Here is a 143,602-nt window from a genome sequence, read left to right as displayed (position 1 = left end):
GCGGGAGGCTACCCCGCTGTTCGCTGTAGTTGGGGAAGGATGGTCCCCTTCCCAAAGTTACACACTTCAGTCACTGTCTGAGACTCCACCAAAAGCCCCTCCAGAGAAAGAGCACCCCAAAGGCCCCTGCGGGGCGCAGCAGAGTGGCGGCCCCAGGAGCTGAGGGCGCGGCAGCGCACTCCCCCGGCTGGCGCTGTGACAGGAGGGGGGCCCCACCCTGGGAAGGTGGCCTCTGGGTCTCTAGCGGACCCTTCTCTCCCAGCTGGACTGAAGCCCCACTGATTCTCACCACCAAAGCCGTGCAGGCTCCTCCTCCCGTCTCTGGTGCTCTGGGCTGGGGATCCCTGCGTGGCATTGAGACCCCCCTCTCCTGAGGGGAGTGAGTTTTGCAGCCGCGATATTCCCTCCAGCTTCTCAACTACTGCACATGGGTGTGGGAGCCAGCCCTTTCAGTGTCCCGGACAATGTCACGCTCAAGCACCCCGTGTGACATTTTAGGTGGAATATTCAAACTGCTGCCCATCTCATGGGAAACGTTCATATACCAGACCAGGCTCACTCAAGCCGGCCGACCTTCTGCCGGACGCTATATGGAATCACAGTCTTAACAGTAAGTCCAGGTAGTCTCAAAACACTGCAAGACACATCTAACCCCAACCTCACCTCGGCAGTCACAGTGGAGGGGATTTAGAAATGGTTTCCATGTCATACCTAAGCATGGGACAATGGGCAGGAGTTTGCCAGTTTTTAAAAATAAGTGACCTAGTAAAGGATTTACTTCAAAAGGCATTTGTCACTATCCATGGCACTAACATGACCTAAAATGTATTCTCTAATTATCTGTTATTGTTTAAAATTGTTTTCAAATTTTAAAAAGTTTAAACAATTATGAAACTATGCTTCCATGATAGCCAAGTCGTATTCTAGGCCGGCGATTTTCAGCTGGCATGTTCCGGCGCCTGGTGCGCCACAAGTATTTGTAAAACGTGCAATATCTGAGTATTTAGGGGCACTGACCTCTCTTCCCTTAGATTGTCAAATTTTAGAAAACGACAGTAGACAACACAACAAAAGCCATTTGGTGTGAATGAATCAAAATTATATCTATTTTTTTGTCAGATCAGCATACAATATATGTTTTTGGTGTGCCACAGAATTTTGTAATTAGTTTATGTGTGCCATGAGAAGAAAAAAGTTGAAAATCACTGTTCTAGACCAGTCCTTCCCTCCCTCAGATAACGACCATGAACTCTGGGCAGAATACAAAAACAAACCACTGAAGACATGGTGATTGAAACAGAGCAGGCAAACTTGGGAGGAGTAGACACTTGGAAGAAGGGATCTGCTCAAAACAAGCAACCCTTTTTTTTTTTTTTATGGCTTATGGGCCAGGCCATATTTGGAGGAGCCCAGATAGGAGGCTGATACTCTGATAGGAAAACCCACAGCGTTTCTGAACTGAAGAAGCAGAGGAAAGAGTATAGAACAATTAAAGGCATTGAAAGTGAGGAGAGTCAGAGAAGGGGAGTCCCAGAGTCTGTGTATAAACTACCCCCAAGTGTCTATTTGACCTATTTGACCACTGAGTCACTTGTGTGTGGGCAAACTTGAAGCAGCCCAGCTAGAACTAAAAGAAGGGAACAGAGATTTAACCTTATACCTTAAGAATAGTTAAATTTGAAGTAAACTTCCTACTAAAACTCTTTGATGGTATATAATAAGATCCATACTTTCAAAAATGAAACATTCATAACATTCAGCACACAGTCTGTAAAATATATATAGCCACATTAAAATGGAGTTGTGAATGCCACAGCAAAGGAGCTACCATTTTATGTCTTATGCCTTAAACCTTTAGAAGGTTAAAACAGGACAAAATATCCTTTGGACTGGACATAAAGCAACACTGCCCCAGCATACTGTTTGCACAGGTAACAAGAAAGCAAATATTATGACTACTTGACTGTTGACTAATGGACAGAATATTAAAAACATTGTTAAAATGAGCATCGCTGTGTTGGCCTACGTGCACCACAAAAATGCTTTGCATCTATTGACGTAATTGTCCCCCTTCCCTTTCTCATAAATACCCTTTGTCTTTATCTCCTAATGAGAACACTACTTGGGTTTCTAAGCAGAAGTGCTTCCTGAATAACTATTCTTTATTCTTTTTTTTAAATCTCAAATAAGTGCTTGTTGCCTCTTACTTTGAAAAGCCTTTTATTTTTAGGTTATGAAATCCAAAATAACTTGACATGTGAAGAAAAAAAACAGAAAAATATAATCCATTCTGAAAAGAAAAACAGAGGTGAACAACCCTAAGATGTATCAGATGTTGAAATTAGTGTATAAGGACTTCAAAGTGGCTATGATTGCTGGGCTCTGTGCAGTAAAGGAAAATATCCTTGAAACAAATGAGAAGATAGGAAGATAGAGAAGACAGTGAAACAGAAGCTTATAAAGGAAACAAATGGGAGTATACAGTATCTACAATAAAAAGTCACCAAGTGAGCATAAGAGAAGAATAGAAATGACACAGGAAAGAGTCAGTAAATTTGTTGCTCAGTTGAAATTATCCAATCAGCAGAATAGGGAAAATATATTGAAAAAATGACGTGAGCCTCAGAGACCTGTGGGACAACATCAAAAGATCTAACATATGTTCAATCCAAGCCCCAGAAAAAGAAGTGAGAGAATATGACAGAGTAATATATTTGAAGAAATAATGGCAGATATTTTCTTAAATTTGATGAAAGATATAAATGTACAGATTCAGAAATGCCATTGAATCCCAAGCAGTATAAATGTGAAGAAAGAATGCCTGGACACGGCCTAGTTTAAGTACTGACAACAAATAATAAAGAACATGTACAGATAGAGATGTGAATCAAACCAACTCCATCGCTGCGTTCTGGATTTCTTTTCACTTTCAAGTTTCCTGCTGTGACCTTTGGCCAATTTCATTATCTTTAGCAAGCATACCAAAACATTCTAGTTGATGATTATCTATGTTCCTTAAAATGTAACCATACATATTTTTGTTAGAAACAGCCTGAATGGCATGATAGCCGAGATAAATGCCAAATAGTTATAGTATTGATTATAAGAAATTATCTATCATAAGACCACCAGGAAGTATGCTCTACTTCCTGGTGCTACTCCATCATTTACCCCTTTGTCTTAAAATCATTAGTACCCATGCTATACTATGAAAACGTGCTATAATGGAGGTCTGGTAGCAGGGAATAATTTGTGCAAAATTGCTGTTCAGTCCACTATTCTCATAAGTAAATTACAGTATAATAAATTCTGCTATATTCTGTGGAGTTCCCTGTTTTGTCTTTTGGCCTGAAGATACCGTCTCGTTACTATGACCATTACACCTTTGTCTCACTGTCAGATAGAACAAAACTTAATAGCAACTAGAGAAAAACAAGGCATTATACAGGGTGGGGCAAAAGTAGGTGCACAGTTCATATGGAAAATAATACAATATTAATAAATAATACAAATAATACAATAATACAATTAACTCTGTATTTCATGTACTCATACTGTAAACCTACTTTGCCCTGTATACAAGGATATATATATAAAACTATGGAAGTCAAAAAACAATGGGACAGTATCTTGAAAGTGCTGAATGATGAAATTGTCAATCCTAACTTCTATATGCCATAAAATATCCTTAAGTGATAACAGCTAAATAAATGTTATACAAAAGAAATCAAAGAGAATTTTTCTCCAGCAAATCTGTACTTACAAAAATGGTGTTAGCAGCAGGATGGCAGTGTGGGAGGGTGCTGAGCTTTCCTCCTCTCAAGTACACATTGAATGGACACCGGTCTAGAGCAATTCCTCCTGCGACACAAATGAAAGGCAGTTGAACAACGTCAGCACAACAAACAAGATAGAGGCTGCGTAGGTAAGGCTAGGGAGCTGCGGGGCTCTCTGGGAGCCGAGGGAATACCCAGGACTGGAGGAGCTGGTGAGCACCGCTGTTTACGTCTCTCGTGTTCACAGGGATTGTGGGTGGAGCTCTGTCCAGGTTTCTGGCCAAACTGCAGGACCACTGTAGCACGTTCCAGCCACCCCTTTCTGAACTATAGATCCTGCAAGAGTGGAAGGGAACTCTAGTGCTTGTACAGGGGCCCCTACACCCCGAGCTTGATCCAGCAGTTACGGTGGGGTGCTGTGGATGCATGAGTGGAGACTCACCCCTCTGGAGAGATCATAGAGCCAGCAAAGCATGGAGTTACCTACATGAAAAGTTGCCCCTCTGGAGCGAATGGGATGCTGTTTTGCCTGCATTTGGGGCAGCCCCACCTGGAGAGGGTGTGGAACTAGCAAAGTCAAGGCACACAGGGCTGCCTCAACCAAAGAACGTGTGGAAACTAGTAGGGCCTTGCCATGCATGCACACACAGCATTTCTGTCAATATGAGCTTGGGCAACAGACAAAGCATCAGGGCAAGCAGAACTTGAATGCAACAGGCAGCCTCGCCTACTCTGGGTGACCACACCTAGATCAGAAGGGCAAGGAAAGGCGCACACACCAGGCTGCCCCACCCAGAACCCACTTCTGGCCATGTAGCACACTGAGCACCACATGTGCCTGCCCTAATTGCAACCTGCCTGCCCAAATGATCTGGCGCACTGTCATTTTCCCCAGATTAGAAGAGATAACTATTTCATCAAACTGTTAGGAGCAAACACAGAAAGGCAAACAAAATGGGTAGACAGAAGATTATGCCCCAAATGAAGGAACAATAAAAAACCACAAACAAAAACTCTAATGAAATGAAGGTAAACTATTTGCCTGACAATTGAAAGTAATGTTCATAATAGTGCTCAACCAACTTGAGGATAGAAGAGAGGAATTCAGAGAGCACTTCAACAAAGAGAAAATAAAGAACTAGTCAGAGAAGAAGAATACAGTAAGTGAAACAAAGAACATATTAAAAGGAATCTACAGCAAATTAGTTAACACAGAACAGATTAGTAACCTGAGAAACAGAGGGGCTGAAATTACCAAACAAAGCAGCTAATTGAAAAAAAGAATTTTAAGAAATGAGGATAGAATAACAAACATTTTGGATAACATCAAGTGCTTTAACATTTGCTTTATAGGAATTCCAGAATGAGAAGAGACAGAAAAAGGGGCAGAAGGTATATGTGAAGAAATAATGGCTGAAAATTTTCTAATCTGAGGAAGAAAACAGACATTTAGATCCAGGAAGCACGTATACTTTGTAACAAGAAGAACCCAAAAGACCCACACCAAGATATATTGTAGTTAAGATGGCAAAAGTAAGAATAAAGATAATATTGAAGGCAGCAAGAGTGAAACAAGTCACATAATACAAGGGAAACACCACAAGGCTATCAGTTGATTTCTCAGAAGCAAATTTAGAGGCCAGAGGGAGTGACAGAAAATACTTAAAGTACTGAAAGAAAGGAACATAAAACCTAAAATGCTATATCTAGCAAGGTTATCATTCAGAATGGAAGGAGCAATAAAGACTTTCCCAGACAAGCAAAAACTTGAAGCTCACCATCATTAAATCAGCTTTACAAAAACTGTTAAAGGTTCTTCTTTACGAAAAAAGAAAAGACCAAATCAGAAATATTATAATATAGGAAAGAAAAGAAGGTCTCACCAGTAAAGAAAAAAATACAATAAATACAGTGAATCAAGTACTTAAAAAACTAATATGAAGGTTAAAAGACAAAAGTAACAAAATTAACTATAATTACAATAAACAGTAGGAGGCACCCCAAACTGAAAGATGGAAAACAAGACAACAAAAGCTAAAGAGTAGAGTGAGAGTAAAAATGTAATGCTTTAAAGTGTGTTGTAACTTAAATGCCTATCATCTTACAATAAACTGCTATATTAGAGATGGATATGCTCGTATATGAACCTCATGGTAACTACAAACCAAAAACCTACAAAAATATCCAAAAAATAAAGAGAAAGGAACGCAATCAAATCACAAAAGAAAACCAACAAATCAAAAGTAAGGAGATCAAGAGAAGAAACAAAGAAGAACAATAACAAAGAAAAAACAGAATGGCAACAGGCACATACCTATCAATAATTACTTCAAATGTAACTAAATGCTTCAGTCAAAAGACATAGAGTGACAGAATGGACAAAAAAAAAAAACCTATATGCTACTTTCAAAAGACTCATTTTAGATACACATAGACTGAGAGAATGGATGGCAAAATGATATTCCACACAAATAGAAAGGAAAAGAAAGCTGGGGTAGGAATACTCATATCAGACAAAATAAACTTTAAAACAAAGAATGTAAGAAGAGACAAAGAAGGACATTACATAATGACAAAGGGATTAATCCAAGAATAAGATACAATTGTCTAAGTAGCTACATGCCCCACATAGGAGCCCCCAAGTATATAAAGCAAATATTAATGGACATAAAGGCAGAAAGTAATAATATAATAGTTGGGGACTTTAATAGTCCTCTTACCTCAATAGATAGATAATCCAAACAGAAAATTAATAAGGAAATAAATGCCTTAAATGTCAATTAGACCAGATCAACTTAATTTTTTAATTTTTAGAACATATCACCCAAAAACTGAAAATTACACATTTTTCTCAAGTGCACATGGCACATTTTTCAGGATACACTACATATTAGGTCACAATACCAGCCTTAATAAATTCAAGATGATTAAAATTAAATTAATCTCATTTTCTGAATGTAATGGCACAAAACCATCAACTACAGGAAGAAAACTGAAAAAGAAAACCCCACAAATATGTGGAGATTACACAACATGCTACTAAACAACCAATGGGTTGAAGAGGAAATCAAAAAATACTTTGACAAAATAAAATGAAAACAAAACTTTTTGGAGATGCAGCAAAAACAGCTATAAGAGGAAAGTTCATAGCTATACAGGTGTACCTCAAGAAGCAAGAAAAATCCCAAATAAACAATCTAACTTAACAGCAAAAAGAATTAGCAAAAGAGCCCTGGCTGGTGTGGCTCAATGGGTTGAGTGCTGACCTGTGAAATGAAGGGTCCACTGGTTCAGTTCCCAGTCAGGGCACATGCTTGTGTTGTGGGCCTCAAGCCCACATGTTATGTTGAGGTCCCCAGTAGGGGGCACACAAGAAGCAACCACACATTGATGTTTCTCTCCCTCTCTCCCTCCATTCCCCATTCCCTGCAAATAAATTAATAAAAACCTTTTTAAAAAAAGAATTAGCAAAAGAAATACAAACAAAACCCAATGTAAGTAGAAGAAAGTAGATAATGAAGATCTGAGCAGAAATAGAGACTAGGGGGGGAAACAGAAAAGATAAAATGAAATTAAGAGCTTTGGAAAAAAGTAAAATTGACAAACTAGCCAGAATTGCCAAGAAAAGAATAGAGCCCAAATAAGTAAAATCAGATGAAAGAGATTACAACTGACACCACAGACATACAAAGGATCACTAAAGAATACTATGAGTAATGACATGTCAACAAATTTGACAATCTAGAAAGAACTGATAAATTTCTAGAAATGTACATTTCTAGACTAAACCAGAAAGACTAAACCAGAAAGAAATGGGGAATCTGGGCAGACCAACACTTACTAATGCAACAAAGCAGAAAAAAAAAGAAACCTCCCAATAAGCAAAAGCCCAGGACCACACAGCTTTAAAGGTGAATACTACCAAACATTTAAAGAAAAATTAATACATATATTTTTCAAATTATGTCAGAAAGTTGAAGAGGAAGGAATGCTTCCAAACTCACTTTATGAGCTAGTATTACCCTGATACCAAAACCAGACAAAGACAATACACCAATAAAGAATTACAGGCCAACATCCCTGAGGAACGTAATGCAAAAATTTTCAATAAAATACTACTAAATCAAATTCAACAATACATTAAAAAGTTATACATTGAAATGAAGTGTGATTTATACCAGGGATGCAAGTGTGGTTCCACGTCTACATAACAATGTGATTCCTGACATCAACAAAACCAAGTATCAAAATCATATGATCATCTCAATAGATGCATGAAAAGCATCTGATGAAATTCAACATCCATTTATGATTTTTAAAAACAAGGTATATAAGAAACATAAATCAACATAATAAAGGCTATAAACAACAAGCCCACAGCTAACATCATACTCAATGATAAAAAGCTGAAAGTTTTTCCTCTAAGATAAGGAACACCATAAGGTTGACAGTTCTCACTACTATTATTCCATATAGTATTGGAAGTCGTAGCCACAACAACCGGACAAGAAAAAGAAATAAAATTCATCTGATTGGAAAGTAAGAAGTAAAACTGTCATTATTATAGATAACATGATACTATATATATAACTCTAGAGAATCCACCAGAAAATTAATAGACAATAAATGAATTCAGTAAAGTAACAGCACACAAAATTAATATACAGAAATCCATCGAGTTTCCACACACTAATGACACATGAACAGAAAGAGAAATTAAGGAAATTCTATTTATAGTGGCTTCAAAAAAACCCAAAATACCTAGGATAAATTTAACCAAAGAGGTGAAAGACTTATACTCTGAAAACTCTAAGACATGGAAGAAATTGAAGAGGACAAATAAATGGAAGGATATATTGTGGTCATGGATTGGAAGAAATAATGTTGTTAAAATGACCATATTACCCAAATAAATAAACAAATTTAATGTATCTATCTCAAAATACCAATGGTATTCTCAGAGCTAGAACAAATCTCAAAATTTACATGAAATCACAAAACGAATAGCAAAAACAGTCTTGAGAAAGAAGAACCAAGTTGGAGGTATCACATGCCCTGATTTTGAACTATACTACAAAGCCATAATAATCAAAACAGTATGGTACTGGCACAAAAACAGACACACAGATCAATGGAATAGACTAGAGAGCCCAGAAAGACACCCTTAGTTATATGGTCAATTAATCTATGACAAAGGAAGCAGGAGTATACAATGGAGCCCTGGCTGGTGTGGCTCAGTGGGTTGAGTGCTGGCCTGCAAACCAAAGGGTTGCTGGTTTGATTCCCAGTCAGGTCACATGCCTGGGTTGTGGGCCAGGTCCCCAGTAGGAAGTGCGAGAGAGGCAACAACACTTTGAAGTTTCTCTCCCTCTCTTTCTTCCTCTTTTCCCCTCTCCAAAAATAAAGTCTTTTTTAAAACAATAAATAAAAGGGGTGCCTCTCCTTAAAAAAAATTTTTTTTTTCAAAAAAGAGTATACACTGGAGAAGTGACAGTTTTTTCTACAAGTGGTGGTGTGAAAGCTAGACTGGTATATATTTTTTAAAAAATGAAAGTGGACTGATCTCTTATATGATATGCCAAAATAAATTCAAAATGGATTAAAGACCTAACATAAGACCAGAAACTGTAAAACTCGTTGAAGAAAAAATAGGTAGTAAACTATTTGACATCAGTCTTAGTAATTTAAGCATATGTCCCCTCAAGCGAGGTAAGCAAAAGCAAAAGTTAACAGATGGGACTTCATAAAATTAAAAAGCTTCTGCACAGTGAAGAAAACAAAACAAAAAGGCAACCTACTGAATGGGAAATTATATTTGCAAATGATATATCCAGTGAAGGATTTATAGCCAAAATATAGAATTCATACAATTCAATAACAAAAAATAATCCAGTTAATAAGTAGGCAGAGGACACGAGCAGACAGTTTTCAAAAAAAGACAGATGACCAACAGAAACACAAAAAATGCTCAACATCACTAATCACCAGGGAAGTGCAAATCAAAACCACAATGAGATAGCACCTCACACCTGTCAGAATGACTATTATCCAAAGGTCAACAAACAAGTGTTGGTGAGGATGTAGAGAAAAGGGAACCCTTATGCACTGTTGGTGGAATGGAGGTTGATGCAGCCACTGCTGGAAAACAGGATGGAGATACCTCAAAAAACTAAAAATAGAACTGCCATATAATACAGCAATTCCATTCTGTTTATCCAAAGAAAGTGAAAACACTAATTTGAAAAGATATATGCACCCCTGTGTTCACTGCAATATTAATTACAAAACTAAGATACGGAAGCAATCTAGGTGTCCATCGATAGATAAATGGATAAAGAAAATGAAATGCATTCTAAAGTGTTGAGTTCAGTTCAAGGCAGCTTCCCTGTTCTGTTAATTAAACTTTGAGGCATTGAAACACAGGCTAGGGGAGATGAACGATAGAAAGCACTACTCTATTCCAATATCCGGCCAAGATGAAGGTGTAGGAAAACATGCTTCGCCTCTGCGCACAACTACAGCAAAAATTACAACTAAACTACAAAACACATGTCACCCAAATTCCTCAGAAAACCAAGCTGTATGATAGTCCAACAACCAAAGATTTAAAGAAGCCACATTCATCCAGATGGATAGAAGGGGCAGACATGTGGAGGTACGGAGATGCATGGAGAGATGGTGGAACAGGTGGTCCTACATCCATGTGTGGTGGATAAATATCAGGAGGGACACCTTGGGAGTGAGCCCTCCCAGCCCCAGATCAGACCACCTAGCCCAGGGTTCCAGTGCCAAGAAGATAAGTCTCCATAAATTCTGCCTACAAAAACCAGTGGCAGTTGGAACAGTGGAAGAAACTGCAAGATTCTCAAGAGACTCCTCTTTAACGGCATGCAATGGACTTAGGACTCACACAGACTCACACCCTCTGGGATTCATCACCAGGGCAGCAGCTGCAAGGGCATACGAAGAGAAGGGGAGAAAGCGAAGTGACTGGCAACGGGGTAAGTGGTGGGGAGACATCTTCCTCTCGGGTAGTCGCCAGAGGCCAGGAAGCTAGCACTGTCCCCTCTCTGAGCCCTCCTCCACACCGGTCCACAAAGCGGTGAAATAGGTCCCCTTGCCCTGGTGAGTACCTAAGACTGTGCCCCAGTGACTACCTAAGGCTCCACCCCCACACAATTTACAGGTGCTTATTCTACAGTCGGCCACACTACTAAGACAGGGAGTCAAAGCAGTTCTGCCTAATACACAGAAGCAAACAGAGGGAGGCCATCAACCTGAGAGGACAAAAAAATATGGCTCAAATGAAAGAACAGAACAAAACCCCAGAAAAAGAACTAAATGAAATGGAGATAACCAACCTATCAGATGCAGTTCAAAACACTGATCAGGATGCTCGAAAAACTCATTGGGTACTGCAACAGCATAAAAAAGACTCAGGCAGAAATGAAGGCTGCATTAAATGAATAAAGAAAAATCCACAGGGAACCAACAGTGGAGGGGAAATCAATGATTTGGAACATAAGAAAGAAACGAAGCATTCTATCAGAAGAGCAAAAAGAAAAAGGAATTAAAAAAAAAAACAGAATAAGGAGCCCCTGGGACATCTTCAAACATACCGACATCCAAATCATAGGGATGCCAGAAGAAGAGGAAGAGCAAGAAATAGGAATCTTATTTGAAAAACTAATGAAAGAAAACTTCCCTAATTTGGTGAAGGAAATAGACATGCAGGTCCAGGAAGCACAGCGAATCCCAAACAAGTTGAACCCAAAGAGGACTACTCCATGACACATCATAATTAAGATGCCAAAGGTTAAAGATAAAGAGGGAATCTTAAGAGCAGCCAGAGAAAAGTAGACAGTTGCCTACAAAGGAGTCCCCATAAGATTGTCAGCTGATTTCTCAAACTTTGCAGGCTAGAAGGGACTGGCAAGAAGTGTTCAAAGTGATGAAAAGCAAGGACCTACAGCCTAGATTACTCTATCCAGCTATCACTTAGAATGGAAGGGCAGATAAAGTGCTTCCCAGACAAGTTAAAACTAAAGGAGTTCATCATCATTAAGCCCTTATTATATGAAATGTTAAAGGGAATTATATAAGAAAGAAGATCAAAACTATGAATATTAAAATGACAGCAAATGCACAGCTATCAACAGGTGAATCTAAGAAACAAACTAAGCAAACAACCAGAACAGAAACATAAACAGATATAGAAATCATTTGGAGGCTTATCAGCTGGGAGAGGGGAGTGGGAGAATGGGGGAAAAGGTGAAGGGATTAAGAAGTACAAATGGTAGGTACAAAATAAGCAGGGGGATGTTAAGAATAGTATAGGAAATGAGGAAGCCAAAGAACCTATATGCACAACCCATGGGCATGAACTAAGGGAGGAGATTGCTTGAGGGGATGTGGATACCAGGTGGAGGGGGGCAAATGGGGAAAATTGGGACAACTGTAATAGCATATTCAATAAAACATTTTAAAATTAAAGCATCGCTCTATTCATTTACCTCTCAGCCGGTGGGGGCGGGGGAAAGAAAAGGGTATATAAATATTCAATGGAATATTACTCGGCAATAAAAAAAATAAAATCTTGCCTTTTGGGACAACATGGATGGACCTAGAGGCTATTGTGTTTACTTATGTTTATATACCTAGAGGGTATTAAGTAAACCGAGACAAAGATAAATACTGTATGATTTCATTTATATGTGGAATCTAAAAGAAAAAACAAAAACAAATGATCAAACAAAACAAAAACAGCCTCATAGAAAGAGAGATCCACTTATGGTTGCCCAGGAGGGGAAGGGGAAGGGGAATGTAGTCAATAAGGCTGTGATAAGTGCGTATGGTGACAGAGGATTACTAGACTTAATGTGGTGATAATGTTGTAAGGAATAAAAATGTTGAGTCACTTTCTTGTACACCTGAAACTAGTATACTATTGTATATCGTCTATATTTAAAAAAAGAAAATAAATGACAAGGAACTAGAGGGAAATTTGGATATTCAAGAAGAAATGAAGAGCATCAGAAGTGACAATTTTCTGGGTAAGCATAAAAGTTTATTTTTCTCTTAATGTACTTAAAATACATATGACTATTTAAGCCAAAAGTTACAGCATAGTCTTCAGAGGTACTACAAGGCACATGTTTGTGCCCCTAAATTCATATGTTGAAACGTAACCCCCGCTGTGATGAAGTTTGGCAGTGAGACCTTTAGGAGGCGAGTGGGACGTGGGCTCACCACAGAGCAGGGCGCCCTCTGCCACTTCCGCTGTGTGAGGACAGCGAAGAGGCTTTCCATGGACCAGGAAGTGGGCCCTCACCAGACACTGATCCGTCGCTGCCTTCCTCTTGGACTTTCCAGCCTCCAGAACTGTGAGAGATAAATTTCTCAGAGTTGTTCATAAGCTACCCAGTTTATAGTATTGTTAGAGCAGCCCAAACAGACAAAGAAAAGGGGTTTATAAAATATATAAAGATATAATACGTGTGATAGCTATTACGCAAAGGACAGGGAGGAGCAGTCAATGGACTTACAAGCTTACAAGAGTTCCATAGTTTATGTAGTGTGATACAATATTAACTTTCAGTAGATTATAAAAGATAAGGATTGTTATTGTAATCCCTAGCACAGATGCTAAAGAGAATGCAAACCAGCACAGCTAAAAAGTCAATGGGTAATAAGTTAAAAAAGAATTATAAAAATAATCCAAAATAAGGCAGAAAAGAGAAAAAAGAAACAAAAATCAGAGGAAACAAACAAAACAAACAAAAATCAAATAACAAAGTACTGAACGACAGACCTAAATACAAAATCTCAGTAATTCCATTAAATGCTCCTGGACTGGAGGATTCCATTCCCCGGTGATGGTGACCCAGGGACAGATGCCTCCCGCTGTAAACTGCCACCACCGCCAGACACAGTATAAGAATCAAGGGTTTCCAAGGGTTGGAACCAGGAAGTGCAGAGCAGTGCGCCCTTATAGAAATGAAATGAGGTCGACGTACCCTGACAGTCACAGCTTCCCACCTAGAGAGCACCTGAGCCTCCAGCACCAGGAGAGCAAACCAGAGGGGGCCCCTGGGACCTTCCCCATGTTAGTGCTGCCGTCTAGGTCTGGGAATCCATCTGTCCTGGCTGAGCATGGAAGGTGGGCTACTCTGCCCGCCAGAGAACAATATCCTCCCTGAGCTGGGGATGCAGGGATATAAAGGTGCCTAGAATTCACAGGACAGACCACCAGCAAAGAAAGAGAGCTAGGGAGTGTTCCAGAAATCTGCAGGTGGCCCCCTCAAGTCTTCAGCTTACTGGCCAGTATGCATGTCAGTAAACCTAAGGCAAGAAAAGTAACTGCCGGAAAGGAGCAGGTGAAACACCTCCTGGCCTTTGCCCAGAGCTGAAGACAGCTCCTATTCTATCTGCCAGGGCCAAGAAAGCTTGTGATGTGTGGGCACCAGGGCGAGTGCTCAGAGGGATGTGGAGCCGATCAGGCAGGCAGAGCAGCCCTGGAGTAAGGCTGTTCTGGCCATTGTCCAGCATAGAAGCCTGAAAGGATCAAACTGCTCCCAGTAACTTAGCCACGATACAAAACAAAGGCAAAAGAGATGTGAGGAGTACAAATACAAGAAATTAAAGAAAGAGGGAAAAGAGCAACCAAATAAAGTAAAAGTCACAATGTTTGGCGTTCAATCAAAACTTGCCAAGTATGAGAAGAAGCCGGAAAATATAACCCATAATGAAGAAAAAGATCAATAGTAAAAACCGACCCCAAAATCAAACACACAACAGATTTAAAGGACAAGAACATTAAAAGAGAATATAAATATATTCTATATGTTCAAGAAGATGGAGGAAAGATTGAGAATGGTAGGTAGAAGTACGGAACATGTCAAAAGACAAAGGAACTAGACCGGCGGTGAGCCAAGGTGCAGCTTCCAGGAGGTGAGAACGTGTGGAGCAGGAGGAGGAAGGGAAGCCAAGTCTCACACCCACGTCATTCCAAACAGTCTTCCAGTAATGGAGTCAACCTCAGCTTTTCAATGTCTACTAATTCAGTTCTTCAGTCATACTAAGTGACATTTCAAGTGCTCAACAGCCGCACATGGCTAGGGGCCACCCTGTTGGGCATCCCAGATATAGAGTGAGGAGAGTAGTGACATTTACCTATGTTAAGGGCTTGTCAGCTATGATGAGAACTGCAAACAGAAGGAGCAGATCATATGCACCGCTCAGTGCAGAAAATTGGGCCATATGGAAGTTACAGGATCTCCAACGTAACCATTCTAGTAATCAGCTCTGTCCACCAGGTCACTAACAGGAGCCCAGGCATGTTTCTGTCCATAGGTGAAGTCACTGCAGCAACAGACACTGCATATGGCTTACAGCCCTCCCAGTATGTTGACGCATGTGCCAGGTGTCCCTGTGGGTACACTGGCTGGTGGCCTGAAATCTTAGAAAGACTTTCCTGGAGGGGAACATGGCTGCCACACAGAACCCATGTAAATTTAAGGTGGTCCCCAAACCAAACTTCTCCTTAATCAGACATGATATAACACTTGTTGCCTGACTATCTCTTGTCATACAAATTATCTTGAATTTTGTAAAGACATGGCAGAAGAAAGCTATATAAGCAGACTTCTTTCTTTGCAGTTGCAAATAGTGAAACATGAAGCAGCTAGTTGAAGCATAAAAGGAGACCACCAAAACTCTAGGAGGCCAGAGTCATGACTCCTTCACAGTTACCTCCATCAGAAAATGGCTCCCAGAATATACTTGCCACATCCCCTACTGTTACCATCAGGGCTGGGGCGTCTCCCCTGCTGGCCCTGATGGCAGCAGGGGGAGGTTCTTACACCGAGTGCACCTGAAGCTAGAAAGATGAATGAACAGGGCCTACGTGCACCAAAGGCTAGAACGACAATTGGATAGGGAAAAAGCCCTCCCCTCCATATCCTTATAAGAAGCTTGGGCTTGAGCAGGAAGGAGAGATGGGCTGTGAGACGGGAGTCCACCACTCTCCCAGGTCACATGGCACCTGAACACTCACCTCATGGGTTTGGCTTTGGTCGTGGCAGGCAGCTGACCCTCCATTTCGTTTGGTTACACCGGCACTTTCCTCTGAAGCTACGTCACACAGGCATACCCTGCCGGTGGAACCTGTTCACGTGTCCACACTCTGGTGGAAGGGGAGCCTGGGAAGGTGAGTTCTTGGTTTTTCTACCCTGAAGAGCTGAGACCATTAATATGGAACATCCCTCAAATACCAGATGGCTGCTCATGGGCCCCCGGGAGGCCGCTGAGGGAGACAGAGGTCCACCTCAGCACCCAGCTGGAGTCACAGATGGAAAAAGAAAGCTAATGTGTTTCCTTTAATGTTGGCACAGGAATATAATTTTCAAAATGTTCAAAAACATAATTCTGCCCTGGCTGGTGTGGCTCAGTGGACTGAGTGCTGGCCTGTGAACCAAAGGGTCGCTGGTTCGATCCCCAGTCAGGGCACATGCCTACGTTGCACACCAGGTCCCCAGTAGGGGGCGTCAAGAGGCAACCACACATTGATGTTTCTCCCTCTCTTTCTCTTTCCCTTCCCCTCTCTCTAAAAATAAGTAAAGAAAAACATAATTCTGGGGGAAATAGGTAGTAAGCACACATCAAAGTTTTGTTCAACTCATCCAAAGGAACCAGCAGGAAGATAAAGATGGGTCAAAAGGTCACATGGGAAAATGGAATGTTTAGAGTCAGTGGGAAAGAAGGGATGATGACACAAGGCCTGCTAACCAGGCTGGGGCGCTCAGCGCAAGCCTCCTGCAGGAAGCCCTGGGTGGGGTGCTGCCCCAGAGTGCGCGCTTTCATGGCGCAGGGTGTGCTTTTTAAACACCCCTCGGTGATGCTGACGCCAGTGGCATGGAAGCCACACTTCGAGGACCACTGCTGTCAGAGGAAATGCCACTGCATGCTTTGGGCTGGTCTTCTCTGCTGGTCATAAAAGCAAAGCATTGCTCCTTATTTGCCACCTCTCATTAATCTTTAAGTTTGGGAGAGTCATAGAACGTCCAGACCCTAACTAGAGGCGACTGAGGTCAGTGAGTAGGGCTTCCTTCCCTTAGAGAGCAGATGAGCCATACTGTCTGGCATAGCATCCAAAGTCAAGCTTTGGGTGATTTTTCTTAACGGTGGTGCCGATCACACAAATATATTATTACATATTTCTGGCACTGAGTCATCCAAATTGCCAACCAAGATAAAGGCTTCCCTGTATCACTTTGGATATTATTTTCCACTAACAAGAGAAAAACAAGTAGAGAAGAAAAATAATATTACCACCCTTGTGTGTTAAGCTTTATAGTTTTCAGAGAGTTTTTATACAGACCTCATTTGATCCTTGTCATGATTTTCAAGGAGACGTAAACTGAGCCTTGGGGACTTGATCCTCAAAATGACAGCGGATGTGGACTGTCCGAGAGTGTCATTCCCACGAAATGCCACGTGGGGGGCATCCTGATGCCCGTGAGAAGGTGGCTGTGGCCACGGCAGATTAGGCCTTGTTCACCCTACTCGTTTTGTTATTTTGTTGCTAGTTTTCCACAATGAAAGCCTTGCTGGTTTGTCCTAGTTTACTAGGGCCTCCTGAAATAGCTTGGCTATTAAAATTCCCCTGTGTATAAGAGAAAATGCAAAAGGAAGCTTTTTTCCCCCTGAAATAGCTAGGAGTACCTATCTCAAAATGGGGCAAATACAGCATTTTGTGTCCGAATTAAAGTCAGGCATTCTAGCAGCCCACTCAGAAGGTGACGAATGCCGCACCTCCTCAGGAGACGTCCTCTTTGACAGCTGTGTTCTGCCACTCACCAGCCTGCGGGGGACTCCAGAAGGCAAACCACAGCCCCCAGCTGGTGTCCAGGCCTTGGTGACAGGGCGCCCCCCGCTGGCAGTGCTGCCTTTGCCCAGGAGGGTGCCCGCACCCCAGGCAGGCTGAGCAGGAAAGGAGCCAGGCTGCAGACGCCCCACAACCTGGCAACGGTGTCCACCAAGTGAGGGAGGGGGGCAATGGCCCTTCCTTTACGAAACCACCCCTCTCTCCCTGTCTCGCTCTCATCTTGTACCCCATCTCCATCTCTATGTCCTCTCTGGGGTCCCTGAGAGTCACTTCTGCTGCAGGCCGGGGGAGCCTGGCGTTTTGCGGACTGAGGAGGAGAGCATCCGGCGGGGGACCAGAGGCTCGGCGCGCGACGGTCGCGCTTGCCTCCCGGGTGAGGGAGCTGCCGCTCTCACCGCTTTCCCTCTGAGAAAGGCGCATGTGTGCGCGTGCGCAGCGAGGCGCACGCCCAGGCCGCCGGAGGCGGGAGCGCTCGGCCTCGTCTCCTCCCCGCGCGGCCCCGACCAGTGGCTGCCCGCCCTCCCGGCTTCTATCCCGACCCTCTGTTTCCACGTGGGTCGCTTGCTGAGCGGCAGAGCAGAGCACATGGGGGCCGCGGCCTGGGGCCAGACTGCGGGGCCCACCCTGCCTCCGGCACCGACAGTTGTGCGACTTCCGGCACGTTAGTTCCTTGTGCCTCGGTTTCCTCGTTTGTAATACGGGGTGATGGGCCTGTGTGAAGGATTAAATAATTGGGTTACTGTGAGCGGAGACCTGCTGGGAAAAGCCCCGCCTGGTTTCAGGAGCTGTAACCCCGCCGACAGGCTGGAGGGCCCCGAGGCTGGAAATAATCAGGAGGCCGCGGGAAAGCAGGCTCCTGAGGAGGCTTGGCCTGCCCCCCGCCCCCACCCCCCGGGGCAGGGCCGTCACCCCTGCCTCTGCTTTGCCATCGAGGGCCCATGGCCCAGGACGGGTACGTTAGGTCGCGCTGAGGTAAACAACCTAAGGCAGGTGTTGGCCGATATGGGCAGCAGACAAGACATTGGGGGCCATGGAGAAGGGGCAGAAAGGCCCCCACACCCCGGGGCTTGGCTCGGACCCGGCCGGAGTCCTCTCTGCAGCCCAGAAGCAGTCTCCTCAGCCCTCGGTGGCTCCCGCCCCCCGCCTGGCTAACCGTGCGGGAAAAGCAGCCCCGGATCGGGTCTGGCGGGTCCCGGGGCGATCAGGCCTGAAAGGAAATTCTTGAGAGTGCGCTCTGTTCCTCGCTCTCATCTCTGGCCGGCTCAGGCTGCCAGACCTTTATTTACACCCTTTACCTTGTTAAGACATTTGCTTTATTTACACCTTTCACCCTGTATCTTTAAGGCGCCTTTAAGGCTACTTCCCCTCATCTATAGTCTCTACTGTCGATTGCAGTCTCCTCTCGGACCCATGTGAATCGGCGTACCCGTCACTGGTCCTGTTAAAAGCCTCATGCATTCGCTGTGAAACTTCCCATACTGAGGTAGTGAGGTAACCTGTGCATTCCTGTTACCGAGCCCCACGGATACGATTTCCAATAAAAGCCTTGGAGCAAAGGGACCCGGAGCCTTCCCCACTGGAGGGATGCGCCAGGCCTTCCCCAGGAGGAGGGACGGGCCCCCGTCTGCTCTCCCCGCACACAGAGAACTGTTTGCGCCGTTTTGTGTTTGTCCTCCTCACCCCGGACGGGCTCTGCGGGTTTCAGAGCCCTGCGCCCGCCTCAGCCGGCCCCCGCCGCTTTCCTCGGGTTCCGGGGGCGCCGCGCGCCCTGCGGTGCTCCCCGGCGGCGGCGCGCCCCCTAGAGCCGCCGCGCAGTGCGACAGAGAACGAAGGACCTCGCATGGCACGAGGTAGCCTGGGTCAGGCATCTGTACTGCGTGACTCAGGATCCTGTACAGGGCGCAGACCGGGTGGCGTCTTAAAGAAATGAACGCCGTCGTCTGCACAAGAGTACTGACTGAGCACCCACTGTGTGCTGGGCATTGTCCTGGTCCTGTGAGACCCAGCGCCCTGCAGCGGGTACAAGGAAGCCCCCTTCCAGATGAGGGGAAGGGTCGAGGCAGGTTAGACAGCCTGCCCAAAGACCCTCAACATGTTGTCCCCAAACCCAGGCGTCCCACTGAGCCCGGCTGCCCCGCTCCGATGGGCCAGAGGGGACATCGCTGTCGATTTTCGTACCTCTTGCCGGCATCATTATTGCCCCATAAAGAGACACACATAGATCGCCCGGCCGACTCCGGCGGGGAGGAAGCAGGAGTGGCTCCCTCTGCACCGCAGGGGCGCGGGCAGCAGAGTGCGGGGAGGAGGGGGGCGGAGGAGGAGGAGGAGGAGGAGGAAGGCCTCTATCCAGCGCTAGCCTGGCAAACCACGCCTTCCTGGGCTCGGCGCTGAGGTGTCACACTAAGGGCCTCCCCATGGGCAGCAAGTCAGTTCCCCGGGCCCTGTAGCGCCCCCTCCGGCAGCGTCCTCCGCAGGTCCGTGACACGTGGCAGCTGGGCGCTGAGGAGCCTCCCTCGGCGGCCGGCCGGCCTGCTCTGGCCGGCGCCCAGAGCTGCTCCCGGGACCAGCGCCTAGGGTGTGCCAGCAGCAGCAGGGGAAGATGGCTCTTCTCCTCTCCTCGCGACACCCCCTAGTCGTCGTCTTCCTTGGTTTTCTCGTGGACACTGTCGCGGAGGACCCCAGGCCCCGCGCCTCCACTCGGCCCCGCCCCCCGCCCCCACCGCGTGGCTGGCGGCGGTCTGCGCCCCTGGGCTGCGCGTTTGTGCCCCTGTGAGTCCGCTAATCTGGGAAGGCAGCTCTCCACCTGCTGCTGCCAGGGGCCGTGAAGGCGACGCCCTGCGCGCGCTGCCGCCCGGCTGGGCCCGGGGCGCCTGAGGCCCAAGGCGGGAGGAGCCGAGCGGACTGCAGTGTGTCCCTGAGTCCGCCCCCAGGAACCTTCAGGAGCCGCTCCGCCCAGATGGCAGCCGGGACGGCTCTTCGCAGTGGTCGGCAGGAGGGGGCGTCCACTGGCCGCCCCGCGCTCCGCGTCCGGAGGCTGCCGCCCGTGGCTCCAGTTCCCATCCTCGGGGCGCTCCTCGCAGCTCCCGGCCTCCCCGTCGGGCGATAGAGGGCTGTTTCCCCGCGGGCGCCCCGGCCACCGGCGGGAGGCCTCCGCGGGCCGGCAGGAGGCTGCCCGCAGGGCGCCGGGCCTCCCTCCGTTCCCGCCCCTTCCCAGGCCTCCTGGCTCCCAGGCCGCGCCGCCGTCGGGATGGGGAAGCGGGCGGGGACGGGATGCGGGGGGCCCGCGCCTCCCCTGCGAGCACTCGCTTCAGCGGCCACCGTCCCTTGCCTGGTGGCTGCTCGCGACCGCAGCGAGCCTCTCTCCCTGTCTGCTCGCCCACGGCAGCCCCAGGGGCCTTCCCGAACCTGTGCCAGGTCCTGCCCGCTGCTCAGCGCCCTGCAACACGCCCTGCTTCACGCGGGGTCAAGGCAGAGTCTTCGGAACAACCCAGATGCCCACCGACGGGGCGCGTCCCGGTCGACGAACTGCGGTGCATCCGCACCGGGCAGGCTGTTCAACTGCAGACAGGTGCGAAGCGCCGACACACGCCACAGCTTGAACATGTGCGCTCAGGGAAAAAAGCCAGGCACAAAATAGCACGTACTGTACGACTCTGTTCCTATGAACGGCCCAGCAGAGACAAATCCGCGGAGACAGGACGTGGCCAGAGGCTGCCGGGAGCTGGGGCCGAGGGACCGGCCTGGCGGCCCCTGGGAGCCGGTTACGTGTGAAGTGACGGGCGCTCTGGAGCTAGAGGCGGCGGTTGTGCAGCGCTATGAATGGCCTTCGTGTTGCTAAAGGTTAACTTTATGTTGCGTGAATTTCACTTCGATAAAAATGTTTTTAAACTGTTGCATTAAAATAATAAAAGTGGTTGAAGCAGTTAATATCATGTGCCACGCACACGGGTTGCCCGCTGGCGGTCCTCCCTCTGGCCCCCTGCTCTTACCCCACAGCCGGCGCGCCGCGAGCCGGGAGCACTACTGCCTGGGACCGGGGGTCTGTGCCGGCGGCTAAGGCCTGGGAGGCCCTCCCCAGGCACGGCTTGCCCCTCACCAGGCTTTTGCTCAGACGCCACTTTCTCAGCAAGCCCTTCCTTACTGTCCTATTTGAAACTGCAAACATCTTTTCACTTAGTATTTCCCTTCGCCACCTTTATATTTTTTCCACACTACATTACTTTTGTATCATGTTTATTTCTTCTCTCCCTGCACCAAAACGTAATGTCCTTGCAGGTAAAAAAATTTTGTTATGTACTAAGGACCTAACCCATGCCTGACATTCAGTGATTTATACTTTTTGAAAGTTTGCTTTATGTCACTTTGTTTTTCTAAAAGGTCTACATTAGTGCCTGCTTTCGCTAACTGAAAGAACTCTGAAGATGATTTTTGCTTTTATGAAAAAAGGCAAAAAGAGAAAATTGCATTCAGAATTTGTCTTGCAGAAAGCAACTGTAGAGGTCGAACGCACACCCCCGGCAGCAAGAGGGACCCCACAGCTCCTCCCCGAGGGGCTCCACTCAGCACTCAGCCCCACAGCTCTCAGCTGCGTCTGTGAGCACCGGGGCTGCGCCTCCATTTCTTCTGGGCATCCGTTAGCAAGATGTGCCCTAAGGCATCAGAAAAGCCTAAGAGAGCTCCCAAAGGTGTTATGCTTGGCATAAACTTGATCATAATTAAGTGTTTAGACTGCGACGAAAGAAAGAAAGATACTATGTGGGCACTGAATTTTGGGCCCAGGCATGCTCAGAAACTTTTCCATCCACGTAAATGGTAAAACTGCACTTCGCTCGTCATCATTCACCTTATACAGAGATACTCTGCTTTGGGGTAGCAAAGGGAAGCCAGTGCTGTGGCCGCATGTAGACCGATCAGCTAGACTCGCCTGCCCTCCTGCCCAGAGGCTCCAGCACTGCTCTCCTTGCCCACACATCCTCCTCACTCCACCCCTAGTCTGCAGCTTCCTTCTCCCTAGCCCTGCCCTCTCTCTGCCCGAGGAGCTTTGCCTCGCCTTCAGGGGCTTCTTCCTATTTGTCCATCACCAAATCCTGCTCATTCTTCTCCCAGAGAAAAGCCTTTCCTTCCCTTTACAGCCATCACCCAGTCCTGAATCCTCCCTGGCCAGAGACCTGCCTCATTTCGTGGTCCCTTATCCAGAGCGATCTTTTATAAGCACACATTGGATGACATCTCTCCATCAGCTTCCCATTGTCCTCAGAATAAAATCCAAACATCCTCTGAGCACTGAGTGAGCCTGGCCAACCTCACTCCCGCCTCAGGGGAGTGGCGCTAGCTCCTCCTCCCCCGGATTTTTACTGTTGCTCCTGTCTGCACTCAGAGGTCAGACCTCTAGCAGCTCTCCCTGAGCTTGCCGGGAAGCCTCCTTGCACCTAGCAGGTGCCCAGGCAGTGTCTGCTTCCTTTCCTTCATGGTACCAAACCTCCTGGACCTCTCTTCCTTCCCGTGAGGACGCCGCCCTGAGGGCAGAGGCCCTAGAGTGTGTATCCTGGTGCAGATCAGCACTCCTCAGCCCTGCTGCTTCTTAGCGTCCCAAGGGGACTTTTTATAAAGGGCTAAGGTCCACATCCACACACTTCAAACCCATTTTTGTCATTCTGGGGTCAAACAGAGGCATCCCTTTTTAAAAATCTCCTCAGATTATTCTAATGCAGCCCCAGGGATGAAGAGCGACCATTCCAGGACCCTAAGGTGGTGGCCGAGCAGGCGGACGCTGAGTCCACATGCTCTCGCCCCAGCTCGGATTTTCAGCCGACCTTCTGACAATTAACTTGCACAATCAAAGGAATCTTAGCTGATGTGAAGTTTTGAAGCCAAGGAGTGCAGAAGATGCTTCCTAACGTATTGAAGAAGATGTTATAAGCTGAAGGGCAAATACCCTGTGCACAGCACCTGCAGCAGCGGAAAGGCCAGACAGGAATTGCAGCGTTGGCGCTCCCTCCCATCTCAGAGCAGGGCCAGGCCCGCACAGGGGTCCCCAACCCTAACTGGGAGAGACCTGGGGGATGTACGGCGTCTGGGGCTCCCAGGCTACACTCACACAGCGAGCAGCACGCCTACAGTGGTAGCACCGACCCGGAGAGTTCCAGATGGGACTCAATCTCCTAAAATGATCAGGTCACTGCACCTGGGTCTGTCAGAGGCAGCGGCAGGCTGCTGCCAGCTGCGGCCATGACAGACATTTTGCTTTTTGGGGAGGAGATATGTGCAGAGAACTCAGTACTGTGGTATGGATACCACATAGAGACTTTTTAAAAGGAGCTGAAAGGTGGCTGAGCAAAGACCCTGCAAAGAGACCAGACTGAAAGTACAGCTTGTCCCCACTGAATCCATCTGGACAGGGAGATCAGGGAGTTGTGCAACAAGGCATTTGCTGGGCCCCACCCAGCTTGGCCAGCAGGCCAAGGGTTGAGCTGAACACAGAGTTCTGGGCTGCGTCCCCTGCAAAGCCAGTGGGCTGGGACAGACGGGCAAGGGTTGAGCACCAGAGATTCTTTGCAGCCAGGCAGGCCCTTTTGCTCTGGCCAGAGTGAAAACATCTGGGAAGGGAAACACATGCCCATCCCCCTCCTGGGGAACAGACTGGCCAGGCTCAGGAGCCCCCTGCTGGGCACATGTCTTAGGGGAAAGTAAAGGAGAGACCAAGGGGAGCCTTTTTGAGCTTTTCTCAGCCACCACGAGACACACTGATTACTCGGGCCTACGCCACTGAAACCAGCAGCGGCGTGTGCAGAAACTGGAGCAGCAGCTGGTATACAGGGCCCCACCCAGCTTCGACACAGAGCTGCCATCAGTGCCAGGCAGGAGGAGCTGACCCTGTTACACAGATTGGTCCTGCACATGAAACAGTCAGCTAGCTCATCAGAAACTATACATTATTGGAAATAATCTAGGACAGACTAAGACATGTGGTACAGGGGCAGGGGAACACACCTGCCATCTTCCCTGAAGACTGAACAGTGCCTCTCAGGGAGACCCAGGGCCCCGATCACCCCAGAAGCCCTCTCAGTAACAGATGGATGAGTGGCGAGGCTAAGCCTAACAGCAGAACAGCAGATAGAGGCAAGTGGAGGAGGTAACTGTGATGCTGTTGGACATAGGATGACCCGCCCCTGGACCTTGTGCTGATAAAAACCCAGCAGGGCAGAGCAGCGAGAACCATCCAAGACACTGCCAAGCCCGAAGGAAGCAGCCACATACTGTGGATCACTTGCAGCCTCGAGCAGGCTGCTGAGAGCCATACAGGGACAGTGTCTGATGGTGCCAGAGTCAGATACAGAAGGAGAGGCCGGCAAGCCAGCATGGGACTCTGCTGAAATGAATTCCACGTTGTTTCTTTTCACTGTTTGCATGGTTTTTTCTTTTGCATGACTTTTTAATACTTTTTTTCTTTTTCTTCAATTTTGTTCACTATCTTTTTTTTTTACTTCAAATCTCATATTTTACTGTTCCCTTGTCTTACTCTGTTTTGTCTTCTTCCTTTCCTTTCTTACTTTTGGTTTAAATTTTATTTTTTCCCTTTCCGTGCCTTGTTTCTATTCCCTACTCTTATTATTTCTTCTCCCCTACCCTCTTAGAATCATTTTTCTTTCCTTTAGTCATCTCATATTCTTTTTTACCTTTCTTATAATATTCTTATTCATTTTCCACCTTTATTAATCTCTGCTCCTTTGTCACTGATATTGCTGTTGTTGTGTGGTGGGGAGGTGTTTTTGCTGGTGTGGGTTTTGTTTTCTGTGTTGTTTTGTTTTGTTCTACCAGCACCTGTACAATTGCATAGGAGAGCAAGGAAACTGCACCACTGAGTCCCACAGGAGTCCTACCACACAAGACCACCTCACAAATACTGGGAGTCAAGGAAGGCCAATCTAATATGTAGAAACAAACAAAAAGAGTCAACGAAAATGTGGAGACAAAGAAACAACCCCCAATCAAAAGGAAAGAAGGAATCCACAGTAAAAAGAGCTGAATGAAATTGAGGCAAGCAAGTTATCAGACATAGAGTTCATAGTAATGGCTATAAGGATGCTCAAGGAACTTAGTAAGAACTACAAGGAACTTAGTGAAAACTACATCAGCATGAAAAAGGACATAGAAACTATGAATAAGAACCAGATGGAAATGAAGAATACAATATTTTAAATTAAGAATACACTAGAAGGAATTAAAGCAGGCTAGGTGAAGCAGAGGATTGAATCAGCAAATTGGAAGACAATGTAGAAAAAATACCCAGTCAGAGTAACAAAATGAAAAAAAAAGAAATAAAAATAATGAAGATAGTTTAAGGGAGCTTTGGGACAACATGAAACACAGAAATATTTCAAGTCATTGGGATAACAGAAGACAAGAAAATGAGCAAGGGATAGAAAATCTATGTGAAAAAATAATGACAGAAAACTTCCCTAACTTGGTGAGGGAAAAAGTCATACAAGTTCAGGAAGTACAGAGGGTCCCAATCAAGATGAACCTAAAGAGGCCCACTCCAAAACACATCACGATTAAAATGTCAAAATTTAAAGACAAAGAGAGAATCTTAAAGGCAGCAAGGGAGACACAGCTAGTAACATACAAGGGGGCTCCAATAAGGCTATCAGCTGATTTCTCAACTGAAATATTACAAGTCAGAAGGCACTGGCATGAAATATTCCAAGAAATGAAAAGCAAGGACCAGCAACCAAGACCACTCTACCCAGCAAGGCTCTCATTCAAAATGAAAGAAGAAATAAAGGATGCTCAAGGAACTTAGTAAGAACTAAGAAAATATTTCCAGACTGCCCGCCCCCCCCGCAAAAAAAAAGAGAGAGAAAAGCTAAAAGAGTACAGCTCCACCAAACCACCATTGCAAGAGATGCTGAAGGGACTGCTTTAAGAAATTACTATGAACAAGTATATACTAAGTAAGGGGAACCCTGTCCCACAGAGTTCTCCTGGTCACAGAAGAAAGAAATGAGTCATCCCAGACACAATCCACCTGGTGGGAAAGGGAGTGGCGATTCCCTCTAGTGGAGAATGCACCAAACACTTCCCTGAGGTGGCTTGTATTGGAATCCATGTGCAGAAGTATACAGCATGTATGCAAAGCTTATCAATCAATGCCTAAAGGTTATATTTACAGAAAGCAGATATGGTTCATAGATAACAATTGAAGGAATACAGAGATTTGCCTCAGGTCAGGGTCCGTTAGACATGCTAGTGCCAGATGGTGTTAAGGCATGGCTCCTGAATTCAGGAATTCACTCCTTCTGTCTGGAGCTTAAACATCTGGTTTGTATTAACAGAACTATACAAAGCAAAGCAAGCTTCAAAGAGTACAATGCATTCTTCAGGCCTGGTTCCTATGGGAACCCTCGGTGCTAGGCATGACCAAAGCATCGGCTCATGCCTGCCTCCTGCATTCCTGGCATTCTGGTCAAGACTTACAGGCCTCTTTCAAGGCCTTGCTTGCAGGGGGCTACAGTGTCCAATGCCTCACAAAGTGGTCCTCAACAGCTAAGGAATTGGACAACCTGGGCAAAATGGATAAAGTTCTAGAAATATACAATTTTCCAAAACTGAATCAGGAAGAAGCATAAAACCTGAATAGACCAATAACAACCAACAAAATTGAAGTGGTAATCAAAAAACTCCTGACACACAAAGCCCTGGACCAGGGCTTCACAGGCAAATTTTACAAAACATTAAGAAGAGAACTAATGCCTCTCCTTCTCAAACTATTTGGAAAAATTCAAGAAAAGGGAAGACTCCCAAACTCTTTTTTATGAAGCAAGTATTATTCTAATTCCAAAACCAGGTAAAGATACAACAAATAAAGGAAATTACAGGCCAGTATTTCAGATGCTAAAATCCTCAATAAAATATTGGCAAGCTTGATCCAGCAAGACATTAAAAGAGATCATACGCCATAATCAAGTGCAATTTATTCCAGGGATGCAAGGACAGTATAATATTTGCATTCGATAAACATAATACATTACATAAACCAAATGAAAAACAAAATCACATGATCATATCAATAGATGCTGAAAAAACATTTGATAAAATCTTGCACCCATTTATGGGAAAAAAAAAAAAACCACTCAGCAAAGTGGGAATAGAGGGTGCATACCTCAACATAATAAAGGCCATTTACAAAAAAACCCTAATGCCAACATCATACTCAATGCACAAATTTTAAAAGCATTTCCTCTAAGATCAGGAACAAGACAGGGATGTCCACTTTTACCACTCTTACTCAACATAGTATTGTGCAAATAGAGGACTGGCTTGTCCTCTACCTTTTTATTCCTCTTTGGTGTTCTTGACCTACTGCATTATGGCATAACATTTAGAATCACCTTGTCAAATGCCACACAAAATGATTGTTGGGATTTTGTTTGTGATTACGTTGAATCTTTAAAATAATTCCAATATAACTGACATTTTTACAACATTGTTTCCCAGTTGGTGAACATAGTATATTTCTCTATTTCTGAACTTATTATTAGCATCTGTATTAGTTTCCTAAGGCTGCCGTAGCAAAGTGCCACAAACTGGGTTGTTTAAATAACAGGAATTTATCGTTTCATGGTTCTGGAGGCTAGAAGTTGAAGATCAAGATATCAGCAAAGTTGATTCTTTTTGAGGGCGGTGAGAGAGAATCTGTTCCTATCTTCTAGATGTTCCTTGGCTTGTGACAGCATAACTCTGATCTCATGGTATTTCCCCATGTGCATGCCTGTCTATGTATAAATTTCCTCTTTATATAAGGCACTGGTCATATCAGTTAGTGCCTCTATTCTACCCTACTCTAGTATTATCCAATTTCAAAGCCACTTCCACATTTCTAGGTATTTGTTACAGCAACACCCTTCTTCTCAGTATCAAAATCTATATTACCATATTTTGCCATGTATAATGCACACTTTTTTCACCCAAATTTTTGAGGGAAAATAAGGATGCACATTATACATGGATATTACTAATTCTGTATCTATATAAATGTTTTTAATTCTTTTATTTATGGTTATGCACTAAAAGTATGACTCTAGAAAACAATAATAATATTTGTATGCAAAATAATACCCTGGAATATGATAATTGGTTTTTTTCTAAATATAAATAAATACAAGAATGGAATTAAAAAAACAAAACAAAAACATAGTATGGGAAGTTCTAGCCACAGCGAGCAGACAAGAAAAAGAAATAAAAGGCTTCCAAGTTAGATAGGAGGAAGTAAAACTGCCATTATTTGGAGATGACATGATATTGTACATAGAAAACCCTATAGACTCCACCAAAAAACTACCTGACCTTTTAAGTGAATTCAGCAAAGTAGTGGGATACAAAGTCAATATTCCGAAATCGATTCTTGTACACCAACAATGAACTATCATAAACGGACACTACGGAAAAAAAGTCCCATTTACCATAGCAACAACAACAAAAAATAAAGTACTTAGGAATAAATTTAACTAAGGAGGTAAAAGAACTGTACTTGGAAAACTATAGAACATTGGGGAAAGAAATTGAGGAAGATACAAATAAGTGGAAGCATATACTGTATTCATGGATTGGAAGTATTAACATGATTAAAATGTCTATACTACACAAAACAATCTGTAGACTCAGTGGAACTCCTATTAAAATAACAATGGCATATTTCACAGATCTAGAACAAATACTCCATAAATTTATACGGAACTAAAAAAGATCCTGAATAACTGCAGTATCTTTGAGAGACAAGGACAAAGTTGGAGGGATTGCAATACCTGACATCAAACAAGGCCACTGTAATAAAACAGTGTGGTACCGGCATAAGAACAGACGTATAAGTCAATGGAACAGAATACAGAGCGCAGAAATAAACCCATGTCTCTATGGTCAATTAATATTTGAAAAAGAGGGCATGAGCATACGATGGAGTAAAAATAGCTTCTTCAATAAATGGTGTTGGGAAAACTGGACTAGTACATGCAAAAAAATGGAACTAGACCACCAAGTCACACCATACACCAGAATAAACTCAAAATGTATAAAAGACAAAATAAATATGAGCCACAATACTATAAAAATCCTAGAAGAAAACATAGTCAGTAAAATTTCAGATACCTCATGTAGCAATATTTTTGCCAATATATCTCCTATGGCAAGGGAATTAAAGGGAAAAAACTAAACAAATGAGGCTACATCGATTTAAAAAGCTTCTGCATGGCTAAAGAAACCATCATCAACATGAAAAGGGAACATACTATATGGGAAAGCATATTTGCCAATAATACATCTGACAAGGGTTTTATCTCCAAAATATATAAAGAACTTATAGGACTCAACACCAGGAAGACAAACAATCCAATTGAAAAAGTGGGCCAAGGACCTCAATAGACAGTTCTACAAGGAAGACATACAGATGTCCCAGAGGCATATGAAAAAAATGCCTCAGAGAGATGCAAATTAAAACCACAGTGAGATATCACTTCACACCTGCCAAAATGGCTGCTATCAATAAATCAACAAACACCAAGTGCTGGCAAAGATGTGGAGAAAAGAGAACCCTGGTGCAACCACTATGGAAAACAGTATTGAATTTCCTCAAAAAAATTAAAATGGAATTACCTTTTGACCCAACAATTCCACTGCTGGGATTATATCCTAAGAATCCTGAAACACCAATTCAAGAGAACTCATGCACCCCAATGTTCATAGCAGCGCTATTTACAGTAGCCAAACACTGGAAAGAGCCTAAGTGCTCATCAGTAAGTGAGTGGATCAAAAAACTATGGCACATTTACACAATGGAAGACTATGCAGCAGAAAGAAATATGGAATTCCTGCCTTTTGAGACAGCATGGATGGAACTGGAGAGCATTATGCTAAGAAGAGCATTATGAAAGACAAATTTGTCTTTCACCGCCTTGTTTATATATGATCTCACCTATAAGAGCGCAGAAATAAACCCTAGAATCTAATGAGCAAAATAGAACCAGAGGCATAAGTTCACGGAATAGGCTGACAGTGGTAAGACTGGAGGAGGGAGACTTTTTGAAAGAAGTGAAGGGATTAGTCAAGGGACATATATGAAGGACCCAGGGACAAGGACAACGGGATGGGGATTGACTACAGAAGTCGGGGGTGGGCTAGGCAGAGAGGAGCAAAGAGGGAAATAATTGGAACAACTGTAAAATATAAAAATATAAAAAAAAGGAAAAAAAGAAAAGTGACCATTCCTCCCATTTCGTAGACATCAAATAATGTTTGTTAAACCAATGAACGCACTGGCTGAGCAGGCGGTTGCAGTAGCTTCGCAGGCGCCCCGCCCCGCCGGCGTGTCAGGACCCGCAGGGTTAGATCAGCCCCGAGGGCGGCTGGCGGCAGCATCGGGCCGCCTTCCGCGGTAAGATATGGGCCCTGGGCCTCCAAGTGGCCGACCTGGAGGCCACTGAGAGGATGTGGAGACGTGCAGGCCTGACACTGGCTGAGGCCGGATGCGTGCCAGGCGGAGCTGAGTGTTTTACCCACACTGTCTCACTTAATTTCATTTAATAAAATCATACATATTAATATTTGTTTCCCTTTCAGGAAGGAGCTCAGAAAGCAGGAGTAGTAGGAGCAGAGCAAGGATTCTAACCCAGTTCCTGGAACTCCAAAGCCCTCCATCGTGAGCTGAGTAAGGACCCCCCCAAGATATCCACATCCTAATACCCTGGGCCTTAAGGTGGGAGAGACTCTTGGCTTATGCCGGTGGGCCCAGTGTCAGCACGAGGGTCCTTACACGGGGGAAACAGAAGGGTCAGCAGGAGAAGGAGATGGGACAACAGAAGAGACTGTAGTGATGAGAAGGGGCCAGGAGTGAGGGAGGCAGGCAGCCCCTGGAAGCTGAGAGGAAAGGGCGCACGTTCCCCCCCCACCCCCCGGAACCTCCAGAAGGAGCCCGGTTTGCCAGCATCCTGACCTCAGCTCGCTGAGACCAATTCCAGGCTTCCGACCTCCGTGAGTGTTCCCCAGAAAACAGATTCTTGTTTTCAGCCTTTAAATGTGCGGTACTCCACCACAGCACCCACAGGGAACCGACGCGCTCTCCTGCGGGCCCGCCGACCTGGGGGGATTCGAGTCAGGTTCCCCAGAGTGAGCTGCCAGGGAACCTGGGGAATAGTCACCAAATGAGAGGAAGAGAAGCCTGCACAAGCTTCGAATAGACTTCACCTTTCTATTCCCTCACAGATGGCTGACTACAAGTGACAAGTGCAACAAACAAAATGAACCAGGAGCCAGTGAGTGGTCAGGTTGTGGACAAGGTGCTGGAAGAAGTCCCGAGGGCACAAACAGCCATGACCAGGCTGAGAGGGCAGCAGGGGGACGGCAGGGAGGCCGCCGTGCATGTGCCGGCAACAGCAAAGACCCGAGCACGCAGAGGTCATGCGTGTGACAGACGCTGACAGTGGCTGAGCAAGTCAGGGGACACTGCTGTGCAGGGCTGAGGTGGGGGTGGGGGCCCTGGAGAGGAGGTTCCAAGGGGGACGTCAGGGCACACATCTATTCTCTGTTATGCTCAGCCTCAGCTCATGGGCTGGGGAAACCTCTTCTCCTGTCTGGGCTTCCTATAAAATGGGCTCACTGAGGACGCAGGTGGGACGCCCACTGATTCAAGCCTTAGAGCAAAAGGCATTGAGTCTATAGGGTTAACAGCAATACAAGCGTCCTAACCTCAAACCCAGGTTGATGATTTTAATTACATGTGCCTTGCATATTCAATCTGTAGAGGGGGAAATGCAGCCTCTTACCTGTTTAAGGTCCAATTGATAAGAACACTAAAAATACTTCTTCCCTACCAGTTTTGGGTCCAATTGATAATAATAATGAATATGCCATAATAATAAAGAGGAAAAAGAGGAAGATAAGCCTACCATCTGCCAAGCACTGTACAGTGATGAGCGCTATGGGGCAGGCTCTCTGATTATCCCGTAGCAGAGATAAACCGAGGCCTTGGTCTGGCCCAGGGGCTTGGTGGATGGAGCGTCCTCCCTAACCCTGAACGGTGACGGGTTCCATCTGGGTCAGTTGGGCGTGTATAGGAGGCAACCAGTCTTTGTTTCTCACATAGTTGTTTCTCCCTCTCTCTCCCCTGCCCCACTGCCTGCCTTACTCTCTCCCTCTCTCTCAAATCAATAAACATATCCCAGGGGGAGGATTAAAAAAAAAGAAACTGAAGCCCAAAGGGTTCCAGTTTCCCAGAAGCAGTAGGCACAGAGGTGACATCTAAATGCAGGTGCCCAGAATCCCAGGTTAACTGGAGCAGAAGCCTGGGGCAGAAAACTTGACAGATTGCTGGAGGCTCCCTGTGGACAGTCTGAGAGTCAAAAACCTCCGAGAAATCCAGTCAAAAGGAGGCCCCCATGCCGTGGGGAGTTTTGCCTCCAGGAGCGCTACCGAGCCCCCACAGTGAAGGCTGGAGAAAAAGCCCCTTGTCCTCGGGGGAGGGGGAGGGGAGAAAGAACCAATTTTGAAATATGTCGGAGCGTCCTGTTCTGAACAAGGCCTCCCCTCGGGAGAACCTCTCTTATGAGAGTCTAGCCTACCTAGGAGCAGGGAACACCTGACCCCACCTCTTCCTAGCCAACCTGTCCCACCTAAGGTGAGGGGTAAAATAAAACTGAGAGGCACTCATGCAAGTTCACAGTCCCCTGGCATAGCCTCACCACAAAGCTAAGACCTAACCATAGCACAACACAGGGCCCGGCAGAAAGAACGCCTGCTTGAGTGTGGTTGGAGGGTGGTAGTACTGGTATAATAATTTACAGTTTTAATTTGAATATTTCACCTAAAATGTCATATGGTGTGTTTGAGTGTGATATTATTATGTTACAGAATCACATGCTTATGATTTTGTACTAAAAGATTGTGTAGGTAAAAAAAGGGCGTTATTTGTGCAGAACCCTGTGTAATGCTTCCCCAGCCCCTGCATAACTAAAGTCCTATTTACTGAAGTTCTTTTTAACCAGCGTCTTGTGTCTGCCTTTCATCAAAACATTACAAGGTTCACTGAAAGGCAAAACACACAGTTGGATGAGGCTGAACAAGCATCAAAACCAGGGTCAGACATGACAGCAAAGGTGGAATTATCAGACCAAGAACTTTTAAAAACTATGATTAATATGCTAAGACCTTTAAGGAAGAAGTCAGTAACACACAGGAACAGATGGATCATATAAGCAGAGATGGAAAAATCTAGGAAAGAATAAAAATGAAATGATAGAGATAAAAAACACTCTATGAGAAAAGAAAAAATGCCTTTGGCGGGCTCATTGATAGACTAGGCGCAGCTGAGGGAAGAACCTCTGAGCCCGAGCATGTGCCAGTAGACACTTCCAAAACCAAAAGCAAAAAGACAGAACACAACAAGCAAGAACTGTGGAACAACTACAGTGTATGTAATGTATATGTAATGGAAATAACAGAAGAAAAAAAAACAAAAGCAACTAATTATTGCTTTATTCTCAAAATAATTATTGAGAATGTTCCCAGATTAATCTGCAACACTAAATCCTAGACCCAGGAATCTCAGAGAACATTAAATAACATAATGCAAAAATCCCCCCATCCCGCCACACAAAAAATACACCTAGGAATACCATAGTCATACTTCAGAAAATCAGAGATAAAGAAAAGAATCATAAGGCCAAAAGAACAGAATACCTTACCATAGTTAAGAACTACATCTGACTTCTTAGAAATCATGCAAAGCAAAAACAGAGTGGAGTGAAATATTTGCAGTACTGAGAAAAATAAAAAGTCTATCAACCTAAAATTCTGTACCCTGAAAAATTATCCTTCAAAAGTGCGAAAGCAATAGAGACTTCTCAGGAAAAAGTGAAGGAATTTGTTGCCAGTAGATTTGCCTTCAAGGAAGTGTTAAAAGAAGTTCTTCATAGAGAAAATAACACAGGTTAGAAACTCAGACCTACATAAAGAAAGGAAACACATTGGTGAAATAATAACTGAAAGTAAAAGAAAAACTTTTATTTTTCTTATTAATTGACCTAACAAATGTCAGTTTGGTCAAAATAAGAATGGGAAAATGTGAACTTCGGGTCAAGATGGAGGTGCAGGTAGACTTTCTTCACATCCTCATACAACAACAAAAAGACTTACACTGAACCTCAAAAAAATAACACCCATACCTGTCAGAAAATCGAATGGTATGGAAGCACAACAACCAAGGATTTAAAGAAGCCACATTCATCCAGATGGGCAGGAGGGATGAAGATATGGAGACAGGTGGAGAGGCGAGGAGTTGCAGAGTGGCGCGGAGAGGTGGCAGCGGCAAACAGCAGTGGTGGAACAGGTACAGGTGGTCCCACATTCATGTGTGGTGGATAAAAATAGGAAGGGATACTTTGGGAGTGAGCAACCCCAGCCCCAGGCAGACCACACAGTCCAGTGTTCCAGCACCAGGGAGATAAATCCCCATAACTTCTGGCTATAAAAACCAGTAGGGGTTGGGGTGGTGGAAGAAACTGCCAGATTTGCAGGAAACTCTGCTTAATGGGCCTGTAGAGTATTAAAAATGTACGTTCTGGGATTCAACATCAGGGCAACAGCTGGAAGTGTGCCAGTCACATAGAGAGCCACAAAGTGGTGAAGCAGGCTGCCCTGCTCAGGTGATTACCTAAGGCTCCACCCCACACAATTTACAGGTGCCTTTTCTATCATTGGCCATGCTATTAAGACAAAAAGTCAAAGCAGCTCTACCTAATACACAGAAACAAACAGAGGGTGGCCGCCAAATTGAGGAGACAAAGAAATTTGTCCCAAATGAAAGAACAAAACAAACCCCAGAAAAAGAACTAACAAAATGGAGATGATCAACCTATCATGTGCAGAGTTCAAAACACCAGTGATCAGGATGCTCAAAGAACTTACTGAGTACAGCAAGAGCATAAAGGAAGAAATGAAGGTTACACTAAGTGAAATAAAGAAAAATCCACAGGGAACCAACAGTGAAGGGAAGGAAGCCTGATTCAAATCAACAATTTGGAATATAAGGTAGAAATAGGCATTCAATCAGATCAGAAAGAAGTATAGTATAAGATAGTATAGTGAGAAAGATAAGAAGCTTCTGGGACATCTCCAAATGTGCCAACATCTGAATCATAGGGATGCCAGAAGGAGAAGAGGAAGAGCAAGAAATTGAAAACTTATTTGAAAAAATAATGAAAGAAAACTTCCTTAATTTGGCAAAAGAAATAGACATGCAGGCCCAGGAAGCACAGAGAATCCCAAACAAGTTGGACCCAAAGAGGAACACTCCAAAACACATCATAAATAAAATGCCAAGAATTAAAGATAAAGAAAGAATCTCAAAAGCAGCAAGAGAAAAGCAGAGAGTTACCTACAAGGGAGTTCTCATAAGACTGTGAGCTGATTCCTCAAAAGAAACTGCTGGCTTAAGGGGACTGGCAAGAATTATTTAAAGGGATGAAAAGCAAAACCTACAACCAAGATTACTCTATCCAGCAAAGCTATCATTTAGACTGCAAGGGCAGATAAAGTTCTTCCTAGACAAGGTAAAGCTAAAGAAGTTCCTCATCACCAAGTCCTTATTATATGAAATGTTAAAGGGATTTATTTAAGAAAAAGAAGATCAAAACTATGTACATTAAAAAGTCAACAAATTCACAACTATCAACAACTGAATCTGAAAAAACAAACTAAGCAAACAACCAGAACAGGAACAGAAACATAGGTATGGCGATCATTTGGAGGGTTATCAGCTAGGAGGGGAAGGGGGTGAATGGGAGAAAAGGTGCAGGGATTAAGAAGTACAAATTGGTAGGTACAAAATAGGGGGATGTTAAGGACAGTATAGGAAATGGAGAAGACAAAGAACTATTATATGCACGACCCATGGACTAAGGGGGGCATTCCTGGAGGGAGTCGTGGTGCCGAGTAGAGTGGGGCAAAGGGGGAAAATGGGGACAACTGTAATACTATAATCAATAAAATATACTTAATAATAATAGGAAAGTGTGTTAAATTAAGTCTGTTATGTATATATGTGTGTATGCATATATATGATTATGTATAAATGAAATGAATGACAGCAATGACACAGGGATGGATGAGAGGAATTAGGAATATGTTGTTACTTGTATTACCTGTGAAGAGGTACAGTGTTGCGTGAAAGTGGGCTTGGGTTAGTTGTAAATGTATACTGCATTTTCTGTGGTAACCACCTTAGAAAAAGGTAATCAATAAGACAAGGATGGAAAGAAAATGAAATCATGTAAGTGCTCATTCAAAACCACAAAACATGGGAAAACTACAGAAGACAAAAATGAAAAATGGAACCATGAACAAAACAGAAACAAATATGGTAGATATAAATTCAATTGTATCAATTATCACTTAAACATCAATGGTCTAAACACATCAATTAAAAGACAGAGATCGTTAGAGTGGATCAAAAAACAAGACCCAAGTATATGTTGTCTGCAACAAATCCCCTTTATATGTAAAGACACATACTATAAGTTAAGGGAATGGAGAAAGATTCACTAATCAAAGGGAAGCACGAGTAGCTATATTAATTAAAGACAGAACAGACTTCAGACTAAGGAAAGTGATCAGGAATAAAGAGGGACATTATATATTGATAAAGGGGGTCAATACTCCATGAAGACATTTCTTACTGTGTATGCAACTAACAACAGTGTCAAGATTCACGAGGCAAAAACTGATAGAACTACAAAGAGAGAGGTGACTCTACTGTTACAATTGGAAACTTCAACGCCTCTGTATCAGAAGTGGTGAGACGTGGCAGGCAGAAAATCAGCGAGGACGAAGAGGAAAGCGGGCTATGACAGGGAGGGGCACAGCTGGGCGGTCTAAGCGGTGGCTGCGAGGAAGGCGGGGAAGGTAGAGGTGAGGAGCAGAGGTGGCCCCACTGTGCCTTCAAGCCTGTCCTATTTTCACCGAAGACCCTGGTGTTGTGATTAACCAGTGGGGTCTATTTGTATAATATCCTGACTGGGAAGTTAGAGTTCTTACACTTGCATTTGGCAGAAGAGCCAACTCAAATTGGCTACAAACACATTGGAATTTATCCTCTTGTTTCTAGAATGCCTCCAAGAAGGGCTGAAATGTGGGTTGGCTAATGGTGAGCCTGGAAAATTGACCCTAGTAAACTGGCTCAGTTTCTCAGCAAGGAGTCAGGTTCACACTGAGTGTTTTACTTTGAGGACTGGCAAGCTCAGTGAACTGCTGCGTAGAGTTTTCAGAACAATGGGGAGAGGCCGGGAGGGTATACAGACTCCTCTGAAAAATTCACTGAAAAACATGTCAAACATATTATTTTAAAAGGAAGCTAACATCTAATTAAAAATAAAATTCAGTGTTTTTAAATACTGTGGATCTCTGTGAGGATTTGCATGATGTATTAATGGACTAGGGTGAATAAAAGCCGGGCGCAGAGCAGGGCCGCAGTACGCTGCTCTGCAGCAGTGGGCGGTGGGGACCATGCGGCGTGGCCGCGTGGCTCCTCCTGAGGCAGCTCTGTGGGGCCGCACAGGGCTAACAGCAGTGTTACTGAGCGGGAGGCAACGGGTGCCTGGGAAACAGGAAGGGAGAATTCCCAACTTACACACTTTTAACCATGAGAATTCCCCCAGTTTTTCTCTCAACATCCTTTCCCCATGATCCCACTTCTACCACTGCACTTTTTTTTAAAAAGAATTGTTTCCAATAATTACTGATAATACTCTAAATAAAATTCATTTTCATGTGTCATATACATTTTTTCTTCACTCCGTTTTTGTCTTTTACTCTTCTAATGGTGTCTTTTTAGGTCTTAAATTTAACAACGTCCAATTTGTCAATCTATCAGCCTTTCCCTTTGGTACTTTTTGTATCCTCAAAAGATTATTTTCCTGCCCCACAGTCACAATACCCTGCTGTTATTTTCTAGAGTTGTTACTTTCACATTTAGGTCAACAATACACCTTAAATTAATTTTTTTTGTCTGAGGTAGTGGTCAAGGCTCACCCCCTGCCCACAATCAACATTCTGTTGCTCTGGTGCTACTTATTAAAAGGACCTTTCCTATTACATTACAGCGGCTCCTTTGTGGTGAGGGTGGCAGTGATGTGACTACATATCTGTGGGTCTGTTTCTAGCCTCTCTTTTCCATTGTTTTTTTTTTTTTTAAAGCCCAAAATGGAGTCACTTTGACTAAGTCAGCCAAGATTTAACACCTAACCTAATGCAGCTACAATCTTCCCAAGGAATGTCTCTTATCTAGTAAGTGTGGCACTTCCTGGTTAGCACCAATGAAGTAATCCTTTCCAACCCACCAAAAAGAGGAGGTGATCTGCCTTATAGACCCCTTTCCCACACCATAGCTAGACAGAAAAAACCTTTTGTTTTTATTGTTGTTTATGACTTCCTTGTCTTGCCTTTAAAAACCTTTCCCTTTTGAACTTATGGTCAAGATGGTGACGTTCGTTAAACATGGTACTCGCCTCCTTCCACAACCACATCAAAATTACAACTAAACTGAAGAATAACCATTATTCAGAACCACCTGAGATATGGCTGAATGGAAGTCCTACAACCTGGGAATTAAAGAAGAAACCACATTAAGACTGGTAGGTGGGGTGGAGACATTAAATGGGTTGGTCCCACATCCATGTGCGGTGGATAAAAATTGGGAGAGCTATCTCAGCTGCTGAGGATCCCCCCTGAGGAATGAAGGGCCCCAGTCCAGGGTTCCAATGCCAGGAAGAGATGTCCCCATAACTCTGGCTGTAAAAACCAGTGGGGATAGTGGCTGAGGGAGATGGAAGGCTTCTTTAGTCCCAGGCAGTTCCTCTTGAAGGGCTTGTATGTGGACTTACTCAGACCCACTCCCTCTGAGCTCCAGCACTGGAGCAGCAACTTGAAAGGCACAAGAGACATGTGGGGAGGAACTGAATTGTCAGCATCAGGGTGAGAGCTGGGGGGCAGCTTTCTCCTATACAGAAGTGCTGACTGAGGCCACTGCTCCTTTGATGAGCAGGTGGTGCCATATTTGAGACTGCATCATCTTGGCTCACATTATTTGCCCTGCCCTGGTGATTCCCTGAAACTCCACCCCACTCAGCTTGGGGGCCCACCTGAGCTGTTTCAATTAGCTTTTCCATATGAATGGCCTGTCTTGGTTCTAACTTCACACTTTCTTAAAATTCCTCAAACAAGCAGTATCTGGCATCTGTGTGCCCCGTATCTTTGGCTAAGTGGCCCCAGGCTCAACACTAGCAGTAGGTCACATTGGTTTGCCGCTTGGCCTCCCCTGAGCACCTCCAAGCCCAGCACCAGTAGCAGCCGCCTGCAGACCACTTTGTAGCCCATGCTGGTTGGTCCTGGGCAGAACACAGGTGGTGGCTGACCTTGGTCTGCACCTCCTGGGTGCCCAAGAGCCAATGCACCCAGCAGGCAGCATCAAACCACATTGAAGAACCAACACCCAACCACTTCCATAGGAACACACTCAAGGGGTGCACTAAGCAGGCACCAGGGCCCTGCTGAAGTAAGTCCCACTCTATGGAGTGGGCTCATGCACAGCTATTTCTCCACAGTGGTCAGTGGTCACAGCAAGTCCTTGCAGCTGATAGCCCTGTGGGTAAATCCCTCCCATTGACATTCCAACAGCAATCAAGGCTCAAATACAAGAGGTGGGTGTACACAGCCCACAGTGGGGGTGCACCTCGAGTGTCCAGTTTGGGTGATGAGGGAGGTTGTGCCACTAGACCCCTTCTACATTAGTAATAGGACACCTACTACATTGGGCCACTCTACCAAGACAGGGAGTCATAGCAGCTCTACCTAATACATAGGAACAGAGGGAGGCTGCCAAAATGAGGAGACAAAGAAAGACATCCCAAATGAAAGAACAAAACAAAACTCCAGAAAGCGAACAAAACAAAATGGAGAGAAGAAATCTACTAAATGTAGAATTCAAAGCACAGGTTATAAGGATGCTCGATGACGTTAGAAAGAACTTGAACAGCATAAAAAAGGACCAGTCATAAATGAAGGAGCACTAACTGAAATGAATAATTTACAGGGAATCAACAGAAGAGTAGATGAAACTGAGAATCAAGTCAGTGATTTGGAATATAAGGAAGCAAAAAACACCCACGCAGAACAGCAGAAAAAAAATTTTTTAAATAAACAAAAGAGCAGATAGAGTAAGAAGTCTATGGGACAACTTCAAGTGTACCAACATTTACATCATGGAGGTGCTGGAAGGAGCAGAGAGAGAGAACAAGAAGCTGAAAATCTATGTGAAAAAAATGACAGAAAACATCCCTAACCTGATGAAACAAATAAATATACAAGTCCAGGAAGTGCCGATTCCCAAATAAGATGAATCCGAAGAGGCCCACACCAAGATACATCATAATTAAAATGCAAAAGTTCAAAGACAAAGAGAGAATCTTAAAAGCAGCAAGGGAACAGCAGCTAATTACCTACAAGGGAGTTCCCATAAGACTGTCAGCTTATTTCTCAACAGAAACTTTGCAGGCCAGAAGGTATTAGCAAGACATTCAAGGTAATGAAAAGCTTGGATTTACAACCAAGATTACTTTACCCAGCAACGCTATCATTTAGAATTGAAGGGCAGATAAAGAGCTTCCCAGACATAAAAACAAACAAACAAACAAACAAACACAAAAAACCCTAAAGGAGTTCACTGTCACCAAACCAGCATTATATGAAATGTTAAGGGTTTTAAGAAACTAAAATATAAAAAGTATGAACAATAAAATGGCAATAAATACATATCAACAATTAAATCTATAAAACAATATAAACAAACAAGCAGAACAGAAACAGACTCATAGATACATATAGATGGTTGCCAGATGGGAAGGTGGTTGTGGGTTGGGTGAAAAAGGTGAAGGGAATAAGAAGTACAGATTGATAGCTACAGAAGAGTCACGGGGATGTAACACACAGCATAGGGAATATAGTCAATAATATTCCAATACCTGTATACGGTGTCAGATGGGTGGGAGATTTATCGGGATGATCATTTAGTACGTTATGTAACGTCTGACTGTCATAGGTGGACACACATAACCAGGTTCTTGGTGATCAGTGACAAAAAATTGAACCAAACACACAGAGTTTATAGAAGAAAGCGAGAGAAAACAGATTTATTGGGCCTCACAGAACATGGGAGCAGGCCAACTCTGAACAGAGTGGAGCAGGACAGAGCTGAGCAGAGAAAGTCTAACAGGGCTGACCTCAGGCCCAGAGGGCTTTTATTCTTACAGGGCGGGTCTCTCCTGGCTGGTTTTGGCAGGGCTTTTATTGTGCATGTACACGTAGTTATATTACTTTAAAGTTACTGTGCATGTGGTCTCCCATGACTTCCTTGATTGGCCACTGGGAAAGGGGGGTGGCAACAATGCTAATTTATTATAATGATATTATAATATAGCAGGGGGTCATGTAGCATCTTCTGTGCAGGGGCATTCCTGATTCACTAGGATTCAGTGCTTTTCAAGAAAGCAGAAACTACCAGTCTTAGAGCAGAGTCTCCGCCCTGTGTTGATGATGTCTTTTATCTTGGCCCTGGGGCACTTTTGGAGTTTCCTCTTTCCTATCTCCTGCCTCATAATCACTGGAGTGTACACCTGAAATAATATAATAAAGTATGTGAACTGTAATTGAAAAATGATTTATAAGCAAAACAAAAGAAAAACAGAAGAAATATTTCCCTGTCAGTAGCTCGCTCTTTCAAGCTCCTATTTGCTGGATGCAATGCTGCCCCATTCAAGAACCACTTAAAACCAATCAGATCTTCATTTGTACTCCTTGATCTTTTGGTTTATCTTTGCGTCAATATTATACTGTCCAATCATGTGGCTTTCTAATAAGTCTTGATAAGCGTAGCACACATTGTCCAACTTTGTTCTCCCCTCCTCCCAAGTTCACGGAACCCACAGCAAGACCGTCCCAGTTTTCTTCCGGAAGATGGAGCTTGACGCTTAGATAAGAGCACGCCCTTCAGACCCTAGTGCCTTGCGCAACCCACCTGCACCCTGTGAGCCGCACGGCACGTCCAACGCGCTTGCGCAGCCTGAAGGCTGTAATTGGACAGAGCTTGGCGAAGGGCGTTTACATCAATTCCGGGGCGGAGATTGCAGCTGTTTGACTGGGGCTTTCTGCGACAAGCAGGTAGGGGCTGCGTAGGAAGGGCGGGGTGTCCAGGGGCGTGGGGTCCGCGCGGAGCACAAGGAGCGTGGGCGTTTCCCGACTCATTGCATTCCTGGCCAGGTGAGGGGGGGTCTGTGGGTGCAGAGGCCGAGCGGAAGCTGCAGGCTCCGAGGGGCGCGGGCCGGGCTTCCGATCCGCCTTCTTGCTGCCCGCGGCCCCGCAGCCCTGGAGCGGGGCTCGGCGCAGGCTCTCGCGCTGGAGCCTGGCGCTGGCGGTTTCTCTTTGCGGAGCCCTCAGCTTCGTTGAGCACTTAGTCTCGGTCTGCGCCGTTGGAAATGGGTGTATTGAGGGGTGGACCACCCACGTCTCGAAGAGTGTGTGTTCCCGGCTCGCTCCTGTTCTTTCTGCACCGACGGGACGTGAGCCTGGGAGTCCCCCAAAGTGTGCAAGAACCAGGCACTGGAGGCAGGCTGCACTGCAGCCTGGTGTTAGAGAATTAGGATAGGCAAGGGAGAGATCCCGTTTTCTTGAGGCAGGTGAGATGCCTCACTAAGATCATTCCTGCTCTGCGCTTTCTGGGTTGTGCGATTTGGGCAAATGTCTTAAACTCTCATCGCCTGTGTTTTCAGCTGCAAGTTTGGAAATAAGACATCCACTCATAAGGCTGCCAGCCATAAATGAGATTGTACATGGAAGGTACTCAGCTGGTGCCTGGCAACGTGGAGAGGCTTCCAGATTAACAGTTGACCGAAATTTATGTAGTCCTAACAGAGGTTGCTTACTAGAAAGGAGGCAGTGTAAAAATGGATATACGTAAATTGTGTTTTGCTGAATTGATGTGGGTTGTGTTTTTTGGGTTTTTTTTTTTAGGAATCAGAGGGACAACTAATTAAATTATTTTCCTTTGCAATATTTGGAATTTCTTTGGGATCATATATTTTAATCCAGTACCTTGGCCAATGGGGTAGGTTGGGGGTTCTTTTATTGCAAAAAACACAGACTCTCAAAAAGCCATTTTTGCTCTTGGGGCTTTGTTGTAATCTTATTTTGGGTTTAGATTGATTAGGGACCTGGTAGAAACACTATATACATATGCTGTGTCTTTTAGCCACGAGGGAAGTACTGTTTTAGGTCCACTTTAACAGGTGAAGAATCAAGGCTTGGAGAAGTTAAACGATGTGTCCAAAGTTGGAAAATCTAAAAGAGGACAAAAACAAAGTTAAAGGAGGTGTATTGGCATATGTAGAAGGCACCAGGAAGAGGGCGGGAGATGGCTCTGGGATGCCAGAGAGCACCAGAGTGAAGGGACATTGTCTCTTTACGACCTGGAGTTTCCTACTCGCAGAAAAGGGCAGTTGTCTTAAAGGCAAAAGTCTGCATGTCCTGGGCTAAGGCCAGCACAGGCTCTGTAGCCAGGTGTGGAACCTGCTGCCCTGAAGTAATGGATTCCTGATGAGCGTTGCTTTAAAAGAACCAGACACTACACAAGATTGTGCAAGCTGTATAAATGCATGATCACTTCACATCTAAAAAGATTCTTAGCTTTGTAAACAGACCCGTTTCAGGGTTCTTACAGTTAATGCATTCCTATAGTATACTTAAAATATTTGCTTTATTCAGATTTGTAGCTCTTTGCATGAAAGAGCTCTGTGCACTAGTCAAGAGCATGGAATGTGCCTTTCCTACCATACACTCCTTTTTGTCTCCATTATTTAAAAATAATAATAGTATTTATTCAGTGTAATGTGCAAGACACTATACTAGCATTTAGTTGGATTATTCAGTTCTCACAATAACCCTGTACAACAGAAACGATTACCTTCATTTATGGAGGGAAAGATGGACTCAGAGACAGTAAGAAATTTATCCAAAAGCACAGAGTAGTAAGAGCAGAGCCGATTCCATGTCACTGCCAAAGCTAGTGCTTACCTATGTGTTTCTTTCATTCCTTCACTTAACAGATACTTATTATTTTGTTTTATTGGCTTTCCTTTTAATGTCATCACCACTCATTTCTTTATTTTATGATTATCAAGGACCTGCTGTGGGCCAGACCCTGTGCAATGTGGGGGATACAAAGATGGCTGATGAGTAGAGAGTTGTTGAACACCTACTTTGTACTAGCAGTGTCCTAGGTGTGGGGTCTAACAGTGACGGCCAAGGCAGACACAGACCCTGACCTCAAGTCGCTTATAATTATAGCAAAGGAATAAATAGTAAACAATCAAAAACTAGATACTCACTACTACTGCGGTCATGCTATGGAGGATGGCAGAGGGTGCCATGAGGATATGTAATAGGGTTGTTTGGCAGGGGGAGGGAGTGGGGAGAGGCAGCGAAGACTTTCCCGAGGAGGGAAATATTGGGTTGGGCAAAAAGTCCCTTTAGTTTTTTTTGTAAAATGAAAGACATTTTTATTTTCACCAATAACTTTACTGATTTGGATAGTTTGAATATGTCAGCTGTCTCCTGCTTTTGGCTTCTAGTGGGTAGAGGCCAGGGGTGCTGTTAAACAGCTTCCAATGTAGAAGACAGCCTCCCAGCAAAGAATTACTTGACCAGAATGTCAATAGTACCAAGAAACTTCGCCAGCCACTTTTGACACGTTCAACCTCTCACAGCACCTTCTCCATACACTGCACACATTTTTTTTCCTTTTTGCATTTCAGTTGCGTTTTTACCTTTCTTGAAATAATAAAGCATAATATGCTGAAAATGTTTCTCCCATCTTCAATCTTAAAATGGCTGCACAAAAATTCACTAATTTTGATAATTTTTTTAAACATTATATTTCATCATATTTGTCTGTGGTTTGCAAATGATTTAACAAACATTTTTTAGCCCCACTATGTCCAAGCCCTAGGATGCAAACATGTATAAAGACGCTCTTTCCTTCCACCGTGCATAATGTAGACAATGTTTTATTTGCCATCCACAGAAGATGCTGCAATTATTTTGTCAACGTTATTCTTCAACACACTTATTTAGTATCTACTATGTGCGAGCACTGTTCCAGGACTGTAGCTCCCGCAAATAGTCATGGTCTCTGTGCTCAGGGAACTTAAGCTCCCAGTTGGGGCTGGAGGACAGAGGGAGGGAGAAAGTCAAGGAGATGAAGTTGGAGAGGTAAGCAAGAGTCAGACCACGCAGGTCTCACGCATGGCAAGGATTTGGGGCTTATCCTAAGAACAGTGGGAAGCCACTGAAGGATTCAGTCACAGGAGTAGCACCAGCAGCTCTTGTGTTCGATAAAGATCCCTCTGGCTCCTCAGCACAGGCAGGAGTTGATCAGGGTGAGGGCTATTCAGGATGTGAGCAGCGGGGCTTGGTGACCGTGCTGCTGTGGGGTGAGAAGGGAGAGGAAAGTGTCCGAGCTAATTCTTCCTTTTCTTGCTTGTGCATCTGAGGTAGGAAATCCTGGAGGAAGAGCGTGAGTTCAGTTTTAACTAAAATGCCTGTGAGATAACCCAAGCAGGGCTGCCACGAAGGCAACGGTACCGCAGGCTCTGAGATTCAGACCACAGAAAGGGGCTAAATCCCTAAAAAGCTCTTGTCAGGGAGGAATGCTTTTCCTGGTATGGAGGACAAAAAAAGGCGACCCAGTGGGCAGTGTGGAATTCTCTTCACGTTACTGTGGCGGGGGGGGGGGGCGGGGGTGTTAAGAATAAAATCTCCCGCCAACCTAGAAAATGGTCTCTACAAATGTAGAAAGAATGTTTGAATAAACATTCACCCAGAATGGGATGGATCACAGCCTCATCTGCTAATGAGATTTAAAAAACAAAGAAATCTGGGTCGTTTACAATACATTACATAACAGTAGGGTCTCGAGATTAATGGTAATTTCTCCTCCTGTAAGAAGTCCTCGCAGCACCAGCTGCTGCCTCTACTTTCACGGCTCGCCCTGAACCCACCTGGTAAGAGGAGTGGCCCTCTGTGCTAGTTAGTTGTCCTTGTCTGAAGGAAAAATAGAAAATCTCTAATCTCTGTGAACAGTAGCCATGGAACCCCCCCCCCCCACCCCTCCCGGGAGAAGGGGAATGGGATGCTTTCTTCCTTGACGCTTATTTCCATTTCAAAGAGACGCTTTCTAGGCCTTTTGGAAAAAGGATCTAGGTTTCATCAGTGGCTCAGTTTCTTAGCCTTTTAAAAGATGTTCATACACACCAAAGGGACAAAGGAAGGAATTAAAAATACTGGGTTTTGAAATGTTCTAAGAGAAAGGAGGGAGAAAAAAAGATCTCTTTTCCTTTGGCAACAGGGAAAATTCCATTTTAAAAACTGACTTACACTGTAGTGAAATGCAGAGCTGGAAAATGCGCAGTATGGGGATTTCTCTGAGGTGATTTCTGAGTGAGTTCCCCGTCCTTGTCCATGGGTTAGGATGCCCTCAAGTGGTTGGATCCAGCCCATAATTTCTTGTGCATTGATTTAAAGAAAAACGTTATCAGTGCTTCCGGATCCGGCTGGACTCCAGCCGCAGTGCTGGTCGTCGCTGGTGGTCAGCCTTTGAGTTTTGTTCTCTTTCATGTCAGTGATGCCATTTCTCACCTCCACTCAGTTGTACACGTGTGCGACCTTCCTGTGGCTGGTAATGGTATGATTTTAATGGGGAAATGCCCTCTCCATTAACCTATTCTGGAAGGCCCTGCGCATGGGGATGAAAATGGAGATTAAATGGCATGTAAATTGGCCTTGGAAGCTGCTTGCCACCACCAGCATAAGAAGTTCAGCGAATACCTTTGTATTCTACCGGGGCCCGCCTTCCCATCTTCCTAAATTCACCACAGCCTGAGACGTGGCCGCTGGAATGCTCCTTGAAGGGAGAGGCTTGCTGCGGCAGCTGAATTGCTGAACATTCGTACCGAGGGTTTGCGCTTGCTTGCTGTAGTTAGCTCTTACTTTGTTCCGGAAACACATGCTTGTACTAGTAACTAAATTTTGAAGTGGAAATGTAAATTTTTTTAGGTTTATGTGAGTAGGACATAGCAGTTGGAAATTGGAAATTGTATTAGTAAACTACTGTTACTTCAGAATTCTCTGTGAATATGGTAGTATAATCCAGACGAGTTTAAAATATTAGCTGAACTAAGTGAAGAAAGTTGCACCAAGTTCCTGTTAAGCAATTAGCTTATTTACATTCAGTTACTTCAGAAAAGCCTTTGTATTCTATCCAGGTGACGAGAACTGAGTTTAGGAATCGTATTCACCTCCAGACTGTATTAGAATCTTTCCTGTTTAAGGCTGCAACTAAGCATTAGTAGTTGTCATTTTTTCACATGACCTGAAGCGTAAAGAGTGTGGGCTTTAGAGTCTGAATACTTGGTTCCGATCTCCATTTTGCCGCTTCTCTGCCACGTGACTTCAGGCGCTTTTAGCCCTTAGCTGATGGAAACCCCTCAGACCTGCCGCGCTGGATTGCTGTGAGGATGCGAAGAGAGCCTGGGTGTGAAGTATGTAGCCCAGGATCTTGGCACATTGCAAATACTAAAAAAGCTAGTAGCTATTAATATTTTTTTCCACAGTAGTCATAAATGGTAACAGGCTAAAAATAACCTTTCCTGTAGTTTGTTTAGTAATGTGTATAATATTGTTTCAATTAATTGTTGTGTAGGTTAGAAAGAGTTAGAAAACAGGCAAAAGATTAATTATATTGGAAGTAAAAATATACTTCTAGTTTGAAGAGTTGGTATCTATAGTCCTTTCTGCTGCATTCAGAGGGATGCAGGATTGTGGCGTACAATCTCGTAGCGTCTGTAACGTAGGAAAAGCCTCAGAAAGCAGCACGTTCCCTCTTTTCCTGTCATTTGCCAGGTCTTCACAGAGGGTGGGCCGCTCTCTCATCTTAATCTGGAGATTTACAAATTAGAACGGTGAGCAGTGGTTCTTACATACCTGTGTGTGCACCTTCCAAGAGCCCAGTCTGGCGCCTTGCACACAAGAGTTGTCGTTTTTGCTGACTGCTGCCTCTTTGAAGTAGCAGTGAGGCCCCGAAGTCCCAGTTCCTGAAAACTAGGACACAGATGTGCTGGGAGGGTGCCGGAGATGTTAAAGGTTTTTAGTTGGCTGATCTCTTACATGCTGTTCATTTGTTCATCATTCATTCACCAGTGTTTACTGAACATCTGTCCGCTTTGTGCCCAGCACAGGAAGCACAGAGATGGATCGAGCACCTTTTCTTAGGCCGCTAGAGAGACGCGTGTTGACCGATCAAGTGCAGCAGTTTTCTGCAGGTTCTAGGCAATTCTGCGCTTCCTCCTCAGTCTTGTGGAAGGATATCGCACTGTATAGAGGCATCTCAATGAATGAAGACGGGAATAAAAAAGGGAAGGTCACTTCATTGCTCATTGGTAGATAGGGAGAGATAAGGAAATTTAAACTAATTAATTTGGCCATCCATTAGTGCTAGGCACAGCAAGGAAGGTTAATTTATTCCTTTTATTCCTTCTCTTTCTAACATTACCTACCATCTTTCTAGATAGATAATCCAGCACTGTAGTGATAATTTCTGTCATTTTTCTAGGTCGTATAAAAAAGTTTCTTAACAGCCTGGACTGGTGTGGCTCAGTTGGTTGGGCAACATCCTACAAAGCGAAAGGTCGCCAGTTTCATCCCCAGTCAGGGTGCAGGCCTGGTCCCCAGTTGGGGCGCATGTGAGGGGCCAACCGGTTGATGTTTCTCTCTGTCTCTTTCTCCCTCCCTTCCCCTCTCTAAAAATAAATAAATAAAATCTTTTTTTTTTTTTTTAAAGAAAGCTGCTTAATGTATATATACTTACAAAATTCTTCCTGCAACTGTGTAAGGCAGATAGTAGACATATTCTGCAGGTGAGGAAGCTGGTTGAAATAGTTAAGTCCAAAGACACTCATCCTGATTACAGGTGCGCAAATGAAGGTCTGCCTAGTTCCAAAGTCAGTGTACTGTATCAACAAACAGTTGAAATTACTATTCACACCTCTCATTTATATTTCAATAGAAAAATGGTAGCTGGCCACTTGATCTTACTGAAAAAGCAAGACAGACGCAAATTTAAAGAGATACCACTTAGTGGGGAAAAACACTGAATTGGAAGAAACAAAGTTTGGTTCTGTACTGGGTCAGAGGGAAGGTGTGATTGGGCAACTCTGTCAACTGACACCAGGCCAAGGGAACTGGATAAAGTGAGGAAATGCAAACTTATACAAGAAGAAAGTTTTGCAGTGATTGGCATCTCCCTCTCCAGCTTTAAATTAAGGATAATTGCTTTTTTCTCTCAATATTTTTAATTTAACTTTGCACAGATCTTACAAGGCATCTCTAGAAAGACCCTAACTGATATGCAGTATTCGAGAAGTCAGACATGCAGATAGGAATATTTGAGACACATTTCTCTCTGATTAGATTTGTGTTATTGTCAGAGTATTAATTTCTAGCAGTAGAAACAAGTTTATTAGAAGGTTCTTGGGACAAGGGAGAAGACTTTGGTATGCCAGAGTGAGGAGGTTGGGAAACCTCAAAAAAACAAAACTATAAAACAGGACAAAATTATCAAAAGTAACCATACTAGGGATCTGGATAGTGACCAAAGATATACAACAAATGGGGAAGGATTTATTCATGAAAAAGAGCCACAGATCATTAATTAGGTGAGGCCAATATGAACCTTAGTATTCTTGTCTGGAGCTGCTCCATCCCGTTGCCTCGGCTCATCATTCAGGGCAGTACTTCAACCAAGGCAGGGCTGGCTTCGAGGGCAGGCAGTCTCCCTGTTAGAGGGGCTGACTCTTAGGAACGGAGAGAAAACAAAACATGCGGCCCGGCAGCTTTGTCAGTAAGGGCAGCAGTTTTGGTGGCGGGTGGGTGGTGAAGACCTGCAGCTTCGCTCGTCAGAGGGTGTGTCTCTAACTGGGCAAGCATCGCACCAATGGACCAGCTAGAAATCTGACAGACCCGGAAGCGAGGCAGCCTGGACAGGCTGGATATACTCCCATGCTTCCTGGGTGACTGGAGGGAAGAAAATAGTAAAGATAAGGGTGGAAATAAGTGAAAAAGAGTCTAACATAACAAAAGATCAATGATGCTTAAAAGCAATGAGAATAACTTCTCATTACATACAGGGAAGCAACCTTACAATTAATAACTAACATCACAAAGAATGATGTTGGGACCTCTAGGTTCCCATGCAGCAAGTAGGGAGTGTAGAAGTTGTCCTTTCTTCCCAACAAGTAAAAAGGTGAACAGACTGAAAAATCAACCATCTTGTTTTAGATCCATCAGTTGAGGTCACAAGGAAAACTGCTGCCCGCCCGCCCCGCCCCATTAAAAGACAACCAGGTGCCCACGATCCCAGGTTAACTGGAGCAGAAGCCTGGGGCAGAAAACTTGACAGATTGCTGGAGGCTCCCTGTGGACAGTCTGAGAGTCGAAAACCTCCGAGAAATCCAGTCAAAAGGAGGCCCCCACGCCGTGGGGAGTTTTGCCTCCAGGAGTGCTACCGAGCCCCCACAGTGAAGGCTGGAGAAAAAGCCCCTTGTCCTGGGGGGGGGGGGGAGAAAGAACCAATTTTGAAATATGTCGGAGCGTCCTGTTCTGAACAAGGCCTCCCCTCAGGAGAACCTCTCTTATGAGAGTCTAGCCTACCTAGGAGCAGGGAACACCTGACCCCACCTCCTTCGAGGGAAAGCAGAAGTAGCTATATTAATACAGACAGAACAGACTTCAGAGGAAGAAAAGTGATCAGGAATAAAGAGATGTTATATAATGATATATAATGTCATGTCTGTTAAAAACATGCAAAGGATTAATTGGAAATAAAAATGTACTTCTGGTTTGAAGAGTTAGTGTTTATATACTTTCTACTGCATCAGAGGAATGAAGAATTGTGACATTAGATCTCATAACATTCTGTAACATATATACACACACATACACTCCATAGAGACAACATTTCTTACTGTGTATGCACCTGACAACAGTGTCAAGATTCACGAGGCAAAAACTGATAGAACTACAAAGAGGTGACTGTGCTGTTAGAATTGGAAACTTCAGCGCCTCTGTATCGGAAGTGGAGAGACGTGGCAGGCAGAAAATCAGCGAGGACCAAGAGGAAAGCGGGCTATGACAGGGAGGGGCCCAGCTGGGCGGTCTAAGCGCTGGCTGCGCGGACGGCGCGGAGGGTAGTGGCGAGGCGCAGAGGCGGCCCCGCTGTGCCTGGGAGCCCGTCCGCGAGGGTTGCGGGAGGGGAAGCCGCGCCGCCGCAGGGCCCTGCGGCGGAGCGCACGTCCGGAGGAGCCGGGCGTTCTCGGAACAGGGAGGTGAAGCAGCCGTCAGAGTAGGGGTTGGAGGTGCAGGGGGCGGTGCTGACGACAGACCGGGACGACCACGGGATTCCGACTATGGGGAGGGGTGGGAGAGGGGCCAGAAGAGCGAGTGCACAGAGCGGTTTGGGTTTGGGGGGCCAGGGGCTGCCCAGAAGACCGGACTTCCCACGGTGACTGACGGGGCTGCGGGGCGGGGTGAGATGGTCAGTCGTGGCCAGGCCGAGGGGTGGCAGGTTGGGCAGTGGGAAGGGGTGGGGAGGGGGGCCTTGCTGGGCACCTGCGCTGGTCTCCGGCTGACTCGGGGCGCTGTGGGCGGAGGCCTACCGCCGGCCGGTAGATGGCGAGGGCCATCTTCGAGGGCTTCGGTCTTCAGTCGCCACTAAAATCGTCAGGGAGTCAGCGTTCCCGGGTCTCACCCTTTGTGGCGTTACCAGTTTCCAAGATCCACATTGGATGAGGCCATTGATTTATGTGTTTTCTCTTAAGATTTTATTTATTATTTATGTAAGAGGGGAAGAGAGGGACAAAGAGGGAGAGAAACATCAGTGCGCGAGAGAAACATCGACGACTGCCAACACCACGACCAAGGACCTGGCCCACAGCCCTGGGCAGGTGCCCCGACCAGGAACCGAACAGGCGAGCCCTCACTCTGCTGAAAGACGCTCAGCCGGCTGGCCGCGCCGGCCGGGGCTTGAGTTATGTTTCAGCAGGTGCTTCTCAAGCAGGTAGTGATGGGACTGCAGAGGATAACGTGGCTCTGACCCAGCATGTTCATGAAATATGGCAGGAAGGAGGCCTGAGAGAGTCTGGTGGCTTAGTCTGCAGCCGGTCGCCGGGCCTCGGGTCCCATGAAGGGGCCGGACCAAGTTCCCCCTCCCCACTCCATGCTGCTCCATGTGGATGCCGCTGTAACTTGACATTGGACAGTTGGTTCTCTTGTGTTCTACTTGGGGTATTTATTAGCTAATGTTATCTTACAAGGTTGGTACTTCTAGTGCAGCTAATTATTCACTTTCCAACTTCATTTTAGCAAAGTTGGGCATGAAGAAGAAATTACAGAAATGTTCAAAGATGCACAGAAGTAAAATGCTACAGCAAACCTTCATTTACCCATTACCCAGCGTCAACAACCATTAGCATTTTGCCGTACTAGAAGGATCTTAAGTCTTTCATTTCCTGTCTTATAAATTTGGTTTTAATGTTTGCTTTCATCTCATTCTGTGGCCAAGCTTATTAATGTTTATGTGATCGGAAGAAAAACATATAAACATACACACATGCTTTCTAGTATAAATGCAGTTTAAAAGATAACCCTTATGCTGTTATACTGACAATAAATATTGTGAATGTGTAAAAGATATTTTCAGTTTAAGGAATTTTTTTCTTTCAATGTAGACTCTTAAATTTGGCACATCTTTTTAAACTGAAAGGCTCTGAAAGGGAAATAGGGGAATATTGTGTATGGCGAAGAGTTGGAAATCTGCTAACATGGGATAGAATAAGTAGATTGATCAAGTACTTCCTGTGGGCCTGTCCTGAGAAGGTACATCTGTGTCCCCAGGGAGCTATTTGCTAGGACACGGGGAAAATAAAGTGATAGGGCACTAACAAGGCTATTTTTAAATGAAAGCTTAGAGGCTGGCAATGGAAAAGCCCTCTCAGGCCATTATGCTTTCTTTTTCCTTTAGTCCTTCCAGGATATGAAATTCCTTCCCCTGTGTTTTCTTACATTAATGTCAGCGCACTGCAGGTTCTAAGCGGGAGCACTACGCAAACTGCTTCAGAGTAAAGATCATTTTCCAAATGAATTTAAAAATAATGTTTTTTAGGTCTAAAAATAACTTTGAATTCAGGATTGCCCATCCTCCCAAATAAATTGCATGAGGGCAGACTGTCCAACAGAGAGACAGGGACACAGGTTAACAATGGGATAATTCAGATTCATGAGGAAACCGAACAATTGGCTAGAATTAAAAATTACCAACCATGAGCCTGCTTGAAATGAGCATTTAATATTTAATATTCTGTGAATGAAATACTTAATTTTTTTTGTTTTTTTCATTGTGATAAAATACACATAAAATTGACCATCTTAACCATTTTTAAGCATGTAGTTTAGTGGTGCTAAATGCATTCGTAATGTGCCATTATCATCGCTGCCTGTGTACAGAACTCTTCATCTTTTAAAACTTGAACTCTGTACCCATTGAAAAATCACTCTTCATTCCCCTCCACCGCCAGCCCAGCCCCTGGCCACCCCACCCTACTTTCTGTCTCTGTGGATTGGACTGCGTGCCTCCCAGCGGCGATTTCCTGCAGCACTGGTTCCCCTGGGGCTGGCTCCCTTCCCTCGGCCCGTCTTCAGTGTTCATCCGCCTTGTGGCGTCCTGCATGATTGCCTTCTTTTTTAAGGCCAAATAATATTTCATTGTATGTGTATACTATATTTTGCTTATCCATTCATTGGTCAATGGACATTTGGTTTGCTTCTAAATTTTAACAGTTGTGAATAATGCTGCTATAAACGTGAGTGTACAGATTGCTCTTTGAGACCCTGCTTTCGGTGACTGAGTATACGCACGCAGGAGTGGAATTGCTGGGTCACACGGTAATTCTGTTTTCGATTTCTGGATGAGCCTCTGCACTGTTTTCTGCAGCGGCTGCACCCTATTGCCCTCCCACCAGCAGTGCCCAAGAGCCCCAGCACTCTACATCCTAATGGGTATGAGTCAGTATCTCGTAGTTTTCATTTGCATTTTACCGGTGACTAAGTGATGTTGATCATCTTTTCATACACTTCATGGCCATTTGTATGTCTTCTTTTGAAAAATGTCTGTTCAAGTTTTTGTTCATTTTGGAACCATATTGCTTTTTCTGTTTTTGAGTTTTAGGAGTTCTCTATATATTCTGGATATTAATCCCTTATCAGATAAATGATTTGCAAGTATTTCTCCCATTATGTGGGTTGCCTTTTTATTCTGTGGATAGTGTCTTTTAATATGCTTAATTTTAAATTTTTCATGAAGTCCAATTTGTCTATTTCTTTTGTTCCCTGCGCCTTTGGAATCATAGCCAAGAAATCATCGCCAAATCTGATGGGGCTTTTGACCTATGTTTTTCTAAACTTAAATGAAGAGTATTTATTGGTTCACAAAACTGAAACTTCCAGAGGACATACGAGCTTCAGGCACGGGTGGATCCAGGAGCACAAGCGATGTCGTCAGCACTCAGGCCTCCGTCACTTGGTCCCGCTTTCCGTGGCACTGGCTTCGTTTTCTGACCGGCCCATTTGCTATGCTGGACCCTGGCCCTGTGTTTTATTCTGAGAAGTTTTTGTAGTTTTAGGTCTTACATTTAAGTACTTGATCAATTTTGAGTTAATTTTTGCATCTGTTGTTACGTAAAGAGCCACCTTCATTCTTTTGCATGTGGATATCAAGCTTTCCCAGCACCACTTGTTGACGACTGTCTGCTCCCCTAGGGGCCTTAACGCCATCATCAAACATCGCTGGGCCGGGTGTGTGAGAGCTTATTTCCGGCCTCTCTACACCACTGGTCTGATGTCTGTCTTTAATCCAGTATCACACTGCCTTGATTACTATGTTAAGTTTTCAAATAAAAAAGTGTGAGTATTCCAGCGTTTTGGTTTTTTCTTCTCTTTTTCAAGATTGTTTTGGCTATTCTGGGCTGATTGAGATTTCATTTGAACTTTAGGATGGGTTTATCTATGTTTTTGCAAAAATTGTTACTGAGATTTTAATAGGGATCGCATTGAATCTGTAGATCACATTGGTTGGTATTGACATCTTCAACAAGATTAAATGTTATGACTCGACATCTGCCAAGGGAACCTACTTAGGAATCTATTTAGATGAAAGGGCTCCCCTCCACCGCGAAATCATTGAGTGTTAATGGCCGGCCTGCAGCCCCTTTGATAGGCCTGTGGCAACTGGCACAGATTCCTGTTGGTGTAGGTGCTTCAAAGGGAGACATTTCCTTAAGAATGTCCCTTTCTGTCCTGCTTTCCTCGTTTTTTTCTCCCCCTTTAGCGCTTGGCAGTGCGTTCTTTGATGTTCTTCTGGGTATGTCTGAGAGTTCAGCAGCTGGCAGAATGGGAGCTGCATGCTTGAAATTTCCAGTCACCCTATTGACAGCTAAGGTTTCGTTGCTCGAAGCCATTGTAGTTCCACTTTGGGAGTACTCTCTGAAAGTACCACCCACCTTTACGAAGACGTTCTGAAGAATTCACCCTTTCCCTTGGAGTGCTTCTCGGCCCTCTGGTGGATTCCCCAGGCCCTGCCTGCGGAGGTCCACCCTGTGAGGGCCCGCGGGTCCGTGGGTCTGTTATTTCAGCTTGAGAAATGCTCTGACTGTGGCCCACTCTCCTTCGCTTGAGTCTCTTCTCAAGCTTGGGATCTATTGTAGAGTCTTCTTCATTGTCACTCTATCTGTCCAAGTCATCATTTCCATTCTGTCTTGTATTTTCTACTGAAGAAGAAATTGTTGGCAAAGCAGAAGATCTTGATTCTGTTCCTTGTTCCCTCAGTTTCAACAGCTTTTTCTCTACAGCTTCCTTGTTCCCACAGCTGGGCCAGAATTCACCCCACATTTCACAGGCTGATCCTGAAGATCGTCATTAACGAGCTCTGTTGCATCTATGTCATCTTTAAGGGCTGCTCCATTCCCAAGGGGATAAAGATTTTGCTATTTGTTGTTGTAGCCATTTTTTTTGTTTTGTTTTTGGTCTACCAAGGTGTGGAGACCAACCAGTAAATCCGTTCTCACCTTCACCTCTTGATGACTGTGGAAATTCCAACTGAATGCTATCTCTTTGATGCACTCAACTTGGTCTCCTATTTTTATTTTTTTAAAAGATTTTATTTATTTATTTTTAGAGAGGGAAAGAGAGGGAGAAGGAAAGGGAGAGAAACATCAGTGTGAGTGAGAAACATCACTCAGTTGCCTCTCCAATGAGGGACCTGGTCCACAACCCAGGCATGTGCCCCAGGAATTGAACCAGCAACCTTTGGGTTCATAGGCTGGCACCCAGCCCACTGAGCCACACCAACCAATGCGGTCTCCCATTTTTAATAACTGTTAAAAAAACATTTGTGTACACTTGTTGACTCGAGCTAAAATAATGCGATTTCACCTCATTAAGTGTAGTGTTCCTTTGAAAAGCAAACAGGATACTATATAAATGGACCTCACTTAAATGTTTTGGACTTTGGACTAGTAAGTGATCACTTCATGCTCTATGAATAATCTTTTTTAGCTCTGGAACTTTTTGTGGGCTTTATTTTTTTAATTTAGACATCATATTTCATTTTTGAGAAAAACATGTCATTTCTGTGTACTTGGGAAACAGGAAGGGCAAAATGAATAATGTGAAGCTACACATTTAAACACTTTGAACCCTTACAGAAAAGATTTAAGAATTATTCTCTGCTGGATAAAAACCACTAGAGATATGAGGAACATGAAATTGTAAGCGAAAAAGTAATTTGGGTTTGTACTTTTTGTGAGTGCAAAAAGTTTCATGATGTTTATGGGAAAAGTACAGCAATAATCTCTTCTGTAACTTTTATTAATGTAATGCCATTATTGTAGCCCTGCTGTACTCACTTTTTTGTTTTAAGATTTTATTTATTTATTTTTAGAGAGGGGAAAGGAAGGAGAAAGAAAGAGAAACATTAGTGTGTGGTTGCCTCTCCCGCGCCCCCTGCTGGGGACCAGGCCCGTACCCCAGGCCTGTGCCCTGACTGGGAATTAAACCCACTACCCTTTGGTTCGCAGGCCGGCGCTCAATCCACTGAGTCACCCCAGCCAGAGCTGCTGTACTCACTTTTTAAATGATTTCTAGTATCTTGAATGCCCTATTTCCGTAAGGCCCATTTGAATGCAGTTGAATTTTAAAAGGGATCTTTTAGTGTAACATTTATGTACATGTTTTAAAGGACTGTTAGCTGGCTGTACATGTTTTTACAAGCTGTTTAGCTAGGTTTAAGGCTATAATTGAAAAACTGTTCTTTTTATTTACAGCAAAAAATATTTTCAATCCAATTAGCTACCCAAACATTTTTTTAGATAAATAAGTATGTGTTTGCTTAGAAGTTAGAAGCTTTACACACTGGTCTTAGCTTCTATTTAGAGTCCTTAGTGCATTGTCTTCTGTTACTAAAACAAATTTTGCCAAGTTTTTTTGTCCCCTATTTTCCAACATAATTGGATTTCAAAAGTGCAGAAGGTATTTGCTTTTCAATTACATAGTAAACTTTTCTTGGATCTACAGTAGTTAATACATGAATTTGTAAAATGAATATGAAGTGGGCATTATGATTTTTGTGTGTTCTTGAAGTTGGTTATCTTTATTCTTTGTGGTGGTTTTGGTTTTTTTTTTAGGTTGGTTAAGTAATTGAAATTTCAACAGACTCAAGTAAAACAAAAATTTTAAACTTACTCATTTGAGTTATTAATTTTACAGTCTTTGGCCATAAAGCACAGTAAAAATGTAAGTTATTTTAAAATATCATCTGAAATAAAAAGGTACTTTGAAAAGGGGAAAAAGCTGAAGGTGAATATTTAGATCAGCACACAATTTTGGTTTGTATTAACCCTATTCTGATAGTTAGCTTTTAGATATTTTGTAGACATTTTTCACTTGGCAATTTACAAGAAGCGCCTGTAGGCTGGGTCCTGGCTTGGAACCGCTTGCCTCTCTGAGGAAGAGAGATGAGCCACAGAGGGGCACATTTTACCCAACTTTTCTGCCATAAGGTAGTAGCAGTCTACTTTCACTTGCTTTGTTTTTCGACTGTTTCCCATTTTGTCTTCAATCTTTTGTTTAAAATAGAAATTGTGAGAAGCTGCATTTAATGTTTAAAAATGTGGGATGATAAATCAGACTTAATATGTATGTAAGATTGATTTTCTAATAGGAAAGCTAGGGTCCAAAATAGCAAAAGTAGGACCAGGTTAAAAAATGTAGTCTCTTTTTTTTAAATGTGTATCTGGTCTTTTGTCTGCACCTGTTTTATTCCATTAGAATAAATGTATCCTTGATGTCAATGCAAAACATTTTTTCCTGATTAAACTGTAGATATAGGCTTCATAATACAATTCAACAATAAAAAGTAACCTCTAAAAAGAAGATTAAATATTCTAATCCATGAACATAGTATGTATTTCCATTTATTTATGTCTCCTTGAACTTCTTCCAGCAATGTTTTGTAGTTTCCCCCTCCCCGGTTAAAAATATTTCTGCATCTTTAGTTCTTTTATCTGTTATTGTAAATGGAATTGTTTTTGTAGTTTCCTATTCAGATTCTCATTGTTCATGTATAGAAATGCAACTGATTTTTCCATGTCTACTGTGTGTTCTGCTACTTTACTGAATTCATTGATTAGCTCTCATATCTTTTTATGGAGTTGTTAGGGTTTTCTACACAAAAGATCATGTCATCTGCAAACAGATACCTTTGCATCTTTCTTTTCTATGTGGATGCTTTTTATTTCTTTTGCCAGCCTAATTGTTCTGGTTAGAGCTTCCAGTGCTTTGCTGAATAGAAGTGGTGAAAGTGGGCATCCTTACTTTGTTCCTGATCTTAGAGGAAGTTTTTAGTCCTTCACCATCAGGTGTGGTTTGCTGTGGATTTTTCTTCTGTGGCTTTTATTGTGTTGATTCTTATCACATTGACACATTGACATCTTATTCCATTTATTTCTACTTAGTTGAGTTTTTTAAATCTTGAAAGGGTATTAAGTTTTGTCAAATGCCTTTTTTTTTTGCATACATTGAGATGATCATTTGTTTTATTTCCTTTTGATATGGCATATTACATTGGTTGAACCATCCTCGCATTGAAAGAACAATCTTGCTTGGTCATGCTTTATAATCCTTTTTAATATGCTACTGAATTATACTTGCTAGTGTTTTGTGGAGGATTTTTGCATCAGTGTTTGTAGGGGATATTGGTTTGTCATTTTTTTTATAGTTCCTTTGTCTGGATTTTGCAGCAAGGTTATTCTTGTCTTATAAAAAACTAGTTAGTCAAAACTAGTTAGTCTTCTAGTCAGTTTTTTTAAGTTTAAGGACAGTTATTAGTTCTTTAAATGTTTGGTAGAATTCACCACTGAAGCTTTTGTTAGGAAGATTTTTTTTTATTGCTGATTCAATCTCTGTAGTAGTTACCAGTCTATTCAGATTTTCTGTTTTCACGATTTAGTCTTGGTAGGGTATTTTGTTTGTTTGTTTTTAGGAATATAGCTATCTATGTTATTCAATTTGCTGCATACAGTGTTCATAGTACTCTCTTATAATCCTTTTTATTTTTATAGAATGGGTAACAATGTCCTCCTTTTCTGATCTTAGTAATTTGATTCTTCTTTTTATTCTTCTTAGTCCACCTACCTAAAGGTTTGTCAATTTTGTTGATCTTTTTGAAGAACCAAATTTTGTTTTCATTGACTTTTTTCCTGTTGTTTTTCTATTATCTAGTTCATTTATCTGTGTGCTTATATTTATTATTTTACCATCTTCTAGCTTTGCCTTTAATTTGTTCTTTTTCTAGGTCCTTGAGTTGTAAACTTAGGTTGATGATTTGAGATCTTTCTTGTATCATAACATAAGTGTTTGTAGCTATAGAGTTCCCCCTCAGGCCTACTTTTGCAGCATCTCGTAAGCTTTGATATGTTGTGTTTTAGTTTTCAGTCATTTCTAAGAATTTGTTATTATTTCTTGTGCTTTCTTCCTTGATTCATTGGTTATTTAAGACTTTAATTTATACAAATTGGGATTTTTCCAGTTTTATCTTGTTATTAATTTCTAATTTTATCTGTGGTTGGAGAAGATGCTTTGTATCATAACTTTTTTATGTATCAATATTTAAAATATTCAGATGTAACCTATGGTCTGTCCTGGAAAATGTCTCATGTGCACTTGAGGAGAATGTATGTGCTGTTCTTGAGTAGAGTGTTCTAATATATGTCAGATCTAACTGTTTTATTGTGCTGTTTAAATCCCCTGTTCTTTGCTTCTGCATGGTGGTTCTTTCAATTAGTGTGAGTAGAGTATTGAAGTCCCCAACTATTATTATAGAACTATTTGTCCTACAATTCTGTCCGTTTTTGCCTCAAATATTTTGCTGGTCTTTTATTAAGAATGTAAATGTTTATTATATCTTTTTGTTCTATTGAATCTGTAAATGTCTTTCTTTGTTTATTGTGATATTTTTTCAGTTTAAAGATTATTTTGTTATATTTTAGTTACAGCTACTTTTTGCCCCTGCTCGCTAACACTGTGTGTGGAGAGCGTCTCTCCTGCCCTTCATGTTCAGCCCATTGACATCTTTAAAATCTATTGGGTTTTTAAAATCTATTCTGCTAAATTATGTTATTTAATTCAAGACTTTAACCCATTTAGATTTAGAGTAATTACTGCTAAGGAAGGTCTTACTTTTGCAACTGTGCTGATTGTTGTCTTTCTTTTTTTAAAGTATATTTTATTGATTATGCTATGTGTTACTTGTTTTCTGTATGTACTGTGGATTTTTGTCCATCAATTCCTGAATTACTCTCTTCTTTTTGTTTAGCTGATTTTTTTGTATTGAAATATTTTGATTCCCTTTTCATTTTCTTTTGTGTCTATTCTATAGCCATCTTCCTTGTGGTTACCATGGGGATTACATTTAACATCATCAAGTTATAACACTTGACTTTGAATTTATAGGAGCTTAACTTCAATAGTAAACAAAAACCCTGCTTCTCTATAGGTCTGCCCCCGCCCCTTTGGGCTGCTGATGTCACAAAATTACATCTTCATACACTGTGTGCCCCAAAACATAACCTAGTAATTCTTTTAAATGCATCAGTCTTCTAACTGTATAGGAAAGAAGATTTGGAATTACAAACTAAAGTTACAAGCTTTGAGGCTAAAAGTTGTTTGGGTTTGTTTGTTTGTTTTTTTTTGACAATGTATTAGTTTCTTGAACATTATAGAAAGCAGAAAGTGGAGTTAAAAACCATTGTTGTAGTAATTCTACATTTTGTAATTGGGCATGAATTACCTTTTTTAAGATCTTTATTTCTTTTTTTATTAAATATATTGGGGTGCCATTGGTTAATAAAAGATCTTTTTATCTTTATACGGCTTAACATTATTTTTTCTTTTATCCTCACTCGGGACATTTATTGATTTTAGAGAGAAAGGAAGGGAGAGAGAGCAAGACAGAGACAGAGAAACATCGATGTGAAGGGAAACATCGATCAGTTGACTTCCACGTGTGCCCCAACTGGGAATCGAACCCACAACCTTTTGGTGTGGGGGATGACACGCCAACCAACTGAGCCACCCGACCAGGGTTTCACACTACTTTTTAATCTCATTTCATTATACCCTGCAGGACTCCAGTGAGTATTTATTGCAGGGCAGGTCTAGTGATAAACTCTCTCAGCTTTTATTTACCTGGGAATGTCTTAATTTCTCGCTCATTTTTTATTCAGGTATAACTGAAATATATTAGTTTTAGGTATACAACATAATGATTCCATACTTGTACACACTGAAAATGCTTATCACAATAAGGCTAGTTAACATCCTTCACCATACATAATTATAAAATTTTTTCCTTGTAACGATAACTTTTATAATTTACTGTCCTAGCAACTTCCAAATATGCAGTACGGTATAATGACCTATAGTCACTGTGCTGAATATTACATGCCCACGACTTATTTTATGACTGGGAATTTGTACCTTTAACCCACTTCACCCATTTTGTCCTCTGCTCTTCATCTGCCTCTGGCAACCGCCCATCTGTTCCCTCGGGGTATGAGCGACTGTTGTTTGTTTTGGTTTTTATGTTTCACATAGAGGTTAGGTCATACAGTACTTTTCTTTCTTTGACTGACATATTTCATTTGGCATAATACCCTCTAGGTCCATCCATGCTGTCGCAAATAGTAAGATTTCATTCTTTTTTATGGCTGAGTAATATTCTATAGTGTATATGTACCAAAACTTTTTTATCCACTTGCTATTGATGGGCACTTGGGTTGCCTTCAGATCTTAGCTGTTGGAAACAATACTGCATTGAACATATAAGTGAACATATTATTTTCTTTCCTTTTAAAAATTCTTTTATTTTTACAGTTTACATTTAATATTGCTTTTGCTAGTTACAAGTGTGTAGCATAGTGGTTAGACAATCATTACAGATTGTTCCCCCTGATATTTCCTGTCCCCCCCGGCACCATACAGTTATTAGAATGTTACTGATGATGTTCCCCATGCTGTATTTTACGTCACCGTGACGATGTTGTAACTACCAGTCATAGTTCTGAATTCCTTACCCTTGTCACCCAGCCCCCCACCCAGCCGCAGCCTCTGGTATTCTTTTCAATTAGTGTTGTGGGTTTCCTCAGTTATGTCTCCAGAAGTGGAATCACTAGATCATAAGGCAGTGCCATTTTTAATTTTTTTGAGGAAACTACCTACTATTTTTCATAGTCCTGCACCAGTCTGCATTCCCACCAACAGTTAATAAGGGTTTCTTTTTCTCCACATCCTCCCAGCACTTGTTGTTTATTGATTTGTTGATGATGGCCATTCTGACAGGTGTGAAGTGGTATCTCATTGTTGTTTTGATTTCCATTTCTCTAACGATTACTGATGTCGAACATCTTTTCATATACCTATTGTCCAGTTGTATGTTCTCTTTGGAGAAGTGTCTGTTCAGGTCCTCTGCCTATTTTATAATTGCATTTTTATTTTTGTTGTTTTTGGGGGGGGCATTTGGTATTGAGTTGTCAGAATTTTTTATAAATTTTGGATATTAACCCCTTATCAGATGTACCATTGGTGAATGTTTTCCCCCTCAGCAGTCTTTTTATTTTGTTGATGGTTTCCTTTGCTGCACAAAAACTTTTTAGTTTGATGTAGTACCATTTGTTTATTTTTTCTTTTGTTTCCCTTGCCTGAGTTGATACATCTGAAAAAATATTACTAAGAGAAATGTCCAAGATTTTACTGCTTATGTTTTCTTCTAGGAGTTTTACGGTTTCAAGTCTTAACATTTAAGTCTTTAATCCATTTAGAATTTACTTTTGTATATGGTATAAGAAGGCTGTCTAGTTTTATTTATATTTCTTGCACATACCCAAATTTCTGAACACCATATATTGAATAGACCATCCTTACCTCACTGTACATTTTTGTCTCTTTTGTCAAATATTATTTGACCATAAAGGCATGGGTTTATTTCTGGGCTCTCTATTCTGTTCCATTGATCTATATTCTGTTTTTATGCCAGTATCATGCTGGTTTTTTAAAAAAGATTTTATGTATTTATTTTTAGAGAAAGGAGAAGGGAGGGAGAAAGTAAGGGAGAGAAACTTTGATGTGAAAGAAACATCAATTGGTTGCCTCTTGTGTCGTCTGCAGATAATAACTGTTTACTTCTTTCTTTACAATTTGAATGCCTTTTATTTTTGTTTCTTGTCTGATTACCATGGCTAACTTTCATTCTACAATATGTGGAATAATAGTGGTGAAAGTAGACATCCCTGTCTTATTCCCAAATGTAAGGGAAATGCTCATAGTTTTTGCCCATTGAGTATGATGTCGGCTGTACATTTGTCATATATGGCCTTCATTGTGTTGAGGTATGTTCCCTCTATTTCCATTTTGTTGAGGATTTTTATCATAAATGGGTGCTGTCTTTTTATGAAATGCTTTTTCTACATCTATTGATATGACCATGTGGTTTTTAAACTTTATTTTGTTTATGTGGTGTATCACATTTATTGATTTGTGGATATTGTACCAACCCTTGCATTCTAGGAATAAATCCCACTTCATGGTGTATGACTTTTTTAATGTATTGCTGGATCGGTTGGCTAATATTTTGTTGAGGATTTTAGCCTCTATGCTCATCAGGGATATTGGCCTGTAATTTTTTTCCTTTGTAGTGTCTTTATCTGATTTTGGAATTAGGATAGTGCCAGCCTCGTAAAATGAACTTGGGAGTCTTCCCACCTCTTGAATTTTTGGGAATAGTTTGAGAAAGAGAGGTGTTGGTTCTTCTTTGAATGCTTGGTAAAATTCACCTGTGTAACCATCCAGTCCAGGACTTATGTTTGTTGGGAGGTGGGGGTTTTTTTGGTGTGTTCTTTTTTTTGTTTTTTTGTTTGTTTGTTTGTTTTAGAGAGAAGGGAAGGGAGGGAGAAAGAGAGGGAGAGAAGCATCTATGTGTGGTTGTCTCGTGGTCACACTGCCGGGGGACCTGGCCTGCAACTCAGGCATGTACCCTGACTGGGAATCAGATTGGTGGCCCTTTTGTTTGCAGGCTGGCACTCAATCCACTGAGCCACACCAGCCAAGGCAAGGGATTTTTTTGATTACTGTTTCAGTTTCACTAATTGTAATATCTCTGTTCAGATTCTCTGATTCTTTCTGATTCAATTTTAAAAGATTGTATGTCTCCAGAAGTTTACCCATTTCTTCCACATTGTCCAATTTGTTGGCATATAGTTCTTATTTTCCTACAATCCTTTGTATTTTTGGTGTCAGTTTTTACTTCTTCTTTTTCCTTTCTGATTTTATTTATTTGATTCTTTTTTTTTTTTAATTGATGAGCCTGGTTCAAGGTTTGTCTATCTTCTTTATCTTTTTAATAAACCAGCTCTTGGTTTCACTGATGTTTTATATTGTTCTTTTAGACTTATTTTGTTTATTTCTGCTCTGATCTTTATTATTTTCTTCCTTGTACTCATGTTGGGCTTTTATGGTTGTTCTTTTTAAAGTTTCTTCAGTGTAAATTCAGACTGTTTATTTGTGGTTTTCCTTGTTCCCCGTCAGGAGCGCCTTTTGTTGTGCCCCGCGGCTTTTCAGGTCGCTGTGTTCTCATTTGTATTTGCTTCAAGGTGTCTTTTGATTTCTTCCTTGATCTCATTTGTTGTTTAGTGACGTATTATTTAGCACCCGTGTCTTTGTTTTTCAGGGTACTTTTTTTTTGTGATTGACTTTTAGTGTTATACCATTATGGCCAGAAAGAAATGCTTGATGTGATTTCAGTCTCCTTAAGTTTATTGAGACTTGTTTTGTGTCCTAGCATTTGGTACAGTCTAGAAAATATTCCATGAGCTCTTGAAAAGAATATAATGTTCTGCTTTGGGATGAGATGCTCTGTAGATATCAATTAAATCCATCTGGTCTAGTCTGTCATTTAAACCCACCATTTCCTTGTTGATTTGCTAACTGAAAGATATCTCCATTGATGTGAATGGGTTGTTAAAACCTTCTGCTGTCCTTCAAGATTTGCTTTGCATATTTAGATGCTCCTATGTTGGGTGCATAAATGTTTACAAGGGTTGTTGTTGTTTTATTGCTCCCTTTATCATTATGTAGTGTCCTTCTTTGTCTCCTACTATACCCTTCGGTTTAGACTCTGTATGGTCAGATGTATGTACTGCTATTCCAGCGTTTAAAAATTTTTTATTTGTGTGAAATATTTTTTCCATCCTTTTACTTTTAGTTTGTGTGTATGTTTCCTTCCAATGTGGGTCTCTTGTAGACAGCATATACAGGATCAGTCCAGAAAGTATCCAGCCATATACTATGAAAAATAGAGACATTTATTGAAGAACATACAAGGTACAAGACACTTTACACAGGACAGTGATGCTTTGGACCCCTTCAAAGTAGGCACTGTGTTGACCTCACACAGTTCTCCCACTTGCCATCAGCTGTGCCATCATATTTTCCTGAATCCCATCGACAGTCTGAAATTGCTTCCCTTTTAGAGGTGATTTTAGTTTTGGAAAAAACCAGAAGTTGCAGAATGCCAAAGCCAGGCCATAGCAGGACTAAGTCACCTGGGTGATTTGATGTTTCACAAAAATCTGCACGAGACATGATGAGTGAGCAGGTGCATTGTCGTGATGAAACTGCCAATCACCAGTCGCTCATAGCTGCGGCCTTCTGAATCATCTGAATAGTTTCCTCAGAGGAATGTTCAAGATTTGATGCGTTGTTGCTCTACTTGCTCAGTCGTTTTGAATGCAGTGGCCACACAGGGCACAAGCTCACTCAATGGGGCCTACCACCCCCGCTGACTAGTACAGCGAAGTCATTATTGTTCATGCACGTGCATTCCAGCCCACTCTCCTTCGCTGCTAGGGTATGTCAGTCGTGCCAGCCATTCTTGTTATATTAGAAATGGTTGGGCTTTTTGTGGACAGACCTCATATATGGATCTCGCCTTCTTACCCACTCAGCTACACTATGTCTTTTGATTGGATCACTCATGCCACTTACATTTAAAGTAGTTATTGATAGCTATGTATTTATTGCCATTTTATTCTTTTAACTGTGTTACTCTGTTTTTTTTACTTCTACTGCTTAACGCAGGCCCTTTAACATTTCTTGTAATACTAGTTTTGTGGTAACAAATTCCTTTTTTTTCCTTGTATGTGAAGCTCTTTATTTTTCTCTTTTAATTTTAAATGATATGCTTGCTGGGTAAACTAGTATTGGGTATAGGTCCTTGCTTTTCATCACTTTGAATATTTTATGTTAATCCCTTCTGGCCTGAAATGTTTCTGTTGAGAAATCAGCTGACAGTCTTCTCCCTTGTAGGTAATTAACTGTCTTTTTCTTGTGGCTTTCAGATTCTCTTTTTGTCTTTAACCTTTGCAATTTTAATTATGACGTGTCTTGGTATGGGTCTCTTTGGATTCATCTTGTTTTGGACTCCGCTCTTTATGGACTTGTGTGTCTGTTTCCTTCACTAGTTTAGGGAAGGTTTTGGTCATTATTTCTTTAAATAAGTTCTTGATCCCTTGTGCACTCCCTTCTTCTGGTACCTCTGTGATATGGATGTTGTGATGCTTCATGCTGTCCCAAAGGTCCCTTAAACGATTCTTGTTCTTTTTAACTTTTTTTCTTTTTGTTGTCATGATTGAATGTTTTCTTCTACCTTGCCTTCCTAATCACTCATTCAGTCCTCTGCTTCATCCATCCTATTGTTTATTACTTCCAGTGTATTCTTGATGGAGATAATTGTGTTCTTTATTTCTGTTTCTTTTTATGGTTCCTGTGTCCTTTTCCATGCTGTTGTAGTTCTCACTAAGTTCCTTGAGCATCCTTATAACCATTGCTTTGATCTCAGTAACTATTAAATTGCTTACCTCCATATCATTTAGTGTTTTTTTGGAGACAACTTTTGTTCTTTCATTTGGGCCCTGTTTTTTTTTACCTTCTTGCTGTGTTTGTTACCCGAGAGATCTACTATTACTCCCAGCCTTCATGGAGTGGCCTTTATGTAATAGGAGCCCCACCTGACCCAGCGTTGCGGTCTCCTTGACCACCGGAGCTGGGTGCTCCAGCAAGGTCCCCTGTGTGAGTCATGTGGGCCCCCTCTTGTAATTGAGGCGTGATCACTACTGGCTCATTTGTGTGTGGTATTGACCATCAGGCTGGCTGGCTGTGAGGCTTAGCTCTGACCATGGCATGCAAGCCACTGCACAGGTTGCTGATCACACAACATAAACTTTACTTCAGCAGGGTCTGGTGCCTGTTGATCTCTCCCTTTGGACATCCTGTTTGTGAAGCTTATTAGATTCTGCTCTGATGTGGTCTGAATCTGGCCACTGAGTGTGTTGGTTCTGGGCCTCTTGGGAGGGACTCTGGTGCAGCCCAGCGTCAGACACTGTGTGTGCCTGGGCCTTGGCAACCTGTTTGAAGCGACAAGTGACCCTCAGTTTGTGGCTGCCCCTGCTGGGCTTGTTGGGGGGGGGGGGGCGGGGTGGTAACCAAGCCGCTCACCAAGGCCAGGTCTCATCTGCTCCTGGCCTGGAGGCAGGTCAGCAAAAGTCCCAGTGCACCCCAAAATCCAGCTCCAGCTGCCTGTGCCTCCTGGCTCCCTGTTAGGCTGTCACTGAAAGCCTCTGGCAGAGTCTGGAGGATCGGGCTGGTGGGCCTCCTGTGAGGGGAAGGTGCTGTTCAGGCTTCAGGGGAGATATTGGGTGTAGCCCCTTCCCCAGGGCCACGTTACTCAGTCTGTCCCAGAATTTTCCTCAACCTCAGCAGGGCAGAGCTGCTAAGAGTTGGGTGGGTGGGGCCTCCAGAACCCAGGGAGTGGGTTTGCCAGAAGCTGGTGTTTTTTTATTGGATCTTTTGTGAGGGGAAGCACCAATCAGGTTCACAGGGAGTGGGGTGAGGAATGGCCCCTGCCCCAAAGCCAGCCAATTTAGTCACTGACAACCCCTGAGTCTGACCAGACCTCTATACCTGGACGAGGCAGCCGACTCCTCAGCAGGGCCTAAGCTCTGCAGGGTGAGGCGAGATAGAGTTTAGAGTACGGGGCAAGTGCTTTCCCCCAAGCTGATGCCACAGGGAGTGGCCTGCTCCACTCAAGAAAGGTAGCAGCCGCAATATTAGAGAATGACACAGCACAGGGATCCTGATGGCTGCCCTACCCACTCCAGGTCTTTCTCCAGAGCCACAAACCCCAGACTTGCCTCATGCAACTCTAGACCGCTCCGCCCTCCCTCTGCCAGAGCCTAGGTTGAGTGCCTGCAATGGAAATGTTGTGCATCGTCCTTTTAAGAGGGTGCATGGGTCTCTAACGGACTCTCTCTTTTTTTTTCTCCCTGGCAGACAGAAACCTCGTTGCTCTTCACAGCTGGAAGCGGGGCGGGGGGGGGGGGGGGGGCACCTCTTCCCAGCTCCCCAGATGCCTTTTAAGTAGGACTGCACTGGGCACTCAAGCTGCCTGCAGCTTGCTGATGTCTTTGTAGGGCCTGAGCTCGGTGGGGTGAAGCCACAGGAAGTTGGGATAGTGGGACCGGTGTATTCCCCAGGCTTATGCTGTGGAGAGGTGGTGCAGTTCAGGTGTATGTGCAGGGGAAGTGGCCCTCGCTGCAAGGCCACACAACTCAATCTCTCCCCGTTCATCTCTGACACCCCCTGTGTCTGTCCTTGAGAGCCTTCCAAAAAAACAAAAAAAAAAACCAAACCCAAAACACAACCACATGGGCCCGGGCTGACTGCGGCTAGCTGATTCCTCCGCAGGGCGCAAGCTTTGCTAGGCAGGGCCACAGGGAGTCAGGAGGGTGGACTAGTGCATCTCCACAGCCTGGCGCTGTGTGGAGGGGGGCGCTCGACGCAGGCAAGATGGCTTTCGCGGGCAATGCAGGGGAGGGACGGAGCACAGGGACAGTGGAAGTCGCCACTTCCCAAAGCCACACAAAACCCACTTTTTTCCTTCCTAACTTCAGTCTGCTTTGAGCCGTTGCCCCTTTGCCGGAGCCCAGGTCAGTGGGTGTGAACTAGATTTCGCACGCTGGCCCTGCAGGAGGGCACCTGGGCCTCCAGCAGTCTTCCATCTCGCTCTGGTGGGCGGAATCCCCGCTGCTTTTCACAGCCAGATGTCATGCGGCGTCTCTTCTCGGCACTGGTGCTTCTGGCTGGGGAGCATGGCGTGGGGTTGCCCCTCGCTCTGCAGGGCCGGTATCTGGAGGAGGGTTATCCAGAGAGACAGCTACCTTCGCGGCGGAGATATTCCTCTGAATTCTCAACCATTGCATACGGATGGGGGGCCAGCTTCTTTCCCATCTCCGCTGTTCCTACCCGTCTCAGTGGCTTCCGCTGTGTTGTCTTGGTTATGAGATTTATGTTCAGCCAGCCTTCAGTTGGTTGTTCAGGTCTGTAATTTAGTTGTAATGCCTCTTTGATTCTGGGAGTGTTACAGACACAGCCTGTCTGGGGCCCAGGTACTGTTATCGAAACAAGCCCCCTCCCCTGGGGGTCCTTCTGAGCTATGGTTTGTCTTGCCTGCCGCCATGTTAGAAATTAGGGCCCTCAATGCCAGAGTTTGGTGAAAAGGAAAGGAACTATTTATTCAAAAGTTACACAGGTTTAGGGTAATGGCGGAATGTCACTGTTAAATCTCAAAGTCCCTTTAAAACACCCACTGACACATGCAGTCCCGCCTTCCCCCGTTCAGGCCACTGTCCGGCCCTGCCAACCGGAAGTGCCGCCCCGCAGAAGATAAGCAGCAGAAGCCCGCAGCTCCCTTCTCCTGGCCCCCGCCCCCGGCGACCCGCGCAGCCCGCCGGCCTCCCGCAGTTCCCCGCGCGCCGTCGGCGGTGTTGCCGTGACCTCCAGCTCTTAATCCAGAACCACGTGGCACCTCCTCAGGGCCGTCAGCAAGAGTCCTTCCACCCCCTTTCTTCCTGCGCGGTCTCCCGTCGTTTCCCCCTTTCTCGTGGGGGCCTGCCTTTTGTTTAAGTCCCTGCACAGACCCTTTGCGGTCCCCGTTTCCAGCCCCGCCCACAGCCCCCTGCTCCTGCTCCCACTCCGCACTCTCCGCCTGTCTGGGCCGCCCCAGCGAGTCCGGGCGGGCGAGGCACGTGGCCGGGAGCGAGCCATCGCGCAGGCGCTGTAACTGGGGGAGCTGCCTCCCACTGACTTTCTGGGTTAAAGACATGCATGCCTTTCCGGCTCCGCTCAGGCGGGGAGACTAGTCTGGTCTGCTGTTACCGATATGCTAATAACTCTGCTGCTTTTCCTAGCCCCCAGGCTAGGCTTGTGGGGGGCCCGGAGCCTCTCAGCGTACACCCCGTTACAGGAGGAGGTGAGTATAACTTCCACCTGCCGACCATCATCTTGGACCTCTTTTTGAGTTCGTGTTTTTGTTGTTGTTTGGATAACTACTAGAATGTGAAATTGATGGATCATACGGTTGCTCTACTTTTAATTTTTTGAGGAAATTTCATACTCTTCTTTTATACTTGCGCCACCAATTTATGTTCCTACCAACATCCACAAAAGTTTCCTTTCCCCCACATTCTTGCCTTTTTGATAACCATTCTAACAGGCAACAGCCATTCTAACAGCCCTTTAAAAGGTGTGGTATCTCTCATTGTTATTCAGTTTGCATTTCCTCATGGACAGACAGCAGTGTGCTAATTTTGGGGGGGGGTATGGAGGTGGAAGAGGGTATAAGGGGGATAAATGGTAATGGAAAAAATACAATAAAAATAAACTATTAAAAACTTTGCATTTTCTTGATGATTAATGATGTTGAGCATCTTTTTATGTACCTGTTGGCCATATGTGTGCCTTCTTTGAGAAAAAAATCTTTTATTCCTTTGCCCATTTTTAAATCTGATTGTATAATTTAGATTAAACTCTTTATCAGATACATGACTTGCAAGTACTTTCTCCCATTCAGTAGTTGCCTTTTACTCTCTTGCTATTGCCCTCACTGTGCAGAAGCTTTTAGTTTATTTTTGTTTAATTTTGCTTTTGTTGCTTTTGCTTTTGGTGTCAGATTCAAAAAAATATCTTTACCTTGACCTGTGTCAAAAGAGTTCACTACTTATGTTTCCTTCTATAACTTGCATGGTTTTAGGTCTTACATCCATGTCTTTAATTCATTTTGGGTTAATTGTCATGTGAGGTATAAGACAGTGATCCAGTATCACTCTTTTGCAGTTTTTCCAGCATCATTTATTTATTTAACCCTCATCCAAGGACATTTTTTTTCATTGCTTTTAGAGAGGGGGGGAGGGAGAGAGAGAAACATTGATGTGAGAGAAAGGCATCAATCGGTTGCCTCCTGTATGCGCCCCCTCTGGCGATGGCACTAGGTATGCGACCTGATTGGAAATCCAACCTGCAACTTTTTGGTTACAGGATGACACTCCAACCAACAGAGCCACGCCAGCCAGGGCCTAGCACCATTTACTGAAGAGACTGCCCTTTCATTATTGTATGTTCTTCGTTGCTTTGTTTTAAATTAATTAACCATATACACATGGGCTTATTTTTAGACTCCATTAATCAATATGTCTGTTTTATGCCAGTGTCATGCTGTTTTGATTACTAAAGCTTTGTAATGTAGTTTGAAGTTAGGGAGTGTGTTCCCTCCAGCTTTGTTCTTTTCTCCCAAGATTGCTTTGGTAATTTAGGGTCTCTTTTGGTTTTATAGAAGTTTTAGGACTCTGTTCTATTTCTGTGAAAAATGCCATTGACAGTTTGATAGGATTGGCATTGATTCTGTGTATTGCTTTGGGCATTTTATCAACATTCCAGTCATTAGCACAGGGTATCTTTTCATTTATTTGTGTTTCTTCAATTTTTTTCATTTAATGTCTGGTAGTTTTCAATGTACAGGTCTTTCACTTTCCTGGTTAAATTTATTCTTAGATATTTTATTCTTTTGATACAATTATAAGTGGGATTGTTTTCTTACATCTTTTTGATAGTTCATTATTTGTGTACAGAAACACAACAGATTTATATGTATTGATTTTATACCCTGCAACTTTCCTGAATTCACTTATTCTAACAGTTTTTTGGTGGAATCTTTAGGATTCTTTATATATAATATGTAATCTACAAATAATGGCTGGTTTACCTCTTGCTTTCCTTTTTGAATGTTTATTATTTCTTTTTCTTGCCTACTTGGCCTCTCTAAGGCTTTTAATACTATGTTGGATACTAGTGGCGAGAGTGGGCAACCTTGTCTTGTTCCTTATCTTAGAGAAAAAGTTTACAGCTCTTCACCATTATGCTGTTAGCTCAGGGCTTGTCATTATGACCTTTATATGTTGAGGTACATTCCTTCCATATTCACTATGTTGAGAGGTGTTTTGTCTTTTTTAATCATAAATGAATGTTGAATTTTGACAGATGCTTTCCCTGTATCTATTAAAGTGATGACATGATTTTTATTTTTCATTTTCTTAATGTGTTATTTCAAATTAATTGATTGGCAGATGTTGACTTCTCCTTGCATCCCTAGGATAAATGCCACTTGATCATGGTGTGGTATTCTTTGAATGGACTGTTGATTTTTGTTTGCTAATATTTTGTTGAGGTTTTTTGGTTCTGTGTTTATCAGGACCTGTAATTTGCCTTTCTTGTGGCATCCTAGCCTGGTTTTGGTGTTAGGGTAATGCTGGCCTTGTAAAATGAATTGGGAGCCTGCCATCTTCTTCCATTATTTGGAACATTCGAGAAGGTTTGGTATTAACTCGTTGAATGTCTTGATAGAATTTACCAGTGAAGCTGCCTGGTCCTGGACTTTTGTTTGTTGGGGGAGGGGGTTTGGTTACTGACTCAATCATCTTAGTAGTATTTGTTTTATTCACATTTTCTATTTATGTTTCAGTCTTGGTAGATTGTGTGTTTCTAGGAATTTATCCATTTTTTTCTAGGTTATCAAATTTGATAGTATATAATAGTATTAGTTTTGTATTCTCTTTTGAATTTCTGTGGTATCAGTTATAATGTCTCTTCTTTAAATCCAGATATTTACCTCCTCAGTCCCCTCTCTTTTATCCATTGGCAAGCCTATCTGACAATTTTGTTTATATTTTTAAAAGAACTGGTTCCTAGATTCATTGATCTTTTTTACTGCATTTTTGTCTATATTACATTTATTTCTGCTTTGATCTTTACTATTTTCTTCCTTCCTTCTAGCTTTGGGCTTTATTTGTTTTTCTTTTAATAGTTCCTTAAGGTGTAAGTTTATGTTGTTTGAGATTTTTCTTGTATTTTAAGGTAGGTATTTACTACTCTGAATTTCCCTCTTAGAACTTTTGCTGCATTCTATAAATTTTGGTTTGTTGCATTTTCATTTTTGTTTGTCTCAAGGTATTTTTAAATTTCTCTTTCGATTTCTTATTTTAGCCACTGGTGGTTTAGCACCATGTTGTTTAATTTGCACATATTTATGAATTTTGCAGTTTATATTTTGCAATTGATTTGTATTTTTATACCGTTGTTGTAGGAAAAGAATGCTTGATATGATTTCAATCTTAAATTTATTAACACTTGTTTCATATTCTAACATATATATCCTGGAGAATGTTTCATATGTGTTCTCTTGCTTTTGGATCTACACATATCTGTTAAAGTGGTTCTTTACATATCTGTTAAGTCCATGTGGTCTAATGTATCATTTAAAGCCAATGCTCCCTTGTTAATTTTCTCTCTAGGTGATCTGTCTATTGATGTAGAGTATTAAAGTTTTCTACTATTATTGTATTGTCTGTTTCTCCTTTTAGGTCTTTTAATATTGTTTTATATATTCAGGTGGTTTTATATAGGGTATATAAGTATTTTTAAATGTCATATCCTCTTGTTGGACCATTTATCATTAGGTAATGCCTTTCTCTGTCTCATAGTCAGTTTAAAGTCTGTTTTGTCTGATGTAAGTCCTTTTACTTTTAGGGTGTTCTTACATCTGAAGAGGGTGTCTTGTAGGTTAGCATATAGATGGATTTTGTTTTTTAATCCATTAACCCACTCTCTTTTCATTGGAGAATATAGTCTATTTACATTTAAACCAATTTTCGATAGATATGTACTTACTACCATTTTGTTAATTGATTTCTGATTGTTTTTGTAATTCCTCTTTGTTTATTTTTTTTCTTTTTCTCTCTTCCTTTGTGGTTTGATGACTTTTTCTCTCAGATTTCTTTCTCTCTATCTTCTGTGTATCTGCTATAAGATTTTGCTTTCGGGTTCCCATGAAGCTTCCATATAACAACTTATATCTTCTGACAACCAAAGGCAGCCTGGTAAAGATGTCCCCTTGTGGCAGCCACAAAAATCCAGGTGCCAAACAAAGGTATAAGCTCCTTTGTCGGAGATGTTGGCGAGCTGGGATGAAGCAGAGGGAGAGTGAAAGATTACGTCAACTAGCGTCTGTTTTCTAAGAGCACTTACATAGGCCAGTGGATAGTCTCAAGCCAGAAGTATGCCCTTCACATCAAAGCTCCTGGACCAAAAAATATACCTCTTTCACAGAAAGACTGGGGGTATGTTTCAGTCTTCGTTTTGTACAGAAGCCCTGAGTTGGTTTCCTGCTAAGTACTGCCCCTCTGATGGTTACCACTACATGGGAATGAGAAGCGCAAGTGGCCCTGGCCTCCAGGCCAGGCAGTCAAGCAGTGTCCCCTGGAGAGGAGTGGCAAAAATTGCAGCGCCAGATATGTCAAAGGTTCCCTTCCTGGACACACTGGTGCTCTGAAGCCAGCAGAGAGAGCGCACGTGCATCCCAGCTGGTGGCAGCAGGGACCGGGGAGGGCAGGGATGTTGCCTACAGAATGAGGGGTCACAGCTGTGCCCCGCCCCCTCCCAGCTAGATCCCGGCAGAGGGAGAGCGCAGCAGTGGCGCCCCTCCGGGCTCAGTCCCCAGAGGGTGTTCCAGCAGCTCCTAGATGGCATTAAATTAGATGCCTGCCCCTCAGGCCGATACTTTAATTAGCAAATGAGCCTCTTTCACTTTAATTCTGGGCTAGATCTGCAGCTTTGAGCTGATCCTTGGGGCAGGTGAGTCTGAGCATGCGAACTCTTTAAGAGCCATTTCTCAGATGGCTGTAGCCTGTGGGTCCCCAAGACACCTTTGGTGTGCAAAGGTGGATGTTTTTGGGTCCTGTCTCTCAGGGACAGGTCTTAGCAGTTGGGTTGCCAAATATGGTCTTCGAAACCTTCACTCCTCAGGCAGAAGGTCCTGGTTGTGAATTCCCTCCCACGTGTGGGTCACGGTTCCTCTGGGACAGGAGATAGAGTTTCTGGTAAAATTGTGTCCCAGCCTCTCCTACTGACTGCCGTGTGGTTTTCTTCTCCTCGTCCAGTATTTAGTTATCACTCAGTCAGCCTTTAGGTTCTCATCAGAGGAAATTGTTTCATATGTAGCTGTAGACTTGGTGGATTTACAGGAAGAGATGAGTTCAGGATCTTCCTATGCCACCATCATTTGTCCCTTACTGTTGAAGGTCTCTTTTTTTTTTTTTTTCAGCCAAATATAGGATTCTTGTTTGATGGGGGTGTTTTCAGCACTTTGAATATATCAGCCCATTGCCTTCTAACCTCCAGTTTGTGATGAGAAATCTGTTTATAGTGTCAGCTGAGGGTCAATTCAGCTGAGGGTCATTGTCAATTCAACACCAACACGAGTCCCCCATGTAGGGTGTGGTAAAGGAGCAGAGAGACTTTCTTCAGTGAAAACAGCTCAGTTGTGATACAGCTCAATAATGACATAGCATGATTATGAAATAGCACAGCTGTAAAACAGCCTGCGCAAGGTGGCCCTCATGTCACAGATTGGTTGTCATACAGCTCTGCTCTGCTATGCTCTGGTCTGGTCTAGCCTGGTGTTACAGCTTCACACGGGGAAATGCAGTCTTGGGTGGAAACTGAAAGTGTACTCCCCGAGCCAGGAGGGAGCTGACATATAAAGAAAAGTCCCCACTCCTGGTCCCTGATTGGTCCATTCTCATGTAAATGAGGACTCCAAGTCCTCAAAATTTGATTGGTCCAAAAAGGACTGTCCTGATTGTTCCAGTGGAGCCACTCTGATTGGTTGGTGAAGATTCTAATAAGGGTTCCAGTCAAGATGGTAGAGTAGGAAAGCACTGTGCTCACCTCCCCATGACCACATCAAAATTACAACTAAATTATAGAGCAGTAAGACTGGAGAACCGCAGGAAAGCTAGCTGAACAGAACTCCTAAAAGTAGAAGAGGCCACATTAAGACTGGTAGAAGGAGCAGAGATGTGAAGTGGGCTGGCCTCACATCCATGTGTGGCAATTGAGAATCAAGAAGGATCTTAGCTGATGAAGTCCCTGTTGAGGAGCAAATGGTCCTAGCCCCATACTGGGCTCCGTATTCCAGGGCTCCACTGCTGGGAAGAGGAGTCCCCATGGTACTTGGCTGTGAAAATTGGTGGGAATTCTGTCCTGGTGAGATGGAGGGCTGCTAGGAAACCAGACATCCTCTTGAAGAGCCTGAGCACAGACCTGCTCACTCACAGGCACTGACCTTGGGCTCCAGCGAAGGAAAAGCAGCTCACAAGGTCCCAGAAACATCCAGGGAGAATAGTGTGGCCTCAGGGCAAGGGTTGCTGTTGTCCCTGTGTTGAGATTTCCCTCCAAGCAGCCTACAGGCACAGGCAGGCACCAACTCTGAATCTTCGCTTACTGGGTAAACCCCATTAGCCCAACCCTGGTGATTCCCCGAGACCCTGCACCATCCAACTCTTCAGGGATTCTCTCTGGGTGAGACAGAGGGCTACTGGGCCCATGTTGAGCCCTCCCCTACCACAATGTGCAGCAGCAGGCAAGCTCCATTCTGAATCTGCGTGAACTAGGTGATGACACTTGTGACTCCCTGAGACCCTGCTCCACCCAACTCACATACTGCCCTTGGCTGTTTTAGCAGCTGTCCCTCATGGGCAGCGTTGGCCAGCACTGCAGGCTTTCTTTAAAACTCTCCAAGGTCTGCAGGCCCCAGGCAGGCAGTGGCTGTCTTCATCGTGTCCTGCACCATTTGTTGAGTGGCCCCAGGTCCTACACGGGTAGCAGCATGGCCTCTGTCATGCACCTCCAAACACATGACAGGCATCTGCCAACTTTGGATCACTTTATAGCTTCTACCAGGTGGCTCGGGCCAGGCATATGCAGCAGCGGACATCAGCTTGCACCAGAGACCCAACCAAAAGGCCTCAGAAGCAACAGACCCAGTGGCTGTCCTAAGACAACAACAGGACACCACTCAATGAGCTTCATAATGACATGCCCACAGGGTGACCTCAGCGGGCACCAGAGCCATGCTGGGTTGAAGTCTGCTCTGTGAGGTCAGCCCACGCTGGCCCATGGCCAGTCTCCACAGCCACTCAGCCTGAGGGTCAACCAACCCTTAGATGAGAAAACAGCAACCAAGCCTAATGTACAACAGGGAGGCACACTCAGCCTCTCAGCCCACCCAAGGGACACTCTTGAAGCACCTGTCTCAGGTGACCAGGGAATCTGAGCCACCAGGCCTCACAGGATGCATACTACATAAGGCCACAGATTGTGTTTCTGTGTGGAAACAAACACAGAAAGTCAGCTAAAATGAGGAGACAAAGAAGCATGTCTCAAATAAAAGAACAGGAGAAAACCAGAAAAAGAACTAAATGAAATTGAGGCAAGTGATCTATCAGATACGGAGGTCAAAACATTGGTTATAAAGATGCTCAGCCAACTTAGGGGAAGAATAGATCAACTCAGGGAGAACATCAACAAATAGATATTAAACAAAGAAGGATGTAGAAACTGTTAAAAACAGACAGAAATTTAGAATGCAATAGCAGAATGAAGGATACACTAAATCAACAGATTAGATGAAGCAGAGTATTAACTCAGAGACCCGGAAGGCAAGGTAGCAAAAAACACCCAATCAGAACAGCAAAAAGAAAAAAGAATCCTTCCCAAATGAGAATAGTTTAAGGAACTCTGGGACTACATCAAGTGTACCAACATTTATATCATAGGAGTACCAGGAGGAGAAAAGAGGCAGCAAGTAATTGAAAACCTAATTGATGGAATAATGACTGAAAACTTCCCTAACTGGAGAAGGAAATAAACATGTTCAGGAAGTGCAGAATCCCAAACAAGATGACCCCAAAGGGGCCCACACCAAGGCACGTCATAACTACAATGGCAACAGAAAGAGAGAATCTTAAAAGCAGCAAGAGAAAAAGTAGTCAGTCATGCCCAGGAGAGCTCCCATTAAGACTGTCAGCTGATTTTTCAAGAGAAACTGCAGGCCAGAAGGGATTGGCAGATAATATTCAGAGAGATGAGGCGCAATGACCTACAACCAACATTACTCTTCAGCAAGGCTGTCATCTAAAATCAAAAGAGAAACAAGGAGCTTCCCAGACAAGAAAAAGCTAAAGGAATTAATCACCACCAAACCAGTATTACAAGGAGTGTTAAAGGGACTTCTTTAAGAAGAATAACCGGGGGAGGTCATAAATCTGAATGACAAAATGACAATCATTACCTACCTGTCAATAATTACTTGAAGCGTAAATAAATTAAATGCCCCATAAAAAGACAGAGTGGCTAAATGTATGAGAAAACAAGACTTACACAGATGCTGTCTCCAAGAGACCCATGTCTGGTTGAAAGACATAAGCAGACTGAAAATAAAGGAGTAGAAAAACATATTTCATGCAAATGGAAACAAAAAAGCTGGCATAGCAATACTTAGACAAAATAGAATTTCAAACAAGGCTATAACAAGGGACAAAGAAGGACAATACATTATGATAAAGGGATCAATGCAACAAGAGGATATGACCCTTGTAAAATGTATGTAACCAATGTATTTGGGGGTATTATATTTTTTTTTTTTTTTTTTTTTTTTTTTTTTTTTTTTTATTTTTTTTTTTTGGAGCACCTAAATTTATAAAGAAAATACTGACATACATAGGGAAAAATTGATAGTAATACATTAATTGTAGGGAACTCTAGCACCCAGTTCACATCAATGAGTAGATCATTGAGACAAAAAATCAGTAAGAAAACAGTGGCCTTACATGACATATTTTACCAGATGGAGTTTATCAATATTTTAGGACATTTACTCCAAAGCAGGAGATTATACATTCTTTTCAAGTGCAAATGGAACATTTTCAGCGTAGACTACATGTTAGGCAACACAAAAAGTCTCAATAAACCTAAGAAAATGGAAATCACATCAATCATTTTTTTCTTATCATAGTGCTATGCAACTAGAAATCAATCACAAGAAGAAAACTGAAAAACACACAAACACCTGGAAATTAAATAACATGCCACTTAATAATAGATGAGTTAACAACAAGATTAGGGAAGATATCAAAAGATACTTTGAGACAAATGAAAATGAAAACACAACAACCCAAAATCTATGAGACACAGAAATAGCAGTGCTAAGAGGGAAATTCAGGGCATTGCAGGCCTATCTCAAGAAACATGAAAAATCTCCAGTAAGCAATCTAACCTTTCACCTAAAAGAACCAGAAAAGGAATGACAAATAAAGCCCACAGTGAGTATAAGTAAGAGAATAATAAAGATCAGAGAACAAATCAATGAAGTAGAGTCTAAAAAAAAAAAAATGATACAAAAGATAAATGTAACCAAGAGCTGGTTTTTTGAAAAGCTAAACAAACAGAACTGACAAAGTAGTAACCAGATTCATCAAGAAAAAAAGAGAGAGAGAAGGCCCAAATGGACAAAGAGACCTAACAGCTGACACCACAGAAATACAAGGGATTGTAAGAAAATACTGTGAACAATAATACGTCGACAAATTGGACAATCTAGAAGTGCATAAATTCCTAAAATTTACAGTCTTCCAAGACTGAGTTAAGCAGAAACAATGTTTGAACAGACAGATATTCATGAAATCAAATCAGTAATCAAAAAATTCCCAACAAGCTAAAAGTCCAGGACTGGATGGCTTCACAGGTGAATTTTAAAAAACAGTTAAAGAAGAATTAATACCTTTCTCAAACTCTTCTTAAAAATTCAAGAAGAGGAAAGGCTTTCAAGCTATTTTTACAAGGCATCATTATCCTGATTTCAAAACCAGGCAAAGGCAGTACCAAAAAAACAGCTATAGGCCAATATCCCTGATGAACACAGATGCAGAAATGTTCAACAAACGATTAGCAAACCAATTTCAACAATACATTAAAAAGGTCTTATACCATGATGAAGTGGGAGTTTTCCTAGGATGCAAGTTTAGTGCAATATTTGCAAATAAAGTAGCATGATACACCACATAAATAAAAATAAAAGATTAAAATCATATGATTATATTAATAGATGGAGAAAAAGCAGTTAATGAAATCCAGATTTTTTTATGATAAAAACTCTCAGCAACGTGGAAATTGAGAGAATACATCTCAACATAATAAAGGACATGATACAGCCAACATACTCAATAGTGAGAAGCTAGAAGCATTTTCCTTAAGAACAGAAACAAGATAAGGATAGCCACTTTCACTCTATTATTCAACATAGTATTTGAAGACTTAGCTATAGTAGTCAGACAAGAAAAAGAAATGAAAGGCATTCAAGTTGGAAAGGAAAAAGTAAAACTGCCGTTGTTTGCAGATGACATGATGCTATATGTTGAGAAGGTTAAAGATTCCAACAAAAAGCCTACTAGAACTGATGAATTCAGTAAATTATCAGGATACAAAATATGTGGAAGTTGGTCACATTTTTGTATTTTTATTTTATTTTTAATCATCATCCAAAGATATTTTTACTGGTTTGAGAGAGAGGGATGGAGAGAAACACATCAGTGTGAGAGAGAAACATTGGTCAGTTAGTTGCCTCCTGTATGCACCCCAACTGGAAATCGAACCCACAGCTTAGATGTGTTCCCTAACCAGGAATCAGACACACAATCGTTTGTTGTAGGGATGACACGCTAACCACCTGATCACCCAGCCAGGGCAGTGGTCACATTTTCATACACCAATATTGAACAATGAAGGACAAATTAAGAAAACAATCCCATTTCCAATTGTTTTTAAAAACTTAATAATAAATTTAACCAAGGCTATAAAAGATACTGAATAAAGAAACTGAAGAAGATACAAATAACATCTATTAAAAAAGTATATACTCCGCTCATGGATAGGAAGAATTAACATCAAAATGTCCGTACTACCCAAAGCAATCTATAGATTCAATGTAGTCCCTATCAAAATACCAATGGCATTTTTCACAGGATTAGAACAAATGTAAAATTTATATTGAACCACAAAATACCTACAAGCAATCTTGAGAAAGAAGAACTAAGTTGGAGGTATCATGCTGCCTGATGTCAAACTATACTATTGATACGTCTGTATTACTCTAACCAGCATTGTACTGGCACAAAAACACTCATAGGTCAATGGAACAGAATAGAGGGCCCAGAAGGAAACCCATGCCTATACATGGCCAATAAATCTATAACAACTTTATTGCAATATTAGTTGCAATAGTACTCAATGAGGTGTGGACCCTAAGGAACAAGATACCTACTAAGAAGGGCTCCTAGTGGCTAACTGGGCTCAGAACAAAACAAAGCAAAAAAACAAACAAAAAACCCCCCCACCTACCAGCCATTTCTGTATAAGCGCCTCATGCAAACGGCACTTCAGGGAGAAGCCTACACTGAACTCCCCGCCTCCCACACTGAACTGCCTGCCTGCACTGTTTCTGCCATTGAGTCGGCCTTTATAAAATAGTTCCTGGAATCCTATTTCAACCAATAGGACTGAGGCTTTCCCTGTCAAATCAGCTGTGCAGCTATATCCTATCATCATCTTCACTGACTGATTAGAGCAGCTCCATTCTGACCAATCAGGACAGTGCCTTTTGGACCAATCAAACTGTGAGGATTTGCAGTCTGTTGCATGAGAATTAACCAATCAGGGATCAGACCAGGGCCGAGCAGAGCTGTGTAGATGCAGAGTGAGCTGTAACGAAATTGAGCTGTTCTCCCAGCTGTGTTCTCACAATTGCGTCTGTACTGAATAAAGCTTTCCTTCTTCGCCACACACCAAATTGGGGATTCCTGTTGGCACAAAACTGACTCCAACGACCGTTGGTTGACAGAGGTAAAAACAGCCTTCTCAAGAAATGATGTTGGGAAAACTCGACATACACGTCGAGTGTATGGGCACAAAAAATGAAAGTAGACCACTTTCTTACACCATATACAAAAATAAACTCAAAATCGATTGAAGACTTATATTGAAGACCCAAAACCATGAAGCTCCTCCAAAAAACATAGGCAGTAAACTCTCTGATATTACTCTTAGTAATATTTTTGTTGATATGTCTCCTCAGGCAAAAGATGAAAAAGAAAAGCAATAAACAAATGGGACTACATCAAACTAAAACATTTTTGTACAGCAAAGGAAATAGTCAACAAAGTGAACAGATAACCTACTAATTGGGAGAAGATATGTCCCAATGATATATCCTATAAGGGGTTAATATCCAAAATTTATAAACAACTCATACAGCATAATACCAAAAAAGCCAACAATCCAATTAAAAAATGGGCAGAGGACCCCTATGGATACTTCTTAAATAGAACATATGGATGGCCAATATACATGTGAAAAGATGGTTACATCACAGAGAGATGCAAATTGAAACCACAACGAGATATCACCTCACACCTGTCAGAATGGTTATCATCAATAAATCAGTAAACAAAGTGTTGGTGAGGATGTGGAGAGAAAGGAACTCTTGTGCATTGTTGGTGGGATTATAAATAGGTGCAGCCACTATGAAAAGCAGTATGGAGGGTCCTCAAAAAATTATACGTTTTGGTATTTGTCAGAAGAAATCCAAAACACTAATTTGAAAAGATGCAAGGTCTGTCCAGAAAGCATCCAGCTATGTACTGTGAAAAAGAGACATGTATTGAAGAAGATACAGGAAACATTGTATGTAGAACAATGATGCTTCGGTCCCCTTCGAAGTAGGCACCTTGGGACCTTACACAGTTCTCCCAGTTGTCATCAACTTCCCCATTGTATTTTCCTGAATCTCATTGATGGGCTGAAATCTCTTTCCTTTCAAAGGTGATTTTAGTTTCAGGAAAAGCCAGAAATTGCAGGGCGCCAAATCTGGGCTGTAGCGGGGCTGAGTTACCTGGGGGATTTGATGTTCCATCAAAATCCCTGCATGAGACGTGATGTGTGAGCTGGCACATTGTCATGATGAAGCCTCCAATCACCAGTTGCCCAGAGCTGCGGCCTTCTGAATCATCCAAATAGTTTCCTCAGAGAAGTGCAAGCTTAATGCAAAATTTGATGCAGGTTCATTAGTCTCCTCGCTCAGTCACTTTGAATGTGACGGCTACACAATACACTTGCTCATCCAGTGGTGTCTACCGCCCCCACTGACTAGTACAGTGAAGTCGTCATTATTCACACATGAGCATTCCAATCCACTCTCCTTGGCCACCAGTTTACATTGATGTCACGCAAGCCATTCTCATTGTATCAACAATGGTTGGACTTTTTCCGGACAGACCTTGTATGTATCCATATGTTCATTGCAGCATTATTTACAATGGCCAAGATATGAAAGCAACCCAAGTGCCCATCGCTGGATAATTGTATAAAGAAGTTGTGGTACATATATATACAATGGAATATTACTTGGCCATAAAAAAGAATGAAATCTTACCGTTTGCAACAACATGGATGGAGTTAGTATTATGCTAAGTGAAACAAGTCATAGAAAGATAAATGCCATATGATTTTACTTTGTGTGGAATCGAAAGAATATTATAAACAAAAAAAAACAACAACCCAGAAACAGACTCAGATACAGAGAACAAACTGATGGTGGCCGGAGGGGAGGGGATGTTGAGGGCTGGGTGAAAAAGGTGAAAGGATTAAGAAGTACAAGTGGTAGTTATAAAATAGTCATCGGGATGTCAAGTACAGCACAGGGGATATAGTCAATGATGTATTAACTATGATTTCGCCAGTTGGGTACTAGACTTATCAGGGGGATCACTTTATAAATTATATCAGTGTCTAACCATTATGCTGTACACCTGAAAGTAATATAGTATTGAATGTCAATGTAACTGAAAGGATGAAGTAAAATTTTTAAAATATGTTCATTTATCTATAGCAGCGCAGCTCCAGTTGGACAGGGAAAGCCTCCATCCTGTCAGCTGAAACAGGACTCCGGGGGCTCCTTTGTAAAGGCTGCTCAGACGGCAGGGACGCGGGGCAGGCTCCTCCCTGAACTGCGGTTTGCATGAGGGGCCTCGGTGGAGAAATGGCTGCCAGGGTCTCTTTTAAAATTTGAGTCCAATCAGCCACCAGGAGCCCTTCTTATTCTCAGGGTCAATAACAGTCTTATTGAGGATCTCTTGTTCGTGATGAGTCACTTCTCTTTTGCAACTTTCAAGATTCTTTTTTTGTCCTTGCCTTTAAAAGGTTTATAAAATATCTCAGTATGAGTCTCTTTTAATTCATATTAACCTGGAGTTGTTGAGTGTCTTGGCTGTTTACTTCATGGCTCTTCAGAGTCGGCAAGTCGGCGGTCACCATTCAGCCCAGTGCCCTCTCTGCGCTCTCCCCTTCTGTCCCTCTGGGCGTCCGCAGTGCCTCTGCCAATCCGCCTGGTGTGTCCCACGGGTTCCTCACACTCTGTTCGCTTTTCTTCAGTCTTTTTGGTCTGCTCCTTAGAGGCAGTTATTTCCATTGTCCTATATTTTCGTTCACTGCTTCTCCCTTCTGCCTGCTCAGCTATATCCTTTAGTATATTTTTCTTCACTGTTATTTTACTTTTCAGCTCCAGTATTTTCCTTTTGGTTTCTTTTTAGGCTTTCTGTCTCATTTGTATTTCATTTTTTCATATTAGTAATTATGAAAAAATTACTAATTACTAATTACATAGTAATTTTATACATCTTCATTTAGTTTTTTGAGCGTCTTTAGACAGTTGTTTTTATATTTTTGTGCAGTAGCTCTACATTCAGTTCTTTTCAGGGATAATTTCTGTTGGCTTATTTCCTCTTTGGGGCACACTTTCCTGTGTATTTGTCTACCTTTTGATTATTTGTTGAAAACTGGACATTGGAATTTAATAATGTGGTAACTTGGAAAATCATATTTTTCGTCCTCTAGCATTCACTGTTTTTTATTTTGTTTTTGTTTATTGTTTTTTATTTTTTTGGTAGGTCTCTGTGCCGCGGACCTGCCTGGTCCTCCCAGGTCTTTTCTCAGCCTTTTCCTGGGCATGCCTGGTTACTTTTAATTTTCTCCAGACATTTAATTGCTCTTGTCTGTCCTGTTCTTCAATTACTGGCTCCCAATAGGGAAAAAGAAAAATGAAGGACGGATAAACTGGTAGCTCCCTCCCCCTCGCGTCGTCATTTGAACGCGGTGCATGGGCTTGTCTCCCAGCGGGGAGCCCCGCCCTCCGTGGGCCTGCGGAAACCGAGGGGGCCCTTGCCGCGCTTGTATGCTCTCCCCCGGCTGTGTTGGCCTCATGGCTGTTAGGGCAGCCGCAGTGTCTGTCTGACACACACGGTGGGGCATGGGATCCTGACTTTTGACAGAGCTGGGTTTTTCTCTTTGTTAATTAAATGAAAGATATGAAGGAATAACAATTTAAAACTACAGAGAAATGTATTTTTTTTTTTTTAAGTTATGTGATAGCAACAGATTCTTAAAAAAAATTTTTTTTTTCTTAGAGGGGAAGGGAGGGAGAAAGAGAGGGAGGGAAACATCAATGCGAAGTTGCATCTCCCGCGCCCCCTGCTGGGGACCTGGCCCGCAACCCAGGCCTGTGCCCTGACTGGGAACTGAACTAGCGACCCTTTGGTTCGCAGGCTGGCTCTCGGTCCACTGAGCCACACCAGCCAGGGCTCAGGGCAAGAAATGGTATGTTTAATGAGTTTCCTTTCTTTGGAAGAAACCGGTTTTCATAAACTAGGGACTCTTCCCAACAACCTCGGGAGTCTGATCACTGCGAAGCCGCCGCCTGGGCCAGGAGCTGGTGGCCAGCTGGGCTGTGAGGGCGCTGTCACGGCCGCGTTTGCTGGGCGCCTGCTCCGCACCCGGGACCACGCGCCGTGTCCCTGTCCTGATTCGGCTGACCTCGCAACACACCTGCGAGGCAGGTGGCGCACGTCCTCCTCTTGTAGGCGAGGGTGCTGATGCTCAAAGCCGTGAGGTCCCTCACGAGGCTGGCGAGCGGCTGAACCCGGATGTGAACCCACATCCCAGGCGGGCTGGGTCCGTCCTGTGACCGCTGCGGTGCCGCCACCTAGCGGCAGTCAGTTTGTGTTTTCCGGGGGCGGTCTCTGAAACCTCTGAGCGGCAGAACAGGGCAGGCGCAGCCCGCGGCTGCGGGCCTGGGACAGGCAGGCTCTCTGGCGGGGCTCTGGGGGGGTGCAGGGCTGTGCCCCGGGGCCGACCCCACGGAGGTCTAGGTCCCAGCCCAGAGGCCAGCCCCACAGTCCTTTTATGAGCGGTATGACCCCCGCCACAGTGTCCCCATCCCTGGTCATTCTCGGGAGCAGCTGGTTCCTGGGTGATTCTGGGCAGGCAGGGTGGTTCACTTTGGGACCTGTCTACTAGAAGGGTCTGAGCCTGCAGTGGGGAAAAAGGTCTTCCCAAAGAGCTATCTTGCTGGGTTGAAATCCTTGCCCACCCAAGTGTATTACTGAGAACTTCTGAGCTAGAAGTACCTTGGGGCCGACCTGTGTTTTGTGTCAATTGCTCTGATATTCTGGTAGAGCTACACCAACAACCTGGCAGTCATTGCCGCCACCCAGCAGGCACTCCCCCACCCCAGGAAACCTCACACGCCCAGCGGGTGCCAGGGCCTGGGCCCTGGCAGGGTCTCCGCAGCACCTGCAGGCCGGAGGAGCGGGGGCGGCGCGGGGCCTGCACTCTGCTGCGCTGTCAAGTGCTTCCCAGGTGCCAGGCAAAGGGTCCCTGGGTCCTAGCATCTGCCCTGGGATTCAGCCTGAGTTATGAGCCAGGGTGCCGGGCCCGAGCTCCCCGTTGGGGGCAGGGGTGGTGCCCTTAGTACCCAGGAAGAGTTCGACCCTTTACATACCACCCCTAATGACCCATTCGTCTAACTGGGGGCTTGGCACAGGGTGGAGTGAGTGAAGTGTATCTATCCACTTAGCAGACAGCGGATGGGGGGTTTTCAGAAGTAGATTAAATGGAGGTTGATGGAGAACAGTATTTCTCCAGCTGTTTATCCAAGAATGTTAATTATTTTTAAATCCTTGCCCAAGGATATGTTTATTGATTTTAGAGAGAGAGGGAGAAAGGAAGAGAGAGAGACAGAGAGACGGAGACATTGATGTGAGAGAGAAACACCGATCAGCTTCCTCCTGTACACTCCCCAACCAGGGATCGAACCTGCAACCCAGGTACATGCCCTGACCGGAGATCAAACCTGCCCCCTTGCGGAGTGCGGAACAACGCTCCAACTCACTGAGCCACCCGGCCAGGGTGAATGTTAATTTTTTGTGGTGAATGAGAATTTCGGTGTATTTGGAAAGGCAGGTGAAAAATTGAACTAAATACTAGACTATCTGAGTTGATCGTTCAAATTGGAGCAGACCCCTTTTGCCTTGGAACAGTTTAGATTTGATCAGGACAGCCTACCCTAAACTGTGAGATCAAAGCAGCTCAGGAGGTAGGGGGGTCCCTGTTGGTATTCAGTGGGCTCTGGCTTCATGATGCTCACACAGCGGATACACACACAGTTGTCTTGGGACAGGAAGCCAAAATTTCTTCTTTAAATATAAGGAGTTGAGGAGATGGGACATTTAGCAGGTGGGTGAGGGTTTTGCGTGGTTACTCCCCATCCGATGAGTAAGTGGATGCTTCAGGCTGCTTCACAGGAACCCTGCCCTCGGTTTCCAGCCTCTTCCCTCCTGAAGAGAATCCAGTGCTCAAGCACCGCAGCCCTGGAGGGGGACCGTGGGCGGGCCTCTGTGCAAGGGACTCCGGCCCACCTGTCGATGGGCCTCATGGGGCGTTTCTCTCAGAGTTACTGACATGGAGTTGCTCCTCGCTGACTCACCCTTGGCCTTTATTTAAGCTCTCGTCCCCCCTCTTAGCTGTTGTTGCTTTGGGCTAGGGGCATAGGTGAGCGATGGCGGAGGCTGGAGGAGTGAGGGGGAAGCGAGGGGATTAGGGGCGCTTGTGGGAGGAGCGGGTCTGCTCCCTAAGGACTGACAGCACGCTGCCGCTCAGACCCCTGCGGCACCTGGTTTCTCCTGGCGGCCTGTGGCCCGCCAGCGACAGCTAAGTGAGGATGCGCCCGGGACACCGCAGCGCAGCAGCCCGCATCGGTGCCCACACTTGGCTGAGGGACCCCCCCGCCCCGTGCCGGGTGCCCCCCGGGGGTCCGCGAGGCCTGTGGCAGGAGCGCATTTGTGGACCATCCCAGATACCATCCATCCACTCAGGGAGAGTAGAAACATCCATATGGTTTGTCATTTTTTTAAAACAAACAAACAAAAATTCTAGTTTCACAAGTACCTAGGCATTTAAAATGGTACTGGGTATTACTTATGTTTCCCAAAACAGGCTTCTGAAGGAGAGGCAGGTGAGTGCCAGCGTGCTGGTCCCGCCGTGCACCTCTGGGAGGCATCGTCAGGTCTGCGGGGACGGACGCAGGGCTGTGCAGAGCGAGGCGGAGCTCCCGGGGCGGGCGCAGAGCCGAGGTCCTCCCAGGAGGTGCCCAGGCTCTGTGTCACGCCCGGGGGAGGACGGTCGGCCGGCATCTTGAGTTCTCCCCTTTTTGTCATTAATTCATCCGGTTTTGGTTCTTCCAGGACGAGTCTGCTGACGGCCAGGGCCATGACCTCCGTGGCCCTCCTGCCGCTGCTGTTCGGCTTTGTGGGCATCTTCAGCCTCTTCAAGCTGCTGCGGTGCCTGCGGATGAAGGCCCATGTCCAGGGTGCTGTGGTGGTCATCACTGGCGCCACCTCGGGACTGGGGCGAGGTGGGTCTGGGCAGCAGTGCCCGCAGGGGCAGGAAAGCCGGCCTGGGCGTGGGGCGTGGCTCAGCTACTCGGGAGCCACCAGCACCGGCAGGCTGGCAACTCAGGGACAATAGTGTGTCACCATCCTCCGTCTAGTTGGTAAAAAGCAAGACCCTGAGGGCAGCGAGGCTTCTAGCATCCATGTCGGGACTCAGAGGCCAGCGAGGAAGCCACGGCAAACCGGGGTCTGCATGTCCCACCGAGGGGCAGCCTTGCTTGGCTCCTGCTGGTTGTTGAAATGGGGCTTTTATGTGAAGGCTCCCAGTTTTCAAATATGGGCAACTAATTACCCCCTTGAGGGCCAAACAAAGCATGCCTTTTCCTGGGTCCAGCCAGCACGCCTGGTTTATGGCCTCTTGTGGACGGGGCCGTGTCTCCAGCTGCACCCTGGCCACAGCCTCAGCAGGGCTGGAGGGTGCAGCCTCAGCTCAGCCGGTCCCCCAGGTTGGCCCCGCCCCAGTTTGGTGAGCACACTGAGCTGCCAGGCCCCAGGAACGGTGTGGTGGACACAGGTCTGGAGCCAGTTGCCGCCCCTCCTCCCAACACAAATGACTCTGTAGAGCTCTCATCGTTTCCCTTCCATATGTGTATATTGACTTTGGTAATGAAGGGGAGCAATATGTCACCCCAAAATATGCCACTTTGGCATATCGATTATTTTCAATTCAAGGCACTTAAGAAACAGCTGGTGCAAAAAGAGCAGGAGCCCCCGAACCTCCCCTGTTCCCTTGGAAGCAGGACGCATGTCCCCCTGAAAGTGGGGCGCTTGGGGCCCCCGGAAATCCCCGGGGAGAGGGGACACTGGGTAGAGTATGTGACTGTGCACCCACTGCGCTGTACACATGAAACTAACACAAAATAATGAATGTAGACTGTGATTGAAAACAATTTTTAAAAGCACCCTGGCGGCGTAGCTCAGGGGATTGAGCACCAGCCTGTGAACCAGGGGGTCGCCAGTTAGATTCTCAGGGCTGCGGGCCAGGTCCCTGGTTGGGCACACAAGGGGCAGCCACACGTTGAAGTTTCTCTCCCTCCTCCCTTCCCCTCTGTCTAAAAATAAATAAATAAAATCTTTAAAAAAAAAAAGTTGCCCTCCCTGTACCAGGAGTCGAAGGCATCCTTATCACCAGAGATGGTATATTCAAGGCCAAGAAGGCTGTGGAAACAAACCTTGTTAATTCTTTGCTAATTTACTGCTCAAAGCTCAAACCCCTTTGTGTTGTCAGTTGTCACTGATTTATTGCTTTGGTCTGGGTTTGTTTTTTCCTGAAAGACTACAGCTGCCTGCTTTGGCCACTTCTTAGCACCTCCTGTTTGTGGTGGGGGGAATCCCCTGCATACACAATTAAAATTTTTTTCTCCTGTTAATCTAATCAATTTAACTATTAGACCAGCCACAGGACTTAGAAGGGAAGAAGGGAAGCTTCCCCTCCCACAGCAGAGCGTCGGGGGCAAGCGCGGGCCTGTGGCGTGGCGTCCCGTGCTTGCTCAGCACCCGCTCACGCTCCGCGTCCCGGCAGCACCGCCCACACTCGAGCTCAGCTCCGTGGAAGACGGAGAAGTGCCCCGAGCTGCGGCAGAGACCCCCCACTGGTTGGTGATAGTGCAGCCAGCGCTGATGGAGGGCCTCCCACGGGCACGGCTCTGGGCCAGGTTGGGGGACAAACAGATGAAAGACAGGGCTCTGTCCCTCAAGGAGCCTGCGGCCTGACAGAAAGAGACAGGCTCCCATCCTGGCACGCTGCCACTTCAGCAGTGGGCGCTCCCGCCAGGCCTGCTCGGGGAGGCATGGCCGTCCGTGCGGCCTGCGCTTTGTGTCACTGAATCCCTACAGCTGAGGTGCAGGAGAGGTACGACTTGCCCTAGGACTTGTGGCCAGAAAGGGTGACGCTGAGGTTTAAGCCCCCACCTGTCTGACTCTAGAACGCCGTCTTGTCTCCCTTGAGGGGGAGATGGCCGAGGAGGGGGAAGGGCGGGCCAGCAGGGAGGGCGGCGTCGCAGAGCAGCCCCGGCTGGGAGCGGAGCGGCCCTGCGGGGCTGGCAGCACTTGGGTGCCGCGGGGACGCGGAGGAGCGGATCGGGCTCATCCTGCAGGCAGCAGGGGGCCCGGGAAGGCTGTAGCTGGCATGAGTGCATTTGTGCGCCACGGAGATGTTTAGGCGGGGTCTCTGGGGGTGAACCCTGGGTCTGTCATTAGATACCCAGGCTTGCATGGAGACAGCTGCCTCCACGGCCTTTACCACAGTTGGTCTTCTGACCTTACCCAGATGCTATATATAGGGCAGGCACCAGCTGCTTCTCCTGCCTCCGAGAGAAGCGGGTGTTGTTTGAGTCCTTGAGGAGCATTTGACAGTTGGCCGAAATGGAAAGGTCTGGACTTGCAGGTGCTCCAATATGTGGGTGTTTGAGAGGGACACTCGAGACGGGCATTGTTCTCTTCATCGTTCCCCATTTCCTCTTCCAGACACCAAGACTGGAAGGGGAGTAGCAAGTGTAATTAAAAAAAACCATGCATATACTTAGGTCGATTTATAAGTATATTGATCTGTATATCGATCGATCAATTGATAGCTAGAATGTCAGCCATTTCCTGAATTACGTGTCACTGTACTTATATTTGGATAGGAATCCATATACCTCTTCCCTCTCCAGCCAGAGAAACAGGAGCAGACTGACGAGCAGCCGCGTCCGGCGCAGGCGCCCCTGCGGCTGCGGCCCAGGGTGCAGTGCTGTGAGAGCGGGCCCTGCACCGCCCGTGCGGGCTCTGCCCGCCACGTAAGCGGCTCGGGGGGCTGCAGGCATGGGAAGAGCCTGCCGGCAGCTTCCCGCAGTGCTCCTGTTTTGTGCATTTATGTTCCAGGCACTTGTGCTTGTAAAGAGACGGGAGGTTCTGGACGCCCCTTGAGCCAGCCCTGGGCTGCGAGCTGTTGTCTCAATTCACCAAAGCCAGCAGTGCGGTGGCGGGGAGGTAGTGCCTGGGACTCGTTCTTTGCCCTTGACCCTCTTGCCCTCCATACCAGCTTTTTCAGAAAGGAAAGCGGCATCCCTCCAATCTGTTATTTTCATTTCTCTCGCTCCCTGCACAAACTAATGTCTTCCTTTTCTGGCTCTGGTATGAAGCGACGCTTAAGCAGAAGGTGGGTGGCCGTTTTCCAGAAACTGTTCATATGCCAGTGTGCCCCCCTTTGGTTCTGTGTGTCTGCGCCCTTAGTGGCACCGCACAAGATGCCCCTCACATTGGCCAGGGCAGGACAGAAGGGACAGAAGGGGTGGCCACCAGAGCTGGAAACCCCTCTTCTCGGGGAGTGACTGAGTGACCCCCAAGCAGCCCTGGCCGCGGGAGTGCCAGGCCCGCCCCTGCCCCCTCCAGCCCCTGAAGCCTCTGCTGCTCTGTTGAGAAGCCCAGCAGGGCAGGCAGGGCAGCAGCGGCCCTGGCCAGGCCACCCCGGGGCAGGCGAGCGGGGCTCCAGCCCTGTCTGGACTCATGCCCTTGAACAAGCCAACCAGATCTTCAAAGAAGATGGTAGGCACAGGTGAGAATGTGTTGGCTTAGCACCTCCTTCCAGGAAGCTCTGCCTGGGGATGGGCAGGGAGGTGCTGGCCTGCGTGTGGCCGAGCAGAAGCTGCAGAGCAGCCAAAGGGCCGGGGAGCGGGGTGTGGTGGGGGGTGCAAAGGGAGGCCTTTGCACCTGAGGCCTTCCGGAGGCCCAGACTCCTCTCTTCCTGGAGGGTCCTAGAATTTCTTCTCTGGTGTTTGGAAGCCTTTTAGCTTTAGGAAATTTTGACACTTTTGTGGAGGAAGGGCCGTCAGACCAGCACACACTGCCTGGGTCCTCCCACCGTCGGCTCACGAGAGGAAGTGACAGCCTTGACCCCTCCCCCCTCTTGGAGCAGCTGCCGGGGCAGCCCTGCCTCTTCTGTGGGCCAAGGCGGCACCGGGCCACCTCCAACCGCCTCCACCCTGAGACTCCGTCCGGGACAGTGGTCAGCTCGGGGCTGAGGGGTCTGCACGGACCTGCCCGGGGTCCGGCGAGGAGACGAGGCCTTGAGTGAGGACAGGCGGTGCCTCCTGAAGCCCCCCGCATCTCAGTGTTCACCAGCAGTCAGTTTTCAGAGCATTTTTAAAGGGCAGCTTAGAAGTACAAAAACACTTCTGTAGTACATTTTTAAAAAACGTTCTTTGTATGTACTTTAATTCATTCCATTCCAGTGTTGCTTCCATCTTTATCTTACATAAGAGGAAAGTGAGAAACAGAGGTCATAGCTGAACCCAGGATCGCAGTGCCAGTAAGTGTGGGAAGTCAGAGGTGAACACAGGAAGTCTAGTCTGTCCTCTTGACCACCTGGCTGGATTGGTTTTCATAAGCTGCAAGTTTTCAGGGCACTGAACGTTTAGTCAGGACACGTGTGGGGACAGGGCAAGCAAGAAAGAAGAGGACCCCACCCTTTGCTTCCTCCCTCTCCCGCTCTGGTCAGCCCCGGGTTCTGGTGGTCTCCCCTCCCTCCCCTTCTCTTTGACCTCATGGGAGTTAAGTGGGACCCTTGCCGGGCTAGTCCTACTGATGCTCGCCCCCCCTGCCCCCAGCTGAGCACAGTCCCTCGCTGAGATTTTGACATCGGAGCTTGGAGGAGACAAGTCAGAGGCCCCTCCTGCCTGGCAGGGGGGCTGTGTCGGTGTGAGCACAGAGCTGGGCTGGGGCAGGGAGAAAGGGTGAGCCCACATCGCGAGAGCCTGGCTCCTACCGCTAGAGGCCCTGGGCAACCCCCACGCCTGTCCTTGCATGTCTTGGCCATTCAGCTTTTTTTCCCTTAATGCTTGAGCTATCCTAGAATCCTCCAGATAAATCTGTTTTTGCTTTGCTGCAGTATGAGTTGAGTCTCTTTTCCTGCCTCCAAAAGAATATTGACTAATAGCGATGCCTAGGTAATTTGGACTACTCCTCGCCATGGTCTTGGTGGACGTCCTCCTCGCCACCGGGAGGGTAGTAGTGGGCTCAGTGGAGCCTGGTCTTTTTCAGCCTCCTTCCTTCCTACCCCGCAGGGGGACGCCTTTTAAGATGCCCCCCTTTATAGTCTTTGGCTGCTGTCAGCACTCAGCAGCCTTCAGCTCTTTGCTCTCCGGCTGTGTTATTTCACAGCCGAGCAAGGCTAGTGAACTCTCCGCGCTCCGCTCCACCCCCCGCTTCCCCATCCCCGCTGCGGCTGTCCGGCTGTCCGGCTGTCCGGCTGTCCGTGCCCGCTCAGGCGCTTTGTGGACTCTGCTCCCTCTGCCTCTCACACTCCCCGGAAAACAGCCCCTTGGGCCTCCCCATCCCTTCTCAGCAGGGTCCCGTGTCCCCGCGTCCCTCCAGAACCGTGTACGCACACCCGGGAGATGTGCACCTTTTGCATTCAAGTGACTTGGGGAACAGCTGGGCTGTGCTGGGATGTTGGCCCCGGCGGACGCGCTGCACAGTCGCTTGTGCCATCTGTCCCAGGCACATCTCTCGACGTCGCTGAGCTGCCTCGGCTCTGAACACGGGGCTACTGCTCCCAGGGTTATTCAGAACTAGAGATGACTGTGGAACATTCTGAGCACCGGACCTAACGAATCTGTCAGCCAGCCCCGTCTCCCCCTTGCCCTGTGGATGTGTGGTAGCCCACTGAACGCGAGCTCTCTAAGGCAGCGGCAGAGCTCCTCGATCACTGGACCCGAATTCCTAGCACCACGCCCGGGCCGTAACTGTGGCTAGTATACGTATGTGCGGTGCATGTGGAAACAATACATATTCTGAAACACCGGGTAAGTTTGAACTGCATTGGTGAAGAAAGGCATTGAATTTCCTCAGCCATCAAGGTTCTCTCTTCTTCTACCTTCAGAATGCGCCAAAGTCTTCTTCGCCGCAGGTGCTAAGCTGGTGCTCTGTGGCCGGAACAGGGAGGCCCTGGAAGAGCTCACCAGAGAACTCGCTGCTTCTCAGGCCGCCAAGGTGAGCCCAGGGGTGTGTTCGCTGTGGGGAGGGGTGCAGTCCCTCTTCTGCTGAGGTAGCGGCCCACTGCTGGGCCACTGGACACGCGGGGCATCCACGCGGTCACGCCGCGCCGGGAAGGCAGCAGGCCTCCGCAGCAGACGCCCCGGCCTGCGGCAGGAGGAGCGCGACAGAGCCCAGACCGTGGCCCCTCCTCTGGCTACTGCCCTCGCGCTCTCACCCGGCGGATGCCCACCCGTCCCTTTTGTGTCGGGGGAGGGGAAAGTGCAGGTTGGTGATGACTTCTAAAATTTTAACTGGAAAAATGACATGACGCAGTGTTTATCATTTTACACATTTATAAGTGAACAATTCAGCCACATTAACTACACTCACACTGTATGTAATTATGACCACTGTCTACACCCAGAACCTTTTCATCATCCCCAACAAAAATGTGTGCCCATTAAACAGTAAATCGTTCTTATCCCTGTCTCCCCAACCGCTGGAAAAATCTACTCTGTCTCTGTGAATCTACCTATTCTGTATGCTTCATGTAAGTGGAAAGATAAAATATTTGTCCTTATTTGGCCACTGCACTAAGCATGATGTCTTCAAGGTTCATCCGTAATGTACCATGCATCAAAATTTTATTTCTTTTTATTGGCAGAAAAAGATTCCATTGTATGTGTGTGTATACCACATTTTGTTTATCCATTTATTCGTTGATGGCCACTACGGCTGTTTCCACCTTTCGGTGACTGTGACTGCTCCTGTGAACATTATGTACAGGTACCAGTTTGAGTCCCTGCTTTGAACTTTTTTTTGGATATATACCTAGGAGCAGAAATGCTTGGTCATACGGTAGTTTTATGTTTAACTTTTTCAGAAACTGCCAAAGTGTTTTCCACAGCAGCTGGACCATTTATGTGCCTTCCAGCAATGCACAAGGGTTCCAGTGTCTCCATATCCTAACCAACACCTGTATTTTCTTTCTCTTTTCAATTATACCTATCCTAAGAGGTATGGCCAACTTAATTTTTTGCATACTCTTTTTATTTTTCATTCAATATCATTTTGTATTAATTTCAAGTGTACAGCCTAGTGGTTAGACAATTACAAAGCTCTACAGTGTTCCCCTGAGTATTGTTCCCAGTGCCCCCCGGTACCATATATACTTACTAAAATATTATTGATTGAATTCCCTGTGCTGGACTTTACGTCCCCATGACTGTTCTGCAACTACCAGTTTGTCCTTCTTACTCCCTTCAAGATTTTCACCCAGTCATCCAACCCCCTGCCCTCTGGGTTCATATAAGTGAAATAATATGGTATTTGTCCTTCTCTGACTGACTTATTTCACTTAGCATGTTACCCTGTAGGTTCATCCATGCTGTCATAAATGGTAACATTTCATTCTTTTTTATGGCTGAGTAATATTCCATTGTGTAAATGTCCCACAGCTTTTTTTAGTCACTCATCTATTGATGGACACTTTGGTTATTTTCGTATCTTGACTATTGTAAATAATGCAGGGTGTCATACTCTTTTTTTATTCATAAGTGTTATTTTTTATTTTTATTTACTTTTTTTCAATTTTCCAGATTTTTAAAAATTGAATTTATTGCAGTGACATTGGTTAATAACATTGTACAGGTTTCGGATGTACACAAGTCCGCATTCTATCATCTGTATGTTGTATTGTGTTCACCACCCCAAGCCAACTCCCCCCATCGTGGCTCGTCTCCCTTCACCCTCCTCTGCCTCCTCCCTTCCCACTTGCCCTCTGGTCGTCCGCATTCTCTTGTCTGTGTCTATGAGGTTTCTCTTTCTGTGAGGCTTTTTTTCTTTTTGGTTTTGGTTTTGGTGGGTTTTTTTGCTTAATCTTCACCTGTTTCACCCAGCCCCTGACCCCCTTCCTCTCTGACAGCTGTCAGTCTGTTCTCCGTATCTGTGAGTCTGTTTCTGTTTTGTTTGTTTATTTTGCTTATTAGATCCCACCTAGGAGTGAAATCATATGGTACTTGCCTTTCTCTGACTGGTTGTTTCACTTAGCGCAGTGCTCTCCGGGTCCATCCATACTGTTGCAAGGGGTGAAATTTCCTTCTTTTTTAAGACTGAGCAATATTCAATTGTGTAAATGCACCACAGCATTTTTATATCTACTCATCTACTGATGGGCACTTGGGCTGCTTCCAAACCTTGGCTGTTGTAAATAATGCAGCAATTAATATAAGGGTGCATATATTCTTTGGAGTTCCTTCAGATTCCCAGAAGTGGAGTCACTGGGTCGAAAGGCAGTTCCATTTTTAATTTTTTGAGCAAACTCCACACTGTTTTCCACAGTGGCTGCACCAGTCTGCATTCCCACCAATGGCCCAGGAGGGTTCCCTTTTCTTTGCATCTTTGCCAACACTTGTTGTTTTTTGATTTATTTGATGATAGCCATTCTGACAGGTGTGAAGTGATACCTCTGTTCTTAATTTGCATTTCTCTGGTGATTAGTGACGTTGCGCATCTTTTCATATGTCTCTCAGCTCTCTCCGTGTCCTCTTGGGAGAAGTGTCTGCTCAGGTCCTCTGCGCATTTTTCAGTTGGATTGTTTGTTTGTTTTGGTCTTGAGTCTTACAAGCCCTTTATAAATCTTAGATATTAAATCTCTTAACTATGTATCATTGGCAGATATGTTCTCCCATTCACTGGGTTCTCTTTTCATTTTACTGATAGTTTCTTTTGCTGTGCAAAAGCTTTTCAGTTTGATGTAGTACCATTTTTTTTTCTTTCATTTCCCTTGACCCAGGCAATATATCAGAAAAAATATTGCTAGGAGAAATATCCAAGATTTTACTGCCTATGTTTTGTTCCAGGATTTTTGTGGTTTCAGGTCTCACATTTGTCTTTAATCCATTTTGAGTTTTTTGTGTGTGTGTGCATGTATTGTGTAAGTGGGTGGTCGGTTTTCTTTCTTTCTCTCTCTCTTTTTTTTTTTGCATCTATCTGTCCAATTTTCTTAACACTATATATTGAATAGACTGTCTTTATGCCACTGGGCATTCTTGCCTCCATTGTCAAATACTATCTGTCCATAAAGGCATGGGTTTATTTCTAGGCCCTCTATTCTGTCCCATTGATCTGTATTCTGTTTTTATGCCAGTACCATGCTGTTTTGATTATTATGGCCCTGTAGTATAGTCTGATGTCAGGTAGCATGATTTTTCCCACTTTGTTCTTCTTTCTCAATAATGCTGTGGCTACTCGAGATGGGTTGTGATTCCATGTAAATTTTTGGAATATTTGTTCTGGTTCTGTGAAATACACCATTGGTAACTTGATATTGCTTTGAGGAATATGGACATTTTAATGTTTATTCTTCCAATTCATGAACACAGTATCTGCTTGCATTTGTGTGTATCTTCTTCAGTCTTTTTCCTTTGATGTCTTTTAAGTTTCCAAGGGCAGGTGTTTTACATTTTTAGTTAAATTTATTACTAGGTGTTTTCTTTCTTTGATGCAGTTGTGAATGGGTTTTCTTAGTTTCTTTCTGATAGTTCATTATTGGTGTATAAAAATGCAACTATTTACAGATACTTATTTTGTATCCCACTACATTACTGAATTCATTTATCGGTTCTAATAGTTTTTTGGAGGAATCTTTAGGGTTCTCAGTGTATAGTTTCATGTCTTCAGATAATGACGGTTTTACTTCTTCCTTTCCAATTTGGATGCCTTTTATTTCTTCTTCTTATTTGATTGCTGTGGCCAAGACTTGCAGTACTCTGTTGAATAAGAGTGGTGAAGGTGGGCCTCCCTGTCTTGTTCCCAATGTTAAGGGAATCCCTCGTAGTTCTTGCTCATTCACTATAATGTTGGTTGTAGGTTTGTCATATATGGCCTTTATTACTTTGAGGTATGTTCCCTCTATGCCCATTTTGCTGAGAATATTTATCAAAAATGGATGCTGGGTTATATCAAATGCTTTTTCTGCTACATATGATCATGTGCTTTTTATTCTTTATTTGTTGAATGTTGTATATCACATTTATTTTTTCATTTTATATATTTATATTTAATCTTCACCTGAGGACATGCTTATTGATTTTAGAGACAGGGGAAGACAAGGAGAAAGACAGAGAGAGAGAAACATTGATCGATTGCCTTTCCTATGTGACCCAACAGGGATGAAGCCTGCAACCTAGGCACATGTCCTGACTGGGAATAGAGCCCAGGACCTTTCAGTTTGTGGGACATCGCCCAACCAACTGAGCCACAACAGCCAGGGCTGTGTATCACATGTATTGATTTGTGGATATTGTGCCAACCTTACATCCCAGGAATAAATCCCACTTGATCATGATGTATGATCTTTTTAATGTATTGTAGGATCTGGTTTTCTCATATTCTTTTGAGGATTTTGGCATCTGTGTTCATCAGGGATGTTGGCCTATAATTTTCCCTCTTTGTAGTGTCTTTATCTGGTTTTGGAATTAGGATAATGCCAGTCTCATAAAATGAGCTTGGGAGTCTTCCCTCCTCTTGAATTTTTGGGAATAGTTTGAGAAGGAGAGGTGTTAGTTCTTTGAATGTTTGGTAAAATTCACCTGTGAAGACATCCAGTCCAGGACTTTTGTTGGTTGGGAGTTGTTTTTGTTTTGTTTTTTTTAACTGCTTCAGTTACACAGTTGTAATCTGTCTGTTCAGAGTCTCTGATTTATTCTGACTCAGATTTGGGACATTATGTTCCTAGGAATTTGTCCATTTCACCCAGATTGCCCAGTTTGCTGACATGTAGTTGTTCGTAATATTTTCTTACAATCCTTGGTATTCTGTGGTGTCTGTTGTTACTTCTCCTCTCTCATTTCTGATTTTATTTATTTGGGTCCTCTCTTTTTTTCTTGAGTCTGGTTAAAGGTTTGTCAATGTTGTGTATTTTTTCAAAGAGCCATGTGTTGCATTAATTGATCTTTTGTATGAACTCTTTCATTTATTTCTGCTCTGATTTTTATTATTTTTTTCTTCCATTCACTCTGTGCTTTGGTAGTTCTTTTTCAAGTTTAAGGGTCAAGTAAGATTATTAGAGATTTTTCTTGTTCTTTGAGATAGGCCTGTAATGCTATAAATTTTCCCTTTAGGATTGCTTTCCCTGTGTCCCATAGATTTGGGGTTGTTTTGTTCTCATTTTAGTTATTTCATTATATCTTTTGATATTTTTCTTGATCTCATTGTTAACCCAGTTACTGTTTAGTAACATGTTATTTAGCCTCCTTGTCTTTGTGAGTTTGTAAAATTTTTTTTTCTTGTGATTCATTTCTAGCTTCATACCATTATCATCAGAGATAGGATTTCAGTCTTCTTAAATTTAAAAAGAAGATTTACTGTATTTTCTTCCATTACCATTTAGACCCTCCTCCTGCAATCACCCCACTGTTGTCCAAGTCCATGAGTACGTTTTTCTTTTTGCTCAATCCCTCCACCCCCTACCTTCCTCACCCTTACCTGTCATGCTGTGCTCTATCTATGAATCTGTTTCTGTTTTGTTTGTTTGCTCAGTTTGTTCATTCGATTCCACATCTGAGTGAAATCATAAGGTATTTGTCTTTCTCTGACTGGCTTATTTCACATAGCGTAATGTTCTCTAGGTCCAGCCGTACTGTCACAAAGGGTAAAATTTTCTTCTTTTTTATGGCTGAGTAGTATTCCATTGTATAATGTACCATAGTTGTTTTATCCACTCGCCTACTGATGGGCACTTGGGCTGCTTCATAGCTTGGCAATTGTAAATAACACTGCAATGAACATAGGGGTGCTTATGTTCTTTTGAATTAGTGTTTTAGGTTTCTTCTGACATATTCCCAGAAGTGGGATCACTGAGTGAAAAGGCAGTTCCGTTTTTAATTTCTTGAGGAAACTCCATACTGTTTTCCACAGTGTCTGCACCAATCTGCATTCCTACCAACATGTGCATGTGGGTTCCCTTTTCTCTACGTCCTCACCAACACTTGTTGTTTGTTGATTTATTGATGATAATTATTTTGACAGGTGTAGGGTGATATCTAGTGGTGGTTTCAAGTTTCATTTCTCTGATGATTAGTGACATTGGGCATCTTTTCATGTCTCTATTGGCCTTCTGTGTGTCTGTTTTGGAAAAGCGTCTATTCAGGTCCTGTGCCCATTTTTTAATTGGGTTCTTTGTTTTTTTGGTGTTGAATTTTGTAAGGTCTTCATGAATTTAGATATTAACCCCTTACCAGATGTATCAGTGAATATGTTATCCCTTTCTGTGGGTTCTTTTTATTTTGTTGATGTTTTCCTTTGCTGCGCAAAAACATTTTAGTTTGATGTGGTCCCATTTGTTCAGTCTTCTAAAATTTATTGAAACTTACTTTGTGGCCTCACATATGGTCTCTCCTAGAAAAAATTCCATGTGCACTTGAAAAGAATGTGTATTATGCCAGGTTGAGGTGCAATGCTCTGAAGATATCAATTAAATCCATCTGATCTTATGTGTCATTTATGGCCACTGTTTCCTCATTGATTTTCTGTCTGGAAGATCTATCCATTGATGTCAGGGGGTTTTAAAGTTTCCTTACGGTAGTTGTATTGCTCTTTTTTTTTATGTCCATCAAGAATTGCTTTACATATTAGGTGCTCCTACGAAGTCTGTCCAGAAAAAGTGCACCATAGTTAATATAATGAGAACAGTTTGCACAATGTCGATGTAACCTGACAGCCAAGAAGAGAGCACTGGAATGCACATGTGTGAACAATGATGACTCCACTGTACTAGTCAGTGGGGGTGGTAGACACCACTGAATGAGCAAGTGCACTGTGTGGCTGTCGCATTCAAAATGACTGAGCGAGTAGAACAATGAATCTGCATCAAACTGCGTTAAGCTTGAACATTCCTCTGTGGAAACTATTCTGATGATTCAGAGGCCACAGCTGGGGGCAGCTGGTGATTGGCAGCTTCATCACAACAATACATCCACTCATGCATCATGTCTCATGTAAAGTTTTTTGGCAAAACATCAAGTCACCCAGGTGACTCAGCCCCGCTACAGCCCAGCTGTGGAGCCCTGCGACTTCTGGCTTTTCCCAAAACTAAAATCACCTCTGTAAGGGAAGAGATTTCAAACCGTCCTTGAGATTCAGGAAAATATGACAGGGCAGTTGATGGCGATTGGGAAAACTGTGTGAGGTCCCAAGGTGTGTACTTTGAAGGGGACTGAGGTGTCATTGTCCTATGTACAATGTTTCTTTTAGCTTGTATCTTCATCAGTAATGTCTCTATTTTTCTTATTACATGGCTGGAAGTGTTTATCCTCTTGTTGGAGTGCTCCCTTTATCATTATGTAGTGTCTTTGTCTCTTACGATAACTTTTGTTTTTGGTCTGTTTTTTCAAATATAATTATTGTTACCTAAGCTTTTTTTCCCCTCCCATTTGCATGAATTATTTTTTCCATTCTTTTAATCTATGTATCTTTTGTTGTGAGCTGGGTCTCATGTAGAAAGCATATATATGGGTCTTGTTTTCTCATCCATTCAGCTAACTTATATCTTTTGCTTGGAACATTTATGTCATTTATATTTAAAGTGATTATTGATAGGTACATATTTATTGCCATTTTGTTCTTTTAGCTAATTTTTTCCTTTCTCTCCTCCTCCTCCTCTTTCTCCTTGTTCCTCTCCCTGTCTCCCTCTCTCCCTCTCCCTCCCCTTCCTCCAACATTTCTTGTAATACTGGTTTGGTGGTAACAAACTCCTTTAGCTTTTTCTTTTATGGAAAGTTCTTTATTCCTTAAATTTTAAATGATGGCCCTCCTGGGTTAAGTAGTCTTGCTTGTAGGTCCTTCCTTTTCATCACTTTGAATATTTCATGCCAGTCCCTTCTGGCCTGAAATGTTTCTGCTGAGAAATGAGCTGACATTTTAATGGGAGCTTCTTTGTATGTAACTATCTTTCTCTCACTGCCCTTAACATTCTCTCTTTCTTTTTAACCTTCATCGTTTTAATTATGATGTGTCTTGGTGCAGGCCTTTCTGGGTTCATCTTGATTGGGACTCTCTGATCTTTCTGGACTGGTGTGTCTTTTTACTTCACCAGATTAGAGAAGTTTTCAGTCATTATTTCTTCAACTTAGTTCTCGATCGCTTGCTGTCTCTCTTCTACTTCTGGTATCCCTACAATGTGGATATTGTTATGCTTCAGGTTGTACCTTAAAACTTTCCTCATTTTTTTTTCATTCTTTTTTCTTTTTGCTGATCTGATTCAGTGTTTTTTTTCCTACCTTGTCCTCCAAATCACCGATTCGACGCTTTGCTTCATCCATCCTGTTTTTCCTTCTAGTGTATTTTTGATATCAGATACCGTATTCTTTCTTTTTTTATTTAATCTTTTTTAAAAAATCATGTTTATTTTATTACAGTTGTCTCAGTTTTTCCCCCTTTGCCCTCCTCCACCCATCCCACCCTGCCCACCTCACCCACTGTCAGTTCCCACTCTGTTGTCCACGTCCACGGGTCATTCGCACATGTTCTTTGTCTAGTCCTTTCCCCTTCTATCCACCATTGTCCTCCTTCCCCATCCCCTCTGGTCACTTTCAGCCTGCTCCATGTTTCCATACCTGTGGTTTATTTTTCATTAGTTTATTTTGTTGAATAGATTCCACTTATAGGTGAGATCATATGGTATTTGTCTTTCACTGACTGGCTTACTTCATTTAGCATAATATTCTCCAGTTCCATCCATGATGTTGCAAAAGGTAGGAGATCCTTCTTTCTTTCTTTCTTTTCTTAAGTGCAGATTGATTCTATTTATTTACTTTTTTAAATGTCAAGATCCATTATAAAATATTAAAAACTTTAAAGCCATTATAAAGTCTCAGCAATTAAAACAATATGACACAAGCACAGAAATTATCAAGTAGATCAATGAAATATAATGAGCACTCTAGAGACAACTGTATATATCTGTCTAACAACATAATATATGATTAAGTTGATATTTCAAATCAATGGGGGAAAATAAGGCTTATTCAACAAATAAGGTGCATGGACCACTATTACTTTAAATAAACAAATATAGAGCCCTATTTCACACATTATACAAGAAATATTCAGGTGAGTTAAAAATCAATATGTAAAATCTAAGGAGTTTTTGGAGAAAATTCAAAATAATATTTTTCTTACCCTGAAGTAAAAGAAGCTATAAAGTAAAATATTGACAATATTAAACATTTAAGACTATATAGTAATATACCTATAAAAAAAGTTAAAGGACAAGTAATAGAATAGGAAAGTATTTGCAACACATCTAAAACAGGGTTAAATAGGTTTTTGGGTTTTGTTTTTTTAGGGCACAAATTCTACAAACCTTTAATCAAAAATGGATAAAGACGTATTCTTTATTTCTGAGTGCTCCTTTTTTACATGTTCTGCATCCTTTTTGCATGCCGTTTTAGTTCTAAGTACCTTGTAGTTTTCATTAAGTTTTTTGAGCATCCTTATAACTGTTTTTTTCTGAACTCTGTAAGTTGCTTACCGCCATTTCATTTAGCTCTTTTTCTGCAGATTTCTCCTCTCCCTTCATTGATGCATGTTTCTTTGTCTCCTCATTTTTTTGCTACCTCTGTGTATTTTTCTGTGCATCAGGTAGACCTGCTGTGACTCCCAGTCTTGGCAGGGTGGCCGTAAGTGTTAGGTAGGTGCCCTGTGGGACCAGTGGCATAGTCTCTTTGATCTCCTGATCGGGCTGCTCCAGGAATGTTCCTCATGCGGGTTATGTGGACCCTCCTGTTATGTCTGAGTCTTGATTTATGCTGGCCTGTTCATGCTGGGATCAGTCGTCAGGCTTGCTGGCTGTGAGGCTTAACCTTGACCATAGTGTGGAGGCTGCTGTGCAGGTGCTTTCCACATGATGCAGAGTTCACCTCAGCAGGGCCTGGTGCCTGCCAAGATCTCCTGTTGGATATGACACTTGTGAAGCTTAGAGGATCCCTTTCTGATGTTGTCTGAATCTGGGTGTGTTGGTTCTGGCCTTGGGGGGACTTCGGTGCAGACCAATGTCAGGCACTGCCTGTTACTGCACTGGGCAACCTGTCTGTAGCTACAAAGCCATCCCCCAAGTTATGGCTGTTTCTGCTGAGCCTTGGTGTGCATGGGAGGGATTAACCTGTGCCCCAGTGCCAGCTTTTACCAGCACCGGGCCCGGCGGCTGGTCAGCCACAGTCCCAGCTCCCTGAGATCTGCCTCCGCCTATCTCTGCCTGCTGGTTGCCTGTTAGGCTCAGTCACTGAAAGGGCCTCTGGCGGTATCAAGTTGTGTTAGGTAGCTTCTCATTGAGTCACCAGGTAGGGGTGAGTGGTGTTCACCAGGCTGATACAGGTTCAAACTCAGTGCCAGTTCTGGGTCTGAGGCCACTCAGCAAAAGTCCCAGGGTAACCAAGTCTAGCTGCCACCCCCTGGGTGCTTGCACACCTTTGTGGTGTGGTGGGGTCTCAGGGAGTCATCAGAGCAAGGCCAGGAGAGCTTAGCAGGCCCAAGCAGACCAATATTTGGCCGTGTGAAGGGAGGGTTCTGTCCTGCTTGGGCCTGCAAGGGGAAAATGAGCTCTGTAGGGGTAGGGTCTCTGTGAGAGGGAGGATGGGGCTAGTGGATCTCCCATATGGTGGATGTGCTAGTCAGGCTTCGTGGAAAGTTGGAACGGTGGCCCCACCCCATGGCCAAACAACCCAGTCAGTCCTGGATTCTGCTCAGCCTTGGCAGGGTGAAGCCACTAGAAGTCAGACAAGTGGGGACCAGAAGGTCGGGGTAGAGGGTCTTTAATGAGGAGGAAGCACCAGTTGGCTTCTTGGGTAAGTGGGAGAAATGACCCCTGCTCCAAAGCACTGATGTTCCCTGAGTCTGCCCAGGACTCTACGCCCCGTAAAAGGCAGCTGACTCCTAAGCAGGCATACGCTACACAGAGTGGGGCAACAGGGCATCCAGAAGGGGGACCAATGATTCCTCTGAGACTGATGCCATATGAAGAGGATTGTGCACCTAAGAAACATGGCGTCTGCGGTGTGGGAGAATGACTCTGCACAGGGATGCTGACAGCTACTCCTTGAGCTCTCTCCCCAGAGCCACACACCGCAGACTCCCACATGACTCTAGTCTGGTCCACCCGCCCTCCGCTGGCGTCCAGGGTAAGTGGCTACAAACGAAATTATGTGCACTGGCCCTTTAAGAGGGTGCTTGTGTCTCTAGGAGACTCCTGTCTCTCACTGATGGACAGAATCCCCACTGCCTTTCGCAGCCAGACGTTACGCAGGCACCTCTTCCAGCTCTGGTGCTCTGGGCTGGGGAGCTTGGCTTGGGAGTGAGCCCCCACACTTCTCAGCAGGAACACTCTGTATCTGAGATATCCCTCTGGAACCTCAGCCACCGCGCATGGGACGAGGCCATCCCTTTCCACGTGTCCACCCTTCCTACCAGTCTTGATACTAACCTTCCGATAGTCTTCAGTCGGTTACTGAGGATGGTTATTCCATAATTTATTTGTAATTACAATTTGGTCCTGGAAGGAGGTGGGTATACCGTCCACCTACTCTGCTGCTCTCTTGGATCCATGCCAACGTAATTTTAATAGTGTACAAAAGCTCTATACCTGTACAGCTCTGTCCTCCCCGTTCTGCTATTTGTCACAGATTTTGTCTTTATACATTGCTTATCCAGTAACATAGATTAATAATAGTTTTTTTAAAGATGTTATTTAATTTTAGAGAGAGAGGAAGGGAGGGAGAAAAACATCAATGTGTGGTTGCCTCTCATGCACCCCACACCGGGGACCAGAGCCACAACCTAGGCACGTGCCCTGACTGGGAATTGAACCGGAAACCCTTTGGTTACCAGGCCAGCACTCAATCCACTGAGTCACACCAGCCAGTGCTAATAATAGTTTTTAAATACATGTTTTTAAATCATGTTGAAAATAAAAGGTAGAGTTACAAACCAAAGTTACAGTAGTACTAGCTTTCATTTATTATTTTTTTAAAATACAATGTCAGCTTTTTAAATTGCCTGTGTATTTAATTTACTGGCGATCTTTAGTTCTTCATATGGCTTTAAATCATACTGTCTATAGCTTCCTTTCATTTCACACCTGAGGGGTTCCTTTTAGTATTTCTTGCAGGGCAGGTCCAGTGGTAACAAACTTCCTCATCTTTCGTTTAATCTTAGAATCTTAAATTCTCTCTCAGTTTTGAAAGGAAGTTCTGTCAAATATAGAATTCTTGGTTGACAATTGTTTTATGTTAGCACTTTGATAAACAGCCTTCTGGCCTCCAAAGTTTGTGATAAGTCAGGTGATGAATCTTTTTGAAGATCTTTTTTATGTAAGGAGTAGCTTCTGTCTTGCTGTTTTCAGAATTCTTTGTATTTTGACAGTTTATTGAAATGTGTCTGACTGAATCTCATTTTCATCGTATTTGTTATTCAGCTTCTTGGATGTGCAGATTCATGTTCTTCATTAATTTTTTTCAGCAATTATTTCTTCAAATATTCTTTCTACCCCTGTTTCTCTTTTCCTCAGATTCCCACAATGCATATATCAATCCACTTGATAGTGACCCATCTATCCCTTAGGTTCTGTTTAGTTATCTTCATTCTCATTTTATTTTTGTTCTCAGACTTGATAATTTCAGCTATTCTGTCTACAAACTCACTAATTATCTCTTCTAGTAACTCAGATCTCCTAGTGAAACCCTCTAGTGTATTTTTCATTTTGGTTATTGTACTTCTGAGTTCCAAAGTTTTTTAAGTAATTTCTATTTCTTTATTGATATTTTCATTTTGTTTATACTCACATCAATTTCTGCCTTTGTCCATGTTTTTCCTAGTATTTTCAGCACCTTTAAGACAGTCATCTTAAAGTCTTTTTCTAGTATGAAGCCCATCATTTGGGCTTCCGCAGGTATGTTTTCTGGGAATTTATGTATATTTTTTTAATACCAAAGAAAAATATGTGACTTCTTTAAATCTACTGGAAGCCACCTTAGCTAGTGGTGGTTGAAAGATGCCACTCTGCCTCCACGCTGCACCTCAGTGCTCAGAGCAGCAATCCACCATCAGAACGATACGCAGAGATTTGGAAGGCAAGGTCTTACTGCCTGCCTCGGCCCCCTCGAGCCACACCAGAAGTGTTCAGCCGTCTTCCCCACGGCTGACTGCCACAGGGCCGGGTGGATTCGGGATGGTTGGCCACCACTGAGAAGATGGCTAAAAATGACCAAAACTCTCTAATTGGCCAGCCAGGCACTCTCCTGAAAGCTGCAAGCATTCACATGGATTCCAGAGTTCCAAAATAGAGTCAAACCTCGGTACTTGTCCGCTTCCAAACTCATCAAACCCTGTACTTGTCACATTTTGACGAGAAGAAAGTGTTTCAGCGCCTGGTGCTTGCCCGCCACTCAGGGCCCCTCTCAAAATGGAACCGCGGTGGAGGTGTCCCTCTCACGTAGCTCGTGAACAGTTCCGTGCTTGTCGGTTTCGGCACTCATCACATGTTTCAGAACAAATTAAAGACGAGTACTGAGGTGCCGCTTCAGAGACCCTCTGTCAGTACAGTTGCCCAGGGAGAAGAATGGAGTCCTGGCACCTCTGCCCTCCTCTCTGAGGCCCCATCTTTTTGTTCTGTAGTTAAACTCACTTGGGAAGCCCTCTAAGTTAGATCGCTCAATTATTCGCTTCTCTAGTCTCTTACACTTCTTTGTGGCATTCTTTACAGTTTGTCTTCCCCACTAGACTGTATGTTTCAGGAGGACAAGAACCCTGTCCATCTGGTTGTCTGTCGTGTCCGCAATGTTGGGCACATAGGGACATACAGAAGATGTTTCATGGACAAATAAATTAAAGTGACTTAACCTGAGAAGAATAGTGCCTCTCAGCAGGGTCGCTTCTTAATCCGTTACAGTACGCAGCACAATGCTGGTGCAAGGGAGCGATGATCAATAGCGCCTGTGGCAGTCTGCACCATAGCCTGTACCCTATGTGATACATGTCCTGTGGAGCTTACTGTCTGGCTCGAACAATACTTTTCACTTCAGGAGAAAAAGTTGCCTGGGTCAGGTGAAATCACTATAGGCAGGATCCCCTTGGCCACATCTCTTCAGAATAGAGGTGCCTCTGCCTGTGCCATTTCATGCCCAGCGGGCCACCCCAACTCTGAACAGCAGGGACACGTGGTTCACATGGCCTATCACTCTGAAGGTGCATTTGGTTTCTGTCATATCTGACCAGGTGCAGACACACAAACCTTTCACGGTGACCTTCGACCTCACAGACCCTGGGGCCCTCGTTGCAGCAACAGCTGAGATCCTGCAGTGCTTCGGCTACGTGGACGTGCTCATCAACAACGCTGGGGTCAGCTACCGCGGCGCCATCATAGACACCTCCACGGACGTGGACAAGAGAGTCATGGAGACAAACTACTTTGGCCCAGTAGCTCTAACGAAAGGTGACAGTCTTAGATGAAAGAAAAAAGAACACTGATGTGTTTGGGTTTTTTCATCACTTGGCGCTTTGTTAGCTAAGTATTGCCTGACCTCATCCTCTCCTGCCCTGGAAAAGGTGGTTGGGTGCTGGCTGTTTCCAGATTTTATTTGCATTTTCTTTATCTGCTTTCTAGCCCTAAATCAAGATGCTTTCCTCAGTGACAGCTTCATCTGTACAGCATTGCCTCCATTTTCTCTTAGTGACGTTTGTAAACTCCTACAAAGTGGAGGTATTCTTATGTCCAGGCATGATTTCAGTCCAGGAGAGAGCTCTCCCTGGGGAAGGGACTGAGCCGGCCGTTCGCGACTGGGCTTCGATCTGCCGCTCTCGGCGCCCCCCTGACCCCACCACTTGCTCGCTGGAAGTCCGCCAGGCACGGGAGGCCCAGAGCTCCTACAAAGCTTGGGCCTCCCCAGGGAGGGCTTTAACCGTTCACCTCCTCTGATCCGATGAAATTTAACAAGTGAGGCCACCCCCTCTCAGCGACCAGAAGAAAAGCCCCCTTCTAAAGCCTGACCTCTCTCCGTAGCACTCCTGCCCGCCATGATCCACAGGCGACAGGGCCACATCGTAGCCATCAGCAGCATCCAGGGCAAAATCAGCATTCCTTTCCGATCTGCATGTGAGTACTTCCTTCTTCCTCCCTCACATGTTTTCCTTTTTGTTTTTTCCTCGTAATAGAAATCCCATACATTCTGTCCAGAAAGCAGACATTAGAGAAATACTCAATACAGAAGATGAAGGAACTTCATCAGTGTTCTGAGCAGAGAACGTCTAGGTTCAAATCCCAGGTCTACTCCTTGCCCCCTACATGCGACCTTGTGCAAGTGTCCCCACAACTCTGCACCCCCGTCCTCATCTGCAACGCGGAGACGGGGCTCTGCTGAGTGAAGTGGCGGGAGCGGCGCCAGGTCACGTGCCATGCTGCGTGGGTGGCAGTTGCCGTGAGCGTTGCCCCTCAGGTACTGTCGCTTCCTGTCCCTCTGGGCATAGGCCTCCAAGCTTTTTCTACATATGATCAAACATATGAAGGTAGGGTCACATTATGCCTACTGTTTTGTGACTTGCTTATTTCACATGACAGTATATCTTTCTACGTCAACATATATGGATTTACCTAATCCTTTTAAGTGGATCTATAGTAATTCATTGAATGGATATATGACATAATTTATTTAGCCATTTTCCTGGACACTTGAGGATTTTTTCCCCTTCAGTCTTTGACCATTAACAGTTATATACTACACAGAACATCCTTAAATATTTATATCTTTAAGCACTCACAGGAGAGTTTCAGTAAAATAAATTCCCAAAAGTGGAAACGGGTTAGACCAAATAATTAAAGCTGCTGCACTGACTTGCAAGTCGCACTTCAGCTCCATGTATGCGAGTGGCCGTGCCGGAATTTTGAGATACCACTTGATTCATCTGTCTGCCATCCTGTAGCACCAGCAAGCAAACACTCTAGTTTTCTTAAGAGATTTCATAGGTAATTTCACAGACTTATTGTTTTGCTAACTCCGTTCTTTGCTCTACCCTTTGGAAGTAAATACTTAAAACTGACTCAGCGGCTCTCACTCTTACAGCCTCCGAATGCTCGACTCAGCCACGCCCGGCAGACGTGGCTGGGAGGGCCAGGGAGCAGAGCTGCTTCAGTACTTTGAGACGAGCGGACAGACATCCCGCTGTCTGACCTGGAAATGTCACAGAAACTCACTCTTTCTTTCTGAACCCCGCTCTACTTTTTGGTTCTAGTTGTATGTCCTCAGGCAAGTTGTTTAACTTGTCTGACTCTCTGTTTCCTTTCTTGTGAAATGAGTCTTACAATCATCTTACTTCGCAAAGCTGTTTTAAAGACAGGTAGAGGTGAAAAGCCCTTTGTAGCTCTGGCTGGTGTGGCTCAGTGGACTGAGCGCCGGCCTGCAAACCAAGATTGCCGTTGTGATTCCCAGTCAAGGCACATGCCTGGGTTGAGGGCGAGGCCCCCTGTTGGAGCAGGGGGGACGGTGTCTTTTGCACAGTCATCTTTTCCTCCCTCTTTCTCTCTCCCTTGCCCTCTGTCTAAAAAAATTAATTTTAAAAAAATATTTAGGCACTGGCTGCTGTGGCTCAGTGGATTGAGCACTGGCCTGCGAACCAAAGGGTCATTGGTTCAATTCGCAGTCAGGGCACATGCCTGGGTTGCAGGCCAGGTCCCCAGTAGGGGGTGCATGAGAGGCAACCACAACTGATGTTTCTTTCCCTTCCTCCCTCCCTTCCCCTTTCTCTAAAAATAAATAAATAAATGGAACCTTTAAAAAAAAATCTTTAAGAAAACGTCCTCTGGAAACTGTGAGTCACTGTATCTATATTAGTTCCTATGGTTGTTATTTCTGTTTTCAACTCCATTAGTGTAGGACAGTCATCTAAGGCTGCTGAAACAGTTCGGGAATTTATATATTTATATAAAATCACAAATAATAAAGCAAATGAGGCTAACTATTAACAATAGGTAAGTCAGGGTAAAAGATATACCATGTTCTTGGTATGAAACTATTTTGAAACTTTAATCTGCATTTTGACCTCCCCTTTGCCTGTGACTTTAGTAGGTCACACATGGCTGGCCTGGACCCTTTACGAAGACCAGCTGGGACGCGGCAGTGCCTCCTGAGCCCAGCGGCGAGTGCTGGCGAGCAGCGGCCTCCTCATGAGGCGGGAGGGCAGCGTTACCCCCTCACGCCAGTGTCATGAGGGCCAGGTCAGGTGACCCGGGCGGCATGCTGAGCACTGTGCCTGGTGGGCAGGAGGGCTGAGGACTGTCCCTTCAGTGATGAGCAGGTCAGCAGAGCCTGGCCGACGGCCTGCAGCCTGAGAGCTCTGGGAGACGTGGTGGTCAGGGCGCGGCCTTCTGTTCTGGGGGCCCCCGAGTGACTCCCTACTTGTAGTCCCTGGGCGCGGGCAGCACTTCCGGGATCACTCTGATGGGGACAGTTCTTTCCACCCACCGCCCCACAGCCTACTGCTGTGGCTGCGCCATGTGGCCTGAACCAAAGAAGCTGGCTCCAGAAGGCACGGTAGCGAGTTCAGACGCTTGGATTTCTCATGTGACTTGCTGTGACATTTCCTCTGTTTTCTCCCTCCTGTTTTGTTGGCCAATGGATCCCCTTTCCTAAGGCTGAAACGCTTAGAGCTCTGAATGGGAGGACACTGATTTTCAGTGCAGATGCCGTGCATTTCCCCAGAATGTCATTGTAGGGTCACTGTACCCCTTTCCTCCTTTTGTGGAGCCATCACAGAAGAACAGAGGTAGCTCTGTTTCTTGGAGGCGGAGCAAGCTTGGTAGCTTTTTCGGATGAAAAGCCACTGGATGGAAATTCGTTAAACAAAATACATTAAGAGAATCAGTCTCAGATTTTAGGCACAGGCTCCCATGCATGCACGGGTGCTCACTAATAAATAGCACAGCTTCAATGATAAAACATGGAACGACTGTAAAGGGCCAGTTCTGAAGTCCAGGGATGCACAGAGGGGCATAGCAAGTCTGCATGGCTGGCATGGAGGCTGTCCAGCCTGTTTTCACCAGGTGAAGAAGGCTACTTGCAGGAATAATATGAACAGTATCAGCTCATTTCTGTTAAAATCACAGATATGCATATGTACACAGGATATATAAAAAATAAATCCTGAGACACCATTAGTGTTGGTTATCTCTGGCGATTGAAATTGGAAGGCAGGACTTGTACTTTTTTACTTTATATCCTTCTGTATTATTTGAATTTGAATGTTTTACCCATTAGGCATTGAGTAGTTTGTGTTTTGGGGGGGAGGCAGGGGTTTTTTTCCCTTTTAAAGTGGAATAATTTCTGACTTAAAAGTTTCAGGATCAGTACAAAGAATTCTTATTGTACCCTTCATGCAGATTCCCCAGTTATGCAGATTTTATATTTATCATAAAACATATTTCCTTTATCATATTCTCTGTGTGTATATATGCATGTGTATGATGTATGAAATTTATGATTTTTCTCTCTTGAACCATTTGAAGAAAGTTGGAGGCATGTTGCTCTTTTCCTACTAAATACTTCAGGGTGTTCCCTAAAAACAAGGACAAAATGTACTTCTTGAAATAAGGAGATGAAAACTGCTGCAATATTGTAATTTTACAATCTTAAATTATAAAACCAGTTAAAGACAGGGCATGACCGGGAATGAACACTTGGTCTTACCCCACCCAGGCCACACGCCGCACCGGCCCACTCACCCACTCTGGCCGTCACCCCTTGCAGATGCCGCCTCTAAACACGCGACCCAGGCGTTCTTTGACTGTCTGCGTGCCGAGATGGAGCAGCACGAGATCCAGGTGACCGTCATCAGCCCCGGCTACATCCACACCAACCTCTCTCTCAATGCCATCACTGCCGACGGCTCCAGATATGGAGGTGAGGCCCCAGGGGGGGTTCTGTTGTTTTTATTTTTAAGATTTCACTTATTTAATTTTAGAGAGTAAGGGAGGGAGAAAGAGAGGGTGAGAAATAGTGATGTGAGAGATGCATGGATTGCAGCCTCTCACACGTCCCCAGCTGGTGACCTGGCCCACAACCCAGGCATGTGCCCTGTCTGGGAATCGAACCAGTGACCTTTTGGTTCACAGGCTGGTGCTCAACCCACTGAGCCACACTAGCCAGGCCTCTTCTTTTATAAAAAGCTGTTGGTCAGCCACAGTGAGACACTCTGCTCTTACCTGATGATTCTTTGCCCATTCGTTGAATATAATTTTAAATTGAAAACACTTATGAGTGTTGGTTATATGCTGAATAATCTTCATTGACCATGGACCGCGCTTTGCAGCTATCGGACAGGGTCCCTGCAGGCCAGGACTTTGAGGGCTGGCAAGGAAGTTCCCAAGCTGAAATGCGGCCAGGCTTCCAGTAAACCCATTGTCAATTAACTAAAGGGAAGTTAAAGTGAATAAACCTTATGGAAACTATGGGTTGCTTGACCCAAAGGGTTCCACACCCACTAAGCTTGAGAAAAACTGATTTCAGGGTACTCAAAGCAGCGAGCCCAATCTTGTGGGGTTAGGCTAGGTGCACCCATCTTGGACTCTCCTCGCTTCAGCCAACAACAGTGCTGAGCTGAACGGCAGTCACCACTAGTGAGCCCAACTGCACGGCCCCAGGATGCGGGCAGGCCGAGCAGGGACCAGTCAGTTTTTGTCTCTCAGGTAGGTTGACCCCTGGGCGCTGCTGCTATGGAAGCCAGCTTCGCCTTCCCAAGCTCAAATACAGCCTGCCTACCCCTTGAGTGCTGTCTTCTGTTTTGCCTCCCTGGATGTGATCTCTTGGGCCTGTGCTGTCCGTTTATCAGGGGCCTCCAGCTCCTACACTCACCCCGGCCCAGCCCGAACCCAGGCTGCCCACGCCCTGGGTGGCCGCTGCTCTCTCACTCGGCAAGTCAGTAGAAACCAGACAGAGGCACAGATCGAGAGAGATTCGTATTTATATTATTTATACTCAGAAGAATTTTTAAAAATTTCCTCTGTGGCATTTAAAAATAAGCAGCAGTCAGAAACCTCCTATTCTTCTGAGTTAACAAAAACATGATGAGAACACATGCTGGTAGGAAACAGGCAGTTTGGATAACTTACAAATGGTTTTGGCTTTTTTTTAAAGTATATTTTATTGTTTATGTTATTGCGGTTGTCCAAATTTTTCCCTCTTTGCCCCCCTCCACCAGGTACCCCCCCTTCCCTACAGCAATACCGCCCCCCGCCCACCTTAGTTCATGTCCACGGGTCGTGCATGTAAGTTCTTTGGCTTCTCTATTTCCTATACTATTCTTAACAACTCCCTGTCTATTCTAGTTCCTGCACCTTCCCCCCCATTATCCTCATTCCATCTCCCTACTGGTAACCCTCCAAATGATCTCCATACCTGTGATTCTTTGCCTTTTCTGGTTGTTTGCTTAGTTTTGTTTGTTTGTTTTTCTGTTTAGAGTCAGTTGTTGATAGTTGTGAAATTGTTGCCTTTTTAATGTTCATAATTCTCTCTCTCTTTTTTTTTTTAAATAAGTCCCTTTAAAATTTCGTGTAATAATGGCTTGGTGACGATGAACTCCTTTAGCTTTACCTCATCTGGGAAGCACTTTATCTGCCCTTCCATTCTAAATGATAGCTTTGCTGGACAGAGTAATCAGGCTTTGTAGGTCCTTGCTTTTCAACACTTTGAATGCTTCTTGCCAGTCTCTTCTTGCCTGCAGTTTCCTTTGAGAAATCATCTGATAGTCTTATGGGGACTCCTTTGTAGGTAACTCTCTACTTTTCTCTTGCTCCTTTTAAGATTCTCTCTTTATCTTTAACCTTTGGCATTTTAATTATGATGTGTCTTGGTGTGGTCTTCTTTGGGTCGACTTGTTTGGGACTCTCTGTGTTTCCTGGACTTGTATGTCTATTTCCTTCACCAAATTAGGGAAGTTTTCTTTCATTACTTTTTCAAGTAAGTTTTCAGTTTATACTATCCTCGTTTTTTTTTTTTTAATTGTTTCTTCTATCTGTTCTGTATGAGTTTATTTCTTCCTTATGATTCAAATCATTGATTTAAATCCTGGCTTCCTTCTCTTCATTGTTGGTTCACTGTAGATTTTTCTTTATTTCATTTAGTGTAACCATCATTTCTTCCTTTATGTTGTTGCCGTACTAAGTGAGTTCTTTGAGCATCCTGATCACCAGTGTGTTGAACTCCGCATCTGATAGGTTAGCTATCTCCATTTCATTTAGTTTTTTATGGGGTTTTGTTCTGTCCTTTCATTTGGGCCATTTTTCTTTGTCTCTTCAATTTGGCAGCCTCCTTCTGTTTGTTTCTGTATATTAGGCAGAGCTGTTTTGACTCCCTGTGAAAGGCACCTGTAAATTGTGTGGGGCGGAGCCTTAGGTAATCACTAGGGTGGGGCAACCTGCTTCACCGCTTTGTGGATCTGTGTGGGGAGGGCTCAGAGAGGGGGCAGTGCTGCTGCCTGGCTTCTGGGGGGTTTGCCCAGCACCTGCCCCATTTCCAGTCACTTCACCGACTCCCCATATGTGATTCGTGCCTTTCCAGCTGTTGCCCCGATGCTGAATCTGAGTGGGTGGGTTTCGTGTATTTTTTTAAGACCGTGCGTGCCCTTTAAGCAGTTTCCTGAAAATCTGGCGGTTTCTTCTGCCTCCCCAACCCCCACTTGTTTTTACAGCCAGAAGTTATGGGGATGTATCTTCCTGGTGCTGGAACCCTGTGCTGTGTGGTGTGGCCTGGGGCTGGAATTGCTCACTCCAAAGTATCCCTCCCAATTTTTATCCACCACACATGAATGTGGGACTGCCTGTGCCCGTTCCACCACCGCCATCGTGGGTCTTCACCCCTCCTACCCACCTGGACAAATGTGGCTTTTTTCAATCCCTGGTTGTTGAACTCCATACAATTTGATTTTCTGAAAGTTGTGGGTGTTATCTGTTTTGAGGTTTAGTTGTAATTCTTTTTTGTGGTTGAGCGAGGAAGTGAAGCATGTTTACCACGCCTCCATCTTGACTGGAAGTCCACAATTGGTTTCTAGTGGTCCGTGATAGTGGCCTCTCCTCTATGCCGGCCAAACCGGTTGGGAAAATTGTCAGATTACTAGGGAACAAGAAACATCAGTTGCTGTTAACCAGCCTAACACCTCCTAAACTCCCAACAGCAACTCTAACACCCAAAACCAACCAAGGACTTTTCTCCTGCTCCACATCAGTTAACGCACGACCTTGGGTGTGACATCCCTTCTGACACATTTCTTCAGTGTCACCTCAGTGAGCCTGTAGTGCACATTGGCATCATGGTTTTCTTCCACCCTTGCTTGGCAGAACTCAAGCCAGGCCACCCAAGTTGAATCTGATGGTTCAACATCCTTAGTCAGTGGTTTCAAAAGGCAAAAATGCCTAAGGTCAGGAAGCCTCTCTTCAACTGTGGTGTGAGACCCCCATCCAGGCTGGTCTTCATCCTTTGTTGTAGACCAGCTCTGAGCACTTACTGAGGCATCTTCCTTATTCCCATGCTCTACCCACATCTCTCTTATCCAGCTCACATGCTGAGCCATAGAACTGGTCCTCATTTCCTGAAGTACAGGAGAGTCAAGGATGGCGGTGTACCACCTGCCTCCTGACGGGGAGGAGCCTGATGGGAAATCTGGCAAGCCTACCAAACCATGGTCCTTGGCAGCTCAACTCCAAACAGGGACTTCTGCTTCCAAGGTCATGTGTTTCTTTCGTTTATTTTAGTTATGGACAAGACCACGGCCCACGGCCGAACGCCTGTGGAGGTGGCCCAAGAGGTTCTGGCTGCTGTGTTGAAGAAAAAGAAAGACGTGATCCTGGCTGACCTATTGCCTTCCTTGGCCATATATCTGCGAACTCTGGCTCCTGACCTCTTCTTCAGCCTCATGGCCTCCCGGGCCAGAAAGGAGCAGAAATCCAAGAACTCCTAGTTCCATGCAGAGCTGGGTATTTGTCTCACAGATGGGAAAGATCAAGGTACATGTGTCCTACAGATGCCTAGACCCCTGCTGGCTGAGAATGGGAAACAAAAAAGGTGTCTTCCCAGCAGTGCAGGGTAATAACCCTTAAGGAGTCAATGTGGAGCTGGGTTTTAATGCTGAGAATATGAAATAAAGGAATGGAACACTAAGAGTCATAGTCCTTATGGACTAGAACAACTATGCCTCCTTGGAATTCTAGCCTCCACCGGCTCCTAGAAAGGTTTTCAATCAGGACATCAGAAGACAGCCTGACATCACCTTGACCCAGTTGTTTTCATGTTTCACTGACCCAAGGTCACTTGCCTAATTGGTCTGGCAGAGTCTGCTTCTAGTAGTAAAAGGAAAAGGCTATAGTTTAAGGTGGCATTATTCATATCCATTCCCAGGATCCTACAATATCTCATTCAGCACAGCAAAGGGCTAACATGTGATCATATGACATATCCCGGGTGATGATGGCTTTAGTACCAAAAAGCAATTCCCAGGTTCCCTGTTGACTCCCACCCAAAGCTTATAGGGCCAGGCACCACTCCAGGCAGAAGGTGAACTTCCTAAGGAGATGAGAGCCAAGAGGGGAAGGAACGTCCCCATGGTCCCGTGTGTCCTCTAGTGTGAGACTCAGAAGCCCCGTGCAGTGGGGAGGGCTCGACAGCTGCGCCTGCCCCCGAAAGCAGCCTGTGTGTTAGCTGTGACAGTGGCAGAGGGGCCGGGAAGGGTGCCCGTGTCCGCCTTTCCACCTTGTTAACAATATATGGTTGAGGTTCGTTGAATAAATTAGCTTCATACACAGCTTTAGGATGAAACTTTCCTCGTTACTGAAGCTGACAGTGGAAATTGTGGGTCCACCATTCAGGCTTCCCAGAATTGGAGTAAAAATTTCCTAGCATATTGCAGTTATCTTACATTACATTCTAACTGTGGACCTATGGAGCTTGTATTTTAAACTGTCACCCTCAACATAATGGCCAAAGGCAGCCCGTAGTGTCGGTGCACAAGGCTCTCAAGTTTCCCGGAAGTGGGAGGACAAGGAGTGGATTAGATCTGGGGGTCCCATCCCAACATTCCAGGGGCCTGTGGTTGCGATGTGGCTACAGACCTGATGGGTGGCTTTTTAGTTTTCTCTGAAATCATCCACCTCCCTCCTGAAGTGAAAGAGGAGCGTCAGTCGAGCGCATACTCTGCCGTCGGCATCAGCCGTGTCGCGGAGGCGGCTGGTTTTGAGGCCACTGCGGCACTGGCCTACGGAGCCCTGGCGCACAGGCGTGGGCTGGGGACGGATCTTGGGACGGGCAGAGAGGGCCTCCGCCTGCGTGTGACACTCGGGGCGTATTCAAATACCACCGAATATTTCCTTATCTAACGTTTTTTTAAAACTCACTTTCTAAAACTCAACTTTAGAAACTTTGTATTCTACCATACAAATAGAAAATAGTTTAACACAAACAGAACCATTAAAATCTTGCTAAATCCACTGTCTGCCAAAGGCCACATCTAAAGGCCACCTGCTTGTGAGCAGATGGGCAATATCAGAGGTAAGAAGGTGCTCGCCCTGCCAGATGCTCCTGGTAGCCTCAAGGACAAAGGCGAGGACTAAAAAGGGCCAGTTGCAGTGTTCTTCGATGTCCCTAAAGCCCTCTGGGCACCTCTGGAGCTCCGCACCCCTCCCTGGAGAGAACACTGCTTGGGTAAAGGCCTATGGAGCCTGCGTGAGTGGTGGCGATGTGGATGGCAATGCAGCACCTTCCTGAGGGCACATGTGCCCCGTCCAGGAATACCCCAAAGATGGGAGCTGGGCCAGGAATGGCCTGGCCTTTGAATCTTGGGAGTCCTGAACCCACGTTTGAACATGAACATCTGCCACCAGTGGTAGTGGTATTCCAGTTTCCCTTCTCTGCCCTCAAAGTTTGTTTTCCCATCTCTTTCATCCTTGAATTCTGCTGGGTAGGTTTGAAAAGCATGATTTTCAATTAGTTCTGCCTTCGCATAAAGTTCGAAGGTACTTTCCACTTTACTGTTCAAGATTGCTGGTGTTTCACTGGTCCTAGAGCAGAAGCAAGCCGTCTTGTGCGTCTGCTAAAATCAGAGTTTGCAGAACAAAGCCAAATGAGTTTTTCCAGACGGCAGCACTGCACATCTGTGCTCCGAGTGACAGCGGCTCACACACCATTTGATGGCGTGAGTACACAGCTCCCTGGGTACACTGCCTGGTCCCCAGCAGGCACTGAGAAAGAGAGCTTCCCTTCCCTTCCTCATCAGGGACTGAGCTGCTGAACCGGATGCGAACACTACTTTGGAGAGATGGCAGGTAGATTGTAACAAGGACAGAGACATAGGAAAAGTGTGCCAGGGCCTGCTCCTCATTTCCTGATGAGTTGGGCTCTTGCTCTTCTCTGAAATTGGAGTGAGGTGGGCAGTTAAAAGAAGACTCAGGTACCAGGTTGACTGCATGATCCATTCACTGAAATAGTACACACACAGGACTCGTGTATGTGGACTTTGCAGAGGAGAGCCCAGCTAACATGTCTCCGCTTTCTCTCAGTTGGCAATTATTTAACGTTTCTTCGAGAGTATTGTGGCATATTACACGTGGGCATTACCCACTTGTCAGCGACGTCTATGTAGAAGGTGGCAGAACAGGTTAGTCAGTACCCACAGCAGGACAGGCCATCTAGACCTGGCAGGCGTGGCTCTGCTGCTCTCCTTCCTGCCCACAAGGGGCACAGCCTGGAGTCCTGGAACACACCCCTGCCTTGTGGTTCACACCACCATGTCCTCTTCTCTCTGGGAAGGGACACAGAATTGCAGTGGCATTTCAGAATCTGGAATCACTTTGTTCAGTGCACCCGGCTCCCGTTTCTGGTGAGGGCTTCTGCTTAGCTGACCTGAGACGGTCACTGCTTGTCTGCTTCCGGACGCCTCCCCCGTGAAATCCGATCTGCAGGCAGGGCCCGGGACTCCTTTCCAGAGCTGGGTGGTTACAGGAGACCTGCCATGCCCACCCAGCCAGCCCAGGGACCAGCAAACACCCAAGCAGTCATGGGCACTGCTCCGCCACTACCAGTTCACTACGACCTAGACAGCCCGACTACCACGTGGGCAGTCCTGTTTGCCCAGCACTATTTTGGCCCCTGGCACTCCACGGAATTAGTATCTCGAGGGCCCTTGGAATTAAGTTTCTCAACCTTGGTGGCCCTGGGTCCCTTTTGAAATCTTTTTAAAGCTCTGGCTCGCTCTGTGCAAGAGAGAGCCGAGTCACCCCCTTGACACCTTATGCACCCCTTCATTACTCCCTTGTAAGATCTGCCAAATGGATCCTTTAAAAGTACGTGGAAAATTAGTCTGGTTGCCTCTGAAAGATGGGCCCTTCATAAGGAAGCGCTACGGAGCTCGTCGAGGATGGCTGAGGGCGGAGGCCGTCAAGCTGCAGCTAAGGCAGGGGCCCCACTTCTCTGTGGAGGGGTGACTTCCATTTACCCAGAGCCGCAGGGGGAACGTGGAAGATGACACATACTAGGCCTGTCGTGGGGAGGGTGGAGCAGAAGAGTCGGCGCCTGTGGAATGGGGGCGCCTGCCAGGCAGGTGAGGGTGCTGCAGAGGCGTCCTGGGGGCTCCTCCTTCAGCCTCGGGCAGTGGGTTGAACTCGGTACACATCAGTGCTTTAAAAATACGCAGACGTTAGTTTCTCTGTCTTCCTGAATCAGAATCTGGACAAGAGGTCACAGGCCCTAGTTCTCCACATGAACCCCAATAGAGACCCAGTGACCTCTAGGCCTTGGCACCCTATCCAAGGAGCAGGGCAGCTTCCGTGGTGCCCCACCACAGGCAGACTGCAGCAGCTGCTGCGGGCAGTCATGGAAAGAAAAGACACCTGAAGTTGAAATTCTCATAATTTTAATGGTCAATAGCTTCTGGTTGGCTCTGGATGGTACAGTTAAACAGTGTACTTAAAGACCCCCACCCCAAGCACATTCACACCCCCTCGGCTTCCATCAACATTCCACTGCCCAGACTTCCACAGACACCCTTGTGGGTTACCGAAATCCACATCTTAGTGTGATGAATTGGAAAAACCCTTGGTACATTTGTGATGTGTTATTTTTTAAAAATAACAGCTATTAAACCAAACACCTTCCCGGGCTCCATTGTCTCACGGAGCAAAAAAAATGTTACTGTGCAATCTGAATACTCTTGTCTCCCGTGGGCTGGGTTGTTGGCTTCTCTCCCCGTTCTAACTGAAATCATACGGCATAGAGTTCGTAGATCTTCTTTACACAGTACACCAGGGCGGCGAGCGCTATCGTGTTGTGCAGTCTCTTTCTGTGCAAGTCGTCCTTCCGGACCAGCACCACGGGGGTGGAGGAAGTGAGTGTGTGCAGGGGTAGGCGGGACAGTTTATAGGCATCGTACTCCACTTGGTACTTGCAGCAAGGGTCAAACTGCCAGGAGATTCCGTAGAGGGTACAGCAGGCCAGGCTCAGCACGCCAGCGGGCAGGGAGATGTAGTGGGAGTAATCTAAGGGCAGTGCCAATGGGGTGAAGAGACAAGCAGTGCCCGCCAGCACAGTGGTCTTGTGCAGACAGTTGCCCACGGTGATCCAGCGGGCGGTCTCGTCACCGATGCGGGTGGGCTCGATCACGATATACTTGTACTGGGCTTCCAGGGCCTGCTCCAGCTCATACTCAAACTGGTCTTGTGCGTTCTCCCCATTGTAGATTTCGTGCACGATGTAACAGTCTGTGGCCGACAAGCTGACCCTTAGGACGGAGGGGCAGGAGAAGGACAAGAGTTAGGCTGGCGGCACTGACTCCATGTCTGCTGAGAGGCGAGGGGAAGGCCGCTGAGGGGGGAGTCTGGGCCTCAGGCTCCGCGGAGAGCCTGCGTTCTCACTGACGAAATAAAAACATCTCACTGATGTTTTCATTTCTGTCTCCCTTAGAGCCCAATAGTCAAGATAATCAGGGAAGAACTGTTTTTCTGAAAGAATAAAATAATGAAATATAAAAAGATGCTGGAAAAAACTACCCCGACCGCCGAGAAGCTGACAACCTACAATGTGCACTGAGCCTGGCGGTTAGTCTGCTGCAGTGGACTGGCAGGTCTGCGAGTTAGCGGAGGAGCTCCACGGAAACAAGGGTTTCAGCCCCAAACCACATCAGCACACCCAGGACAGAGGCCTAAGGTCGGCAGGTGAGATCTGCTCTTGGTTAATCAGGGCAATTGCAGGGCTCTCTGACGGAAACTCACAGACCCCCGAGACAGGTAATACCGAACACCCAGTCTTCCTTGGCTTGCAGAACACAAGCTAAACGGTCACTTTCGCCTCAGGTGACTGAGAACCAGACTCCTCTGACCCTCGCAGAAGGATGCTGCACAAGCCACTTTGGCCCTCCCCAGGCCAGCAACCCTTTGATTTCATTAGGAAAAGACAAGGTCCCAAGAACAGTAGTGACTCTGACACTTAATGGACATAAGGATCTCATGGGGCACCCAGATGTGCCCGCCCGTTCTGACCATGTAGCCCAGGACTGTTAGGCATTGTCAGTGAATACTGTTCTCACTCACGTAAGAAACGGTACTCACAAAGACCCGAGTCGAGTGGCTGAGTTGGCTGGACTTTCCCCCAGGACTAGGGATGGGTGGCAGGACCCTCAGATGGAGCCTTCTGGAAGGCTGGGATCCAAATCAAGGCCAAAGAGCGGCAGTGACCATGGGCCAACGGGGCATTTTAGGCAGTTTCAGGATTTCTCAGTCTGAGGACCCTCCAATGAGAACTTCCCATCCGGAGTGTAATCTCCACACCCCCGTCAGGCAAACCTCCTTGCAGACCTGCACACAACTCCTTGTTCATTTGGCTTGTTTCAGCCTGCCCAGAGCTTTCTGAACCTCCGTGCTGCTGTCCAGCATACAGACTGCTTTACTTGGTTCTGTGGTATCTGTCCATCTGATTAGAAGCCCTCTTTAGCCCAGCCTCTGAGGAGGACGCTTCTGGACACAGCTGTTGAGGCCGGATCAAACTGCTTAACCCGTGGTAGTCCCAGGCTGTGCAGAGCCATCTGGTCACATGCCTCAGTGAAAAGCAGCCCCTTGCCTTCAGCAACCCCTGGGCCCCGGGCCCCCCACCTGGCTCCCCACTGAGCCCACAACCCTCCCCCTGGGGCTCTGGATCCATTGTTGGGCCACGCCAGGGGAGCATGGCCCACCCGCCGAAGCTCTGACCACCCAACAAGAAACATCGCCCTAAATGCTCAGACACCAGGCCCAGCAGTTCGGACAGCCCGGCACAGGCGCACCACACGGCCACTTGGAGCAAAGCCGCAGGGGAGCTGGGCCTGGAGCTTCCTTGTCACTGGGCACGCACGTTAGGGCCCAGTGAAGTCTTTCATAACAAGGTCACCCCCTAGAGCCTGCGTTCTGCATTAAGGCGGTCTCAGCCCTCCTTCAAAGATTAAAGCAATTACATGTCAAGGGTGGTGGGGGCTGGACTGCGAGGCGCAGACGTTAAGGAAGAAGGACGGGGATCAGAGCGCAGGACTGTAGAGACATTCCACCAGTCGTTACCCCCAGGCAGGGTTCAGCACCGTGAAAGCTACTTTTAGCAAACAAGCGAGTCTAAGAGCAGGGTTTCCTTCTAGTTGGATAAATGACCGACCAGTGCTCTCCTGTGGTCACCTTACAATGAGAAGTCACTGGTAAGGGGCTGGTAGTGCCACCTAGTGCCACCGAGTGCCATGGGTGCAGCGCCCTCTCGGAGGGGCTTCCACTCCCAGGCAGAGCCGCTTTAACAGAAACACTGGCTGGGACTCAGAGGGAACTCTTGATCCTGAAAGGGAACTGCAGCTGAGCTAAGCTCAAGGAAGCCTCCTAATTAAATCACAAGCCCTAATTACACTGTGTGCACTGGGGAGAAGCTGCTCCCCGAGGTCGGACCCGAGGCCTGACCACGGGGCGTCGCCACGCCCCTCGCTAGCGTGCGAGCGTCAGGGCTGCCTTTCCAGGGTGAGTTAATGAGCCGTTTCTGTAAGAACCCACCGGAAGACTGTGGAACAGGAAAAGTCGGTCTTCCCTTTGGAGGCCTTTATGGAGTTTTTCCCATTTGGTTTTAATTCAGAGATAAAACGGGGGTTGTTTCATTTATCACTGCCAGGCAGGATTTGGCACTTTAGAGCTTAAACGTGGCAAAGAAGGGAACCTAAGAGAAGTCCCATGAGACAGGAGAGTCCACAGGGACCACAGGAGGCGGGCTCCCCTCCCCGGCAGAGGCGTCCCGGCCCAGAGATTTCCTTTGTGTTCTCATATTAGCCAAGAGAGGAAGAGGGGAAAGATAAGGACAAGGGAAAGGGAGGGTCAGGCCACTCAGGACCTGTGAACTGAAAGGGGGGGCACTTCCACGTCAGCCATACGTCCTGCTAGCTATCACCTCGCTGTTGACGAGCTTTCTGGCCACAAAGTCCCTGGAGCACTCGAAGCAAAACGTAGGTATCAAGGTTGGGATTACAGAACGTTCTTGCCAGGCCCCAAATCTCCCTCAGTCATGCAGCCCTTCACTGCCCAGCGGACTGTAGCCATCCTAAAAGTTATGAAAAAACACTGTTAGGCCCAGTAAGAAAATACCAGTTGGAACCACAGCACCTGGCACAGACTACTCCACCTCGGAGATACACCAGTGGGACAGATTCCCCCGCGCCCCACCCCCTGCTACCCGAGCGCCTCCCCAGGTGCCCGGCCCATGCCTCTGCAGGCCCCGCTGGCGCCCACCTGCACCCAGGCCCACCTTTCCGAGCCCATCCCCGGGTCAGAGGAGACCATGCCCTCTGGTTCCTCAGGCAGGCGGGGTGGGCAAGGGACCCTCTATCACCGCTAACACAGACGAGCGCATGTCCACAGGTCCCATGCAGCCTGGAGAGGCGTGAGAGGCCAGCCCCTCACTGCTGTGGCCAGGTGCGCACACGCCAGCCCCCACGGCACAGGCGCGACGGCGGGCAGGCACGAACACCACGGCTCGGAGCAGCACGTGCAGACAGCGGTGCACGTGCCGTGCACACATGCCCGGAGCCCGCCATGGCGCGCCCTGCTTCCTGGGCCCCGTGCCTCACGGTGGCCCGGTGGCCCCACTCCCTTCGGTCGCCGTGCACCAGTTCTCCACAGCGTGAAGAGAAGAGCGCAGCCACACAGGAGTAACCTCCCGGCGCCTTCAGACAAGGCGGCCTTGGCAGCCAGCCCAGCTGGCAGTGCTGCACACGCCGCCCTGGGGCCCACCAGCTCCCTAAGTAAAGCCAGAGCCGTTATCCACCATTCAGGGAAGGGACTCGGGTGCGCAACACATGCATTCCAGTGTTTCACGTACACAGTTCACAAGCACACAGAACTAAAGGATGTGCTATTTATAGGAATGTTTCCACTAGGCAAAGATGAAATATGAAGTCTAGAGAAGATTTCTAGGATTCCATATGATGGACCAGAAAGGAAGGAAACAGCAAGGTTCAAAACAAACATGGATGCACCGGCAGGAGGCCCCCTTCGTCAGAGGTCCCCCACCAGGCAGTCAGCGCCCACCCCTTCCACCGTCTGCCCCTGCAAATGCAGGTTTCAAAGGCAGCCCGAACCACCGATTCAGTTCTGTATGGTTAACAAGACCTGGCACTTCAGAAACCTGGTGGCGGGGGATACCGCAGAGAGGGCCATCCTGGCACCCACCCCCCATGGCCTGCTCTTGTTTCTGGGTCAGATGCAACCCAACGAAGGAAAGAATCCAATCAGGAAGTTGCCTTGAACTTCAGAGCAGCACCAGCAAACCCCCAACATGAACCTCGTATACAAGAGCAAATTTTTTTTGAAAAACTAATCAGAATCTTTTGATCCCAGGGCTTCCCAAGGGACTACAGTTCACAATAGCTTTCCACTGCAGTTGTAGAATTACCAGTAAGAGAGCATAATAAAAATGGTGTTTTTTTTAAAAAAGGGAGAGCCCAGGCTGCACTGGAGCATCACCCTGATACACCGGGGTTCCCCTGGCCAGGGGGGCACGGGAATCGACCAATGAGCGCGTGGATGGGTGGAGCAGCTAATCGATGCCTGTCTCTAGCTTCCTTCCTCCCTCTCTAAAAACAAATAAAAATTTCAAAAAAAGAGAAACATTGAAAACGGAAAAGCCTCTAAGAACTAAAGTGACAAGTACGTAACAGTGTTATGGTATGCTACCTTTGGTATATTTTTTGGAAGGTATACATTTCCTTCTATGTACATAGACTACTTCCGGACAGATATACAAACACCTGAGTTCTGTCAGTGGGGAGAGGAATGAAGTGGCTCCAGAGAAAAGGGGGGGTCCTCCTCTACCAAGTGACTTGAACCTCTAGCACTCCAGACCAGGGCCATTCCTCCAACCAAGCCCCCGCCAGCGCTGGCGCTGCTGCGCACGCTGAGCCCTCAACGAGCCTGGGCAGCAGGGCCCGGCCTCTGTGCGCGAGTGGCCGCTGCAGGCGCTGCACCTGGGCCTGGGGCTCTTGAGCCTGCCTCCTCCTCCGCCTTCAACCAGTCGGCCTGAGACCTGAGACCCGAGACCCGAGACCCGACCCTCCTCCCCTCCGAATCCGCTCTGGCAGTACTCAGGAAATACCACCGCAGGAATCCTCCAGGAGCGCTGGTTTCCCATGGGGTCTGGGCACCTCTTGGTCCCCCAAACCATTGCAAAGCCAATCTCAAAGGAATCTGGGATTACAGGGGGTCACAAGCACGGAATCCCAAAATGTGGAAACACCTCCGCAGTAGTGAGCGCTGCACAAGAATGCTCAGAGCAGCGCTATTTGGTAAAAGCAAAAAATCACTGGCGAGATAAGCTGTGCCGTCCTCCACGCGAGCAAGAAGGAACGCAGTTACAGCTGCACACTTCGTGGCTTATCACTTGGATGGAGGAAAAGCAGGCGCAGCACACGTGCATTTGAACGTTTCACGTACACAACTCACACACACACAGAACTAGAGGATATGCTATTTAGGGATGTTTCCATGTATGTTAAGTGTGACGAAAAGCAAGGAAATGACAGACAACTCTGGTGGGGCCATGCGGGCCAGGGAAATGCCAGTTTTCTGTTTCTTAGGCTCTGTGGTGAGCACAGTGCTATTAATTTTTTAAAATTATGGTAAAATACACGTAATAAAATTTACTGTTTTAACCACTTTTAAATGTACAGTTCAGGAATGTTAAGTATATTCATACTGTGGTATCAGAACATCTTCATCTTGAAAACTAAAACTCTGCCTCCATTACACTCTCGCCCACCACATCCGACCATTCTATTGATACTTTGTCTTTATGAAAAGGGCTAGTCTAGGCACTTCATGTAAGTGGAATCATACCATATCTGTCCTTTTGTGTCCTTATTTCACTTGGCACAATGTTTTCAAGGTTCAACTGTTATACAGCATGTGTGAGAATGCCCTTCCTTTTCAAGGGTATTTAACAACATTCCAATGTATGTATAAACCACGTTTTGGTTATCCATTCATCCACTGATGGACACTTCTAAGTTATTTCCACATTCGAGCTATTGTGAATAATGCTATGAACATGGGTATAAAAATGTGTTGAGTCTCTTCTTTTCAATCCTTTGGATACCTAGATATGGAACTGCTGGATCTTACAGTAACTAGTTTTCATTTGCTGAGGAACCACCATGCTGTTTTCCAAAGTGGCTGCACCGCTGCCGCTCCCAGCCGCGGTGCCAGAGGGTTCCGGTTTCTCCACGCCCTCGCCCACACTGTTTCTAGCATCCTGATGGGTGTGAGGTAGTATCTCATTGTGGACTTTGTTTGTACTTGTTTAAGTATCAGCTTTAAAGGGTCATACATACAGTAAGAAGTTTATGGCTTGTCAGAAATATACTTCTGATGTGTTAACACAATTTTTGAAGATCCAGCCCTGGCTTGTGTGGCTCAGTGAACCGAGCGCCGGCCTGCAAACCAAAGGGTTGCAGGTTCAGTTTCCAGTCGGGGCACATGCCTGGGTTGTGGGCCAGGTCCCCAGCTTGGGGCGTGAAAGGCAACCACACATTGATGTTTCTCTCCCTCTATTTCTCCCTCTCTTCCCCTCTCTCTAGAAATAAACAAAGTTTGTTTTTTTTTTAATCCAAGACAAACTATGGGGGGGATGGAACATCAAAGGTGTTAAACACAAAAATGGTCAATAATGGTTTTCTTTGGACAGTGGCCTAGCAGGTGACATTTTCATTTTATTTTTCTTCATACTTAGAATTTTGTATTTTAAAAAAATGGGCTTTTTAAAATAATGGGAACATTAATTATAAAACTTTTCTGGGGGGAAAAAATGTCCCGTATGCCTTGGGGTGAAGCACCAGAGCCGCAGGCCTCCAGAACCCCGGGGCGCGGGAGGCGGCGCTCCTCGCAGGAGCCCCGGGCACGGCTGGGACGCCCGCTCCCGCAAGGAGCAAGCCCGCGGCTGGGGCCGGTGTCGTGCTGGTCTTGGCCCCTGCAGGCCTGCCAGAGAGGACGGGAAGGGGAGGTCCATGTCCCTGTTCCACTCAGGCACGCGCTGGCCAAGATGCCCTGTGAGCCACCGTCCTTTTCTGGTCATGCTGGATGCAGAACCAAACAGAACCAGACTGGAAGCCCTCGCCTCGGCCCATCTCCTGGAGCGGCCCTGGGCTCCCAGGCAGGACTGAGTGGGAGCTTCCGTCTGAAACACAGAAGGATGATGACTCCAAGCTCCTTGGAAGCAGAGTGTGTGTTTTCATCTCAGCATCCCCAGAGCTGGGCCTGACTGAGTGTGACAGGCATCGGTGGAAGCACGTTTGAAATGAGTTACAGAAAAAAAAAAAAATGAGAGTAATTACCAGAATGGGTTTAATTAAACTAAGTCCGTATGTCATGTTGCTTTCCACCTAATAAGCATGTGGTCGCTTGACCACCTGCGATATGTGAGGTAATGAACTCTACCTCTACCTCCCAGGTCTAGGAAAACCCACTTTAGTTTAATCAAAAGTTGTTTTCTCCAGAGCCAAAGAAAGCAGTAAAATTCTATGCTGCGGACATAAAGGCCAGATAGGACCAAAAGGCACAGGCATGTGGCCCCCAATATTGAGAACAGTTCCAAACAGGTCAAGGAACTTCCTTCCACAGGGCACCTGACACCTCCATCTGCCACATGCAGGAGAACACTCTCCTCCTCTGTGCTGCGGTGACTGAGCGGCGCTCCGCTTTGGGAACAAGAACACAGCACACCAAGTGCGGGAGACAGGAGGCCAGGATTCAAGTTCCCTCTCAGTCACTCACTGGCTTCAGGTCTGAGGGCAAACGCCCCGCTACTCTGGGCCAGCTTCCCTGGTGTCAAATGGGGAAAAGGCCTGGCTCTCCCAGAATGCTTCAGCAAAGATGGGGTGGGGGCTGGGTGTGCAAACCAAGTGACAGCTGCAAAGCACCACCCAATTAGGGTCCATGCAGCTGTTTAAATTAAGTAAAATTAAAATGTTCAGTTCCTCAGACACATGAGCCACACTTCAACTGCTTGAAAGTCACAAGTGGCTAATGGCTGCCCTAACGAACAGTCCCGAGCTAAGAACTGCTACGGCTGCTGAGCGAGTGTTAGCTTCCCCAAGAACTCCGTGGCCCGTGAAGTTGCTGCCACCGCCAGGACAGAACACAAGGGTGGCGGGAAGGCTCCCGTGTGCGCCCACTCTGCGGAGTGCTTTCCGCCCCGCACTGTCCAGTCCACGCTCACCGAGACGCACATTCACACGCACTCGTGCGCAGAAGCTCGGACAGAAAAGCCGGACTCAGGCTTGGCCTCAGCCTCCTTCTCGCCTTCCTGGACAGAAGATCGTCCCTCTGCTTCAGAAAGTCGGGCCTGAATGGGGATGTGGCGTAAAGGGCTAAACTACAGAGGCACCAGGCACTGCAGCCGGAGTCCAGGTTGCTCGAGTGAATCAAGGAAAACAAATTTATGTCTAAGAGGATGAACCCCAGCAGACCGTAACCTACAATATCCGACTTCTGGGGTCGGGGCGTGTGGCCAGGTGTGCGCATGTCCACCTTCTGGCGGCCAGCTGTGGGGGACCCCCCCACCCCAGGTGCACACGCAGACCTGGGTGCAGACACTGTGCCTGTGTGGCCCCTCCAGACCTGGGGGAAACAAGCATTTCCACCACACACTGGAGCCACAAGGGGAGTCTGTCATGCGAGATCAACTACCGTAAACCTTAAGGCTCCTCGGCTCTGAAAGGAGAAGGCTGGATCAGAACGGGGGGAATGTGCGCCACCTCCCCCACAGCTCAGAGGCCTTCTGTTCAGCGGAACTGGAAGCTAACCCCTTCCCTAGGCCTCTAGAACCACATCTGTCTGGCTCACAGATTAAAGCAAAGCTGTCAAAGGATCAAGCACCAAGGACTAAAGTGCGCTACAGAAGGACGGGCGGCACCTCTGAACTGGCTGCCTAAAAGTGCTGTCGCTGATGGGTGCACGGGCCAGGGAAGGATCAGGCTGCAAAAACTGATTCCACCCTAAACCCTGAGCCTTCAGCCCAGCATGCCAGGCACTCTGCAAACCTCAGGCCTTTAGGCAGTGCTGCCGCCTCCAGCCACGATCAGAGCCAGATGGGAGTGCACCTCCCCGTGAGGAGGACAGGCGCTGGGCGGTCACGGAGACCTCAGGGTGCTCAGGGGCCTGACAATGAGACTAGCAGCCCAAGGGGACAGGTGGGACCATCTGTGAGCTGATCCGGGTCAGCACCCAAGTGGCAGAACACACAGATACCTGCACTGTGCCTTCCTAGATGGGCCAGTGTGTCTCAAAGACGTCGACAGGACAAGTGGCAATCTGTTTCATGTGCTCGCTGCCAGTGTGCTGAATTTTGGACAAGAATTCGGGTTACAGCTCAGAATCTGATGTTCTTCATTACAAACACTGTTGATTTCCTAGATTTAATGAAGTGAAGAGAAAAATCAACATGCAAGTAGCTTTTGTTTCGGTATTTCCACCCCTCTCCTGTTCGGCCTAGACCAGCACTGTCCTGTCGGTAGCCCTTCGGCGGTGACAGACAGCTTCTGCAGCCGCGCTATCCAACACGGCAGCCAAGCACTTGAAATGCAAGCAGTGTGACTGAGGAGCTGAATCTTTCATTCTACTTTATTTTAATTAAATTTAATTGCCACATCTGACCAGCAGCTACTAAATTAACACAGCTCTAGACTCAAGAACCAGGTAAAGCAAGACCCCACACGCAGCGCATTCTAAGCTCAACCAGCACTAACGCACAGCTGACGGCAGTGGTCCCTGTGGCCAGTCTGGCTCCAGAGCCTGCAAATGCAAGGCCTGCTTCGGGAGACTGCAGCCGCGGGCCAATCAGGAAAGTCTGCCCAAAGCCCTGCCCTGCTCGGGCCAGTGTCCCAAACCAGACAATGTTTCCTTCAGTTTCAGATAAAGCAGATTCCGAGCTGGTCTGTGCAGCAACTCAGGAAAGTGGTCTTACAGTGTGGAGCTGAGATTTGAGTCAGCACAAATGTGACATGGAACAATGTCATTTAAGAGAGCCATAAAGAGCCATATTCCAGTCATAAGAGCCAATAATACGCTCGGGCCTCATAATCTATGGTGTTTGCCAATCAATTAATCCGGCCTGCCCCACCCAGTCTTCCCACCCACCGAGCAGGAATGGAGGTGTGCCCAGAAGTCAGCTAGCTGGCGCGGGTGGGAGGATTATGTTTCCACCCCCTGCTCGGCACACAGGCTCTTAGGGAAACCCGACTCCTCCAGCCAGGGCCTCACAGCAAAGGCAAACGGAGTCCCCGTGTGTCCCCCCCCACTCCCACCCCACATCACCTGGAAGGGAGACTGATGGTGCAAACAGAGGGGTGACCCCTCAGCAGTGCATTACCTGGAAGGAGGAGAGACGGCGTCACCCAAACCACAAAACCAGATGCCCCATTCCCGCCTGACACACAACATCTGCATAGGCGAGCAGAGCCCCAGTTCCTGGCCAAGGGTCACAACCTGACACCTACGGAGACCAGGCAGGTAACAGCAATAAGTCAAGTTGTCAAGTGAGAGAGTGAGAGAGAGAGAGAGAGAGAGAGAGAGAGAGAGAGAGAGAGAATGTGTGTGTGTGTGTGAGAGAGAGAGAGAAAGAAATCTTTCAATTTATAAGCACTGGCAACTAGTTTAAATTCTCTTAAAAAGTGAGTGTCCAGAAAAAAAAGAAAGGAAAACTGAGGGTCAATAATCAAGGACTGGAATCAGTCTATGGGCTGTTGGTTTGCAAGCTTGGCTCTGGATTAATGACTGCCTCGAACCAAGGAGAAAACATGCCCAATATCTATTTTTTTAGACCAGTAAAAGCTTAGCAGCCCCTGCATGATGTCTGGGGCATCCCAATATGGCCCTTTTAGTTGTTTCTGTCCAGGAAGAGGAATGCTTTTCTGACACTCAAGTTTCCTAAACAGGTTACTTCCTACTAAAGGACTGATGTTTGCATTGAAGATTTTGAAAATGTTTCCCAGTTTTAAAGACCACTGGGAAAATCATTGAGGTCACTTCTTTATTTCTATGGTCTGACCTAAGAAATACAAGGTTGGGAGTTGGAAAAACAAGAATATCTGCCTGCCATTCCCTGCTTTTCCAAGGAACAGGAAATGCAGAACAAACAATGCTGGCTAACTCAACTGAAGAATAAAATGCAAGCTAAAGGCGCCTGTCTAAAACTGCCAAACAGGAATAATCTAGGCTGGGAAAAACTTCTGCAGGCAACAGCAACGAATACTTGATGGAATCAGTCAAAGAAAAAGAATAATGTAGAATAGAGTAGTTGAGAAAAAGGGGAAAGGGGGAGAGAAAGAGCTTTTCTATCAATCTTCACCAAAAAGTCAAAAAGAGCAAACATAAAAACTTCCCTTTCTTACTGACCTCTACTCTACCAATCATGCCCTAAGAGAATCGACAGGACCGTTTATCCAGGTGACTCTACCAATGCACATACTATCCCAAACTTCTAGTGACTTCTACACGCTGAAACTGCTTTCCAGAAGCAAAAACTGTAAGTTCAACACGAAAACTACTCCAATCTCATCTTCCAGAAATCAGTTCTCCAAATCGAGATCCACCTCGGAACAAAAACAAGCTCCTAGCTCCCTACCCACACACCATTCATTAGGAAAGGTCACTTTAAAGGACTTTCACGGCAGAGGCGCTTGCAGAAAACCATCCAAAAGTATTAAGAATCCCCTCTCGGGGAAGTGACCGGCTCTCGCCCGAAGAGACCCAGCTAGGGAGGGTTAAGGCTCTCCCCGGTAAAAGTGTAGAACGCTTTTCCCCTCCCGCCGCTGGCTCTTTCTGTGAAGGTTTCCCCCTCCTTCTCCCTCCCAGGAGCCATTCCTAGCCACGTCAGGGGCCGCAGCCGACATGGCCCGAATGTGGCCAGGCGGGACGGGAGCCTGGGACGGGAGCCTAGAACGACGCTCGGCCCGCGGGCAGCTAGGCGGGTCCCTTGGGCCAGCGCGGCGCGGCGCGGCCGCCACCACGGCCCCGGCCTGGGCCCTGACCCTGAGCGCTCCGTGGAGGCCGCTTCGACCGGCTCGGGCGGGCACCGGTTCCCACCCGGATTCCGGGTCGGCTCGGACTGGAATCCCGCGTGCCCAGCGGAGGAACAGAGGGACGGTGGGCGAGAAGGGGCAGCCCAGGAACTAAAGCAGGGAGAGCGCTGCACCCACAGGGAGCCTCACCGGGTCACTGGCTCCTAAGCCAAATGCCCGGGGACGAGCAACAAGCCTCCGATCTCACCTCTCTCGGGCGCTGCCACCACTACTGCCCGGGCCAAGACGCCTCCTTCCCCACGCGGCCATCTTGGAGACACTCTGCTCGCAAATGTCTCGCGCCAAGACGGCCTCGGGAGAGCGGACGGGTGGAAGGGAAATGTAGTCCTCTCTGCGGCCGAGGACCGCTCAGGAAGTGGAACCTGAGACACCGTTGGACTACAATGCCCACAATGCACCGCTCTCCGGTAGCCCGCCTCGCCAAAGTGCCCTGGAAAATGTAGTCCTCACCCCAGGCGGTGTGCACGGGGCCGTCCTAGGGAGGATGGTATTCACACACCTTTTTAGAAATTAAAGTCCCCCGAAGTTCACAGCTTGAGAGTCCGACGCCCATCTGTTTTTACGAGCTGGGGTTTCGAGAGCAAGGAGCTAAAGGAGAGTGAGAAGGGAGGTGCCTACAACTCCCAGAGCGCCGCGCGAGAGGTGTCGCGGCGTTGCCCGCTGCCGCTGAAGGGGTGCCGCGCTTTCCGGGCCGCCAGCCCGCCGGTCCTGGCTGGGTCCGCCGCGGGCGCATCAAGCAGGGCTACTAGGCGCAGCCGTATGCGAAGACAGCCCGACCTGCCCTTCACAGTCGCCTCTGACCATTAAGGTCGCCGAGGGGCGGGAGACGCCCGCCGGGACCTCTGGGAGGCGGTCGCTGTTCCCTCACCATTCTCCAAATTACCTTTACTCTAGGAATCCTTTGGAGAGGAGGTGACGGGGTCCCGGTTTCACGTAGGTGCCTTCCAGCACGTTGTTAGAAGACAGTCTGAGAGCAAAGAAAGAAAGAACTACAACATATGATCAATGCTATGAAAAAAATAGGTCCTTGCCGTAGAGATAAGCCCATTTTACATAGGGCCGCTGGGCCGCTTCAGTCCCGGCCACGCACCACACTCGAACTGGCCGCATTGACGTGAACATAATCTCCTCTCTGGGTATCTTTGAAGGCTCCTGCTGGATGAATCATCCCACCTGATGGGTGCCCTGCCCACGGCCTGGCATTTTTATGCCTGGAACCTGTTGTAGAGTCAGAGTCCAGATGGACTAAACCCTGGAGACCGGTGGGCTAATTTGCAGTTTTTGAACTTCTAGTCCTTGTCCTGCTTTCCACAGGCAATATTGCTAGACATTAATTGGTTTCCTAGATATTTGAGCAACTCATGCCTAAATCTGCTCCAGATTCAGAGGCGAAGCACAGCACCTGCCCCCAGCACCCAGGTCTGGGGGAACTCAGCAAGTCAGGGCAGGAGGGCTGACAGCTGTAGATGCAACTCACCAGTGAGGATTCCTCAGGGGTTTTTCCTGTTAGCGTCGGTAGTTAGACACGAATGAAGGAAGGGAGCAGCCGTGGCCGGGTAGCTCAGTTGGTTAAAGGGACGTCCAGATACGCCAAGATGGCAGGATCAGTCCCCAGGCAGGGCACATGCAAGAATCCACCAGGAAGTCCAAGTCTGGATAGACAGCAAATCTCTCTCTCTTTCACTTCCCCCTCCTCTCTCTCCCCAAACACACCTCTCCCTTTCTCTCTAAAATCAATTTTTTAAAAAAATCTTTTAAAAAAATAAAGGAAGTGAGCAAAGGGAATCAGACATTAAGAAGCCTAACCAACCAGGGAGCCTGTTTTGTTGGGAAGCTGAAACAAACATAGGAAATCCAGGGGATCGCAGCGTTGCCCCACCAAACAGAATAACGTCCCTGCTTCCCCCATGTAGGAAGGAAGTGTTGCCAGTGGAAACCGGGCTCCTCCACAAGATCACAAGAAAAGTATTTCATGGACCCACGCAAGAAAGGTTGTGGTGTGGCAAGGTTTATGCAGGTAGAAATCTGCTCCTGGGTTTCCAATGATCCATCTCCCTTTGTCCCACCATGGAAAAACTCCAGCTATGTCCTCAGCAAGGCCAAAGCAAAGGCCAGGGTCCAGAGTTTCTGTTTCATATTAAAGCTTAGTTCTTTGGAGCCTGCGTGGTCTGCTGCAGGCCCCAGTTGGCTGCTAGACCCTCATGGTTGTGTGTGTTCCAGGATGAGAGAGAGAACACAGGAGTGAACGGGGTGTGTGAGGTCACTGAGAGAGAGCGCGCTTCTTTGTTCCCTTGAGGTTATAACCAAGAGCTTTTCCAAAATAACCAGCCTACATCCCAAGCTTTTGCAGACTTTTGATGAATCCACCCCTAGCCAATGGATCCCCTTCCCAGATTAGCCTGGCAGTCCTCTATGGACATGCGCTCCCCCCTGCACCATTTTAACTTCTGTTGTGCATGTGCTTACCTCCTCCTGCTCCCCCAACAATCCGGTACCAGAGGGGCGGAAAGAGGAGTGTTAATTCCCTGGAGTATGTGAAGCTATAGCTTCCTGGCTAAGCAAACAGGCTTATGTTGCCCAGTTTATTAAGCTCAATGTCTAATCCCCTTTGCTCCCTTTCTTATTAATAATTAGTTAACTACCTACAATAACAGAAGCACCAGCTTTCCAATCTCCCGGGTACAACCGGTCCACCCACTCATGCCAGTAGGAGCTAAGAGGGTGAGCGTAAAGGCCTGTCTGTCTAGTCTGGGAAAAGGATCAAGTTGGTTAAGGGACACAGAACCTGGAAGATCTAGGAAATGGATTGGTTAGGTGGGGGACCGAACACAAGCCTATGAAGGGTTGGGAAGTTGATTGGCTGCTTTGAAAGAACACATGGTGCCCTGGCTGGCGGGCTCAGTGGATTGAGCGCTGGCTTGAGAACCAAGGGGTCACCAGTTTGATTCCTGGTCAAGGCGCCTGCCTGGGTTGCAGGCCAGGTCCCCAGTGGGGGGCACGTGAGAGAGAAACATTGGTGCTTCTCTCCTTTCTTTCTCCACCCTTTCCCCTCTGACTAAAAATAAATAAATGAAATCTTAAAAAAAAAAAAAAAAGAAGAGCACCCGGTCCTTCCTAAGCCCAAGAATATAATCCAAGTTTAACAAAGGCCTGGGGTTCAGTAACACAAATTTGCCAATTTGTTTGTGTGGTCCTGAGCTCACACAATCTCTCTCCACAGCAGCCACGAGGGCCTAGCAGCTGCCTGGGGTCCGGCAGCCACGCCGACTGCAAGCACAGGCTCCAAGTGTGGGCCTGAGCACAGCACCAGCCCAAATGCAGCTGGGAACAGACTAGGGATGGGACGACACAGGACTAAGCCTTGGCATGACAAAATTTCTGGACACTGGCCCTATTTCTGGGCCTGATGAAGACAAAGCTGGACTTTATCCACAGTGGACGGAGCTGACGCAGGGACAGCCCTCTGGGTCCGCTTGGCTTCAGTGAACCTCACCACCACAGCACATCCTCCCATGCGTGGTCCTGAAATGCTTTTCTTTTGACACTGCAAGGACCTCATTTCCACCAACAACACTTCTAGGTCACATTCTACAAAAGTTTTAAACTCTTGAAATCCTCTGTCTCTCATTAAATTTCATAAATTTAAAGTCCTTAGCACACTCTAGATCTCTCCAGCTCCAGCTACCTTTCTTACCTGCCCTGAACTTGCCAGGCTAGCAAATGCAGGGTTTGTAGGTCCCCAGATGGTCCAAGCTTTGCCTAAATGCCTTTCTCTCCCAGTCAACTCTGCTTTCAGACCAGCAATTTTCAACCAATGTGCGACAAGAATTCTTAACACATGTAATACCTGACTATTTAGCCAGGGGCATTGACCTCTTTTTCCTTAGATTGTCAAATAAAAAAATGACAACAGCCAACACAACTATAGCCCTTGGCGTGAACTCTCTGTCTTGAACCATAAATATGTAGGTCATATAATAGAGTTGCATCTTATTGGTAATGTCACATAATAAGTTTGCTTCTGATTCATTAACTCTTAGTACTGTAAATCCTTATTTACAAATATAGACGTGATTTTTTAAAGAGTCACTTTGGAGCAAAAAGGTAGGTAATTACTTTTATTATTTTTCTGTAAATCAATAAAAATTATACCTAGTTTTGGTCAGATTGGCAAAAAATATAGTACATTTTTTGGTGTGCTACAGAATTTTAGTAAGTAGTTTATGCATGCCAAGAGATGAAAAAGGCTGAAAATCACTATTCTAGACCTTGGGCCTAATCCCTCAGAAGTACATACCAGCTCTTCCTGCAGGGGGTGCTAGAGGCTGCTGAACAATTACCTTGGTGCTCTGTCACTACCTACCAATAGGTTGTGTTTTCTGGAACGATGCTGTGATTAGGAGGGTTTCTCGGGACCCCAGGCAGCTGCGTCTGAAGCCCGGCTGCACACTCTGATGTGGGGCTGCTTCTCTACTCCACTGTTTCTCAGCTTTATTGTTTGTAACATGCGGTTGATATCAGCACCTCTCTTCATAGGATCCTACTAAGATGACACATGTATGGAATTTAGAACAGCACACAAGGTAGCAATAAGAATTTGTCAGTGCCAAGCCCTGTTCTAAATATTTTGAGTGACTTAACTCTTTTGATCTTCACAACAACCCTATGAAAGTGATACTGTTATTATCAACATTCTCACTTTGTAAAAGAGAAACCAAGTCCCAGAGGACCTGGATGCCTTGCCAAGGTCCTGCTGCTGGTCCGTAACATGCCAGGATTTCAACCCAAGTTGCCTGGTTCTAGATATTATTATACAATATACTATGGTGCCTCGCAGGAAGAGCCCGGAAATGCCTCTGTCACTGCTAACAAGGACAGGTCCGGGCCAATGTCTAGCACGTAGAGGAAGTGTTAGTGCTCAAACAACTGCAGACTTAGGAGAACCTTCCCGCCTCCCAGCCTTCTCACACGCTGCCTGCCTCTGGCCCGTGATGTGGGCTGAGCCCCCCAGAATGTTGCCTCTTGATCACTGTTAGTGCACTGCCTTCTGGAAGGTTCACTCAGCAGGTGGTAACTGAGCGCCTCAGAGAGCACGACCTACATGGTGGAAATTGGGATTCTATGCACTCCCTGCCCTGGAGACTGGGAGAAGACCATGACCTGCCAGCAGACGGGCAGCCAGTGGGAATTTGGGGCCTGGCTGGTCCTCAAAAACAGTGTGTCACTTCTCTTACTACCCTTTTTATTCATTCATTCTTCTAGCAAATAACTGATGGGCGCACACTCAGTGCCAGGTATGCTTAGGCACCAGAGACATAGCCGTTAGTAAGAAAAACACTGTTGCCCTGTCCAGGTAGCTCAGTCAGTTAGAGCATCATCCCCACACACTAAGGTGGCAGGTTCAATTCCCAGTCAGTGCACATACAAGAATCAACCAGTGAAAGCACAGCTAAGCAGAACAAATGGATGTTTCTTTCTCGCTCTCTACCTCTCTCTCTCTCTCTCTCCCCCCCCTTTCTGTTCTTTCTTTAAAAAGAAAGAAGAAAGAAAGAAAGAAAGAAAGAAAGAAAGAAAGAAAGAAAGAAAGAAAACAAAAAAGACAAGTACTGTTCCTGGTGTCATGGACTTTCCAGTCCAGTGGGATAAACAACTAAGTAAATAAGTATTTTCAGAGGATGTTGAGTACTGAGAAGAAATTAAGCAGGATGATGTAATAGTGTGGCTTTGAGATTATTGGTGGCTCCAAAAGGACCATTTTCAAGAGGTAACCTGTGCGTGGAACCTGAATGAAGAGAACGTGGACACGGAGAGCTGGAGACAGAGTGTGCTGCACCTAGGGAACCAGCGTGAGGCTCTGGTGGGCCACTGAGCTTGGCGTAGCCCAAGGGTGGGGCCCAGGCAGCTGGAGTGTGGGGAGGGAGGGGAGATCCTGGGTTTGCCCTCCGGTTAAGTCATTTCCTCTCTCTGTTCAGTTTTCTCAACTGTAAAATGATCATTTTACCCATTTTAGTCGGTGTCTATTTGGGAGGAAAAAGCCACTCTCAGTAGGTCCAACAGGAGGAACTTCATTCAGACCATTGTTTACAGAGGTGTTGGCTGGGCAGGAGAAGCTAGAGGGTGGACCCCCACGGACTAGGAACTGGGGGGACCAGCTCTGGCCACTGAGGTAGAGGAGCAGAAGCAAAAACAGCACTTCCCAAAACCATGATTCCTGCTGCGAGGAGCCGCCAACATGCAGCTGCCTCCGCTGTGACAGGAGAGTGAAAAGCTAAGAAAGTCCCTGGGCAAGTGGCACAGGGAAGCGAAGACAGAAATGTAACAGGGCCAGACACTTGGAGCAACGTGAAGCCAGAGGGTGAACTGCAGAACCTTGACTTCACCGACCAAGGACACTTGAGAGTGGATAGTTTATACCTCTCCTTCCTGACCAGAGAACACACAGCTTGAATCACCTTGGCCTGGGAGACAGAGGAAGGAGACCAATGGCATAAATGCCATTATGCCACCTGAACCCAAGGACAGATGAAGTCAGGGAAAAATAACAAAAACCCAATCAGAGCCAGATGCACCCAACGTAAAAGGAAAATAATAAAACAGAACAAAGAAGAACCCCAAGTTCCCCTAAGCACTCATTTCGACACATCAACATATTAAACACGCACCTAAAAAGCTGACGAATATTCTACTGAAACCCTCCCCTAAGATTCTCCTCCGCAAAAGAGAAATAAAAACCCTCAAGACAAAGCCCTGCTGCACACTCGCTCTAGAGCCACCCATGACCCTTCTTGGGCATGAACTTGCTACTTCCTTTGTCCTACGCTCTAAGGGCCCCCAGGAGACTTGCACCCAGGGGAGCAGGGGGCAGCGGCCGCGCAACGCGGGCGAACCCCCCGATCCCGCCCCCGAGGCCCCCCTTTCCCGCCTGCCCAGCGAGCTGACAGGAGCCCCAGCCCCGCTGTGGCTCACTTCCTTCCTGTAACATTTCTGGGAGCCAGAGCAGAGCCCGGCCTGGGCGCTCCTGGTGCTGCTTCTCCCCTAAGCCCTTCCTTCCTTTCCCTGTCCCCAGCTTTAGTCAACGTGCTCTCAAAACCACATGGACTCGTCTTGTGAAAACTGAACACAGCAACGTGCTCTCAAAACCACATGGACTTGTCTTGTGAAATCTTTCCCGCACAAAGTCAAGAACCCACACACCGCAGGCCTTTTCCCTGGGCCCGCGCCTGCCTGGTAACACTCTGGCGCCCAGGGTGGGGCCTGGAGTACCTCTCTTTCTCACTCTGTCTCACTCATCCTATGTCACTTCTCATCACTAGCAGGCGGATCCTGCCTGTCAGCTGCAGAGTTAATTCTTCATGAAAAAGAATCTTGTCAATGCCAAGATGGAAGATAAACCTGCGCTCTGGACATAGAGTCACCTGCCCACATCT

General features: G+C 45.6%; 2 protein-coding genes, 1 non-coding gene and 1 pseudogene across 6 annotated transcripts; 2 read left to right on the top strand and 2 right to left on the bottom strand.

The window, feature by feature from the left end:
* The first annotated feature begins 10,126 nt into the window (after window positions 1-10,126).
* Window positions 10,127-10,256, top strand: LOC129068827 (small nucleolar RNA SNORA36 family). The gene has a single exon (XR_008528960.1). It is a non-coding gene; the product is annotated as a small nucleolar RNA SNORA36 family (small nucleolar RNA).
* Window positions 10,257-42,870: 32,614 nt separating this feature from the next.
* Window positions 42,871-120,335, top strand: DHRS7B (dehydrogenase/reductase 7B). Of its 3 annotated transcripts, none has more exons than XM_054571110.1 (7): window positions 42,871-42,915; window positions 90,375-90,544; window positions 96,442-96,551; window positions 110,805-111,021; window positions 111,589-111,681; window positions 115,325-115,477; window positions 119,323-120,335. In XM_054571110.1, exons 2-7 carry the CDS (start codon window positions 90,400-90,402, stop codon window positions 119,526-119,528), a joined length of 924 nt encoding a protein of 307 aa, XP_054427085.1. In that variant the 5' UTR covers window positions 42,871-42,915; window positions 90,375-90,399; the 3' UTR covers window positions 119,529-120,335. The 3 variants fall into 3 exon arrangements, with proteins under 3 accessions (XP_054427085.1, XP_054427086.1, XP_054427087.1); XM_054571111.1 differs by lacking the exon at window positions 42,871-42,915 and adding an exon at window positions 42,970-43,014; XM_054571112.1 differs by lacking the exon at window positions 42,871-42,915 and adding an exon at window positions 71,817-71,827.
* Window positions 56,018-70,806, bottom strand: LOC129068716 (lamina-associated polypeptide 2, isoforms beta/gamma-like; annotated as a pseudogene).
* Window positions 120,336-123,453: 3,118 nt separating the features above from the next.
* Window positions 123,454-136,442, bottom strand: TMEM11 (transmembrane protein 11). Of its 2 annotated transcripts, XR_008528949.1 has the most exons (3): window positions 136,363-136,428; window positions 133,345-133,505; window positions 124,202-124,334 (listed from the first exon to the last, which is right to left on the bottom strand). XR_008528949.1 is itself a non-coding variant. In XM_054571109.1 (2 exons), the coding sequence occupies exons 1-2, from the start codon at window positions 136,422-136,424 to the stop codon at window positions 123,818-123,820; spliced, it is 579 nt and encodes a 192-aa protein (XP_054427084.1). In that variant the 5' UTR covers window positions 136,425-136,442; the 3' UTR covers window positions 123,454-123,817. The 2 variants fall into 2 exon arrangements, 1 of the variants encoding a protein (XP_054427084.1); XM_054571109.1 differs by lacking the exon at window positions 133,345-133,505 and having other exon boundaries at window positions 123,454-124,334; window positions 136,363-136,442.
* Between the last annotated feature and the right edge of the window lie 7,160 nt (window positions 136,443-143,602).

Source organism: Pteronotus mesoamericanus, unplaced genomic scaffold, assembly GCF_021234165.1.
Source record: "Pteronotus mesoamericanus isolate MK-2021 breed Mesoamerican mustached bat unplaced genomic scaffold, CSHL_Meso_final contig_22, whole genome shotgun sequence".
Classification (NCBI taxonomy): domain Eukaryota; kingdom Metazoa; phylum Chordata; class Mammalia; order Chiroptera; family Mormoopidae; genus Pteronotus; species Pteronotus mesoamericanus.
This window is presented reverse-complemented; position numbering and strand designations above follow the sequence as displayed.

Excerpts from the sequence above, each read along its gene's own strand:
- DHRS7B (XM_054571110.1), top strand. The coding sequence starts at position 90,400 with ATGACCTCCGTGGCCCTCCTGCCGCTGCTGTTCGGCTTTGTGGGCATC. Across the intron at positions 90,545-96,441 it reads CACCTCGGGACTGGGGCGAG|AATGCGCCAAAGTCTTCTTC; the intron begins GTGGGTCTGGGC and ends TTCTACCTTCAG. Across the intron at positions 96,552-110,804 it reads CTGCTTCTCAGGCCGCCAAG|GTGCAGACACACAAACCTTT; the intron begins GTGAGCCCAGGG and ends ATATCTGACCAG.
- TMEM11 (XM_054571109.1), bottom strand. The coding sequence starts at position 136,424 with ATGGCCGCGTGGGGAAGGAGGCGTCTTGGCCCGGGCAGTAGTGGTGGC. Across the intron at positions 124,335-136,362 it reads GGTGGCAGCGCCCGAGAGAG|GGTCAGCTTGTCGGCCACAG; the intron begins GTGAGATCGGAG and ends CTCCGTCCTAAG.